Source organism: Melozone crissalis, unplaced genomic scaffold, assembly GCF_028551555.1.
Source record: "Melozone crissalis strain CALT ecotype California unplaced genomic scaffold, PUWL_Pcris_2 ptg000039l_1, whole genome shotgun sequence".
NCBI classification, from domain to species: Eukaryota; Metazoa; Chordata; class Aves; order Passeriformes; family Passerellidae; genus Melozone; species Melozone crissalis.
Window position 1 is genome coordinate 1,267,605 of NW_026535817.1, and position 113,708 is coordinate 1,381,312.

The 113,708-nt window shown below is 45.8% G+C and overlaps 2 protein-coding genes across 2 annotated transcripts; one reads left to right on the forward strand and one right to left on the reverse strand.

Annotated features, from left to right (window-relative positions):
• The first annotated feature begins 465 nt into the window (after positions 1-465).
• Positions 466-4,659, forward strand: LOC128941856 (neuropeptide FF receptor 2-like). Its single transcript, XM_054283858.1, has 5 exons — positions 466-501; positions 1,220-1,306; positions 2,826-3,172; positions 3,407-3,506; positions 3,864-4,659. Exons 3-5 carry the CDS (start codon positions 2,851-2,853, stop codon positions 4,657-4,659), a joined length of 1,218 nt encoding a protein of 405 aa, XP_054139833.1. The 5' UTR covers positions 466-501; positions 1,220-1,306; positions 2,826-2,850.
• Positions 4,660-9,375: 4,716 nt separating this feature from the next.
• On the reverse strand, positions 9,376-65,160 carry ADAMTS3 (ADAM metallopeptidase with thrombospondin type 1 motif 3). Its single transcript, XM_054283777.1, has 22 exons — positions 65,092-65,160; positions 64,299-64,326; positions 58,765-59,156; positions 45,508-45,664; positions 24,057-24,256; positions 21,910-21,993; positions 21,649-21,805; positions 20,983-21,088; positions 20,460-20,603; positions 19,834-19,966; positions 19,230-19,343; positions 18,464-18,609; positions 17,922-18,097; positions 16,961-17,094; positions 16,403-16,526; positions 14,797-14,877; positions 13,923-14,086; positions 13,646-13,811; positions 13,094-13,226; positions 12,480-12,687; positions 12,258-12,375; positions 9,376-10,755 (listed from the first exon to the last, which is right to left on the reverse strand). The coding sequence occupies exons 1-22, from the start codon at positions 65,158-65,160 to the stop codon at positions 10,202-10,204; spliced, it is 3,588 nt and encodes a 1,195-aa protein (XP_054139752.1). The 3' UTR covers positions 9,376-10,201.
• Between the last annotated feature and the right edge of the window lie 48,548 nt (positions 65,161-113,708).

Consider the following 113,708-nt stretch of genomic DNA (forward strand, 5'->3'; position numbering starts at 1 on the left):
CTCTCCCTTATTTCTCAGACACTCACAGACCAATGTCCTGCTCTTTTTGCCATCCTTCAGGGGCTGTGTTTTGCCCCTGGGAATTTCTCACTTTTCAGCAGACCAGGGATCATTTTCCAAAGTGGGAAACCTTGGGAACTGGGAGCCCTGGGAAGTCTCTGTTCTTGTGCCATTACTGAGCTCAGGACAAGGGAAGAACAAATTTTTCAGCACTTACCACATTGAATGTTCTTCATGTACAGCTACATGCTCCTGCTGTTCCTCCCATCTCTGAAGTCTCCTTATTTTTGTTTCAGCCTCAGAGGATCCTGTGAGGGTATTTCACACATAAAAATGAAGATATCAAGATGACAAACCCAGCAGGTTTTGCACAGGGGTGAGGCAGTGGTGGCTGCTCCAGGGGATTTCTTCCACGTGCCCAACATAAAAATAATGGCATCACTTCATAATGGCTTGGAACTGCTGCTCTAAGGAGGGAAAACTGAATTTCTCTGCCCAGAGGTACACAATTGTCCTGGTCAGGCTGTGAGATGTTACATTGTGTATCTGTCCATGGAGGCTGTGTCTGGGATTCCAGCAGGGAATGAGCCTCCTGTGCTTGGGAACCCACTGTGGGTTGGGGCAGTTTTCACTCAGGGAGGCTCCCTCCCACTTTATTCCTTTGCAGATTTTCTCTGGCCTATTAAATGAAGGAGGGAGGCCTTGCTCTTATCAAGTTACCACGTGGAAGCAGATTACTGTTATTCATCATCTTATACCAATTAGGTATTGCATAATTTTTTCTCTTTTCTTAGATGATTTATGTTTCTGTCCCCTGTGCCTCTCTCAATTGTTTATCACTGCTTGTTTTAGCAGGCAAGGCCCCTGTGAAAACACAAGGCACTGGCTTAATTTCTCCTTCCAGCCAATCCTTCTCCCCCTCAGCTTCAGGATAATAGAAATCCATGGAGCTTTTCCATTTCCTGTCATCTGAAGTGTTTGCACAGCCACTTCCCTATGCCTGCACAGCCAAAATTTCATTAGTGCAACTGGGAGGAGACTCAGCTCCAGTTTTGCCTCAAGGCTGTTTACAACTTCTTGTTTACCAGCTGTGGACAAAAACTATTCCAGAGATCATTGCTGAGAAGATTAGAAACTGCTGCCTCACAGCACAGTGTCAGAAACAGAGAGAGAATACAAAATATGTATCCAAAATAACCATTATTCCTCCTGCTTTTAGTGTGATAAGGGACAGCCCTGTCATGGCATGACCAAGAACTTCTGCCTCAGATCATCAGAGACCCCTGGAAAAGCCAAACTCCAGCACGTAAGGGAGGAAAGGCACCTCTAGGGACAGCATAGGGACAGCTGGGCATGGGAACTGGGAATGTGGTGGGAGCCAAAAGCAACCTTCCCCTGGCCACAGTGTCTCCCTAAAGCAGCTCCTCTGGGAACCAAAAGATTATGGCAGAAAATTAGTGGGTAATAATAATAATAATAATAATAATAATAATAGTAATAGTAATGTGGTGAAGAGCAGCAAAGGGAGCAACAGGAATGCTGCTTTTTAATGGAGAGAGCATCTCCTGGGATTTATAAAGCCCAGCTCCAGGTCTGGGATTAAAGGAGCAGTGTAAACTCATGTTGTCAAACGTCTGTGTTGGCATTCTGTCAGAGTTCCCCACCTTGAGCCCAGGCTGGGGTGCAAAAGCACCGGTGCTGCTTCCTTGAGGGATCAGGAAAAGGGGCATTAAAGCACTTCTCACAAGGCTGACTCTGAGCTCTGGCTGGGGAAAGCATTTGGCACATCAGACATCTCAATAAGATCACCTCCAATGATTTTGAAAGCATGTTGAGTAAAAACTAGTCAAGATAAATAAGCCTTTGTCTGTAAGGACAGCCCCACAGAATGTACAACTATTCCTACACTTGTTCAAACCTGCAAGCAGCTGGTTTTTGGTGAGGGACTCCAGATTTTTGTCTCCCTGCCTGGCTGTGCAGGCATTTAATAAGTCTGTAAAATACAGACCCATTAAGACACTGCCCTGCTGCTGATTTCTGAACAGGCACAAGAGAGCAGAACATGATGGGTTTTCACTGCTCTGCTTGTTCCAAACCTGTGGCACAGTAGAATAAATACTTTTTTTTTTTACTACATTTAGTTGTTGAGAGGAAAGCACTTGCAAGGGCTTTGTTGAGCTTTCATACAAGCACATCAGGATTCAGGTAACTTGTGCCTAAATTTAAATCCTATTTCTATTAAGGAATTTGGAGCATCTTGAAAGTACTTGCGCTCACACTTGAATTTCATGCCTGCTGCTACCAATTAATTTTGCCCCCTGCTTCTTTAGGCATCCTCATCTGGGAGACAAAATGTATGTGGAAAAGAGTTTGGAATGCTGCCTCCAAGTCAAGTTAGCTGCTTGGAAATGAACCCAGCTCTCTTGTAGCTCAGCATGTTTCAGACACAGTGTGGTGCTTCTTGATTGCAGCCTTGGAGTTAGGTAGCTTGTGAGCAGGGAATTAAATCCTCCAGCTGCACACAAAACCATCTCATGTCCATGAAATAGGGCTGGATTTGGATACTTGCAGGCAGAAGACTTGTGCCACTTGAGAAAGCTTTAATCCCTTTTTTTTTTGTGCTGGAGTTAGTGACTTTTTAGTGATTATTGTTCAGCCACCTCACTGCTGCCAGGGTGCATGTGAGTTTCACGCTTATTTCAGCACACAGTGCACACAAAACAGGTAACAATGTATAATAATAATGATAATAATAATGATATCATCACATTGCTTCAGATCAATTGCAAGCTGACTAAAGTGGCCTCTTTACAAATATCTTTTAGGGCACATTAGAACACAAGGAGGAGAATGGACTCAAACTCCTCATTGGAGTGGCCTCACTTGGATTTGCTGGATTACAACAGGACGTACAAGTACCTTTACCTGGAAGGAAATGTCTCCTACGTGGACTTCTACCTCCACCAGCCTTGGGTGGCTGCTGTCTTCATCACCTCCTACCTGCTCATCTTCCTCCTGTGCGTGGTGGGCAACGGGGGGGTTTGTTTCATCGTGCTGTGGAGCAGGCACATGCGCACGGTCACCAACCTGTTCATCCTGAACCTGGCCGTCAGTGACTTGCTGGTGGGGCTCTTCTGCATGCCCACCACCCTCCTGGACAACATCATTGCAGGTGGGCTGGCTGCCCGTGGGGTGGGGAGAGCCAGGGGTGTGTGTCCAGGGGGCTCTGTGGGCATTCTGAGTCAGTGGAAGGTGTCCCTGCCCATGGCACGGTGTTCCTGGCCATGGCTGGAACCACCCCATGAGTCTACAGTTCTACTCACGAAATGGAAGATGAGAGCAAATTATTTTAAGCAGAGTCCTGCAATGAGATGGCAGCAATTCCAAAATGCCTGTTTCCTTGCAGGGTGGCCCTTTGGGAGCCTGGTGTGCAAGATGAGCGGGATGGTCCAAGGCATCTCTGTTTCTGCCTCTGTCTTCACCCTGGTTGCTATTGCCGTGGACAGGTAAGATGCTGCAGAGTCTGTAACCACCAGTGTCATCTCCCCTGGCCCCCTGACCACCCTGAGCCCTGTCATTAACCCTCCCAACACCACAACAAATCCAATGCATTTTGCTCCTAAGCAAAATAAAATCTGGGCAGGTCTAAAGAGCAATCTGCTCCTCCAGCGGTGTCTCTTAAAGAGGGTGGAACTGGGCTATCCCAGCCTGCCTGCAATTGGTTTGTTTCTCAGCCATGAAGCTGGATTGCATAGGCAGCAATTGCCAGGGAGGATGAAAGACAGGCAGTTTAAAATGTGCGTGCATCCCTGCCCGGGATAGGAGGCGTTCCTCACACGGCTTCTCCGGTGCCCTTGCCGCAGGTTCCGGTGCATCGTGCACCCCTTCAAGCCGAAGCTGACCGTCCCCACCGCTGTGGCCGCCATCGCGGTGATCTGGGCGCTGGCCGTGGCCATCATGTGTCCCTCGGCGGCGCTGCTGCGGCTGCGGCAGGAGAAGCGCTTCCAGCTGCTCCTGGGCACGGGCAACGCCACCCGCCCGGTGTTCTGGTGCCGGGAGGAGTGGCCCGAGCCGGCCATGAGGAAGGCCTACACCACAGTGCTCTTTGCCAACATCTACCTGGCTCCGCTGGCGCTCATCGCGCTCATGTACGCCCGGATCGGCGTTTCCCTGTGCCACGCCGCCATGCCCGGGCCGGGGAAGCGCGGCCGGGAGCAGCGGCGCGGAGCGTGGAGGAGGAAGCGGAAAGCCATCAACATGCTGGTCCTCGTCACCCTGCTCTTCGCCCTGTCCTGGCTTCCCCTGTGGAGCCTGATGCTGCTGTCGGACTACGGCAGCCTGTCGGACGTGCAGCTGCGGCTGATCAATGTGTACATCTATCCCCTGGCTCACTGGCTGGCCTTCTCCAACAGCAGCGTCAACCCCATCATCTACGGCTTCTGCAACCGGAGCTTCCGCCGCGGCTTCCAGGCCGCGCTCCGGCTCCAGCTCTGCTCCAGGCCCGCCTCGGCCCAGCCAGCCCCGGGCCAGGCCGCCCTGCCCGCTGCCCCCTGCCCGCCGGCCCAGGATCTCCCTCCCCACACAGCCAAGGCAGGAAACTGGGTTAATAAGCAGCAGGATTTGCTCATGGAGGAGCTCGAAGAGAATGGGATGGAGTGAAAGGTGCTGCGATTCTGAGAATCTCTCTGTTCCCCATGGAACAGGGCTGCTTGAACCCTGTTTGTGGTCATGTTTCATTCCTGTGAGGAATCCCTCATCCTGTAACTCTCATGGACTGAAATACTGCAGACCCAGGCTGGCACCCAGCCACTCCTGGATTATCTCATGGTTGTGCTTCTTCCTATTGTGAACGCTGGGTCCTGCTCAAATGACAAAATTTAGCATTTTCCGTCACATTCCATTTATTCCCCTTGGTTGCTGTTATTTCTGTCACGTCCATTATTATTGCAGCTAGAGAAACAAGTGGAAATGGAAATTTGAGAAATAAAGGATAAAAAAATTTGTTCGGTGGTGTGTTTTTTGGGGAACTTGATTTGATGTTGCAGGGGGATAGAAGTCACCCAAAAAGACTGAAATTTAAATACGAACAAGAGAGAAAACACTTGAGAGCCCATTGGATGGGACAAACCCCAGCAAGGACAAGAGTGACACTGGAGGAATAGTGAGGAATGGAATTTGTGCAAGGAGCAGCACAGGATCGCAGAGCACCAAGGCTTATTCTGTAAGGCCCTACAGGAGCCAAATCCCAGGTAAAGCCATTCCCTAGGGCAGTCCTCCCTCAGATAAATAGGAGTGACTTCCACATTATGACATTCCCTGCTGCTCACTGTCTCAAAATGATCATTCTCTTCCCTACACATTACCTCAATTGTATCCTCAAACCTTTGCCTGAATGTGCCTCAGTTTACCTCCAAATGTTCATTTTGTGCACTACAGCCTACCTCAAATTTGCTCCAGAAATTTTTCCCTGTCTGTCCCCTGCTTGTTAAGTCATTTTCTCTTCACAATATTCATTTGCCCTAGGGAACAACTCAGATTTATGGAGGAGCATTTCTCCCTCATTTTAAGAGGAACATTTCTCCCACAAGCACACACTTTCTTTCACTCCATATCTAGTTGAAGAAACACCAAATCAGTGCTTGGCTCTGACATAAAAGAAAGGAAAAGGAGATTTTGCTGGGATTTGGGACACGGGGTCTGTCCCCCCTCACACGATCCCCGAGGAGGCGGGAATGGGAGAGGGCGAGGCGAGAGCGAGGCTATGGCAAGGGTGAGAATCTCTGATCTCTGAGTTTGCCTTGGCATCCCAGAGCCTCTCCCCGTACAGATTATGAGGGGAACCTTTACTGAATCGGTTGGTACTGATCTTTTTTGTGTTGAATTGATGCATTTTACTCATTTTGTGTCATTTAAGCTTTAAGTGGCATTTTTAGGTGGCACTTCCTGTGGGGCTGCTGATGTGCTGAGGGTGGCTGTTGATGCTGGGAGAGGCAGTTTCCCTGCAAAGCTTTTCTATAAAACATAAATATATGAAATAATGGAGTTTCTATGATAAGAACAGGACTTAGGCTCCCAATAGAGAACTGGGGTGTACTGGGCAGGGACTGGGAAGCATGCAATTATTTCTGTGTTAATTTCTCCAAACATTTATTTCTGTCTGTTGGCTTCAAAACTTGTTTGTAACTTCAAAAACTAGAGCTGCATCACAGATGATATCCAAGCTCTTCTTTAGGATAGGGAGCAGAACCCAGGTTCAAGTATATTGAAACAATGCCAGGAAAACATAAATCTCCCAGAAAATAGCAGAAAATAATGCATTATAAATGTCTTTATTTCAGGCAAGTGCCTGCCACCAAAGTGGGTGAATATTCAGCTGTACTTACTGAGATAACACACAGGTGATGCACTGGCACTGATTAATGTGATTTGCTGCCAGGTTGTTGGGACAGCCGGAGCCCCGGCGGTGCGGGGCCTGTGTTGCACTGCAATGGGGGCACCCGCAGAGCGGCTCCGGCCCCGTGTGGGGATCCCAGCGAGGGCGGGGGCGCCGGGCTCCGGCCCTCAGGGCTTTATTAATGCCCGGCACCCCGAGCCCCGCGGCTGCGAGGGAAGGAGGAGAGGGGAGGACGGGGAGACAGGAGAGATGGGGGTGGTGAGGACGGGGAGGGAGAGGGGTGGGAGTGAGGAGGGAAGCGGGAGAGGAAGGGAAAGGCCGAGGGGGAGAAGAGGGACGGTGGAGAGTGGAGGAATAGAAGGGAGAAGCGGAGAAGGGACAGGATGGGAAGCAGTGGGGGTGGGTCCAGTTTGGGAGGAGAGGAAAGGAGCGTTTAAGGGCGAGAGGAAAAGGGGAGAAAGAAAGGGAATACGCGGAGAAGGAGGGAGGGGTAGAGAGAGGGACAGAAGGGGATGAAGCAAAGTGAAAATTTTCCAGGATAGAAATCCATTTTAATTTAGGTGAAATGTACATTTTTGAGTTGAATCTGTGGTTAGAAATCGTAGTTATTAAGCCAGACTGCAAGGCCTAAGCTCAGTGAAGTTACTTCAGCGAAGAACAGAGATAAAGGGGGGGAGACAGAAGATGATAGAGACAGGGACTGCTGTAAGGGCAAGTCAACCTGACCTAGGAATTCTTTCTGATAAAAAGGAACTAGTGATAAAAGTCACACGAAACCCATAAAAATGAATATGTATGAACCTATTGTGAAACTGTATGCATATGTATTTGAGAGAGAGATAAAAAGAGACCTGAAGTTCTCAGAGGTACGCATGCCTTTTTTGAGGAGAGCAATCTCCGCACGCGTCCAGCGCTGTAATAAACATACCAAGCTTTACAACTTTTACAAAGTTGTGAGGTTTCTTCTTTTCTGCGCAAAACAGGGAGGCCGAAGCCTCCGCGCCTCACCTGCGGAGCCCGCACAGGGAGCTCCCGTCCGCACCGTGCTCTGAGTGAGCAATTGGCGATCGAGGCGAATTCCGGGGTCTGAATTACCTCGGCCCCGCCCCGCGCAGCCGCCCTGGGGCCCCGCACACCTGAGCTCTGCCCGCCCTGCACGCCTGAGCTCTGGCCCCGCCCCTTGTGCCGCCCGGCACCGCCCCTGGCCCCGCCCCTCACCCCTGTGCTGGCCCCGCCCCCGGCACCGCTGTCCCGCGGGGGCGCCGCGCTCGCACCGCGCTCCGTGTCCGCCAGAGGGCGCCCTGCGGGGTCCCGGCCCCACACGGCGGCTCCGCGCCCGCACCGGGGAACGGCCGCGATCCCGCACCCGGCAGTGCCCCGTGCCCGCGGCCGTCCCGGGCCCCAAACCGATCCCGGGCCCGGTGCCACCTCCATCCTCCCGACGGGGGAGAGGCGGCACCGCCCGGGACCTCGGCAGACCCCAGCAGTGCTCGGATCCGCACCCCCGGCCGCCGTCGCGGCCCCGCTGCAGCATCCCGTGCCCGCACTCTGTGGCCCCGTCCCGCTGTCCCGGCACCCTCGCTCGGCGCTGTGTGAGCCCCGGCCCCGTGTGGCGGGGACCGCTCGGAGCCCGGAGCGCTGCGGCGGGGCCGCGACTGGGGACGGGGCTGTGAGACCGAGTCCTGCCGGTGCCCGCTCGCGGGGCGGTGCTGCCTTTGCCCCGGCGGGAGGGTCGCGGCTCTCGGCCGGACTGGGGTTGAGACTGGGCAAAGCCCAGCCTGGGCTCGATGCCCGCTCCTGCTACGATGCCGGGACCACGCTGACCGTAAGCGGGCGATGGAGCCCACAGCCGGAGCCGGGATGGGCGTTCGGGTCCTGCCGGGGGGTCCTGGGCGGTGTCGCCTGTCCCCGTCGGGCGGATCGAAGCGGCACCCGGATCGGTTTCGGGCCCGGGATCGGTTTGGGGCCCGGGACGGCCGCGGGCACTGCCGGGTGCGGGATCGCGGCCGTTCCCCGGTGCGGGCGCGGAGCCGCCGTGTGGGGCCGGGACCCCGCAGGGCGCCCTCTGGCGGACACGGAGCGCGGTGCGGGCGCGGCGCCCCGCCGGGGATCCGGGGCTCTAGGGCCCTGCCGGGAGAACGGCGGCAGCGGTGTTTCGCGGGTGCCCCCGGTGTTCTGGAAGCCAGAGCGGCCGCCTGTCTGTCCCTCCTCGGGCGGCCCCACGAACGCACCTGGCCTAGGAGGTGGCACTGACCGTGCGCTCCCAGCTCTGCCTTCAGCATTTCCTGCCTTCCGTGCCTCGGGAGCTTAGGGAGATTCAAACAGCGGCTTTTTCCCTGCCACAGTAAGGTGCGGCTCATCTGACAGCTGCCAGGCGAGATCTGATCCTCTCCTTCCTCTCCCTCAATTTTCCCGTACATCACACTCTCCAATGGCAAAACTTCCGTTTTTCAAAATCCCGTTAAAATATTTAATTTTTATTTCCAGTCGGGGAAGGTCCTGCCTGGGATGGAAATGGCTAAAAGAAGAGGAAACAAAAATGCCAAAACCAGACGCTGCCACATGAGTGAAAGCAGGGAAAGCCTCGGGGTGTCCAAGGTTTGTTTTATTGTCACGTCTGAAGCCTCTGCTGATGGCCAGTGCCACGCTTATTTCCCCCGAGGCACCCCACAGGGCCGCCAGGATGTTGCCAGAATTGTATCTTTGGGGCCCCCATCCCCTCAGAGCATTAAATGGCTCCATCCTGGGCACTTCTTACAGGGGAGCAGCGATTGCACATGAAACTTTAATCACCACTGAGAAACGAGAGAGACCTGTGATAAAAAACCTTTTTTTAAAGAATAAGATCAACAATTTCTCCACAGCAGTTGAGCAGTTTCAATATGCATATGACACAGCATCTAATTCCATCTCCAGATTTGATCTTGGCAAAAGGAAGAGTCACCTGCCCTCAGCATACATATTTAGTACACAAAACAATGTCAAGAAACCCACTTTTAATAAATATCTGCAGTTCTCACTCCTATAGACAAGTACTTTACAGCGCTGTGCCGGGGAGAGCCCGGCCGGCTGGGCTGGGACAAGGTGGGGGTGGACATAAATTAATTATTGCAGTCAGATGCGGCGTGGGCAGGGAGGTCTGGAGCTGATCCACGTTGGAAATATAACTATCTCTCACACCTCGAAATCCATCTTGAAACTGCTTTCAACACCAGCCCTTGGAATGCTCATAGGGCAGAACTTGATGGCCGGCACCTGGCACTGGAACAATACAGGAAAACAGTTGTGGGACAGCACAGAACTCTCACAATAATGCTGCTTTCCTGCATTTACCCAACAGCTGCAGTGGTGCTCGTGCAACCACGTCTGTTTCCAGGGAGACACGAGTCCTGAGGGTTCGTTCGGTCTGTGGCAGGTGTCTCATGGAGTGTCCATGCCTGGTCCTGCCTGCAGTGGGGCGTCTCCTACCATGGGGGTGTTCAGAGCCCAGAACCACAGGGCTGCTGAGGTTAGGGCTAACTTCTGTGCCCAGAGCTGGATGGAGCCCTCAGCGACTCCCACTCACTGCCAGGAAGGTTCCTTTAGTGTTTCCTCTGTGTGTCCCAGCCGGCCAGGGAAGGAGGGGTGGGAGGAGGCCGGGAGCACCAGAAAGTGAACCAGCACTTCTTGTCCTTTGTATTTACAGGGGCGACCCGTGCCCTGCAGTGCCCTGCCCGGGGCACACTCCGCAGAGTCCAGAGGTCGAGGAGTCGCACACGGAGTACCAAGCAGCCCCTGTCCACGGCTGTCCTGCACAGGCCTTCCTGCTCATCGTTCCACAGGGGCGGCCCTCGGAGGCCATCGCTTACCTGTGCGCCCCTCGCCCTTCCCGGAGGTCCCGGCTGGCGCAGGAGCCCCCGCTGGCACCGGAGGCAGAGCCGCGGCCGGCGCCGGGGCACGACCGGAGCTGAGGCTGCTGCTGTTGGCAGAGGACTGGGGCAGGAGAGCCGGCGGCCGGGAAGTCTTGCCGGCCACGGCAGCTCTCCAGTGCGGAACGCCGGCACCTCGGGGCTCGGGGCTGGATGGGGGCGTGCGCCGCTCAGCCTGCTGTGCTTCCCAAGGCAGCCGGCTTGGAGAGCTGCTCCCGGGCAGGAGCTGCGCCCGGGCGGGCACCGCGGGCGTGGGCACCGTCGGGGCCCTGGGCGGGCTGCCCGGATCCAGCGCTGCGTCCCCCTCGGTGCCAGCCCCGCCAGGCGGTGGGAAGCTGCTGCTTCGCCGGCTGCACGACTCGCAGCACAGCTTGTGGTAGCCAGGGATGGAGCAGTATCGGGCCAGCACTTCCATCTGGCAGAAGATGGACTTGTCTCCCAGGCAGGGCTCATCTGTAAAACACATGTCCCGGGGATGGGAACCCACTGATGGGCACTTGGGAAACATTGACACGCGCATTTTTAGAGGAGCACAGACAGCAATTCCCAGTGCCAACCTCCCAGAGCTCCCCCGCACACTGGCTATGTCCTACCCACCCTAATGCCTTCCCTTCAAGCCTGAGAGGACATCATCCATCAGCAGCATTAAAGCCAAGGCAAGCTTCCTTCACAGAAATTAAATCCCAAGCAATAGCCCTCAGAGATGCTTTAAAATAAAAAGTTAGAGTAAGATGAAGTTTTGTTCAGATTAGGCTTGCTGTTTTTCAGGAAGCAAATGGATCTGCAGAACCGATGGAAAGCTGTAACAGTGGGTCAGACCTGAGGTGCCTTAAAGGCAGGGATTTGCATCCCTTTGCTCAGGAAAAAGAACTTCCAAAGGGTCTTCTGGAAGGTTTGAACCAAGATCAGCTTTCTGCAGGGAAAGATGTTGTCACCTGGGCACAGGGGCTGCCTCACCATGGGCTGGAAGCACATCCAGCCACCGCCTTCTCCGGCTTTAAAATATCCACTGGAGCCTGAGCTCAGAGTGGGTGAGAATCAGATCAGTTCCACGGAACTCAGTAAAATAACCCACATGGTCACCCTTGGGGCTGGGGGATGAGGGCTATAAATACCAAATCCTATGGAATATAGACATGTCCTTGTCCTGATCCTGCTGAGCTTCCTCAGAACCCTTGCTGGTTCCTGACAAACCTGGGGTAAAGGGAGCAGCTCTGCCTGGGAATACCCGTGTTCCATGAGGCACTGTGAGGCTATCCCAGCCTCAGCATGGAATTCTGGGCTAGAGGTACAATTCCTTTTGCCTCACCATAGTGACAGTGACCCTCATTTGGTCCTGTCCTCTCATGGTTCATTTTGGAGCATCCATTTGTGCTGGTTTAGATTCCATGACTCCACCCAGAGTGTGGAGATTTGGGGTTATGCTTCTCCAGTTCCAGCAGGTTGACTGCTTTTCCTACCAGCTCCTGAGCAGTGTCAGGGCCACCACGAGGGAGTTAAAACCCCAATAAACCCCAAGTCCTACAGAATGAATAATCCAGGAAGAAATCCATTGTTGTCATAAAAAGCTTCAAAACCTGTTAAAAATTCTATGAAAACAATGTAACGGATTCCCAGGAACCTCATTAATGCTCTTGGTTCCACGTTTGTGTATTTTTATTCCCTTACTTGGCAGCTTGCAGAACTTACCTGAGATTTAGAGGTCAAGCAGGGTTTGTTTTGAATTGACCTTAACCTCCGGCCCCAGCCTGTGCCAACACGATTTGGGCCCATGTGGTTAAACCTTGTGTGAGCACATGTACAGCACAGACCCCAGCGTGGGGAGCTGTGACACCCTGAGACTGCTGGGCTGAACACGGGAGAAAAGGCTGCCCCCTGTGTGTGACCCCTCTGCCAGCACGGTGCTCCCAGGGAGGAATCACACCCCCCCTGCAGCCATTGCAGCGTTCCCTTACCATCACAGGGAGCGAGTTTGCAAGCCCTCACGGATTGCGGCCGTTCCCCCTCGCAGCGGTCCCCGGCGCGGCACAGCACCTGCCGGCTCTCCGTCCCCTCCCCGCACGTCACTGAGCACTGCGGGACACAGAGGGCACAGCTCAGGGCACCCTGTGGCACAGCACTCGGCACAAGCCCCCCTGTGCCAGCCACGGCTTCTGGGGCAGGCCGCTGCTGCCCACCTGGGACCAGGGCCCGGCCTTCCATGGCGCGGGGCAGGGTGCCCGGTTGCAGGAGCGGCGGCTCTCGGGGCGAGCCCCGCTGCAGAACTTGGCGGGGACCGAGCGGTTGGTGCCGTCCGCGAGGGGCTGCAGGCAGCGCACCGTGCGCAGCTGGTAGCCAGAATTCCCACACGTCTTGGTGCAGTGCTCCCACTCGTCTGCTGCCCAGCTGGGAAGGGAAATGGAGTCAGACACCGTCAACTGTTAACCTTTTTGTCCTGCTGCGGCTGCCTCATCCCTGGAGCCAGCTCATCTAGTGGAAAAATTCCCTCCCCCATGGCAGGGGGCTGGAAAGAGATGAGCTTTAAGGTGCCTCCCAACCCCATGATTTTATATATAAAAATACACATATAAATAAATATAAATAAATTAAATACTATAACTAAAAATAAATATATATACCACAACCACCCAATCAGATTAGTGCCCATGCTTACACAGGTACAAACTCCCCTCCACAGTCCACAGTCAGGAACTGCAGGCTGGCAAGCTGTCAGCATGCCCTCAGATTCATCCCATCCGATCTGGCCGGGACTACTCCTGTCTGAAGGAGCAATCCCTGCTCTCACACTCACAGGGGCTCTGTGCACTCCTGCAGGTTGCACATCCTGCGGATGGGCTTTGGCTTTTTGCTGCCTTCGCAGAAGCTTCGATGAACCATCTTGTTGTCGCTCTTCCTGCGGCATCCGTACTTGGTGTACTGGAACCCTGGGAAACACATCAGAGGAATTGGGAGAATCAGGTCCTTGTTAGAATGTTTGGCTTAAATAGGGTTTTCTGGCCTAGTAAATGGGTTTACAGGACAGGTATTTTGGAATTTGCATTCCCTATTATTTGCTTAAGAGCCATGGACAGACCATGAGTACAGGGAATGCTCAGGAGCATCAATGCCTGAGTTTGGGCATCCAAAGTAGCTTTGGGGTCTGAATTTAAACACCAAAATAAGCCTTTTTCTTCCTAGGCCGCAACTGTGACACCTGGGAACAATCACGTACTTCAGGTATTTTAAGCCTGAGCCCTAAAATAACAAACCACTGTTAAAAAAGGGAAGCCAGGAATATAAATCATTCCTTCCTCGCCTTTTTTGGCAGTTTGTCCCTTGCTACAGGTGCTCATCACCAGCTCACCTCCACCGCAGGGCTTGGAGCACTGGGACCAGCTCTTCAAGGCCCACTCGAAGGTGTCCGTGTCCTCCCGCAGCACGTTGTTGCTGTGGATGGTCGGCACCGAATCCTCGTGGATGATGTACCTGTAGGTCAGGCTGGATCGGGTGTCGTTCTCCCGGGGAATGATCTGGGAATAAGCAAACATAAACCCAGCGCTGGTACAGATCCCTCTGCTAAGTACAGACACCGAGGCCTGGCTCTGGACGGTCCCTCAGGCTGAGCTCAGCGCGTCACCCACCAGCACCACCACAGCATCGTGCAGGGGCCCGTCCGTGTGCAGCGTCTCCGTGTTGTCCTCGATGCTGTACTCCCACTGCACGCCCAGATCGATGAAGGAGCGGGACCTGGCCTCCTCCCCTTTGCCATTCAGGATGTAGTGTCCTGTAGCCTGGTTCTTGATTGCTGGGAGGAGTGAGAGCAGAGCCTGTCGTGCCTCCCCCGCACTGGCAGCAATCAGGGTGGCACGGGGAGGGGTATTTCCATCAGATTATGAAAACAACAGATCTTCATCACATTTTACTTTGCCCTGTGCACACAGGGTAGGGTGTCCCAGATGCTAAAATCCATAAGTGATGCTAAAGTCTGTAAGTGAAGAGCTGAGGAACAGGAGCCCTGTGAAACTGCTGGGGTTTGGGCTTCCACAGCACACCTCAATAGCCAGGTACAGCGGGGACTGTGATGATGACGATGACAATGCTTCAATTAGAAGCCAATGCATTAAGAGCTGGGATCACAGAATGCTTTGGATTGGAAGGGACCTTAAAGATCATTCAGTTCCAAGACCCACTGTTCTTCCGTACAGCTTTTTGCAATGTACCATAGGAATAATTAAAAGATACTGAATTAGACTCACCCTGGAAGTTCCCACATTCATGTGAGTTATCACAATCCTTGGTTAGTACACGTGCAAACTGGGGCCAGTTTAACATTTTGGAGAATTCAAATGAGCAGATGTTTGTCTGCTGAGCTGTAGGACTGCAGGACTAGGCCCTGACCATGCAATTTGGAAAGCCCACATTTACCCAACCCCTTCACTGGATTCTCTCATCCCTCAGATTCTCTGGCCTGAGTCCCCTCTGTTTCTTCTCAAACTTGAGCAGAAAAACACTTACCAAGAAAGTGAGGAGAGGCCTCATCTTCTTGGATAAACACATGTCGAGCCCCAGGAGGGATATCAAACATCTTAAGGTACCCTTTGGCAGGTGCAGGGTCAGTGGAGGCAGCAGGGATGGAAAGAGAAAGGAACAGCCATGGTCAGGAGGGCAGGGCATGCCCAGCTCTGCTTGCAGGAGAGGGCATCCAGCAGTCACGGATAAGCAGGGTGGGACAGGCCCTCCCTGGGCTCTTCTCCTCCAGGGAGAGAAGGGACACCAGTTACAGAGGGATTTGCCACTTCCCACATGGGATCAGTTTAATATTTATGGCCATGCTGCTCCAAGCAGGATCTATCAACAATTCAGGCAGAGAGATGTTTCCTGTGGTCCTCAGCACAAGCACAAGTCTTTCTCGCTACTTTCCCAAATCAGTCCTCAGCCAGGTTGTTGGACTGGAACTTACTGACTGCCCTTTCAGATGGACATGTCTGCAGTGAAAGTAAAAAGCTGTTCCCAAATAAAAATGTTCTTAGTTTCAATGTCAATTATTTACCAGTGCAAATCACAGGTAATTAGTGTAAAATTAAGGAAGCACTGCCATTAGGAAGACTAGAATCCCTTCTAGGGATCAAGAGCTCCCGAAGTTCTCTGAGTGCATGGCATTTTCATATTCCTGTTATTTTCTTTTAACAACTGCAGATTCAATTAACCAAAATCACTGGATTCTGGGACTACTGGATGTACTGGCAGTCTGTCCTGCTCCTGAAAAAATCCAAGGGAAGGAACAGAAGAGCTGGGAATAGGGAAGATCACAGGCTTGGCTGAGCAGTACCTGTGCCCAACAGCATTTCCAATCTTTTCCTCCATTGCCTTTAGAGCACAGGGAACATCAAGATTTTGCCTGCTTTAGCATTACCTGTGTGTGTCTACAGGATGATAGGAACTGCCATTCCCAGGGATGCCTCTCTCCCTACAAGCCTTGCACTTACCCAGAATGTTTTGAGCCTCCTTTGCCCCAGAAAGGGAAACATTGTGAGCTCCTCTGGGTAAGGGAAAGACTCCTCTGGTCTTCCATTAAACAGAACACCTGGATTTAGTGTCCTGAGAGCTGAGTCTGGCCATTCCACTGACTGGGGGTCACCCAGATGCTCTTTACAAGCAAAAGATGTAAATTATATCACAGACAAATGCATTTACAGCAGATTTGGACACATCTGGGCAAGACAACCAGTCCATGGAAGTCAGATAATCCAGGCAGGAGTTTGAGTTGGGTACTTGCAGAAACTGTATTCTAAAACCTCAATTTCTTTTTGAGCACCTCTGGCTTGCATGTTTCCCTGTAGAAAGAGGTCTATTAGTCTCCTTAATGACCAGGTTACCCAGGCTAGGGAAAATCTATCAGCATTCCCTGAACACCTCCATCACTTCCATATCCATCCACAATCAGGGGCCAATGGACAGCAGCTTATCCTGAACAGGCTCAAAGATGGGCCTCATGGGATGGTGTTACACCCATTATTCCCAAGGTTTCAATGATGATGGCATTATCTCATGTGTGTGAGTGTCCCACAAACCCCAGAGGCAGCAGGAGCCCCAGCCAGCTGCAGGCAGCTGTTATTCCTACCCAGCTTTTTGGGAGTGCGGGTGTAGGTCCCCTTCACGGTCCGGCAGTGGGAGTCGTCCCCGCCGCACACCCCGCACTGGTCCTCAGCCTTGCTGGAGCCAATCTCCTTGTCACAGCCCACTTTCTGCAGAAAAAAGGGCAAGACTGGATATTAGGAGGGAATTCTGTCCTGTAACAGTGCTAAGGCCCTGGCACAGGTTGCTCAGGGAAGCTGTGGCTGCCCCAGCCCTGGAAGTGCTCAAGGCCAGGTTGGATGGGGCTTGGATCAACCAGGGCTAGTGGAAGGAAATGGCAGCGGGGTGGAACTGATGGTCTTTAGGTTCCCTTTCAGCCCAAACCAGTCTGGGATTCTATGATAAGGCACAATGAGGCAAAGACAAGCAGAGCATTTCCCTGGAACAGGTCTGTGCTGGTCTCTAATTTAATTTACATCTCAAGGAATCAGAGGAACACAATGCTGCAAATAGGGAATTCAGAGACATCTGCAAAGCCTCTCTCTGCCCATGAGCTGTCCCCATGAGCTGTCCCCAGAGTGTCCCCAGAGCAGGTGCCACTCACCACGCATTCCCCACGGACACAGATGCTGTAGGGATCCCTGTAGGAGCAGCGAGTCCCGTCATGCACCGGCTGCTTCATGTGAGCCACATCCCCCGTTTCTCGGGACTGGCAGTACAGGTGACATCTCTTGGGAGCTGTGGAGCCAGGGAAAACAAAGGGCTGCAGGGAGGACAGTGCCACCAACGGAGCGAGGAGTGAGAAGGGACAGGAAGGTTTGGGGGTGAGCATGGGGGCAGAGCAGGGGAATGGAACGGTTTGGGAAGGAACGCGTGCATTGTGGGGAATCTTTGGGGAAAATGGGCATTTTGGGGGAAAATGGGGATGGCTCGGAGAGAAACCTGGGGATTTAGGGCAAAACGGGTGGTTTTGAGATACAATGTGGCCATTTGGGGTAAGAAGTATCCTTTTTAGGGATAAACAAGCAATTTGAAGTAATAAAGGTGAATTTTAGGGTTAAACTGGGGGCCTGGGGGGAAATGGGGGATTTTAGGGCAAGACTTGTGATTTTGAGACACAATTCTGCAAATCTGGAGCAAAAATGCCAACTTCAAGGATAAAAGGGCATGTCTGGGGGGAAAATTGGGGCTTTGGCAATAAGAAGGGCAAATTTGGGTCAGAGTAGGGAAAACGCAGGTTAAAATCACGGATTTAGGGCAAGTCTGCTATTTTTTACATATAATGTGTTGATTTAGGGTCAAAACTGCCAATTTTAGGGAAAAATAAGAGAGAAATTGATTGTTTGGGGCTAAAATGCAAAAACTTGTCAGAGCAGGGAATTTGGTATTAAAGTCTGGATTTAAGGCAAAACTATTGATTTTCAGCCATAACAGACAGACGGATGGGGAGGGAACCAACTCATTTGCTTTTCTGGGAGTTGTGGGCCTGCCCCTGAGATATCCAGGCCAAGGGGAATGGCTTCAAACCCTTTCAAGAGTCACTAAAGGCCCAGAGCAGGACGCACGGTCGGGGTGCTCGTAGGGCAGCCAGTGGTGTCGGCTGCCCTGGAACTCGAAGTGGGAATTGCGCTGCTGGCACTGCTGTGCCCTGAAGTCCTCAAAGTGCTTCGGACACTCCTCAGTGCTGCATAGCTGGAACTCAAAATTCACCCCGGCACAATCGTCACCTCCATTGATGGGCCTGGGAGAAGAAAATATTCCAGAGATTTTCATCAGGGAGAAGTAGAAATTGTTCCCTCTGAGGGTGCTGAGGCCCTGGCACAGGCTGCACCATCCCTGGAAGTGACCAAGGCCAAGTTGGACAGGGCTTGGAGCAACCTGGGATAGCACAAGGTGTCCCTGCCCATGGCAGGAAGAGGAATGGAATGGGCTTTAAGGTCCCTTCCAGGCCAGCCCAGTCTGGGATTCTGTAATTCTATGGAATTCTTGGATTCTCCACAAATGATCCCATTTTGAGGGGCTTGAACAGAATGTCCACCCAAAACCCAAATGCCATTCCAAGTGGCCCTTCTGAGGATGCCCAGGTGGGTGCAGCTCCCACACCTACATTGGGTTGTTGCACTGGCGCGTGCGGAAGCGAACCCCAGTTCCACAGGTCCGTGAGCAGGAGCCAAACTTGGTCCAGGCTCCCCAGTGTCCATCCTGCTTCAGCTGGTTGGTGTTCTTCCACATGCAGTGACCCTTGTAGCACCACTGAGGGAATTGGGGCAGCAAACAGGTGAGAACAGACACAATCCCCAAATCAAATGTATAAGCACTGGACAGCAATATTTTGCTGCTGCTGCCTGGGGCACATTCAGATTGTACAAGTGGCTCTCCTGTATTTCATAATAAAGGGAATTTGCTACAAAAACCCAGGTATCTGAGTATAATTTCATAATTGAAAATGGATTGGCAGCAGGACACCCACTAATAGGGATATTAAAGGGAAAAATCAGGCACTAATCTTCAGTCTACACAAACATTTGCCACAGGGTGTCTGGACGGTGAGTTCTGAGCAGCCATCCCACAGTAACAGCATCATCTGCCTCCCTGAATTCCTAAGGGCACTTGATGGAAACTTTGCAGATGAGACCAGAAAACCTAACAAAGAGGCCACAGAACAGGTTGCACCTCAGCTGGAATCTCTATGTCCAAAATGTGCTAGAGCAAATCTTGTACAGCTCCCAGAATATCCCAGTGGGAAAGCACAGCTTTCCCCATGGTCTCGCTTCACCCCAGGAATGCCAGGCAATTCCCCGCTCCCCTCTGTGCCCTTCAGCCCAAATGGAGGAAACTGTTGGTTTTTCCCCAAGACAGAGTGCCAGACTCACTTTTCCTGGGGCACACTCGGTGCCATCGAGGGGGGGCCCTTTCTTGGTCTTGCAGAAGTAGGGGTTATCAGGGTGGCTGCACCACAGCTGCTTGCACGGATCGAAGGTTCGGAACTGAAAAACACAGAGAGACCAAATGCAGAACATGAGATGGCTTGTACTTTTTGGATAATAGTCTTGTATTTTGTTTATAATTTATTTGTATCTGTTATTTTATTTATACTTTTTGGATAAGGATCCAACCCACTCTGTAGATTCCATCTCACACACCCCAATGAGCCTGGCATCTTCAGGGCACTGATTATTCCTTGCATCCCCCAGCCCTGGGCTAGTGAAAAGAGGAAAGAAGACACCCAGAAGTGGGACAAAAGGAAGATTTTTTTTTTCCTTTTCTTTCTTGGAATTGCTCTCACCAGTGTGTGCCACACGGACCATGCTGCCACTCATTTTCCCATTACTCCGCAGGACCCAGAGGACTGAGTTTCCCCCATAAATATCCCTCTGCTCTTTACAGATCCCTAAATTCTGCATTAACTGCTCTCCAATGATTATGGCACTGCAGCTCTCCCACCAGGCCCCACCCTCTCGCCGTATCTGGACCTACAGCTGTGCACATCCTGTAGCCCACACCAAAGTCGAAGCGGCACTGCTCATCCATGGAATAGTTGATGCCTGGCAGCTCAGGAAGCTTGGGCCAGTCATGCTCAAAGGGGTCGTCGAGAAGACAGTCATAAGAGCTATGGAAAAAGACACAGAAAAAAATACGGTGAGAATATGTATACTCTCAATTCCTGCCCTATCTCTGGAACTGTCCAAGGCCAGGCTGGTGGCGCCTGCTTGGAGCAACCTGGTCTAGTGGAAGGGGTTCTTACTCATGGCAGGGGCTTTGGAATGAGATGAGCTTTAAGCTCCCTTCCAACCCAAACAGATCTGGGATTCTGTGACAATCTGAGGCCTATTCCAAATCCCACTGGAGTTAGAGGAATGAGATGAGCTTTAAGCTCCCTTCCAACCCAAACAGATCTGGGATTCTGTGACAATCTGAGGCCTATTCCAAATCCCACTGGAGTTAGAGGGGTCTTTCCACAGACTTTTCACCCTGAGTGGATGGGCTATGGACCATGTGAGGACACAACCTTCAGGGGTCAGAGCTCTTCTAACAGAGCTTTGAAGGGAAAGAGGGTCTGAAAAACGAGGGATCAGAGCCTGGCTGCACCAGGGAGGCCTTACTGGATGTATCTCCTGAGCTCCTGGCCGCTGCAGCGGGACCAGTGGTAGCGGTGGAAGGCGGCCTGCACCAAGGGGGCCATGACACTGCCCATCGCCGTCTCGTCCCCACACCTGTTCCCTTGCCCATCGTGCTCCATGCCCAGCCTGCAACAAAGAACTCCCCTCAGAGCTACTGCAAAAACAACTGTAAGGAAACAGCTCTGGAACAGGTACCAAATCTGACCCACCACCAGCACAGTCAGTTGAGGTGAAGTCAGTGAAGGACACTCCTTCTGCCACTGCTTGGACCTCCCAGGTCCCTTCCTAACCTTTCCCTCACCCCAGAGAAAACAAGTTCACCCTGCCTCCCCTTCATTCCTTCCCTCACTTGTCTCTCCCTCTCTTCAACCACTACTGCATTCCCAGGGGGTTGGAAATAAAATCAGGACAGCTTCCACAGAGCCATCAAATCCAACACCCTTGGAGCAAGCAGGAAGTGCAGCACAGCATTTTGGTGTGATCTGATGGTAAAAGTGGTACTTACACGTGCCCAGTCTCATGAGCAACAACAAAGGCTGATGAAAACCCGTCCTCGTGGTTGAGGGTGCAGCTCCGGACAGGGTGGCACATGCCCGTCACAGGAGCATACCCTACAGAAAGACATCAGGGCTGAGTCTTGTGCTCAGCACTTGGATTTTAAATGAGAACCCCCAGAAAACTTCCTCAGGAAAAGCTAACATTGCTCTAAGGCCAGGGCAGCCTGCCTGGCTCCTCATCCTGACCGGTGCCTGCTCTGACACATGCCAAACTTTGGGAGTTCCTGCCCACTTTCATTAGTTCCCTGAGGCCAAAGGATGGATGCAGGCGTCAGAGTGGCTGGGATGTCAATATATGGAAATCTGGGCTGAAAGATGCAATAAAATAAAGGGAGTGGAATGCCACGTGCGTTGATGTTCCCAGTGATCCCTGCACATATAGGAGTTTGAAGAGAGCTGAGAAGCATTTATTTACAACTCTCAAGAAAGAAAATCAATCTGTGGTTGGATATAAATGGCAAGGATTCATGGCAAGGTCTCCTTGCTTTTGAAACCACTTGCAGAATGAATAAGGCAGGGAGCTCACAATGCAATTCCCAATTTTTCCTCTTTTCTGGCAGATGCCAGCCAAGAAACACCGAGCCCACAGCTCTGCTCTGGGTCAGCTGCATTACCTTGCATACCAGCGGGCCCAAAATCTTGCCTGGTTAAGAAGATGGCATGGTCGTGGTGCTCGGCGTGGCTGGGGTCCGGCTTCTGCTGCTGATAGGCCCAGCGGCACACGTTCTCCAGGCTGCGCGAGGGGTTCCCCCTTTCGATCAGGCTGATGGACTGAGAGAGCCACACCTTACATCCCGCTGCTCCCAGGGGCAGCCTGTTCAGCAGGGTCTGCACTTTCTGCCCGGGGCAGGAGGGGGGAGAAGCGGCTCGCTCACCTTGGCGTACCCCAACATGATCATTCGGACCAGCACGACGTTGATGTGGACGCCCAGGGACTCGTCGTGGTAAATTTCATTCACCTGAGGGAAAAAAGAGGAAATATTAAAAAGGAAGAAAAACCCACTGATGATACCAAGGGAACTTCCAAGGCCACGGAGATGTTTTTTCAAGTGCCTGTACCACTACAGTCCTCAGAAGAGGATTCAAGTCTCAGATCATTTGCTCAGCGGAAAGCGTAGATTCACTTCCTGTCATCACATACCCCCTCTTCACATGGAACTTTGGGAAGCACATGTCAAGCCTCCTCTCATGTTTCATGGATCAGAGCTCAAAGAAAAGGGGATTGGGGAAAAGACTTCAAGTACAATCACAGAATCCCAGACTGGTTTGGGCTGGAAGGCATCTTAAAGCTCATCTCATTCCACCCCTCTGCCATGGCCAGGAACCCCTTCCACTAGACCAGCTTGCTCCAAGCTTTGTCCAACCTGGCCTGGAGCACTTCCAGTGCTTCTTGTTTTGAAGAGTATTTTTTTAGGAGCAACTTATACTGCTGCCCTACTTTTTCGAGATCTGTTAGAAATCTGTGGTCATTTCTGTACTAAAAAGAGGCTTTGTGGAAGTGAAGTTAGAAAAACAGAATTATGCAGATGGGCCAAAAGTTGTCCTTCTTGAGGCCCTTCCCTGTGTCTGGGAAGGTGAGAAATATCCTGGCACCAGAGTGTGAAACATCTGCAGGTCCTCAATGAAGCTCCTCATTCCCCTAAAAACAAACTAAATATTATATTATGGGCAACTGGTGAGAAATAAACACCCCTGTTCAGAGGTTCATGGGTTTGAGCAGGAGTTAGAGGGTTGTTTTATTTTTCAGTCAGGCTAAACAGAACTTCCCCTCAGGGAAAAAGGTCACTGGGAGCTGTCCAGACCGTGGGCCCTGGCACGAGGATTTCAGCCCATGGTTTAAACCTGAAATCCCTGAGGCTGAGAGCAGAGTCAGCAGGGCAGTGGGACAGAGAATGAGCACAGAGCTCAGGCTGCCTGTCCTGTGAAGCAATCATCCTAAAGGTCAGGTATTCCTCTCTTATTTTCTCCTCATCAATGAAAGAGCATTGCTCCCACAAAGAGCTGGGCCAGGATAAGTGTTCACAACTTCCCTTGTGCCAGTAGACAACAGGGGAGCTTTCTAGACACTGGAATGGATTCCCTTGAGATGAAAAGGACCCTGGAGTTGACCTTAAATTTCAAGTCTCCAAGATTTCCCCATAGCCCCCATTTTATCCCATTCTCTGGATGGCTCTGGGCAGGAGGGTGGCAGCCCCAGCAGATGGAGCCACAGGCATGTGAAAAACCTGGAAGTGGTCTGGGCCATGGATCAGCCCTGCTGCTCACTGAAAAGGTTTCAAAACCATAAGGACAATATTCCACAGTAATATGTAATGGAGATTTAATGTTGATGTTCCACGGTGTATGTGGGAAAAAAGGAGATGATTCTCTGAGTGATGTTCTGGAAAACATCACATTGGTTGGGTTAAATTTCATACAGGAATCATTTTTTTCCTCCTAGATTCTAAGTTCTCAAATTTAGAAGCTCTGAAAACCCAAGGAATCATTTTTAAATTATTCCAGGAATAAAAGAGTGTAAAATAGATAACAATCATTCCTACAGCCATAAAATCATTATTAATGGGAATCACTGTGGGAATAATTAGTCCCTCATCCTCATCCTTAAGAGATTGTTTTCATTTCCTGTACAACCTTATGCTGCCACAGTATCTAAGACAGATCTACTGCTATTACCAGAAGGTCTACTCTGTCAGAGAGCCATTGAGGGTTTAGAACTCCTTTTCCTCTAGATATTTATGCTTTAATCCCTTTTTCTCCAGAACTGTGTTGTGAGAGAAGCTCAGAATTACTAGAAATGGATTAAGTTTACTTTTTTCCCCTTACTATTTTTCAACTATTTCCTCATTATTGGAATATCCTCGGAATGTGCCCTAGGAAGGAAACTACTGCGAAAAAGATGAATTAAAGGAACATCTTAAAACCAGAAAACCTTCTCCAGCAGCAGTCAGAACGATCCCATTGCTGTTTTTCCCAAACCTGGCACTCCGACAAGGGCTCCCACCAGCTCCCAAAGGATACTCACGATGTTCATGAGGGTCAGGAGGTAGTTTTGGACGTGCTCCTTGCCGTGGAATCGGACCACAGAGTCATCCACCCCCAGCAGCACCTCGATGTTGTGGTCGCTGTCCCCGGCGTGGCGGCGGCGCCGCAGGCTCTCGTTCAGCTGCTGCTCCACGCGGCCGTGCAGGGAGCTCAGCGCCCCGAGACCAGCCAGGAGGGACTCTGCAAGGACAGACTGCCATCAGTGCAGCCATAACTCCTGCCCCATCCCTGCAAGTGCTCAAGGAAGGGCTGCATGGGGCTTGGAGGAACCTGCTCTAGTGGAAGGTGTCCCTGCCCCTGGCAGGGGGTTGGAAATGGGTGATCTTTAAGGTCTCTTCCAACCCAACCCATTCTGTGATTTCACTATATGACCAATGGAATTCCAGCTCCATTTTGGAAAGCATCCTCCCACAAACCATCCTTGCCTGCAGAGTCACCACTTCTCTGGACAAGATACAGTCAGGAACCCTGAAAATTTATTCTTGTGGTGTAGGGCTGGGAGAAATCACCACAAAACCAAGTGAAAAATTCATTCAACCACATGGGTCAGTAAATGTCCATGGTTCTTATTCCACACACAAAATCCAAAGCTGTTACTTCCACTTAGGACAGTAAAACAAAACATTGCTAGGGATTTTTGACAGGTAAAACATCACAGCTGCAGGATACTTGGCTCCTCCCAAGTCCATACCAGTACTCCAGCAATCTCTGAGCAATGAACATCAGTGAGGAACATCTCGTGGTGCACACAGTGAGCTGCATGCTACGGTTCCTGTGTCCCTGTGACAGTCAGGAGCACCCCTGTTCCCCCACTCTTCCCAAAAACATACAGGGAGCTCCCTGCCCCACAAACCCAGCTAGAGCAAGCAGCATGCAGGGGATGGAGAGGAGAGAACACTCCTGCTTTGCACTCATGATGTACCAGGGCACTTTCCCCTCCAACAGCAAACTTCCAGCCCTTCTCCTCTGGCTGGAATTCATGAATGCCACGGCTGCAAGTCCACAAACCAGCCCTTCCTGTGTCTTCAGGCACTTTCAAGTATGCCAACCCCAGGGCAGCACAACAGTGGGAAAATCATACACCCACTCCAATTCCAAAAACCGCTCCAGCTGGCACAGCTGCCAAGCACAGCATCCAAGGGAAACCCAGCTGGAACACTTTCACATTGTGGTGCCCACGGTGCCAACTTCCCATAGCTTGCAGTGCCCAGCCCACAAAACACCGTGTCACGTGACGGGTTTATCTGTTCTGCAGTCTGTTTTCCATAATGCAGCACTTCAGAGCAAGCAGCCAGGCTCAATCCCAGCTTACAGGTACTGCCCACTTAACAGAACATGTGGGATCCAAGTCCATAGGGCCCAACTGCTCCCCCAGCACTGCCAAGGCCACCACTAAACCATGTCCCCAAGTGCCACATCTACACAGCTTTTCATTCCCTCTAGGGATGGAAAACTCATTGCTGCCCTGGGCAGCCTGTGTCAGGGCCAGACAACCCTTTCTGCAAGAAATTTTCCCTCATGTCCAACCTAAAGCTTTCCTGGCACATCTTGAAGCATCTCCTCTTGTCTGATCACTTGTTACTTGGGGGAAAGATAACACATGGGGCAACAGTGAAGAAACACACAGAACCAGTCTGGCTGTTTGGGGATTTCAGCTAGACAGACTAATCCATCCTAATCTCATTCTGGAATTAGCTGGTTTGTTACCTCTTCCTTTTTTAATTTGCTAGTCACCTGCACCACTTACATCCCAACCTTACCTGTAAGAGCAGAGCAGGCCATGCTCCTGTGCCATGAGAAATGGCTATTCTGGGTTACAGCAGGTGTTTGTCCTGGAGTGTGACTCTAAAATAATGGAACTACAGCTCTTTCCCTGCTATTGAATAAAGCTGTGATCTGCCCAAATCCCATTTCATCAACACTGTTATCAACCAACCCTGCTAAACCCTCCTAAACCAACCCTTCTGTGCACTTAAAGAGAACCCTCAGCATCACTCACATGGGAGATTCTTATCATCTTATTTTATATTGTAAAATACATGGGCTGAACTCTGTGCTAGTGATAGAACCATTCCTTAAATATGCACGTATATACACTTTACATCCATCCATCCATCCATCCATCCATCCATCCATCCATCCATCCATCCATCCATCTATCCATCCATCATGTTCCTCCCATATGTTCACTAGCTCCATTGCCTAATTTAGCCTTTTTCTGAATAAAGCAAGGAAAAGTATCTAGGGAAGATCCACACTTTCACTAATTCAAAATGAAACTAATGAGAAATCAGTGTGGAACCCACTGAGATCAATCTAAGTCCCTTTCCAAAGAGTGTTTTAATGTACAAAATGTCCCCAAGGACAGACATGTTCTGCAGCTACTAAAAAATTCTGTTCTGCTATTCCCAAAGTAAGGAAACTAGGCCAGTCCATGCCGTCACCGCCTCCTGAGCCTTATTTTGAAGTGTGCCTTTTGAAAAAGCAGCGAAGAGAAAAAGAATCATTTTGTTCAAACACACATTCCAGGCAGTTCCAACATAACTCCCAGTGATTTCCACACAAAGTGTGCACATGCAACATTGCTGTGGTGCTGCTGGTACTGCCTGACTGGGAGGGGTCAGCAAGAGAAACCACCCAGGTCAGCAGGGTGAAGACACGATGACAGGATGTTCTCATTAGGGATGGGCTGCAACTCGTGTGCTCTGATTTATTAGGTCCTTAAAAACAAAACCCTGGCAAGTTACACATTCCCCCTTATCTTTTCTTGAAGAATTGCCTGAAATTGCCTTTTCCTCCAGAAGTGTCAAATGACCTTCTACCACCACCACAACAGTTTTGTGGCATGAAAAGAATGTGTCCTGTCCTAAAGTCCCTGTCCCTAACCTCCTTCCCATGTGGAGCACTGACACTGGGACCTGCAGTCCTGACTCCACGATTTGGATCCTTAATGCTGTCACTGTCTCTGTAGGAGAGTTTGTTGTTTGCTTAACTGCTGCCGAAACTTCTGCTTGTTTGTTTTTGGGGGCTGAGGGACGAGTTTGTCTCTGCAGCAACCCCAACTGAGCCAACTGGCCATAAAAATACACAGCTTTACTTGATGTTTCCCTGTATGTCCAAGGCTATATCCATGAAGTGCTTCCAGAAGCCCCTGCAGAGTATCTCTCTGGGATATTTCACAATAAATAAATATTATCTATGAACTTTTGATAACACAAAGCCAGCCAGCTCTGCCGCTGCAGAAACACAGGGCAGTTACACAAAAGAGAACATTGGATTCAACATTTCCCTCAGGGCAGGTGGGAGAAACCACTTGAGCATTTGCAAAAAAACAAACCAGAAAAGCTCAGAACAGCCTGCAAGTCAGTCAGGTTACAAAAAACCCTTCTGACCATCGAGTCCCACTGTTCACCCACCACCCTGATGTGGTCCATCACATGAGGATGGAAGTGCTGCTGCACCTGTGAGCCTTGGCATGTGGCAGAGAAGGCTTGGTGCTGGTGTCACCTCTCATAAAGGTGTCTTGGTGTCAGAGGAGGTGTTAGCAGAAGACAAAGACACTGAAGAATTTACTAATGGAAATAAAAATGCCAGCAACCAGGTTCAGCCACAGGTCCACTTTCACAACAGTTTCATCACACTAAGGAATGAAGGAAAGGGAGGGAAGAAGTTCTTGTGACTGCACACACAGACCTCCTGAGATGACTAAGCTTGGAGAATTACCTCTGTTTATGTTCCCCTCCAGTGGGACCTCTGCAGTGACAGTGACTGGCAGAATGACAAACAAACAGGGATTAAAGGAAGGTCTGAATCCCCAGGCTGCAGGATTAGTCACGAAAGGCATGAACTCCATGGGCCACAAACATACACCCCATCTCACTCTGTTCTGACAGTTAAAAGAGCAAAGGAAACATCCTGGAGTCTCGACTGCCTCCATGACATATGTGCTTCTCTGGTACCTGAGCAGCTCCAGCTGCAGGGTGATTCTGGGGAGGATGGAAGATTTCCTGCACTCTATTCCTTGTGCTGACATCACAGGAAGGCTCTTCCCTTCCACACACCATCAGCAAAAACAGCTCCTAGCCCTCATTTGCACCAGGGCTCGATGCCAGCCCCACACTGAGGGAGCCACGTAGAAATGCATAATCCTCTGTGTATTTGAACTACACTTAGAGCCAACTCAGGATAAATTTTTCCAATAGAAAAGGCTGGAATTTTACCCTGTAATTTTCTTGTCATCACTTCCCTCCCTGGCATGAAGCTTTCTAGGACTGCAAGGTTATCCTTACCTGGCAGCAAACACACACAGAACAAAGCCAGAACTGAAGGAAACTATAATTAACCAGGCCTGAATTTAGGTCAACTATTAACTGTTCTTTTTCCATCCCATGACCAGAAACAAACAGCAAAGAGGAATGCCAGCCTGTTCCAGAGCTCTCAGTGCTGGAGGACACGCCTGACACACTCCCTAGACAGCCTGCAACAGCTCTGCACTCACCTGATTTGTGGTGAAAGTGATTTGGATCCATGGAAATTTAGTAGGGGTGGAACTGTTGCTGTGAGGCTCCAACATACAATCAAAAGAAGAGGAGTAAAGCTCAGGATCAAACTGAACTTGTCTGGAATAAAGATATTGCCCTCTAATAATCCAAAGCTGAGGGAGGGCACAGGACAAGCAGAGAAGCCACAGAGGCTGCTCCCTGCACAGCCCCTTGCCTGGCCACCACTAATAGCAGATCACAGCTCCAGGCTGGCTTAACTCGGCCTCGGGACTTGCCCGGCCTTGCCCTGCCTCATCTGCTCTGCACCTTATTTTTAGCTGGGCTTTAGCCCTAACAGCCAACTCAGCCAATAGGTAGTTATCCTGGAACTACTAACCATGTCTCCTGGAATTCCTGCTTTCCCAGGAGCAAGACATTCCCCCATTCCTCATTTCTTTAATTAATTGTATCTCTCTACATATATATAGCAAGAATTGCATCATAATTTTATTTTGGAAGTACAGGTGATTTTGTGGTTAGTTTTGTTTGTGGAATTTTTTTAAGAACAAGTTAAAAATATGTATTTACTACATGCCATTATTTAAAAAAACTTAATTATGGGTAGAGCTGGAGTCTGGCTTTGACCCTGAATTTTGAAGTATGAAAATGTATTAAAAACAGTCTCTTGACAATCCCAGGTCTTTTACCAAGACATTATTACATGGTGTCACTCTTCCTTCACTTTAGCAACTTACACATGTAGCTCAGAGACTTTAATAGCAGTAAACTGAAGTTTTCTCTTTAATCCCAGGAGAACATTCTGTTGGGTAAAGGCCAGGATTTTTTTGGACATTTAAGGAAGACTTGAGCATTTGGGTCTGGCATTTTAGGAGACCTGAGCGACACCTTCTGCTGGTGCTTACACAGAAACAGATGACATGGAGAGGCCTGCAGGTCACATATTGGACACAATAAACCAAGCAAAGCTATCCCTTTTTCACTTTACACCACATCAAGTTCTTTGATTCAATATCAATGGTGCCCTTCAAACTCAGCTGCAATAAAAGGTGAAAAATAAAAAGAAAAAGAAGTCCCAGTTTGCAATATCATCATCTGTATCAATGTCCGAAAGTATGGAAAAAGCATCTGTAGAGGCTCTGAAATTTGGTTTGCAGATGAGAAAAAGTAAGTCAGCAACAATGAGCAGCCTGGCCCACTGCTGAGGAGCACACCTGGGGTACCTGGGCTGCTGGAACCAAACCCAGTTTGGGTATGGGAGGGCTTGATTTTACAGCTCAGAGTGGCCAGGCTTTACTCCCAAAGTTTCCAGCTATGAAGAGCATTGAATCCATGACTTTCCAGTCAGACACTCACCCAGGAACACGAGAGAGCTCTGCATTAGCAACCTTAAAAGCACTCATGCCTTCATATACCATTACATCAACCCAAAAATCACTTTTACTTCACAAAGGAGTACTCTTAAAGCATCCTTGGATTCCTAACTGGAATGATGCACTGTAAAAGGACAGAGCAATCCAGAAAGGGGGATATCCACTACATTCTGAAAGCACAGGTTGCATTCATAATTTATCTGCTAATTCAGAACTTATTCAGAACAAATGCTGGATGGCCTGAGCTTTCTGCATTTTTGGGCAGCTTCCCTGAGATCCCAACAGGCTTCACAGGCATTCCAGGGTCTAAACTCTTTAAGCAGGTATTTTCAGCACCAGAGCACTACTGTGAGCTTCCAATGCTGGAGGAAGTTGCTTTGGCAGAGATGCAGTCCCCCCAGTGCTCATGAACGAAGTCATTATCTCTCACTCCTTACTCCTTGGCATCTGACCCAGCTTCTGCCAGCTGGCTGAAAGCACAGCAGGAACCAAGCTTCCTATTTCACAGACCCATGGAATGGTTTGGCTTGGAAGGGAGCTTGAAGCCCATCTCCTTCTGCTTCCTGGCCACAGGCAGGAACATCTACTAGAAAAGGCTGTCCAAGGCCCATCCATCCTGGCTTGGACACTTCCAGGGATGGGGCAGCCACAGCTTCCAGGGAAAAGACACTAAGTGAATATTCAGTGGCAAAGACTGGGGCAAATGGGAGCAGTTTCCACAGTGAGGGCACTAACTACTCCTTGGGTTGCTCATTTCTTTGGGATAAAGGCAGAGCTGTGTTTACATGCAGCTGGTTGTTTTTAAAAGCTGTGTAAGGAATGTGTTCCTAAACATGTGGGACCTTTTGCTGCCACAGGAACCGTGCAAGAGGACACAGCCTGGCTGGTGATCCTCTGCAGGCCCAGCCACAGCCCTTGGCAAGGGCTCAGCAAGCAGCCCACTGCCCACTGCCAACAGCAATTACCCTCTGATCACCCCTTGATCTGCCCTAAGCCTCAGGGAGTCAGCAAAGCCTGAACACTGTCCAGACACAGCAGCGGGACACCGGGACACAGCCCGGCTCCCTGAGCAGGGGATTATTCTGAGCAGGGAGCTGGCCTTGCTCACACAGCACACACACACACCATCCTCCCGAGCCCCTGGGAATGAGGGATGAAGCTTGACAGCTGCTGAGGAAGGACTTGGGCAATGCACAATGTGATACTTCACCTAAATACCCTAAATGTGGCGCTGCTGCAGCCCCACAAAGGATGCAAAATCCCTATATCGGAGGCCTGCTGCTCTGATCCACACCAAGGGGAAAGCTCTCCCACCAGCAACTATGCAAGGGGAAATCTCAGCAAGGAATCTCTGCCCTTTTCCAGGACAGGTTTGCTCTCTCCTGCCTGTGGAGAAGCCAAAGAGCCTGTCTGATGGGCAGAACTGCTGTCCAGCTGGAGAGCAGAGCCACGAGCAGCTGAGTCCGCTAAGCTTTTCCATTGCAGTGATGACCAGCAGTGAAAACACATTGTAAAAATCCAAGGGGAGAACGCCAGTGGGGACAAGGTGGGGCACAGCAACACCTTTTTTGCTACTACAAAAATTCTGAAGGACACTGTGGTGGCAACAGTGGAAAAAGCAAAGAGGCACTTTAAATGTTTCCTTCTGTAAATGAAAGAGACACAAACACGCTTCCCAGTGACTTGCTCCAAGTTCTCATGAACCTCTGAGAGTCAGACGAGACCACTACCACAACAAATTAGGGACAAGTTAACACTGGGATCTGGGTGCTGCCTGCTGCCTTGGCAGCTCTCCCCCGGCCTGTCTGTGTGATGGAGCTTTGGAATCTGGATAATCCATCTAGAGGTCACTGGCTGGAGTGAACATGTGACCTGTTACAATAAAACAGCATCATGGAATTGTTAAGGTTGGAAAGGACCTTTAAGAGTCTCAAGTCCAACCACCCGACACCTGAAGTCTAAAAAGCCAAATGAGAAATGGAGGAGGGAAGAGATGAAGCTCTGTCCAAGTACCAAAGCCAGGAGTATTGAACATAAAGAAATCAAAGGAGATTTCTGAATTTCCTGGGCCTTAAGCCACTTCTTTCCCCCTCTCACAGAAGGTTCACAGAAGACATAGGACAGGAAGAATAGCTGGGCCCAGTTCCATTCTAAACATGGGTTTAGAATGGGTATAGAAGGCAAAATTATTGTTCAGCACCCTCGGTGTGATTCCCTCGCACGGCCACTGGCACAGGAGGGAACCAAGGATGTGAACACCACAGGCAAGACTCAGCTATCCCATGGCTTCTGCTGAGACCAGTGTTTCAAGGAGACAGGAGAATGGAATTCACAGTAATCACTCACATAAAAGGAATAACTGAGTGTGTAACACTGGAAAAAAATGTGGGAAAATATTTATGCAGCCCTTATTACAGAGACAAAGGGCACTTTAAACGCCCTGGCAGTGACAGTGAGTCACAAAGTGTGCGGGCCTGTGACAATGGGGCACTTCCTCCCAGGGCCTTCCTGCCCCCCTACTCCCTTCATGGAGCTGAAACCATAATTGTCCTTAATTGCTCACTTGGCACTAAGTAGATTCTGACCTTCTGAGAGGACAAAGTCCAGCAGCTGGGTTTGGGAGCCCAGTGCACCTGCAGTGACACTGGCCATGTCCAAGGCAGGGCTCCTCCACAGCTGCAGCCGACTGCCAGGCAGCAGCAGAGCCATGTCTGCACACATCAGGGGTCCCCTTCCCACCCCAAACACCCCAGGATTCTATCATCCTATGATACACATACACTGCATTTGGATATACTCATTGGATTACAAGATTTAGCTAGTAAGGTACGTAAACCTGAAGTTTTGCAGAGTTTAATTTGCCCATTAACCCTATCTCCAGCTGAAATCCTTAATTTTTTAATTAACTTGCACACAAGAACTGACTGAATTAATGATTAAGGAGTAATTTTTTTTGGAGGAATAAAAACATACATGGAGTGATCATAAACATATTTCAGCTAGCTGTGCTGAGTCAATTCTCATTCTTTGTTGAAAAATAATATTCAGTGACACACAGGCAGATTATGTGAAATCACAGAAAGGCAGTCAAAGCCTCTGCTGTCTCCCAGGCAAGCATTTTCTAGAAGGGAGGATTTTAAAACTGGAAGGGCTGACAGGGAGAGAATAGCCCTGAAATAAAGGCCAGCTCTCAATTCTCACAATTCCTTATGGAACAGAACCTCATCTACCCACAGCTCTGTCTATAATTACATGGAGTAAGTGTGATACACTTACAAAAACCACACAGCCTGACATTAGACATACTGACATCTCACTATTTTTAGGGAAAAAACCCAGCAAAGAGGCAGCTTGGGAGGGTTGATTTTCACACCACAGAACTGGTCTGCAAACAAGAGGGTCCCATCTCCACTTTCCTGAGGTCATTCTTTGGGGGAAAGAGTTTGCTGCAAGGCCCAAATGCCGGCCCTCAGAAACCAACACAGATTTTTTTCATTATGGATCCACCCCCCTTTATACTTTCCTTTTTTCATATAGACTCTTACACAATGAAGCACTTTTTTTTCCTTTCCACCTCACCAAATTCCTCCGAGCGTGCCAGCCTCGCCTGCACCTCGCACAGATGTGTTATGAATCTAACTTGCACTGTTTCCACACAGGATATTTTGATCATTCCCCTCTCCTTTTCCCCATCCCCATCCCGTCCAAAATAGCACAGAGTCAGAATAATAAATTCTCCTGTTCTGACCTGAAAGACCATTCTTTCAAGGACTACTTCTCTTGAAAAAGCTGTGACTAAGGAGAAGGAGTTTTTCAGCAAGGTTCATCCCTGCAGTCTTCCATGGGAGGTGAGGTTTGCTGGAAACATCTTCCACAGGGAATTAGTACTTCTTTCTATCCAGAGCCCACCTTCTCCCTCCTGACACTCAAGAACACTCAGGCAAAACATAAATTTCCAACTCCCACATACAAATTAATTCAAATAAATTGGAAGGTTACTGCTGGAACCTCATCACAATGTGTGTGTATCCAAATGCTATTTATTTGTGGAATGACACTGGACCAAGGGTTTCATGTTCCTTCAGCAGCACTCTCTCAATGAAGCTGCTCCTCAAATCCAAGGAATTTTCCTGTCAGAGGAGAGCTGCCAACTTTCCCTCTCTGGCGAGCAGGGCTCCATTCTTGCACCTCTCTCCATTTCCTGCACAGTGTTGCTTTAATGAGCCCCCAGTCTGGTAGAAAGCTAACAGAGACAGTGAGGAAAAGCACAATAATAAAAAGGAGAAGAACCTGAGAGGGGAGAAGATTTAGGAAGAATTTTCCATTGAATATACAGTGGGTCTGACTAGAAATATGACAAACAGGAGACAGTTCTCCTCTGCAAAAGGAGGGAAAACAGCCCAAGTGTTCAGTTTAGACAAATAAAAGGATCTCTTCAGCTAAGTAATAAATTTAATGTCTTAGAACTACAAAGAAGAAATGCTTAGTCAAATATTGTGTTGCAGAAAATGCAGTGAGAAAGAGTCCTATTTTCAATCCTGTCATGCAAAAATGCAGAGCCCTTATCTTGGATTCAACCCCTAACGAACACAAAGGTGAGCTTAGCCTGGCTCTGGATCCCAGGCTGACCATGTGGCTGCAGGGGCTGAACTCCCAAAGGAGGAAGGCAGTGGGAATGATGTGAGAGTGGCAGCCCAAGGTGAGAGAAAGGTTGTTCAAAACCGGGAGACAACAGAATGAACCAATGTAGCAGAAGAGTAGAAGTGGCACAACAGCAAATAATACCAATTTTAAAAAGTGTATCCAAGCGTTAGTCACGGATAATAAGCCTCTCTTTCTCGCCACATGGAATTTCAGCCATTTCTTAAAATTCCACTGGCATAAATATAAAGGAAAAGCTCCAACTATAAACTGTCACTGAATGCTGTTGAACTCGGGCTCCTGCTTTTTTTTCCATGAATGCACTGTAAGTCAGCATTCCAAGAGCAACAAATGTCTCCAAGCCCAAGCTATTTCCCAACAGTCCATGGACCATGAGAGTGTCCAAGATAACAGTGAAAATATGTACACGGCCATTCTACCCAGATACCACATCCACAGAGGAAGGGGGTGTCCCAAAATCCCAGGCTGATCTGCACTAAGTCTTGGGTTGGGACAAGCAGCTTTAAAAACCCAGCTGAGCACAAAGATCACCACATTGCTGCCCTGAAAATCCTGAAAAAATAAATAACACCCAAGCCATTAGCGAGGGACTCGGGAAGTTTGATTTGGATAGAAGCTCTGCCACTGTGGAACAGCCACTTCCAAACTGTGGGCATCAACTTACCCACTTCTAGTAGGGGTAATAGCCTGCCGTGTCTTTGAGTATCCCACTCCAGTTGTAAATATCATTGTCACTCCAAATAAGCCTCCACAGAAGATGCTGAAAGCAGCTTGTTATGTCCCAAGTACCTAAAAGGTTTCACAGATGCTCTTGGTTGTCCAGTTCTGCTCTTCCACAGAAAAGCACCTGAGGGAACTCACTGTCCAGCAGCACAGCTTTCCAATTTCTCCCTGGCTTTCCAGCTTCTGCCTCAGCTTCCCTGGCATTGCAGACACAATTCTATCTTTTACCTGTGCCAGTGCCTCATCACTCTCATTGGAAACCTGCAGAGGGACTGCAAAGTGTGGAGCCAGGTGGAGATACTGGCAGCTGGAATACCTGCACACTGTGCCATCACCTGTGAGGTTCAGAAAAGGGATGGTGAATTCCATGCAGGGAATTCTCTCCCTTTAAAGAAATTTAAACTCTAATTTCTTAAGGCTTTAAGAAGGGAGACAGGGCAGCTTCAGGCAGAGGACTCTGGATTTCCACAGAGCCTTACATCTGATGAACAGCTGTGAGTCAACCTGCGTGGCAAAGGCCCAAGCATACAAGTGCTCAGCCTTAAATCCCTCAGGCACAGACAGGGAATGACCTGCAGGAGACATTGCGGCCTTTTCCCGTTGCCCCCTCCCTCAAATGCCACAGGGTTCTCCTTTACACAGGAACAAACATCCCAAATAAGGGATATCAGAGGGCCTGGTCAAGAAACAGGCATTTGGGATTTAGTGCCTGTTGAATTTCTCTCACTATCAGAAATTCTAAGTGAGCCTGGAGATGGAAAGGGAGCACATCTGTTCACTGCAGTGCTGGTGAGATGTTCCTAGTAGTGAGGCAGATGTTTCCAAATGGAAGTGGATGGGATGCCCAGATGGCTTTCATTGTCCCATTTTTCCAAGTAGCCTGACAAACTTCAGATGTAAAAAAATAAATATGAATGATGATTCTGTCTCGCCAGCAAAAAAAAAAAAAAAAAAAAAAATAGAGCATGTTTGACAAAGAGCAAAGGAAGCAGATCTGAGCAGGTCAGAACTTCATCAGCCCTCTTCCAATTAAACCAAGTGTCTAATCAACCCCCACAACATGGCACAGTGCTGCCTGAGCCCTCAAAGAACAGACACTTTTAATTGATTTATCTTCCCTTGTGTTCTCTTTTAAAGAGCACTGTTAACTAAAGGAAGACTGATTTTTACTTCTAGTAGTAAATCTCAGCATCAGAAACTTGGAAGCTTTGAAGTGCTCGAAGTAATGAAACTATATTGTTACTTATTCTTGGCAGGGAAAACTCTGATTTAGAAAAGAGGCTTGAAATAAATCAAGAATCAACCCTGTAAAAGCAAATAGAAAAATACCATTAAACTACTAAAGCAGAGGCTCAAATGCATCTGTTTGCAAATTCACTTGTGATCAGGAATAAAAAGAACATGGAGCTGGCTATGGAAGAACCTGAGCAGAACCCAGGGATAAGGTAGTGCATTTTCAAGGACTCTTTAGGACAAACTACTTCAAACAGATAAAAAAATTAATTACATAGTTTCTGGATACTCACTGCCTATTCGGTAGAACTGAGCATTCAAAAAGTAAATAAATAAGGTAGCAAATGATTTTATTAACTGAATTTTTACTGTCATCATAGATCTATGGCATACAGGGCTTTTGCTGAAAATCAGCAACATCCATGATGCTACTAGTGACATCATCTGTGATGACATTAATTAGTGTTTTTCCATAAGCCACAGAGTATAATGAGTTACCCTTTCACTCTGAGGTACTTCTCAGGAGTTTTCAAAAGAGGTTTTTCCACAGATCAAATGAAAGCAAAGGATATACTTGGAATTGCTCTCAGTCTAGAAGCAGCAGCTGCATTTTTCCCGTTCAACAAATGATTTTTAAGTAGAGTTTGAGATATCTGCTCCACGTCATGAGGAAACATGGAAGAGCAGAACTCAGTTTGACCATGGGTTGGCCTGAGCTTCCTTTCTGCCCTAAGCAAGGGGGGGAAAAAAGCCCACAAAGAATCTTCACCATCAAATCACAGGCAGTCAAAGGCAAATGAAAATCTACATCCAGAAACAAAAGAAGAAAAGGACACTAATTTGTAGCTGGCTCCTCATTAGCTCCCTAACTTGGTCAGCAAGACAAAGACCTAAGTGAAAAGTACGTCACTGTTTGGCAGAGCAGCCTGCAGCCATCCCCAGTGATTGTGCTCAAGCTACATTTAGAGCTCCTAAGGAACATCCTCAGCAGCTTCTTCTCTTCCCCCAGGGTCCTCTTCTCCTGGCTTACATCTTCCACTAGCCCAGGTTGCTCCAAGCCCCATCCAGCCTGGCCTTGGACACCTCCAGGGATGGGGCAGCCTCAGCCTCTCTGGACAACCTGAGCCAGGGCCTCACCACCCTCACAGGGGAAATTTCCTCCCAGTGTCCCATCTCACCCTGCCCTCTGGCAGTGGGAAGCTGAACCATGCTGCACACTGCAGAAATCCCCAGACACTCAAACTTTCACACTCTGCTTGCATGGACCTTCTCAAGCCTCAGGATACCACTCACAGCACTTGGACACAGTGCAGAAGAGCCTGGACAGGAGGGAACAGGGCATACACTGAACTGGTAAATGATTACAGCAGCACCTCTGCTGTAATAAATTAAGGAAAAGGAGGAAACACATCCAAACCCTTCAGGTCCAGAGGTTATTTTGATGCTCAAGGGCAACCACAGACCCATCACTTATTCCCCCACTGATCTGACTTGTGTAAATAATTAACAGAGCTACTACTACCTCTTACTTTAATACCTCTAACAGATTTATTGTCAAGGAGAGAAAAGCACAACTACTATTCCTCCTGGAAATGGTGACTTTATGTTCTCTGGAGCTATTAGTGAGGAGAAGTGGAAAGGAAGAGCAGAGCTCTCCATTAAGAAAGCACAAAGCTCCTTGCATCACCTGTTACTGTTTCCAGCAGAGACTAAAAAAGCTCAGTTAACACTGTGTTTAACCCCGTTGCAGTTGAAAATTTGTTTTAGGCATTATTAGGATTTTGCACAAGAGGATCTGTGCATTTGGAAGTTTTTATTCTAATCTGCACTGACCAGGTGGTGTGGATTTATTAATTGATGTCTCTAGGATTACAGAACATCGTTATTTCAAAAATGGCTACAGGATAGTCATTTCACACAAAAATAGAGTGCTTGCTAATCAAGTGTGCACTTCCACACACACTCACAGCCCACCACTCCTGTCCTCCATGCAGGATGCCAGTGTCTGAACCCAGCCTTCTCCAGGTATCTAGGTGCACTGCTGGGCATCCTGTGCAGAACTAGGGGAGAAGAAAGAAAATCCCACCCTTTCTAGCCACCTGACAGACCTAGTCTTTTGCCAGGAACAAGGGGAAGGACAAATCTCTTCCCTGCAGGCATGTCACTGGCTGCTGGGAGGCAGCAGCCTGCTTGTTACCTGGGTGGAGAGGTAAAATGCCAAAGGAGACACAAGGCCATGCCTCCTGGGGCTAGGTCCTCAGATTTTTCCAGGGAATGCTTAGGAAAGACCCTGCCAATAATGCTACAAAGGAAGACACAGCAATGAAATGCTTCCCTGGGCTACTCCTGGAGTACAAGCCACTTAAGCTCTTCATCCCTGCCTGGGTTCTCCTCCCAAACCACATGGTATGTGGTGGAATCCAACACAGAGTTCCACAGGTCAGCCTCTCTCCAGCAACATGCACGAGAAGTCAGCTTCAATGAGACATCAGTTCCCTCCTTTCCAACTCCAACTGCAGACTTGTGTGACTTTTAATAACCTCCAGAACCCTAATTATTTGGCTGATCCTGTCCCATGTTATTGGAATACTCTAAAGAATGATTAGGCAAGGTATTCTGGAAAAAAAAACCAAAACAACACTGTTTTCTTAGCAAACAACAGCTGGGTCATGCTGTTACTCTGCAGTGTTTTACTCTTGCATTTTGGAAAGATTTCTGCACTTGTGTAACCCAGATATGGATCTGAGGAAACTCAGTCCCCTGGGAGCAGTGTGAAATACGAGGCTGCTGTTCTCATGTCAGTCATTCCACCCGTGTTTCTGTCAGCTCCAGCTGCCCAGCTCTGTGTCATTCCACACACCACAAACCAGGTCAGTTCATTCAGCATCTGCACCATGCTTGGAAGGAGTAAAGGGAAGGGTGCTAGCAAGCTCTGGGACATCTTGGTGCAATACATGGGGCACAGCAAGAATTAATCCACAATTAAGTAACCCCAAATGGACCCCATCAAAGCAGGAGCATGGCATCCAAACTGCTCCTTCAAAACACACCAGATGCATTTTCCTTCTCTGTCATAAACCATAGATTTCATCTCATCCAGGTATTTTCAAAGATAGAAATGAATTAAATTGCCCTCAGCTTGGATTCTTAAGCTGTTTCTAGGATCTTCCTATAAATTTACTGAGCATCAAACCCATTAAAAATCAGGTGTCTCACAGTGGGGAAAAATGTGAAAACTGCAGAAAATTCAGGAGGAGAAAGTCCAGCAAGAGTCCTACAGCACAGAAATCAGTCTTTTATGTTATGACACAAACTGCCATGTTTTAGCTCATTTTCCCATCAAAAGCCTGCTGTAGAACACAGACTAATCAAACAAGGCTCTCTGCTCCCAGTGACAGAGTCTCTCAGTGCTCTCATTTCGGTCCTAAATTTGTAGAATGTGCATGTGAAACACATGAACAAGCCTCAGCCCCCACAAACCGTGGGAGGATTCATTTCCTCCGGTTTCTGACCTCTAATTCACATAAACTCCCCCTGCTAAGGCAGCTCCTCTGACTCCCATTCCCATATTCTCAGAGGGTGCCATCCTGGTACATATATCCTGGTCCATAAAAAGCACTTTGAACCATCTCACATGCACCCTTCTGATCAAACCCAGCAGTGGAGATGAGCCACTCCACATCCAAGCCAGGGACCTCAGTCCTACATGGGCCACCCAAGGGTGATCCTCACCTTGGCATGTCTCTCCCAGGTTACCTTGAGAATGTCATCTATAAACTAAAGAGGCTCTTTCGCACAGGACCAGCTGCTTACACGTTATTTAAAACCCTCTCCTCTCTGTCAGCACCACTGTTTATTGAAAGTCTTCTTCCTCCTATGCAATTTGGGGGCACAAAGTTTTTGTTGGAAAAGGGTACAAGCCTTGGAATGGCTGCAAGCTGAATGTACTGACCTGTCTCCATTTTTTCAATTTTCCCTTCATACAGATTTTTCTGTGTGTTTTACTGCTCTGGCGCTGGGTGCCTGCAGTTGGAATGAAGCCTTTATTCTTGGTTTTATTTAAAAATCATTTTCCTTTGTTATTGCCAAGAACAGAAGACGACTTAAGCAGATGGATGTTCCTGCTCTCATCATCAGGCACAACCTCCCCGACACAGACAGAGCACACCAGTCACTTCACAGCACCTTTGAATCCACTCCTGCTCAAGCTTTTCTTTCTTTTTAAAAAAAAAAAGGAAGCTTTTCCTCACTATAAAGTCTGTGTTTCCCCTTGCTTCCTATCTACCCATCACCAACACTCCTTTTCTTTCACACCATAATGTGCTCTTCCTATTCCATTTGATTACCACTTCCTTAAGCAAAACTATATTCAGTGAAGAACTTCCAAGAATCCACTTCAGTTTCAATGTAAGAGAAGAAGACTGAATTAAAAGCAAAACTCCAGAAGTGCTGGACAAAGAAGAGGATGTCCTTAGACAATGCAGGTTATTGCCATCAATACAAGTTATTGGTGGCCCTTTCTTGGGGGACTACCAGATAGCAGGAGAGAGACTTTTGACCTCATATTAGGGAGAAATTGTTCCCTCTGAGGGTTGTGAGGCCCTGGCAGAGGCTGCCCAAAGAAGCTGTCCCATTTCTGCAAGTGTCCAAGGCCAGGTTGGATGGGCCTTGAAGCAGGCTGGGATAGTGGAAGGTGTCCCTGCCCATGGCAGGGGGTGGAGCAAGATGGTCCTTAAGGTCCCTTCCAACCCAGACCACGCTGGGATGCTGTATTTATACAAGAATGTCCATACTGAACAGAGGATGTTACACAACATGCTGTAATGAGTCTACACAGAAATCATTTCCATCTTCCCCATTGTTCTGATGCACAAACTTGTGTGGTGGGCTGTGCAGCATCAAAAATATCCTCCACCAGAACACAGGTCATGAGAAATTCTGCTGAGAAAGAGCTCAGGCACCCTCCAGCACAACAGTGTCCCTGAGAACCACTACAGTGCCTGGGGAAGTGCACAGGGAGGTCTCCCAAGCAGGCAATAGCCTTCCCACCCTTCTACCTTCTATTCCAGGGTTTCATTCCCAGGCAACCAGGAGCAATTCCCAAATCATTTCTTCCTCCTACATGTTTCCCACCTGGGACAAAGACACTCGACGCCAGCGCCATGGCAACCCCATCAGACACACAGGCACTTTGGTTCTTTGGGGAAAATGAAAATTCTGAAAGGAAGCTGGGAGATAAAGGCTCCTACTCCTTGTTTCCCACTGTTAGGAAGTAATTACAAAAATACTTTCATCTCAAGTGCTTGCTGGGTGAATAGGTTGTCATTTAAGAAATACTATGGTGTGAAGAGGAGGATGAAAGAGGAAAGCTCCGAGTACATTACCACACTGTGGAACCGTTCAGCTCAGGGCTGGGTGTCATCATTCTACCACACAGAAGTGCACAGAAAAAATGATAAGGGAACAAACAGGAGAAAAGATAAATTCAATACTCAGTTATCAGCTCTAGCAGCATGTGATCCAAACCCTGCCTCATCATCCCACTGCTGTCAGTTTGAGTGTTCCCACTGACTCCATTGGACTTGGATCAGGCTTTTATGTTTCTGAAACACAGCTTGGGTTTTATTTTATCACACCACTGAGCCAAATTCAGTAGAACTCCTGGGTGCAAATTTGATTGTAAATTCTACAAGTTCTTTGCCTGTTTCTGCTGCATCTTGAGTGCTTTCAAGTAATAAGGTTAATGATCACACATTTCAGTGATCCTTCTCAGCTTATTAACAGCAGCTTATTTTCATCCTACCCAGAGTAATATCATTGTTATACTTCCAAAACCTCCCAACCACAGGCTTGTCCTGAGAGCATTTCCTTCCATTCCTGAGTAAAAACCTGCTTTGGTGAGAAAATGGTAAGGATTTATTTAAATCATTGTTTAACATGACAGCCTCATACACAGCTCTGTTTCTTTCAGCTCTGTCTGCACAGCTCATTCGCTCTCTGTCCCTCAGACCCTTCACCCCCAACATGGAGACTTGGCCTTTGCTCCTTTTTGCCCTTAAGGACAAAGGAAAATTATTTTTAAATAAAACCAAGTCTTACTTTGATTTAAGAAACATTACAGGGGAGTAACACAAAATGAACACTGACTACCTGCAGTACTCAACCCAACGAGAAGCACAGATGTTCAGTGTCTTTAGGATCAAGACTTAAGTGACTGGGGAAGTGGAGCTTACAAATGTCATCCCAGGACAACCTGACATGGAAAAGCTGGCAGGAGCCTGTCATGTGTATTTACACCCAGGGAGACCTCTAGACACTGTCCTGCTGTGGGATATGATTCCCAGACCAGGTGCTCATCCCAGATGCTTAAAAACAAACATCCAGCGTCACATCCCACTGCATTTAAGTATTTTTTCAATAGCTGGGATTTCCCATGGGAGGCCTTGCCTTCCTCCCCACAGAAGAGGAAAAGCTTCCTTTGTCCAGGGGAACTAACCTGAGCCCAGCACTTCCAACCAGCAAATACCTTGTCCAATGGACACCACAGAGTCTAAGGAGGATTTGGGGTTAATGAAATTATTTTAGTATTTGGTGGTCAAGATCTACTGCTTCCCTGCACTGCCTCACCTAGCAGAAGGAAGATCAGATTCCAAGGAATACAGTCAAACAAGACCCTCTGAATCAGCAGACAGATTACCCATGACATAGAAATAGTCAATCCTGCCAACAGTCTGTCAAAATATGGAAAATTATCCACATTTCCCTGATACCACTGAGTGAGAGCAGAGGCATTTCCTAAGCATAGAAGATATAAAACTATCTACAATTGCCTGGTATCAAAACAAACCCTAAATATTCAGGTCCATTTATATGCAAGCAATCCTACTCACATCAAAATGACTGAAAAGACAGAGCTATAAAAAGGCAATAACTAATGAAGGAATCCTTCAAGGGGCCTAAACTGGTTGTGCACACACACAAACAAAAATTCCCCAAAGGAATGGGGCAGGATTTCCAATCTGATTTCTTGAATGTATCATGTAAGGCTTCTAAACAAATCAGTCTCCACGCAAAGCAAATTATGAAAACAATCCATGCAAATTGCCACTGTCATTCCCTCAAGAGGCTGTCCAGAGCCATGGATACCATCAACAGAAATCAGCACAGGGTGCTGCTCCAGGGTGGGAAGGCTGAACCCACACTATCCAGCAGCTTGAGGCATCCCAACATCTTCCCCAGAACGCCCCACATTTCTGGTTCCCACTTAAGACAGCTCAGGGGAGCTTCATCAAAGGGACAGCCCTAAAAGAAAGAGGGAAAGAGAAGTGGGTAGGTGTGCTGACTTCCATGAGAGCACCAGGTAGGAACCCATCCATGCTCCTCAGCCCTGTGATCACTGCTCAAGCCTTGCCCGCAGGATGGCAGCTTTTTGACTTCCAACTCCTACACTCATTCTATCCAACTGTTTGAGCAATGTCCAACCAACCCCCAAATGCTGTAAATCCTGCAGGAATGCCAGATGGCCTGTCAGACTGCAGGCTCCTTCCACATAGCTAGAGCTGGAAGCTTCCCTCCCAGAAAAGTGACTTGTAGGGAAAACATGATACAGCATGTCCCATGTCACTGCTGTGAGAAAGGCTGTCACATTTCTTCCAGTTCTGTGATGACTTCATTGATAGCAACAATTTTTAGTACTTTTGTATTTTAATGGCTGTTTTGTTGAGTCATGTGTCATGTGTCACTGAAAATGTGGCCTCCTGTGTGTGCTGGCTGAGCTCCCAAAGCGTGAGCAGGGCGTACTCTGCATGGCTGCCTCCAGCCCAAGCACAGTGGTGGAGGAGTGAGGACAGAGAAGAAAGAGGAACATTTTCATGTGCAGCTCATACCAACCAGACAACTCAAGCACTGCAAACATTTCCTCAGGTTCCACAGGCTTGGGCATCTTGCTTTAACCTTCAGGAATCTTCAGGTTGGAAAAGCCCTCCAAGACCGAGTTCAGCTGTTCCCCTAGCACTGCCAAGGCTACTACTAACCCATGTCCCCAAGTGCCACATCTACGTGACTTTTCAATCCTTCCAGGGATGGTGACTCCTCCACAGCCCTCAGCAGCCTGTGTCAAGGCTTGACAAGCCTTTCTATGAAGAAATATTTCCTAATATCCAATCTAAACCTGCCCTGGTGCAATGTGTGGCCACATCCTCTTGACCTGCCACTTTTTACCTGGGAGAAGAGATTGAGTCCCACCTGGCTACAACCTCCATTTAGAGAGTTTTGACCTCCTTTCTGAGAAGGTCTCCCTGAACCTCCTCTTCTCCAGGCTAAACCTCCCCACAGATTAATGAGCTAAACTGGAATGGCCTTGCTGGGGTACCGAAAGCCAAGCACCTCTAGTTCTGTGCATTGTAAATACTTCTTTTATTTCCCAAACCCTTTGCAGTTTCAACAACATGTGAACACAACATAAACACAGTGAGAATGTGAGAAGCTGAATGATACTCAAATAAAGCCAGAGCACTGATGGGTGCAGAGCTGGTCTTTCACCCTGAGCCCAGAGCCTCAAAACCCTCAACCTTCAATATGCAATGCCTTGGCTTATGAGGATTTGTGTAACATTAAAAAGACACACAAGCAAATGGATTAAACTACACAATGACAATTATTCTCAGACACAGTAACTATTCTCAGATGGACCAACCACATCATCTTCAAGGCAGAGGGGAATTCTTGGATGTGACAAAATATATCCGATCAACACAACTGCCTTCAGAGCACTTTCACAGCAACCAGCAGGAGGAAAACAATACAATTGGCACAATTTTGTATTACTCAGAAAGAAACAGGACTCAAACTTTAAACAGGAGTTGTACAGCCTCCTCCAAAAGCTTCCATAGGCTGGAGTCACCTGGAATAGCCCTTCAAGCAGCCCCATGGGGTACTGTACCTCCTGTGTGCACATCGGGGAGCGCGTCGGGAGGATGCTGCGCTACCGCCGAGCGCCTGTACACCATGTGGATTCTTCCCTTCTCCTCCTCCATCTGCTTTCCTCTCTCCAAAGGCTCAATGAAGTACTCATCCTCATCAGTTCTGATCATTCCAGCCTGGTAAGGAAGAGAGAAAACATGTCTATATGCCATTTCAGAGCCTGAAGACCCAGGCTCCAAAAAACAAGCACCAAGAGGTAAAAAGCATAAAATGCTTGCAATACCACTGTAACCCATACACTTCTTTCCCTTCCAAAAAAAAAATTATTCACCAACAAAAAGAACTTGAAGTTATCCAAATGAATGGAGACGAAGGGGCAGAAGCAGGCTGTGCATTTCCAAGTGAATCATCCCTGTAAACTGCAGTGCCAGCCCAGTGCTTCCTTCCCCCCAGCCAGAGAGATGGCCAGGGAGGTGCTCAGAGCACGTATTTTTCAAGGCTCCCTTGGAGAAAAGGCTGTGGTGGATTTTCAAGAAAAAAGTATGTAGTGGAAATTTTTTTTTTTTCCCACAAAAGCACATTGATGGAGCAATCCAGGAAAGCAGTCTCCAATCTTGGAATGCTATTAATTTTACTACTTTTTTCTTCCAAATTAATGACATTCAAAATTTCCATCCACTGAAGGAGGCAGGTTGGAATCTGCGCTACTGCGGAGCTCTCCAGAGCTGTCTTCAAGATCCTGTGAAAGAGGGAAGACAACAAGACCACCAAAATCCAAAAGCAACCTTTGGGGCATAGTGGCTGGAATAAACCTGTCTGTTCCCAGCATCACCTCAGCCCTGAGGCTCAGGGAATTAGATTGACCCCTTGGCTTTCCTACAAACTCGCTTCTCCCAGGGGAGAATCAAGAAGAAACCTGCCCTAGGTCCCATCTGCACCCCATCTGCATCTACTTGGCTCCCCAGTAGTTGCAGCTGTCTAAATGACTTCTGAGCATTAATTCCTTTCATCCCTGCAGTTCTTCCTATCTCCCTCAATCCAGAACAAATGGTGCAGAGTGAACAGAGGGAATTCTGTGGAGTGAGAGAGATGCAAGAGCAAGTGCTGCTGGAGTTCATAATAAAAGGTACATGGGAGCAAGGTACAAACCCAGTCTGGCCCAGGCAGCCCACCTAGGCCTAGGAGGGCTTCCCAGAGACACCAAACCTTCTATCCTTTACTGGACAGTCCATGGAAGAAGCAAAATCTGGAAAAGGCTTTTTTTTTTTTCCTTCCAAAATGTAAAAGATGCAGACAAGCATAAGGGAATAAGAAACAATATAAAGCCTTGAGAAAATAACCTACAAGGGCAGGTTAAACTAAGGAATCACTTCCTGAGCCAAAATCAACAGTATTTAAGGGGGAACATGATTCCCTATAAATATGCATGGGGTGTTTGTGGGGAAAGAGGAAAGAGCCCTTCATTCAGAGAGCACAACGGGGAGCTGTGAAGTGTCCATTAATGGCCACATTTACCTTCAGTATTAAACATTATGGGTGGGATTTCCAAAAGTATTTTAGGAAGTCAAATGCCCCCTTTCCTAGCGGTTTGCAGTGTGGGTGAGGCAGTGAATTGCCAGGCGAGCTTTGGAAAGGCCACCCTCAAAATGTCAGGAAGTTTCCTCAGCAGTCACACTGATCCATTATCAAGGGCTTCTAAAACTGATCACCAGAGAGCAGGAAAGGCTTTGGGTTGATAAACCCATCCTGCCATCCCATGGCCAACACCACGATGGATGCTCTCACCTTCTGCTCCCAGTCTCCATGCCAAACTCTGCCGGTATCTGCATTGGGAACACTTTGTAAAACACAAAATCTCTCAGAAAGAAGAAAATGTTATAAATTATGTTTTAAAACTGTCCTTAATGCCTTTGTACAGCAAAGAAAGAGTTTTTCAAACACTGATGTGACACCCTGGGGAACTGAGGCGTTAATTAGCAGCTATTTCTCCTAAACCAGCTCTGATCAGTGGGAGAACAGATCTGTAAAGCTGCTTTAACCAAACCAGCAACACAATACAGGAATTCAAGATGCACAGAGCTTCCCTGCATCTCTCCACATGAGAACCTTCATTTGTATTACAGACATTCTCTCCCTGTCCCAGGATCTGCACATCCCTCTGTCATACACAGCAATCTGAAAACACCATGTGCTGGGTCCTCACTGGGAAGAGCTGAAATGAAACTTAATGTCATGTTAAGTTTCAATTTTTTAGGCTTATATCTCCAAGGGGAGATATAAGCTTAAAAAAACTGAAACTTAACATTATGTTCAAAGCTCTACATTCATCTCCAAACACAGCAGGCTGTCAATAAGTGGAAGAAGATTAATAAGCAGGTTGGAGCATGCTCAGCAGCAGGAGGCTACATGAAATGGTCATCCTTAGTAAGAAACAAGCAAGAAAAATATCAGGAATGAACACAGGGATCTAAAGATGCCAAAATCCCCTTCCCCTCCAGAAGGTGGTTCCAACTTTGACCCCCTCAGTCACGCACAGGTGCAAATATGGACTGTGCTGTTGGACTCTGCCTCAAAGGGAAGCATGAGAAGATCACAGCTCTCAGCAGAGTGAAGCAGGCTTGTGTCAAAGAGCCAGGCAGTTACTGTCCAATCCAAGGACACTAAAAAATTCAGTGGGAAAAGGGAGAACTACCTGTGTCCTGTTTTATAGGAGAGACTGTGCCCATGAGGATGAACCTGCTTGCTTCAAAGAACAAGATCAAGTCCAACACCTGCACCAACCCAGGGAAACAGACAGGATCTGTACATCAAGAATTTCAAAGCCTTGAGATTTCTCCAAATGTTTTATCTTCCCCCTTCCATTCTTCAAAACAAGGGCAGCAGAAGCCTTTATTTGTCCAAGAGAGGCTGAGTATCCTTCACTCTCATGAGGATCAACAGAGGTTTGGTCTATCCAATAAAGAGGGAGTCTGTCATGGTCTGGTTTCAGCTTCCACCTTCATATCCTCCAAGCATCCAAAATGGACTCCTCTTCTTTCCCACACAGAATCATGGAATTATGGACTGGTTTGGGTTAGCAGGGACCTTAAAGACCAACTTGTTCTACCCCCTGCCATGGGCAGGGACACTTTCCACTAGACTGAGTGGCTCCAAGCCCCGTCCAACCTGACCTCAAACACTTCCAGGGATCAAGGGGCAGCCACAGCTTCTGTGGGCAGCCTGTGCCGGGGCCTCACACCCTCACAGGGAAAATTTTCTTCCTAATACCCAATCCAAACCTTTCATTCTTCAGCTTAAGGCCACTGAAATTCAATTTCCATTCTATGGAAACTAAATGAATCAATCACTCTATATACCTTAAAAATTAAGTGCAGAAATACGTATCTGGAATATATATGGAAAGTGAGAACTATCCCAAGTATCAGAATCAGGATACCTGGATAAATTCTCACTTTGGGCCACACATGAATCAATCAGCTTCCAGTAAAATCTCTTACAAGGCTCTCCACCTGTGGGAAGTTCAGTTCAGGAGGTTCCTTGTGCCATCCCACACTGTTTCAGCCAGTATCATCCTTGATTTCTCCATCCACCAATGCTTGGACTGCAGCAAAGGACTCAGCAGTCAAACCAACCCAGAAAACACTTTCTTCTCACCATTCTATTGATGGAACTGGAAAACATTGCCAGGGTTCTCCCCCCACTCCTCATCCCTCCTTTTTTTCCTGCTGGACAATCACAGGTGCTCGACAGCTCTATCCTGCCCCTACCTGAATAGAAGCCCTATTGAAAGGCACCAAGAGCTCTGTGTTCCCGCAGTTTAATATCCCAGCCCCGGCCCAGCAGACACTGCCTCCTGCCAAGACAAACACCTGGGACCTGCAAGGGGAGGGGGCAGCTTCTGGAGACAGCCCTCCAGTCTCAACTTCTTCAGGAGTGGATAGAGACATGCTTTTATAAAAGAGGTGCTGCCTGGTCTGAAAACAGCGATTCAGCCCCAAAACACTGCTACCTTTCACCTCTCTGTTGGCTTAAGGTGGGTTCAGTTGGGTGACTGTGCAAAACCTGCGTCACACCTACCTGCTGCTCCACTTTCCACCCAAAGGCAAAAAGCTTTTGGAGTTGAACCCAACACTGCTTGATTTATTGGAAGAAAAATAAAAGCAAAGAAGTATGCTTTGCCTGCAGCACATTTCCCCCCGCCAGCCTCCCCCAGAACTGAGCCACAGTGGGTGGACACTGATTCTAAGTTTTTGTAGCTCCAGGGTTACCCCTTCAGTTCCTTGGGTGGATATTATTTCCCATGCTGCACACGTTCCACATTTTGGCAAGAATCAACTGATTCTCTAGGTTTCTTTCCAAAAATCCTCTAGAAATTTCTCAACTTGTTGAGTTTGCCCATGATGCCACTCTTCAGTTTATGCCAGCGCTTCACCATCCTCACAGGAAGGATTCCTTCCCAATACCCCATCCAACCCGGCCTCTGTCAGCGGAAGGACATCCCCTGTGTCCTGTCACTCCAGGCCCTTGTCCCAAGTCCCACCGTGCTCACCCAGTCCAGCAGGTCCGTGTGGCAGGGAAGGAAAAAAACATGCAAATGGACATAACTTCCCTCCTTCCACATCTTCTGCATGCTAAAGTATTCATGGTCTCGACATACTCGGCATATGAAAAAACACCACACATTGGAGGAATGCTGGAAAAAAATAATATTGCAGCACTGTGCACATCTTGGAGAAACAAATGTTGCTGATCCAGCTGCTGGATGCCTACAGAGGAGGTTTGCAGATGGAATTCCTCTTCCTCCTCCTCCATGGATGGGCCTCCAGTCTCCATGGAGGTGTCTGGCTTTGGGAAAACACCATGGTTTTGGGGTAAACCATCCCTTTTTACTAACCCTCCAGCTCCAGTACCCTTGGAGTGCTTCCCAGAGGAGCAAGCAGAAATTCCACAGCCCACTTTCTATCTCTGGAAGATCGGTGTGATGTAAAATCCATGTTCTAGACCATATTTCATCCTGGCCATGCATCTCAGAATTAAAGCAAGAGCTCCTGTATCATTTTAGGCTCCATCCTTGAAGAGTGTTGAATACAGGCAGCACAGGGACTTGACAACTAAATTATTAACCCAGCACCAGTTGGGTGACCAATCATTAATACCAGATTTTTAAATTAAAAAAAAAATCTTTTGCCAAGAGAAGTCTTATTTGTTCAGAGGATTCAGAAACAGATGAAAGGGTAGGAATGTTTAATATCCTCTTCCAGACCATGGGCAATACTAAGAAGGCTCTTAGACAAGCTCCTACTAAAATACTGGAAATCATCTGCCCACAGGAATTGAAGTCTCTCAACATACTAATTGATACCACTTTAAGGAGCAAAAGGCATGTGGAAGAGCCATCAAATTAACCAAATTCCTGTTGAATTTACACAGAAGAAAAGAAAATGTCAGCATTTACTGGGTCACTGCACTGGACTGGAATTCAGTTTTTTAGTCTCCTCTATAAACATCCATAAGAAAATTCCTTTATGCAGAAATTTCTCATGCTTGGTTTTGATCCAAATTCTGGGTTTTCTTTTTCCCCCTTTCAGAAAATCGAAGAAAACTCAATGGAAACCCTTAGGAGTTATACGAAAGCACAGAGCAAAAAACAAACTTTGATTTTACGTGGAAAAATATGCCTCTCCTTTTTCTTCTTGGAAAACCTACTGGGATTCATTTTAACAGCAAACTGCCGCATAGAGCTGGCAGGCCAAAGGCTTTGTCCTTAAAGAGGGAACTGTGGGTTTAAAATATCAGCTATTCAAGAGGGAAAAGTATGCATGGAACATGCTCAGAGCAGTCAGGTACATCCCCGGTCTCAGCAAATCTCTGTAGAAATATTTACCGAGCACAAGTTTTGTCTTTGTGTCAGCTACAGCAGATCTTTGCTGGGAGCTATTTCATGGAGAAATGGTACAGGAGACAGCAGACGTTGCCAGTTCTGCAGTAAACCTGGTGTTTTCCCAAATCCAGAAGTCATGGGATGCCACCAGTCATAGATTCCTCTAAAATGTGGAAAGGAAAACAAAAAGTGAGGACATCGTCTTCAGAGAAGGGGAAATGAGAGCTTCAAGTGCTGAATACTCCAAAAGTATAAAGCAAATAAATAATGCCAAAATGTGAAGATCCCATGATGTGGATGTCAGCAACACCATTTCTACTGTGGCACACAAAATAAATACTGATTTATCTGCTGCCTGTACACAACAGTCAAGAGTGATGCTGCAGCATCACCACCCTTCCAAGGCAACAGAAAACTCAGCCCAAACTATGCAGGAGAGGAATCATCTCCTCAGAGAGAAGTCAGAGGAGCACAGAAAACTGATGCAGCTTCCTCTGAACAGAAATACTCTGGGGATCAAAAGCTAGGAAGCACCAAAGCTAGGAATACTCCCATCAAACTAGCTTTAGATTGGTTCTACATCCTTGCACAAAGGAAAAAAAACCTAAACTATGGTAAAATCTCTCAAAGGAAAAGGAGAAGTAGTTTTACACCTTTGGTTATGCAAAAACCAAGAAAGTCAATGACAAAGGGATTTTTATGAGGTAGGGAAGTTGATTTAGTGTTGCGTGGTTGTAATTTACTGACGTTCTCAGCCAAGCAGCAGAAGCACTCAATGAAAACTAAGTATCTATTAAAATAGAAGTGAAAGCAAAGATTGGTTTAAAGGGAACAATAGTGCTGCACTTTATCCATCATTTCAAGAAGCTCCTGCTGAAACACAGGGGCCAGAGATGGAACCAAGTGACTTTTCTTTCCATGACTCTTTCAAAGCTTGGATGGGAGCAAAATGTTCAGAGTTTCAGCATGACTCTGAGAGAAAACTAAGAACAGGAAAGAGCAGAGCAACTCTTTTTCCTCAATGACCTGGCACAGTATTTTCTCTCCAGTCCTGCCTACTGCCCCTTTGCAAACATCAGACCATGTGCCCTGCAGGTTAAATTGAAGATCCAAGTACATCCAACACTGGATAAACATGGACCACCAAAAAGCCATTGCTGAAAATGGCTCCTGTACCTCCACCCTACCAAATGCAGTCACAAATTCAGCACCACCATCACCAGATTCACTCCACCATCAGTGAGAACTTGGAGAGAGGCTACAAGGATTGAATGCTGATAACTCTGGCTATTTCAGTATCTGTTTACTTTCTTTTCCTGGGACACACACTTTGCCACAGGTGACATGTGGAGGCAGGACATGAGGAATGAGAGCCCAATTCATGCACTGTGGGTGTGTTATTGAGGGTCCACACAGGTTATACAATCTGGGATTTGTTACTGAAACCATGAAAAAGGGCTGTACTTAGTCATTTTAATAAGCTTCTGCTATTTTATATACTGTCAGCTGTGAGCCTCCAGGAATGAAAACATTTAAGAAGAGTCTGCTGTTTTGGAATCAAAGAGGGAAAAATCCAGAAAGGCAATTGTTTGCCCAAGTGCCCTAAAAGCAGTGTTTTGTGAACATGCATCACCAGGACTACAAGGTGTGATTAAATAACAGCTACAAAAGACATATCCAGAGCAGTACCCAACCACCAGCCCTTTGTTCCAGACCATTTTTAACCACACTGATCCGTAACAGCAGTTTCAGCCCCTAAATATATTGCTTAAAAGGAGGGATTACATGTAAACCTGTGCTTTGCTGTACAGAACGATTTTTCAACATCAGAAATAAACTATAAATAAAAGTCTGAAGTTGGAGCAACCAAAGTAGAGATTTTTATGGAAAGTCTCCAGGCAGACTCTCTCCAGCTGCCTGTTCCTAAACCCCTTCCTAGAGGACGCTCTCCTCACCTGGCCTCACCCACACTAGACTGTCAAGTTTCTCAATTTACCTTCAAATATTGTCTCCAATCTAAAGACGGGAAAAAAGAGACTAATAACAACCCAAGTCTCCTGAGCACCATATTTTCTACTCATGGCTATGTGCCACATGCACATTTTGCCCAGCCTGGGGTGGTTGTTAAATTCACAGTTCAGGTGTTCTGGGCTATTCCTGCTGGTTGTTCCAGAGGCCCCACAGGGAGGTCCTTGTTTTCTAGAAGGCACTTTAGGTGACATCACAGGTCACTCAGATGCCAGCCTGGACTCACTGCATCTCTCCTCAGCTTGGAGGGTGAGGAATTCTGCAGAATGGTCAGAACACATGGATTGATTTCCCTTTCATCTTTACTTTCAATTATCTGATAACCCACTGTCACCTGCTCCCCAACAGAGGATAGAGACAAACAGCACAAGTTTAATTTGTTACCACAAAGGGCCTACAAACACTTCCTATGAGCCAAAAAGAGCTAAACTACGTCCACCTTTTTGGACACATATAGCTCAAAGTTGCATTTATAATGCCCAAAGCCTCATTTCCCATGTCCAGAGCTCCATTTCTATCATCCAATCAATCCTCAGGGTCCAAGACACATTTTGAGTGTCTAATCCCTCATACATAGGGTCTAAATCACACTTAGACCTAAGAAACTCATTTTTGGGTCATGAACCTCATTTCTGGAGTTCAAAACCTTGTCTCTAGGATTAAAAACATCATTTTTGGGGTACAAACCCTCACAAGTTCCAAACATCCCTTCTGAGGTATAAAGGCTCATCTTAAGGGGCCAAAGCATAATATTTAAGCCACAAAGTCTGTCTTGGAAGGTAAGCAGGAGCGAGAGGAGGAGACACAAGGGCTTGGAAATGAGGCAAAGCTGTCATTAGACCAGATCTGGCTGTGTTAGAAAAATTAATAAAAACAAACAAGAACATGGAGCTGAACAAGAACAAACAAATAAATGGAGCTGGAGCAACCGTCTGCGTAAACTTTGACTATGAAGTAAGGGCGAAGTACTCATTTGCTTTGAGTGATAAATTTCAGGGAGAAGAAAACCAGACCTATGAAAGATTTTCTAGTTTAACATCTTGCACTATACTGACACACTTCCATGCCCATCGCCTCCCTTCTCAATCAATGCTCCTCCCCTCTGGGTTTTACTCCAGCAGCCCCCACTCCCAAGTGAGGGAATGCATTTTCCCAAGTTTCTGGAGTCCCTGAGCTTTGAGAAATCCTCTTTCCTATGGATTCCTAGGGCTGTGGGAAGTGCTGCATGGCAGAGAGGTGACAGGGATGGAGTCCAGCTGCAGCCCATCAGGCCCAGTTTATCATGCAGCCAAGCACAGTGAGCACCAGTGCTGAGAGCAGGCACAGCAGGTCACAGGAGTTCATGGCAGGAGGGAATTACTGTGGGAAGAGCACAGTAGGGCAGGGGAGCAGGAATATGGGAGTGTTAAATCAGCCTAAGGCCCCACTGCCATCTGCCAGAGCGGCACGCGGCCAGAGCAGCTTCATCTCCAGGGTCTGTCCTGCCTTCCTTCTCCTTGGGGTCTGTCCTGCCCTCGTTCTCCAGGGTCTGTTCTGCCTTCCTTCTCCAGGGTCTGTCCTGCCTTCCCTCTCCTTGGGGTCTGTCCTGCCTTCCTTCTCCTTAGGGTCTGTCCTGCCTTCCTTCTCCTTGGGGTTTGTTTTGCTGTCCTTGTGCTTTGCCCTCCCACAAAGTCCTCGATGACCAGATGTCCCCTTGAGCACAGCTCTCAGCCTGGACTGGCAGAAACCTCCAGGCCTGAGGGGACAGTCTCAGTTCCAGTCCCAATCCCAAACTCAGCAGGAGTTTCTGATGTTTCTGAGTTTCCACAACCAGATGCTCTGCAGCAATTCAAGTGTTTGTCTCCCAAATGCTATTCCAAAACACTGGGCTCAAACACCATCGGCTCCTAGAAAGATGTTTCCCCATTTAGGAGCTCTGTCTTTCCAGCTTGGGGGAAGTCACGCTGAAATAGTACCTTAGAACCAACACAAGAACAAGAAATAAGTCTTAATAGCTCAGTCCTGATGAAGCAATGGTAATAAAAAAGGATTTGAAACAAATCAAAATGTCCTGAAACTCCTTGGATCCCATAAGCCCCAACTCCTACAGATTTTTAAATCTTTTCCTGAACCAAGTTTAGAGCCTGTGCAATTATCTCCAGTCTGAGATACTCCAGCCTGTATTTCCAAAAGTTTTGCCAAAGGAAAGTAGCTGTGAACATGCACAGACGTGTTTCTTCACGTCTCCATATCCTTGGAAAAAGGCATGGCAATAAGCAAGTGAGGAATAATCTGTCACAAATGACAGATCTAAGCACGTTTGGGTATTTTTTTTAATTCTTAATGGTTGGTCTGTCTTCCAGGATTTCCCTGCTTTGGCAGCTGAACACTACAAGGCAGGCAGATTCCTGAGCATCTTCCACTTGCAAACAGCTGTGCTTCCAACAACCACATGCTGCCCTGGGCTTGAAGGCCATGGAATTTCAACAAACCAAAATATTCCAAATCACTTCCAACAAACAAAAAAGAAGTCCCATTTTACTTGGAATCTGAAGTCAAAGATTAAAGGCTTATTGTCCTGGGCCTGGCCCTTTCCTTTGAAACAAGCAAGGTTTCTGGGAGAAACAGAAAACCAGCCCTGCCCCTTGGGATGGCACGGATGTGAGCACAAACCAGATCCCAGCTCCAACACAGAGACACACATCTACAGGAACACAGTCCAGACTGGAAGTACAAGCTAAAAGCATCACACACCAATACCTGCTCAGAGTTTGTCACAAAGACAGGAAGCTAACTGAGAAACTGAGGTGATTTTCTATACATTAACAGGTAGAAAGTGTTTTAAGACACTCTTTCGAAATGTTAGGCTTGCTGCCTTCTCTCTGTTTACAACCTAAACCATTTGTAGTGTTTTCTTGAGGCTGGCACCTTGCACCCCTGAAGGACTCTGACAATAAATACTGCTTGTTTGACCAAACAACAGTAGAAATACGCACCAGCATTCTGACACAGCGAAGGAGACAAGAGGCATCTCCTCTGTGACTAATGAAGGGTTCTTCTGCCATGACAAGTGCAGGCACATGCACGTGGGATTTTTAAATAAACAGGGTCATTTCCAAGGGAGATTAAGCAGATGTGAAAATAGGAATTTGCAGAACTGATGGCAGACAGACAACTTCCATTGCAAAAGCAGATATGCAAACTATTTCAAAACAAAAGCATTCAAGTATTTGGGGGTTTAAATGTAAGTTTAGATTCAGGAAGAGACTGCTGACAAAATCTCACTTTGTTAGTGCAAATGCTGATTATTCCACATATTTACTATCAAACAATCAAAATTTAGCACCAAATGCTCTTTTTCTCTTACGATATCCAACTTCTTCTACAAGTTATACACTGTGCAAACTGCTACCCTGGTGCTTCCCTCCACTTTCTCTCCACAACTTCAGAACCTAGCTGGCTGCTCTGGAGAGTGTCTAAATTCCTTTGAAGTCAAAAACAAATCCCTCCAGCACACACATGCCCCTAGAATTTCTCACTCTTGTTCCAGTTTCTGTTAAGCCATATTATCTCACCCCTCACATCTTTAGGATACACTGAGGATTCTGGCTGGGTTGAGAGACATAGTACAGCAACAGAGAAACCAGAGACAGTAATTGCAAGTTCCTTTTGCTACCCTGGGAGATGCTGGGAGGAAAAAAGGATAAAATAACTCATCAGGATTATTTATTTCTTTCACACTCACATGATTAGAGTTCCAAGAGATGTTAAAACAGTGAAGGTCGGAATAAACAGCGAGATAAGAGTGACCCAGGAGCATTTACCCACACTCATCAAAGTAAAAGGCCATGCTCTCCTGCTCCAGTCACCAAAACCATGGGAAGCAGATGGGATGTTATGGGAAAAGAGGGACACATTCCAGTAGATCAGGTTGCTCCAGGCCCCATCTAACCTGGCCTTGAACATTTCCAGGGATGGGGCAACCACAGCTTCTCCAGGCAACCTGTGCCAGCACCTCACCAACTTCAGCAAAGAATTTCATCCCAATATGCCATCCAGCCCTGTCCTCTGTCCCTGTGAAGCCACTCCCCCTCCAGGAGTCCCCCTCTGGCTTCCATTACCTGAAAACACACCACAAGCAGCTTGCCAGCCCCACGGCAATCTGTGCCAGAGCTACACTCCCTAATCTCATTCCATTTAATCCAATTGCTTGTCTTCACAACACAACAGCTTCACTCAGGCTTACTGCCAACACCCAGCTGCCAGGGGCTCATCCATCAGAGCCACTCCACTGGAAGCTCCATCTAGCCAGCCAGGGGTCTGCTTGGCCTTTGTAAACACTGCCAACAGATCCTCCTCAAAACTCCCCAAAAAACCCCCAAAACACACCAAACTAACATTGGTTATCACCTCTGATGCAAACACTACCAGTATTTCCTTTCCTTAAGCAAGGGAATTCAAAGAGTTTTGGTCTGAATGGGGGTTCTGAGCCACCTCTGCAGTTACTCCTCAGCGACTGCTGCCACTGCTGAGGTGGGAGCTTTCCTAGCCAGGACTTATCTCCAAATGGAATCAAATCATGACCACGTGGCAGCTATAGAAAGTGGGAAAGACACTTCCAAGAAAGGATGCTTGTTGCAGACTTCTTCACATGGTTTCTGTCCCAAACAGCAGGAGGGTAACCACAACATCCATCTCCCTGGATGTGGCAGGCATGTTCCACCAGTGACAGAGCACAAGGTCGGTATTGTTGGCCTTCATTGCTGCCTGAGCAAACCAAGGAATGCTGTGGGGGCTCCAAACATGCCCAGCCTTTCATTCTGGGATTTGGGCATCTGCTCAGCCACAGGGAAACCTGCATGTTCACTGACAGATCGAAAACAAACCTATGACCCCTTGCTCAACTCTCATATGACACCTGATGAAACAAAACTGCAGCTAAGAGAACAAAAAGCATGCTCACTTTATAAAGGAACCCTTTAAAACTTAATGCTGCTATTCTTGGAGAACAGGGCAGCCCATCATTTCTGTACCTGAGAAGCAAAGAGGGATGATTTGGACATCAAATTCTAAACTCAGTTAAAAAAAGGTCACCTTTTAAGTCTGAAAATGTATTCATTATTCATTTTCCTGTTTGTAACACCTCATGCAAATAAAAAAAGGAAACCAAACAACATGTAGGTTTGAGTTCCCTCTCACATACCTGAGACGTTAAGAACTTTGCTTATCAACCTCAGAGAAATTATCCCAAAGCAAAGCAATAGGGCATTAATATTTTCTAAGAAATAAAGTTCCGTAAATGACGTCATCAGGAACGTGTGGTTACAAGCAACAAAAGCTGTGCCCAGAGTGTGACAGGAGACACAAATGCCAAGAAACCAGCCTTACCAGCCCATCACAGTTGCTGATGGCCACGGCAGCTCCGGGGATGTCCGTGATGTCCCCCACGTAGGCGCAGTCGGTCCACAGGGGCTCTCTCTTCCACAAGCGCTCCGCAGCGCTCCCGGTGCGAGTGGCGTTGCCAGCATCGCTCCCAGAGTCCTGGTACCACTCCACCACGGCCTGGGGAGCCAGCAGGCGGCTGTTGGGCCTCAGGCGGAGGTGGAAGTCCCTGCCGAAGGCGCTGATGTTGAAGTAGAGCTGGCGGGGGCCGTGCGGTGCCTCGCGCGCCCAGCGCCGCTGGCGGCCGGCCGACAGCACGTTGGACACGTAGCTGCCATCGGCCGCCGTGCTGATGGGAACCACCAAGCCGTAGGGACTGCCCCTGCTCCAACGCAGCTCTGCCAAGAAACACACCAGACACCACAGCAAAGTAAGGTCAGGGGCCTGGAATGAGCCCAAAGACTGAAGGACCCCCCTGCCTCACACCTCCCCTTCCAAAAATCCCATTTTAGGATTCCTGTTTCAGCTACGCACGTGTCACTGCTCCTCTTTTATCATGGAATCCCAAAATGGTCTAGGTTGGAAGGGACCTTCCAGAGCATCCAGTTCCAAACCCCCTGCCAGGGGGAGCGACATCACCCTCCACTATCCCAGGTTGCTCCAGGCCCCGTTCAACCTGGCCTTGGACACTTCCAGGGATGGGGCAGCTGCAGCTTCTCTGGACAATCTATGCCAGGACCTCACCACCATCACAGGGAAGAATTTCTTCCTATCAATTGCTATTATAAAACTGATTTTCCTAAAAAATAAAGAGAAAAGCCTGAAATATTCACTGACATTTATCAGGGGAGTTTCCTGTTTCAGGCTTGCCCAACAGGAAAGGCAAGCCCCAGGAGAGGCACAGACCCTTCTGAATTCTCCTGTAAGGAATGCCACATAGCTCTGTTGTACACCTGACACAGAACTTGCTTCTGTGTCACGACTTCCATCAAGCTTTTGAAAATGAAGAGCCAAGCTTGGTTATAAGCACAATTTGCATATCCATTTCTCAGGAAATAGAAACAGGGAAAAAATCCAGCAGATCACATGCTGCTGATAAATTAATCCATGTCAGCACTGGTAAAGGCAGTAACTTTTCCTTCTACAAATCCCCCTACCTAGCAACTTGCTGCTGCCTTTCCTCTGAGCAACAGAGATCAAAAACAATGAGAGAATCTAACTATTAAAAAACCTGACACAGATCTGCACAATTTTGAGCCTAAATCTTGCACTTTAGTGCAGCTGAGAGAAGCCCTAAACCCAGCAAAGCCACATTGTTTGTAATCCTGCAGAAGCTCAATGGCACAACCCTCAGCTAAGGCAACAAGTCTTCAAGTAATTTCACACCACTGGAAAACAAATCCATTCAAATGAGTTATCTTTTCAGTGAGACTTCTGTAATCTGGCAGCAATCAGGATATTCAGTGTCTGGTTTTCAGCCTGTAAGGGAAGAGCCAGGTCAAGCTGTGAGCCACACTTCTGCTCTGAATGGGTCAAAGTCTAAGCCTCTCTATTTGACCAGGTGAGAGTTAAAAAGACATCTTCCACAACAATAGTTATTCCCTACTCCCTTCTTCCTGGGAGAGCTGGTGAAAGCAGTAGCAGATTTATATTACTGACAATTTCATTTGAAAAGCTTCAAGATCTAAAAGCTCTGATATCAGTGCCCAAGCGCCACTGAGAATTCCTCAAATAAATATACTTAATTAAGTGAGTTAAATTTCACCTGCTCCCAGTGTGCATCACACTTGATATGAGAACCAAATAGAGGAAAAGCTCAGCAGCCAGTTCCTCTCTCCTGGTAGCAAGGGCTGCGGGTTTTAAGAGACTCACACATTCAACAAGTACCTTCAGTAAGAAAATGTTCCTAATGGCTTCAGGGAACTGTTTTTAATATTCTTCCAGCCAGTTACTGAGGAATCTGACAGAAACACAATCTATGGTACTAGTAGGATGCACACATGTAAATTCTCGCACTATAAATATCTTACTATACAAATTCTGTATCCTAGGAATGTGAAAAGTCATTTCCAAGCCCGTTGGTACCCCACATCCTACAGTCAGCAGCCACAGGGTGAGTTTCAGCAGCAGCAAACTCCACCTATTTTGCCATACACCCACAAGACCAGGTTCTAAAACTGGCATCCTAATTGGGTCATTATCCTTAGGATAATTCCCATTTTAAACACTGGGAATTCTGCGCAGGATTGTTAATCTGTCTCCTTAGAGAAGGGACCAAATTAAAACTCTAAAGTCATTTTTATTAATTAGACACCAGGCCATGCCCAGGAGACAGAGCTGCTGGGTTGTACATCCTAACTGGATAAAAGTAAAAACACAGATCCTCACATTCCTGGTGCTTCAACACCGGGATTTCATTCCCAGGCTGACATTCCATCTTCTACCTCGCTGAGATTCCTCGTGGCTTGTTTTCCTTTTTCTTTAAGCAGGACTTTCAGTGCCAGAGACCACAGTCTGGTGATGGAGTTCTGAGCTCACCGCACGGCTGAGAAACTGCTCCGCACATCTTGCAGCAGAATTCCCACATTTCCACAGGCTGGGGGGAAAAACCTGGCTATTTGGCTAATAAGAGCAGCCAGCTAGCCCCAAGAAGGCAAGAACAAAGGGTAGAAAATAACAACTGTCAAGGTTTTGAGTCAGCGAAAGCCTTTTCCAGAGTCTGTAAATGCTGAGCTAGAAGAGGAAATGCCTTTTGTTCAAAGGCAATTAAAATTAAATGGGACAAGACTGAATCCCAGCGACATCTGAACTCCTCTGCTGACTTACATTACCCTTTTTCCACAAACTGCATGCTCTGAGGAAATGCTACCCCAGCTGTAGGTGTTCCCTTTCCTAAGCTAAAATTTCAGGGCCGATCTGCTCTGCTAATTCAAAGCTGACAGTGCTGATCAGAGCAAGAGGAAAAGCACTTAACTGTAAATTTTCTTCATCCTTTTTCTAATCTGGCCTTAAAATGCCGCTCCAGTTGCACAATGTTTAGGTTGAAAGGAAGCACTTAAGAAGGAAGAACGCATTCTTTCATTTTGTGCCAAAACATAATTAGCTAGAGAATGCCTCTGAAGAGAGCTATCCCGGCTTTCCTTCCCCTCAAAACCTGGTAAAACTGCAGAATTAACACCATTGCCTCACAAGAGCTGTCCATGCACTGTACAACAGCTGTGCTCAACAGAGGCTTGAAAATCGTAGACTTTTTACCACAGCTGTTCTAGTCACTCAGCAAGGTGATGCTCTTTATTAAAAAGAGAGGATGCTGTGGAGACAACTGGAACAAGCCCAGCAGGGGTTTTGTCATGACCCTTTTCTGCTTCATTGTTGGGTGGTGGCTTCCAGAAACAAAAGAGCAGTTTTGGTCCATCTCAGCAACCTGGGTCACTCCAGAACTACCCTTTGCTCTCTGTTTGACTGCCTTCAGGTGGCAGGAATGCCCAAAAAGAAAGAGAAGATAAGAAAGGGGGACAGATTCCTTGAGAATTTCCACTCAGCTCTGTACCTGGAAAGGGATGAAGCTGTGTGGGATCTGGAGATGGTAAGCTGGATGAATGACAGCAAGCAGAGAGGCTGATGTGGGACACCTCTGTGGTGTCCTCATTCCTCTACTTCACTGTCACCTGTCCCAGGGATGCAGACAGCTCAAGAGATGGTTGGTGTGGTGTTTTTTGCAGCCTCTGCACAGCTCCAGGTGTTTTGCAGGTGCTTCCTGCAGGCGGTGGGGCCCAGCACAGTTGTGCCACAGGTGTCTCTCAGAAATGGCACTGAGCAGGGACAGAGCTCTGCTGTGTGGGAGGCCAAGGTGCAGCACAGCATCAGCACCTTCAGGCTGAGTGACACACAAGGACTCCCTCCTGACAGCTCCCAGGCACTGCAGCACTCTGTGCATCAATGCAGGCAATTAAGTGTGCTAACTTGCTATCCCTGTGATGATGTCTAACAAAAATAAACCTCTAGGCACCTTAATTTCCCTAGGTGACTTTTCAGGCTACAAGAAAAGATCAGCTGCTGTCAGGAGCTAGCCCTGGGCCAACTCAAAATACACACCACCAATGCAAAGCAATACTTCGTGGGACTCAGAAGTAGGACAGTGCATTTGCAGGTTTTACCTCCAAGTCATTACAGCTCTCAGCTGAGTAAGCCATGGTTTGAAGTTGTGGCTGCCACATCCCTGGAATGGGGCTGGGTTGGAGGGGGCTTGGAGTGACCTGGGATAGTGAAAGGTGTCATTGCCCATGGCCAGGGGTTTGGAATGAGATGATTATACAAGTCCCTTCCAACCCAAATCATTTTGGGATTCTATGGTTCTGTACTTTTTGAATCAGAATCTACAGGATCAAATTCAGCCCCAAATATTCCTGACTACAGCAGTGCCAGGGCCGTGGAAGAAAGGAAGACGTTAAAGGACAAAAAGTTATTTTCCAGATTCAGGAATTTTGCCTGATGTACTGTGTAATTTAAAAGACACATTCCTATATAGCTTATGGTTTCTGAAATTCAAATACAATCCATTTCTCATGGAAAGGACTCAAAATAAAAGACAGGATCAGCATACCACTGGAAAAACTGTCTGTTTGCCAGGTAGCTTTAAATGTACCTCACTGTCTCTGTTCCCATTATTCACTGATCACGGCAGAAACCAACCCAAGCCCAGAAGCTCACAGTGCCAGAACTGAAGTTGAGACAAGACCTCCAAAATTCACAGAAATGCCTGAAATTCTCTTCTGAACAAAAGCTGCACCAAAACCTCAGGGCTAGAAGTCCAACAACAGCTGGAGCAGAACTGCCTGGGGTCCATTCCCACTGCAGAAGAGCTCCAGAGAGCACTCGTGTGCAGGGACACACACTCAGTACTGGGATGGTCAAAGACTCATTTCACACTGGCTAAGGGAAGGAGTACATAGAATGGCATTCCCTGCCACTAATGCCCTGGGAATGCCAGCTTCCACATCCTTCCAGTACCTCTTCCATCCTGTGGAGCACCCAACTGCCAGTTACTCTAAATGAAACACAGATCTCCTGAAATTTACACTGTGGGTGCATCCTCCCAATTAAAGGAAGCTTCCTCTCTTTGGGAAGAGTCCTAGAGGCTGAAGTCTCAATAAGAAGCATGCCATGGGCACACAGAGGCACATTTCCCTTCAGCTCCCTCATGTGCCACTGACCCTGAACTCGCTGCACAGCACCTTCTTACCCAGGTCTATCAGTTTACAAGGCAACAGTGAGCAGCCACAGATTTTATAACTTTGACTGGTTCGTATTTCAGAAAGGAAGCACAGACACATAAAGATGCAAAACCACAGCATGAGAGGGCATGCAAATTCAAGCCGTGCCACGTCACTACAACTACAAACCCTTCTGGGTGGCAGTGCTGGGGGGTGCACATGGAATGCTTGCCTGCATACAGATCACTTCTCCAGAAATAACTACCCTTTGAGCTAACTTCTTTTATTTCTGTCTTGATAGCAGGAATAATAGCTAAAAAGTCTTACCTCTTTGGATCTGCTGTTCTTTACCAGCCTGCAGAAGAGAGAAGAAACACATGCACAAAGTTGTTAGTGTAATTACTGTGCAATGGGGAATGGCAGAAGGCTGAAAAATCACTTGGTCTGTTCTGCACTATTTTGTACGTTTCTTCATTTGGTTTCCAGGGATGGCAGTTCTTCCTTAACTGAATAAACAGCTGTTCTCCCAATACACTAACAGAGACCACAGCAAGTTTAACAGAAATAGAGCTGCTAAGCAATCTTGATTCTGAATGACCCGTTCTATACATTGTGACACTGTGCCAAAAAGTAAGTTTGGTGGCCAAAGAGGGGATTTAACAGCAGGAAAGCGATGAGCTCCAAGAAGCACGGGTGCTCGGGCAGAGAGGAAGCAGTGAGATGACAGCTCTTTGTATCTAGGCTAGAGAATAGGAAAGCCAACTGGACCACAGAGACCGCAGGGACGGTGGCAGTTATCCGAGTACGGTCAGCTCACTGCCGGCTTGGTACTTGCTCTTTCAGGCATAGGGGACCTAGGGGCAGAGGATCCAGAAGGAAGGGACCCAGAGGCCGCCGCTGCGGGATCCAGCCCGGGCCGGGGATGCCGTGTCCGGTTCCAGGCTGCTTGGATGCAGCGGTCGGCAGCACGGCAGAGAGAGGAGAGCCGCCCGTCCATCCCAGCCTCTCCTCGCCCCGGGCCGGTACCGCCCGCGGACCCCGGGGCAGGGGGGACGAAGGAGGACCCCGTGGGACAGCGCGGAGGGCAGGGGTCCCCCCGCTCCCCCTCTCCCTCACTCACCTGCCGGCCGGGCGCAGCGCGGGCCCCCAGGAGCGCGGCTGCCACAAGCCACAGGGGCAGGAGCACCATCCCGAGGCGGCCGCCCGCGCCCCGGCCCCGGCCGCGCTCCGCCCGCTCCCTCCTCCTGCCGCTGCCTTCCCTGCCTCCGGCGGCGGCTCCCGGGGCCGGGGCCGGCTGGGCGGGCGGAGAGGCGGCGGGTCCCCCGCGCCGCCTGTTGCTGTGCGCCCGCCGCGACCCGCGGCGCTGATAAACCCGCGGCGGCTCCGCCTCCGGCCGAGCGGCGCTCGACGTCAGGCACGGCCCGGCCCGCCGGGGAACCCGCCCGGCTCCGCGCACCGACACACCGCGGCACGGATCCTATCGCTGTGCTCCCGCTGCGTCCTCGGCGCTCCCCGCCCTTGCTCCATGCGCCTGAAATCCACCGAGAAACAACTTTCCTGTCCGTCCGTCCATCCATTCATCCATCCATCCGTCCGTCCGTCCGTCCATCACGGCCTGCATCACACCCTAGCAGGGACTCCCAGAACATCTCCCCAGCCCGGGACCACATCCTCAAGTTCCCATACTAACCCAAGGCAGACTGCAACAGTTACAGTCTTTAAATCCCAGAATGGTTTAGGTTGGAAAAGACCTCAAAGCTCATCTCATTCCAACCCCCTGCCATGGGGGCCATTGAAATGGGCTGCTTCAAGTACCCTCCAACCTGGCCTTGAGCACTTCCAGGGATGGGGCAGACACAGCTTCCCTGGGCAGCCTGTGCCAGGGCCCCAGCATTCTCATGGTAAAAAGCTTCTTCCCTATATTTAACCTAAACTGACACTCATTCAGTTTAAAACCATCACCCCATGTCCCGTCCCAACAGTTCCCAAGGGTCCCACTAGACTGGAGTCTGACCACAAAGCCATTTCTCTCCCCACCAGCTGGGAACTCAGCACACAGCACAAAAGGAAATGGCGCCTGGCCTGGGCAGAACCCAAAATCCACTTGCACAGCACCTTCCACAGACAGAAATCTGCACTAGCACACTCTGTACACCTTCACTTCCCCAGAAGATGCCACGCAGTTGAAGCTGCGCATAACCAGTTGGTAACAGACGCCAAGGGGGAAGAAACTTTCCAGGAGGCAGAGATCAACCACTCCAATATCCTTGAACACCAGCAGTGTTCAACTGAGCCTGAATTTTTTCAGGGTCAAAATTAGCCAGCATTACAAACATCTGCATCCTAAAATCCAATTAAAACCCATTGTATTGTACCTTGTGCATTACCAATCCTGTGAAACAACACAACCCACCACAATCAGTTTCTACTGGCCCCACATAGCACAAACACATGATCTGCTGCTGCTAAATGTTCTCAGAATACATGTGACAGCTTCACTAGAATTTTTGAGTTGACCTCCCTGCCAGAAATCATCTTATCAACATGAAAAAGAAAATACTGGTCCTACTAAATCAAATTGCGTCACAGCGACACAATTAAAGAAGAGAAGAGCTTCGGCCTTGATTTTCAGGAGATACCTTGAATATTCCAATCACAGCAGCCCTGTTGTTTCAGAGGACACAGGTCTTGAACTGCATGATTTTCCCTCACAAAGCAAAAAAATAAAAGGAATTTTCCTGAGAGAGTGGGAATGCATCTGTTATTACAAGTGTACAGTGATTTCTGCACCTAAAACATGAAGCAGCCTGTCACATTCAGGACCAGCAGCTGCACAGAGCCATTTCTGGTTCTGGGAAAGCCCAGGATTGGAAAGGCTCAGGAATGGTAAAGTGCCAGCTCCATAATTCTAAATAAAAGAGTATTTCACTTACCATGCAGCTATTCTCCATTTTAGTTCCCTCGTGGATGTTCACCAGGCTATGTCCAACCTAACTGCACATGGTTCAGACACTGAACACAGGCTACTTGTCTGTAATGTGACACACCTGTGTGCTGCAAACCACCTGTTTGCTGTGGGGTGAACGATGAACGTGCACAGTCCCTGTGTTTGTTCAGGGTAATTCCAGGGGCACTTCAGGGAATCACAGAATCAGACTGGTTTGGGTTGGAGCAGACCTTAAACCTCTTCTACTTCCAACCCCCTGTCATGGGCATGGACACCTTCCACAGGCACAGGGATACAAAGTCCTGGCCTCTAGTAAAGCTGTTTCTATGCTCTTAAAAACATTATTGCAAGTGTTAAGTCTGTGACCTCCTAAATTATTAAACTGTGCCAAACTGGCTTAAAAAGTTCCTAAATGTCAGAGAAACCAGGATACACAACAGACAGAGTTGGGGGCCAGGGCAGATACTCTGTTTTGTCATCTACCAAAGGCTTGACAGAATTGTAAGAAAGCAGAAATAAAGTGTTAAAATTAGATGCCCCATTATTTCCAATAAGAAACCACAGCAAGTGCCACTCCTGTAACACACGTAAATCAAGGCAGGATTTGAGAGTTCAATTTAAGACATTTCTCATCTCCAGCAGCCCAGTTTGGCACACTATTACCAGAGAAATCATAGATTTCTTGTGTGTATTTCTAGTCTGTTACACATACATATGCATATATGTATTTACATATGTGTATACATATATAGAGCTGTTAAAAATCTGTCAGGCATTTGCAATTCTAAAATCCCTCAGACGGGCTTTCTGCATCTGTGCAACCTTGGCTGATGCACGAGACTGACAGCCACAAATATTTCATGAACCCAGACTGGGGCCTGAAGCAAAGAGGCACTGAGCTCTGTCTGGGAGGCTTTGCACAGGGCCAGGGGGAGGATTTGGCAGGGAAGATACTCAGGGGAGTAAACATGGCAGTACCTGATCTGGAACATAGTTTCTGTGAGGTCCCACATCCTCTCACAGCAGAGGTGTCTGCAACAAAACAATTTCACAGTCAAGCTTAATTGGAGCAAGAATTCAAAGGATTTGAATTTAAAGGATATTGCTTCTGTGGAACCATGGGAAGTTACTGATCAGGAGTTCTTGCAATGCTATTTAATCCAAGCTTCAAATATTCATTTTTTGGGACAAGCCCCTTGTAAACTCAACTATAACATCTAGCAGGAATATTTATGGTTTAACTGAACTACAACACCTAGGAATAATAGCTATCATCCATACAAATCCCAGTCTTCACTGGTCCTGTCCACACACATGTTTTAATGCCCAGTTTTGCAGTGACATTTCCTGATACTTAGGAATCGTTACACTTTATTTTCTGAGTTTCTGATCTACATATGCATTTGATGACCTTTCTTAATCAGAGCCAATTTGGAAAGCATCAGTTCTGTTCTTTCTGCTGAAATATGGCTTTGGTGTCAAAACCTGACTCCTTTGAATGACTGAGATCTCGTGTCTCAGGCTCTCCTCCATGGAGCCTGCCTGGATGGAAATACAACACAAGGATGGAGTCCCCTGTGAGGGAGGTGACTGGAGACCCAGATCCTGCTCTGTGACACACCAGAGCACGTGACCATGACCTTCTCAGGTTTCCAGCCTTACTAACAGGGAGAATTTACAAGATCCAAATTTTATGTTCTAAAGTATTGCTGCTTCAATGCAGAAACCCACCGCCTGCAGCTGCCCCAGCCACAGCTCCAGCCGTGCATCCCAAAGTCCCAAAGCCTTTTTGGCTGCCATACCACCACTCAAATTTGAGCCTTGTTTGCCACCCGGTGACTTGCCATTTGATTTCCAAACCTGCACTGAAAGCTTTTCTTGGCATGACCTGTGTAAGGAGAAGATCCCAGTACCAAGGTGTCAGACAAAGATTGCCAGACCGTACATGAAACCCAAGCACTCCATAAAAGACAATGCCTCTCGTTTCTCCTTCATGGTGCATTAAAACTGGGAATATTAAACTGCACAACCATATTTAATTGTTTTAAAGCTACTATTAATCTAGCAGGTTGTTAAATGAAGAAATAAATCACACTTATTATTTTTAACAAAGCAGAGCAAGATTTATGGCCAAGATTTAACCATAAGACACAGGAAACTGGAGAGCAAAATGTGAGATGTGAAAATTATAGTTGAAAAACACATTGTGAAAAATCAAAATTAAAAGAAGCAGTGTTTGTGAATTTTGTATAATTAGCACATGCCATAAAATTCTTCCTGCTCTGAGGTGATGAGGTTTAAAACAATGTGTGCCAAATAAAATGCAATTAAACCCACTCTGAATCTTCAATAAAATGATAACCTTGTTTCATGTCTAGGTTAACAGTTGGATTTGATGATTCAAAGGTCTTTTCAAACCTAAACAATTCTGGGATTCTATGTTCATTTCCAGCTGGCTTCACCAGCTCAACACTATTCCTTTGTAACTTAAAAAGTGCTTTGGTTTTAGCCACATTCTTAGAGAAGTTTTTGGGGAGGGGGATGACTGAAGAGAAAGAAAGGGAATATATTTTCAGTGGTTGCTTTTCTGTCATTGATTCACACAAAACACATTTCCATACGGAGGGAGGGAGGGAAGGAGGTTGCACACTTCAGCACTCCCTTACCTCTCAAATGCAATGAAAATCATTGCTTGGCATGATTCCCTAAAGCTAGAAAAGGCAAGAGCTGCACCACAGAAATGAAAAATGAAAAGTAAAAATCATAATATCCTGTTGAAAATCAGTTCCCCAAGCAAGCCAATGGGAATGGCTGATTCAGCTCTAACTCACAGCTCCTTACTCCAAGGAGCTCCCATGTTACCTGATTACCCCACAAAACACTCCAAATCCATCCTGTCAGTAGCTTTTGTCACTTCTATTTCCTTGAATTTCTTCCAGCAGGTCATTCCACGACACAAGAACAAGCACAGCAGTGGATGGCTGCCAGCAGTGCCTTTGGCCAGCATTTCAATAAGCGCTGCAGCTGGATCCCAAGGGATAACACTGCTCCTGGAAGCTGCTAGCTGCTCCCAGGGCACGCTGGGCAGGACCAGGGGAAGGGGCAGACTGCATCCAGCCTAACCATAACCCTGCACATCACATTTTATTGTATCAGTGTCTATGAAGAGAAGAGACAAACACTTGATGCCACTGTTTCCACTAAATGCATCTTGGCTTTACAGCTGCACCCCTGCAAAGGATGCCAGGACAGAGACCCCTGGCTCTCTTAGCCCTCCTTAAAATCCTGGCCAGGAGCTGTGTACACAGATCCTTCCAATTCACAGACTTCCTGAGAAAGTGTACAGGCAGTCAAGAATTACACTTTGCCTTCAATTTGCTGGGACACTTCCAAATCACTTCCATTTCCAGAAAGAATTAAAACAGGTGCTTTGTCTCTGCAAAGCAGCTTAAGCTCAAGTCCTGATACCACTTGCTGCTCTCCTATGGGGTCATGGTCATTAAATATTTAAGCCAAAACAGCAGTAAGTTGAGAGGAGAGAGTGGCAAGTTTAGCAGACAAACCGCTGCCTCCCCAGAGCCCCCTTCTCCACTCCCTCCCAGGGGGGCTCCAGCTGCTTTAAGGGCTCAGCAGAACCACGAGGCACAATCCCAAATACTGTTTAAAAACCAGGAGCTTAAATGAAAATGAGAACTGAGCTTCTGACCTTACCTAGGGTCATCTCACCACGTCACGGCCGGGGTTATTTCCAGGGCAGCATGTGAGAGCTTTCACTGCAGCAGCTTCAATAGGACTTTGCCTGTGGATTAATGGATGACTTTGGCTTCTCTTTCTTACCAGCCTTTACAATTCAGGAGAACACACAGAGGATTTCTTCTGCAGCAGCTGAGTAAAAAGACAAAAGTGAGCTAACCTCCTGACCTGCAAAATAACCTCATGGAGAAATCCATTCAACAGAGCAGCTTGCTGTTCCTGGGAAAAGGAAAAGCAGAGGAAACAATACCTTGGATGCTGCTTAAGAGGGGAAACGACCACAGCAATATTTTGCTCAACTTCTAGTCAATTTTTAAGAAAAGCAGAAGCAGCAGGGACTTCCAGTGCTATGCACCAAAGAAGGAGGAAAAGGGAGACCTTGTGCAGACGGAACATGCAAGTGTTTGGCTTCAAGTGTATAAATGTCCATAGAAATCCCAGTGGAGTTAAAGGAGGCTGCTCTGAGAGCTCCAGTTCCAGGGTGTGACACTGCCCTGGCATTATCCAGGGCTGAGCTATGGCACAGGGGCTGCAGCTCCAGAAACCCCTGGGACAGCACAGCATGGCCAAACCTCCTGATCTGCATTTAAAAAAGGGCTACAACACTACATATGGTATTGTTTTAGGATTTCATTTACACTCCAGCCTGTTTGCAACAAATTGCAGGATAATACCTGAAATTCACCTCAAGTCTGTGGTGTAGTTACACATAGGTAAGCATGCACACAAAACCACGTGGGGAAATATGTATAAATATATTTTTCTTTGTTGTTTCCTGCTTCTTTTCTGTTGGCTAGTCAAGGTCATCAGTGTTTATGACCTCAAACGCAGCAGACAAGCATACATACATACCATGTGGTTATAAAGAAGCATGATTAAAATCAATTTTAAAAGCTAAGCACTGAATTTCAAAGGCGAAGACAGCTTCTATTGAAATTCCTCACTTTAATGGGGGTGTTCTATGTCCTAGCTCCTCCCTCTTTTGGGGGTTTTACACTGCACTTCTCCTTTTATATGATAACTATATGGAGAAATACTTTAAAAATACAGTTATTTATCAATTTATGTGGCTTGCATACCTTTATCCAGACTGGAATATTCAGGATCAATGGTCCCTGGCTCCAGGAGGCACCATACAGCTGCCCCAGCAACACAACATTTCACTTTGAAAACAATTAAAAACTGCAAAGCATCTGATGACTAAGAAACACTCATATTTCCAATATAGTTTCTGATAGGACACACTGTCAAGACCGTCATAATTAAGGCATTTCAATCTCTCCTCTTTCCACTTTATTTCCCAAATGAAATCATGGCACTTTTTGCAAAGTCTAACCAGTAGTACCATTTTTCCCTTGATGCCAAAGCCTCATACCTCAGGGTTATGACTTCCTAGGCTTGATCTGCATTTCTTCCCAGCAGCTTCATTTAAGCTCAGTTTTAATTTAGAGAGCAGCCACAACAGCTAGAAGCAAGAGACTTGCAGTTTTAAATTGTCTGGTCTCAGCAGTCTCTTCTCTTCTCACATTCTTATTTCTTCACCCTGCAGGGAAAAGCAGGAGAGAAGAATGGGAAGAAAGGCAAGTGCCCAGGTAGTAATGGAGCCTGATCCTTGCAGGTTCCTATCACTTGCTTGTGAGCCCATCCTGGGACTTTTCCTCGTAAAAAGGCTTTTCCTTGTGCTTCAACTTGTGTGCAAAGTCACACATTTGTAGAGGCTCTGATACCTGTGTGAATTTAATTGGTTGGGCAGAGTTCAGCCAATGAACTCAGCAGTTACGGAGGAACAACCACGAGCCCAGGGGCCCAAGCAGTCTGCTGCTTTCAGCGACTTGAAGTAATCATCACCTAAGTGTAATTAAAGCATAGCCCTTACCTGCATTTCTTAATTGTTCCAGCTTTAATTTGGAATCTTTACTCTCCCATGGTCTTTCTGCACCTTCCTCTCAGCCTCCCACTCGGTGCAGCTGGTTTTGACTTCAGGACAAGGCACAGGACAAGGTACAAAACTCAAGTGTAGTATCCAGCCTCAAATGGGAAGTGCATCATCTGAGGCAATTCGAGCCAAATTTAAAATACCAGTAACTGCTATTACCTGTTTGCTTCACTCCCTGCCAGCATCCTTCACTTGATTATCCCATGTCAGAGCCTGAGGAAGGGTCCCATGTCCTCCAGTGAAATATCTAAATAATTAGAATTTGTAACCTTGGATTCTTATTAGCAAAGAACTGCATTTTAGAGAAAAAATATCTAATTTCAAATGAAGAAAGGACTCAGCCTAACACTATTCAGTGTAAAGTAAAATAGCTCTCATTTAATGATTCTCCTAGAGTGGCATGTAGCATGGAACTTTTTCTAGTCTCCTTATTTACTACTTGCTGCCTTGCTGCTTTGTGGAAGAGACACTTGATACCAGAATCTTTTCACAGGCTTCATTCTACACACAACTGAAACTTGAATTCAGCACAGGAGAAAGAGGGAATTCAAACCTGGGCAAAGACAGTGGCAGCTTACAGCTTGTGGGTTCCACATCCAAACCAGGAACACTCTGTAATTCAGCTCTGGGACAGGGCTGATCCCTCTCCCTTCCTGCTTACACTTGGGTCTTGTTTCTCCAGTGTAACAGTGGCAGAGTGGACTTTGCTGAAGGGAATTGTCCAGCCTCAGCTGCTGGAGCAGGCGCAGGTGAGCCAACCAGGGCAGTGCAAAAAAACCCAGAGGTGATGGAAAAAAGGAGCAAGAAGATAAGGAGTATCAGGTAAGGGGAGGAGAGAGCAGAACACAGGTAAGTGTGCCACTTCACCTGGCAGGAGGTGAGGCTAGGTGCTCACTCAGCCAGGAAAAGGAAGAGAAGTTCTTTTTGCCACTTCTGAGTGCTAGGCACTGCTTCCTGGTGTGTCCCTTCACTCCACAGCAGAGCAGAGATCTTACCTGGAAACACCACAGGAGCGGGTGATGTAAAACCTCCTTGTGGGTACCAAATAGCAAATCAAGTGCCTTTCAGTCATCCTCAGACCCACAGCAAACTAGGAAGTTCCCCATGAAGGATGAAGCCATCCTTCAGTCCCACAGGACATGGTGGTTGTGATTGCCCTACAAGAAGTACAGAAGCAGACTTTCCATTTTCCTTAATAAAAACAAATTGCTTCCCAAACTTTAATTTGGAAATTAAAATTCCTCACATTTGCTCACACATTGCAACTTGATTATTTAAATCTTCATCTTCAAACCTTCCAGGGAAAGCTGAAAAAACAATCACAGAGAATACTAAAACTCAACTGAAATCTCAGCACCTTTTGGTCATTCTCAGGAATTTTTAGCTTGCTTTGGGCTGGCAACAGGCAAATGTTCTGGTCACACCACTTTTATCTTCTGCAGTAGATGAACTCCTTGTCCTTTGCAGGTTTTACTGAATCTAACACCTTACAGACAAATACAATAAAAAGCGCAGAATTGTATTTATTTTTCTTTACAGCTCCATAAAGGTCTGTACTACACATGATTTAAGCAGCAAAACCACTCATCAGCTCAGGTCATTGACAAGGTTTTTAAGTGCTGGGCCAAGTTTATAGGAAAGCTTTGCTATGCTGCAGTCTGGCTGTAGCTCCTGAGTTCAGGAATGGCATGTGGGGATGATTTCAATTTACCTTTCTCCACTGCCTGTGCCAGCTGTGAGCTGTCCCCTCTGATAAGGGGCAGAGTGGAAAGAAATCAGTAACTCCTTAAAATCACCCCAATGGGAGCTGCCAGAGGTCAGGAATCCCAGCCCTGCTGCTGCTGAAGGCCTTCATTTACTGTCCAGTGTCGTATGTGTGAAGTGATTGAGTGGTTGCTCTGTTCTGCCTGCTGGGTCACCTTTCTATATTTATCACATCACTGTATAAAATACCACAGTGTACCTCAAGGATGGGAGGCTCCACATAAAATTAAACCCTACCTTAAATCTTCCTGAAAAAGCAGCCCACTCCCCAGTTCTGAAAAGAGAACTGCTTTTCCTCTCTCTGCTCAAAAATTCCAGTAGGAAAAGACATCTCAAAGGCTCAAAGAGAGCTCTGAGGACACGAAAGAAAGGTAAACCAGCATTGAAAATATCCTGAAATATTCAGTGCTGATAATCACATTTGTACAATAAAATATTTGTCCTTTTTTTTGTCCAAAATATCCTCTAAAATAGCTGGAGGATAAGAGGTGCCTTTATACTGAGTCACTGGAAGGAAAAGTGAGTCCCCTTGGCGGGTGCAGCCCAAGGACCATTGCAGGCAATGGAGGCTGTGAACTGCCTGGGCTTTGACTTGCTCCTCTGATGGTCCTAAGTGCTGACAGCACAGGATGCTTTATTCCCATTTTTATTTATGCTATAATATCACTTCCAGCCTTTCTTCTCTGCATTTCTTTCATCCCAGCTTCCACTGATGTGCCCCATCTGTGCTGGTCTGTGCTGGGACTGCCCATCCTGCCTGAGTCAACAGCACAACACTGCTCTTCCCCAGGCTCCTTTTCCAAACACAAACATATTGACATTCATCCCCCCACTCTGTCTATTCCAAAGCACTCACATTTTTATACAGTATAAACTGCCATAGTCCCTTAGAAGCCATGGGGTCACTACCAGGCACCAAGGAGTTGGAACACCCAAGAGATAAGAGATTTTTTAGCCTAAAATACAGACTAAAATAAAGGATATGGCTGCAGCAAGAAGAAACAGAAGGACGAGGCACTGAGTGAAAAGTAGGAAAGAAGAGTCTTCAGACAGTTAAAAAACACAGAGCCCAAGCTAATGCCTCTGGAAAATGTTCTACTGGTCTGTGAAAATCCTTATCAAAGGACCCTTGGTCTTCTTGGTCTGACTGATAAGCTAAGCAACCTTTCACTTCTTGTTTAAAAGAATCTCAATTTAAAGTAAGCTCCTTTCCTGCCAAGGAACCTACTTTTAGGTTCCTTGGCAGGAAAGGCTGCCCACTTTTACACAATACCACTGAAACTTTGTTATTTTGCATGGGGGAAGCCATTTTTCCCTTTAAGACATTCCAATTAACCTCTTTCTGTACTGCTGCCAACATTAAGTCTAAAGCTAGGGGGGAAAGGTCACTCTCTCACTTCCCAGATTTATCTAAGAATCAAGGGAGTCAAGATCTGTCACTACAGGCTGAGTATCCTGAGGCTCTTCCTCTTTACAACTGCTACCAGTTATTAGAAAACAACATATAGGCTACTAAGATATCCTGAAAATGGAATAAATTGACATAAATGATGGAAAATCACAAATAATTGGGGTTTTTTTTTTGCTAATTTACTATAGAGAGAAGACTTATAAAATTACTTTTTGTGTGTGTGTACATGTGTGCTTCCTTAATGTGTTTTTGCTGTCCAACTCTAATAAAATTTGGTGATTAGGTAGAGATCTCCAAGATGCAGTTTCCTTGTAAAGAATTTGTTCCTGCAAATCATGCAGTCTAAGCAGTAGGTTAAGGAGAAGACTATCCAAGTGGCCTAAAACAGAAGTTGCAACACCAGCCTCAGAGGGAAAAAAAAAGGCTTCAAAATACATCAAGGAAATACCCAAATTACTTCTTCCCTTCTATAATTTAAGTCCTTACATTTTATTGAAGCAATGTCATCACATGGACAGGAATGGTTCCTAAGTGAAAAATACAGAGATTTGGTTTTGACTGCACAGGTACATGCTGAATAATGATTCTGAATTAAGTGCCAAAAGTGCTCAGTGTCATGTAGCTAGACCAGATTATCCCTAAAATACTTGTCAGAACATCTCCTTAAGTCCTGTGCTACAGTAGAACACTTAAGCACGTGAAGAACCTGAAATATCTATAATTCCATATAAGTGCTTGTATTTTTTTAGCTTCTTGGATGCTTCATAGGGAGATCCGAGTGCAAATCATTTGAATTCAAAGTGTAAATAAGCAGAAAATGGGAAAAATTAATGATTTAATTGTTAACCATTTTTAAAGACACTGCCTTAAAGATACAAAGGGTTTGATATCAAACAAAACAAATAGAATTCATGGTTTGTGCCCAGCATCTGACACATGACAGATCTGAAAGCAGAGAGCTAGACCTGCAAACAACACTGATAAACCCAGGATTCACAAGGTTATACAGGTGCTTCAGGACTGAACTACCTGCACTGAAAAGAAAAATGCCCATTAAAGTCTTACTGATTTTATACCCTGTCCTAGGGATTTCCTAATTAATCTGGGGCTCCACACTGATCAGCTCCTTTTTTATAAGGTGTTGGATATTTCTTCAGCTCCTTTTTTGAGTTTTAATGTTGGTGGAATTATTTCATAGAATTGAATCTAAGTTTAGGGTTACAATCAAGCAAGAAGGAGCAGAAAGAAAAATGAAATCTCAGCCTGCATGTCCAGAAGCGACACATTTTAATATTCTACTGCCTAAAGTTCTGAGAAAGGGTACAGCTACCTTCCCAGAAAATTAGTTATCATCATGTAAAAGCAAAGCTGGCTTACTCTTTCTGCACCAGTACAACATACTCTGCCCTTTCAAATAGGATACTCAGGGTTGGGTGAAGTCTGAGCCTTGAAAAAGGTTTTACCACAAGAAATTAGGTGCTAAGACTGTGACTTGAAAATGCTGAGTTGAAAACACTGGTTTTTGTGCAGTGGCTAATGTCTGTGACTGAAGGAGTCATGGTAGGCCTGATTTTGGAAGATGAAACTTTACAGTTTCCCATTTAAATGGACACAGAAAGATACTGGGCTGGTACTGTCTTTAAAATAAATACACAGAAATCAGAATCTGACTTTATTATCCAATAGTCTTCACTTCTCACCAAACTAAAGTTGATTTGAAGTACATGATTTCAAATGGGGAGGTGATGCAGCTGTTTGTGCCCTTTGGAGCCATACAGACACTCAATTATCAGGGCACATACAGCCATAGCCAGGCTGGAACAGTGCCAATACGGCAGTGGTGGTGGCTGGAATTAGTTTGGAATTAGATAGGGATAGTTGTCTAAAGCTGGAAGAAGCAAACAGAAGAAAAAGCAGTATCTTGTCAAAGTGTTAAGCATCTTGGACCTCATGTTATTTATTTCAGTGAAGGAGGCAAAACCCTTGCAGTCAGAGGCCTGGCTCCCTCCTCAGTGCTGCAGTCCCAAATCAGGAACTCCCTCTCCCCCTCCTCCTCTCTCCCCTTCTTCCTGCTTGGCAGAGCAGCCCAAGGGCTCCAAGGATGACCTGCTGACCTGCTTCCCACAGCACAGACTGGGAAACCACAAAGTGTCTGGATGCATGAGTGAGACACTGAGATTCTTACCTGCTGCCTTATTCCTGTCTCTGGCAGCCACCATAGAACCACTGCTTTGGAATTCACCAGCCCAGAAGTGTTCCTGCCGTGGTGGGAACCAATGCTTGGCAGCATTTCTGTGCCTCTTGACTCACATGATGCTTTTGGCTCATTTTCCATCATTTCCTTCAGCTACAGAGGAAAGAAGCAAATTGTTAAAGAGCAAAAACAGCTGTAAAAAATGCCACTCAGTGATGTAAGCCATGAAATCTGTGTTCTAGGAAGAGGAAACATGCATGTTTCCAGACACATAAAAGCTGTAGCACACGCAGCACGAGAGAGGAAAATAACTCATGTTCATCAGAAATCTACTTTGACAGCTCAAAGATACTTGGACTGACATTTAATCATAAGTGAAGAAGGTGATAGGTGATTCTTCATCCTGCAAGCTGATGACTCTCTGCAAGGTTCTATATGAAAAGACAAGAGACAACCCTGCAAATTTTTCAGGGGAAAGATTCAAAAAGAAAGAAAATGCAATTGGAAGTGCACAGGATTTAAGTTTCTTCCAGTGCTGGGCCAGTTGCATAACAGCCCAAGTCTCACTCCACATCTGTTTGGTTTTCCAGTTCCTGTTCCTTTTTTTTCTTTTTTTTAAAGAGAACAGTCATTGGAAGTTCACATGCACAGGCAGCCGAATAAAAGCCAATGACATCCAGGTCAAGTTAACACTTCCAGAAACACACAGGCAGCTCATTGCCCTGCAGCTTCTTCCAGTGCCTTGGCAGGGTGGGTCTGTCACCAGCACAAGCAGCACTGGGTGACATCTCACATTTATGTAGCACCACACCATCCAAAGGTAAGTGACTTCCAAAGGGATCTAATCAACTCCAGAGTGTGGGGACTTCTGATGCATCCTTGTTCTTTCTGACATCAGAGCTCTGACTGCCAGCAGGGATGAGGGGAACAATGACATAGGGGACATCACTGCACAGGAAAACAGTTTCTTGCCAACTGAAAGGACTGAAGGAAAATCTTTTAAATCTTGCACATACTTCAGAAGAATAATTTGTTTTAGGAAGTGGCCTTCAAATAAAACATGGACTTACACAAACTGAACTCATCCAGCATTCCAGGCGGCTGCCTTGGGGCATCTTTGAGGTGCTGGAAATGACCTGGACTTCTATTTGCCAAAGCCCTTTGTAATCCCTTCCCAGTTTTATCTGTTATCATCCCACCCTGCTCTCCTGGCCATCCTGTTGTCACCTGGCCACCTGTTTTCACAGTGAATAGGATGAAGCCCCTATGCAGGGTGACCAAAGAGCTCCACACACAGAAAACACTGCTCCTAAGCCCTCCAGAGTGCTCTGCCTGCTCACCCTAACAAATCCAGATGTGGCTCTCAGAGATGAGCCTCGCTGTGCACAGCAGCTCTCTGGTACTGTTTTAGCTGTGGTTTACTGTGTGGAACTGGGAAGAGATCACTCTGAGGAATGCAATTTAAATGAAGACTCTGCATTTTAAGTGGATGTTTCTGTTTGGAAAGCAAAGCTTCAGGAAACAAGGCGAGGCACAGAACAGAGAAGAACTTCTTGGAGGACTGCATCGATTAGACTGCAGAAAGGAGCAGCACATCTGAGAATAGCCAAAACAGAGTCAATGGGAAACCTCTGAGCTGTTTGACATTGTGGTCCTGGAGCCAAGGGATAAACCCAAGGGCTGGGAATGCATCATCCAAACTCTGAGCCCAGCTAGATATAATGATTTGAACAATGCAAATTGGAAGATTTCATCTCAGATAGTTTTGCGTAGATGGGGATTCATGGTTCATTACATATTCAAAATGAGAGGGCTCTGCCTTCTCAAAGGCACAATAATCATCAGCTTCAGGCAGCTTTTGCATTGAGAAATGCTATTTAACTCACTTGACAGCTGCTGCAGTCATTCACAAAAAGACATTATTACATTTATCTGCACCTTTGCTCCTCCCTGTACATCACTTTGTTCAATCCCTTCCAGAGACACCCATTTTTAGGACAGCATTTCCAGCATGACACAGAATTGAAGAAACTTCTCTATTAACTCCTTATGGTTTAAGAAATAAATAACTTCTGTATAAAACAGCCTTGACAGAAAATGCAACAAACTTATTTTTCTAGAAATGTCAGACCCAGAGGAAAAAAAAATTACTACCATTATTATAGCTATTGAGCATGAACAATATTGTTTACTAGTAAAAACTGCACAGCAAAAGGAACATAACTGCATAAAAGATCTTCTACCTGATCCCAGGTTCAGACACAACATCTGGCTAATGCACAGAAAGCTTTATGGAGCTACCAGTGCGGTTTTCTTCAGGAAGGACTGAGTACCCAGATAGCCTCAGCTGGCATGGGTGGAATTCAAGAGGAAACCTGGATTCACTTATGCCTTAGGAAGAGTTGGCTGTTCCCTGAAGACTCCAGCAACTAAGAGGTGAAAATGACTCCTGAGATGAGCACTTTGCAAGTGGCCACCAAGGAGAAAAAACAGAGCAGCAGCAAGAAAGAGTGCTATTCTGCACAGAATGAGCAAATCAAGAAGTAAAACACACTTTCCTAATTTTGGAAATAAGAAATGAGGTTTCAATTTAAATCCAGAATTGAAAATTTGCTCTATCCAGCAATCCTACATGGAAAGCCATTTGAACTTGCAAGCAGGTGCCTGGTTTCAAAAGCATTGTTACCTTTGCAGCTTTCCATGCAGCTCTTTATGGCTCTCAGGATCACAGTCACTCACCAGCTGGATGCCATCAGCACGTGCACTACATAAACCAGCACAAAGCAGAGGGGCAAAAATCCACTTCATTTTGTGAGGAAGGAGGTGCCAGAAGACTTGCACATACGGCCAGGGTTCCAGTGCGTGGGGAATCAGCTCCAGGGCACCCCTCCAGCCCAGATGAGCCCTGCCAGTAGCACATCACCACTCCAAACTGCTTATCAGTGTCAGAAAATGGAAAAAGACCTGGAGACAAAGTTTATGTACCACACTGTAACTACACCTTCTCATTTTGAGGGGAACCAACAGCAAGGAGCACCTGAGAACAGCAGCATGCAGCAAGATGAAGAAAGGGACTGGTTTGATTTACAGCTGTATAACTTATGGCCACATCTGGCAACACAAGGCCAGGGAATTTCATGGCGAAGGAAATGCCACTTGATGCTTTCACAATTAAAGCAGACAATGCAGAGATAGTTCACACAAGTGACTATTTCTTCTTGGGAACATTCACCTAAAACCTTGGGCCAGGAACAGCAGGGAGAACACATTCAAAATTACAGTTCTGATTGCTTTGGACATTCATTTCCTTGCTCTCCATCCTCCTGAATGGCTCACTCAGAGACTAAGGTATGAACAATAATTCCCACTGCTCACCTGTAGGAAATTATTACAGGAAGAAAGCAAGTCTTTTCTGTCAGAAATGATAATGAGAATTTTTATCTATCTAAAAATATCTTACACATGCTAAGCAAGGCCAAAACAGTTTCTGCTGTTAGTTAAACATTTTGCTTAAATTATATTCTGAATATACAACTGGCAGAGACAGCACTTGGCTGCTCTCTGTCCTGGTTACAAGGCAAGGGAAGCCAGACAGACACGGGTCCTTAAATTCTGGCAGGTTTTGGGAGAATTCCAGATCCACTGAAGCAGTTTGAGCTGCTAGGACAGAATTCATGCTTCTCATTAGGATAATTCACTCTAATAGGCCTCCAAAGGCTTTCCATTTTTGGCAACGTTCTTTTAATGAGAGTCAAGTTGGAGCTGCATATTTTACATTGTAAAATATTTTAAATAAATACCCCATAAAGAAATCATGGTGATCTTCAGAAAAAATGAGTTAAAACAACCAGCTGAAAAAGCTGTACTAATACAATAAAAAAAAAAGGAAGAACTTCAGATGAAGGAGAAATGTTGTCCTAAGGAAGGTTCCTTTTGCATCCTGGCAAAGTATCATCCATGTCAGCTGGATGTTCCTCCTGGGATGAGACAGAGCTGTGGTGAAATGATACAACTGTGGATTTCACTCTGGATGTATCAAGGATGATTACTCACTCTGAGATCTACACAGACAATCCGTGCCACTGCTCTCACACGGAAGATCTCATCAGCCTGAGGGAAGCAAGGGAAAGCTGCAAGTTTCAAAGCTGAAACTACACCACTAAAAATCATTCCAGTATTAACACCTGAATTTTCCTACTTCCCTAGGAAGGGAGTGTAAAAGCAGAGTGGGAAACAGGGAAAGGGAAACAGAAATAGCAAAGCAGAGACTGAAATATGAAAAAGGCCAAGATACTCACTTAGATGTTAAGACGCTGAATACAAAATGAAAATAAAAAGTCCATTGAAAAATAAAATAAGGAGAGAGGCAGCTGGTATTTCACAAAGTTCTCCCTCTGAAATTACATAAAAGGGAATATATTCAAATGTCTGAACAGCCCCTAGAGCTGGGATTTCCTTAACTCTGACTTCATTTCCCCTAAGCAAAGGTATTGTCTCAGCAACTCCACACCAAAATAAAACAGAGATGGCAGAAAAAATTTAAGTGCTCCTGTACCATGATGAAGACTGAAATATGAGATACTTCTCTCAGAGTCTACTTGGGGCAATATCAGACTACTGCAGTGTTGGACTATAAATGCCCATAGTGGACTTTCCTCACTCTCATTAAAATGGAAAAGGTTTGCTTGCTCTTAGAGATACATTAAGTTGTGTTTAGCTGCCATTTGCCCAGTGTAAATGGAATATTTAATGCAAAATTCATATCTCACACAGATAGCTCAACCTGATGGTTTCAGTGCCACAAACTCCAGTAAATTCTGGATTCTCCTGGATGTTTTTCAAATCCCCTGACCTTCCCCTCACACACTGAGCTCAGTTTTACCACCCCTGCATTGGCAAAGGAGGGCTCCAAAGGCAGAGAGCAGCATCAACACACGCTGATCTAGAGACTGAGGTGGGGCAGGGCTGCTGAGGCAGCTCCTCTGCTCCTGCCTCCTCCCTGACACCAGACACAGCCATTGATTTGCTCTCCTTTCTGGTGCCGGCTGTGACTGTTTCTCTTAGCTTAAAAGAGAAGTTGTCCTGCCCCATCCTTGTCCTGGTCCCCCAGCATCAGGTGAGAACAAAGGGAAGAAGCAGTGACACTCCCAAAAATTTGTTCTCCTCCCAAAGAAGGCACAAACAGAAAATGGATGTTTTCTGTTGGGGAAGGACACAAGACAATCCAGAGTGGTCTGTCTTTGGAAGGACTGAGGATGGAAAGGGATGAAGACTGAAGTGCTGTTAGTGTCCCACATGACATAAACAATCTGCAATGTAACATGGAAAGGGGTTTCTGCCCCAAGGTAACTCATCTCTGTGCCTCTCCCACAAATATCACATGTCCCACCCCTAACTCCCATCCCACTAATAACACAGTGTCATTATATTCTAAAGTTTGCAGCCTTGATTAACACCGACTCTGGCTCCCAGAACTGATTTTCCCAGTCCTGTGCTCCTGTTGGCTGCCAGAGAAATGCAGCAGTACATCCTCCAGCCAAGGAATGCACCCACCCTTCACCCCCACACCACACAAGTAACCCAGGCATTCCCTGCAGAGGAGTCTGAGCTGTCCCCCACATCACAGTGCTGCAGACATGGCCAGTAACCACCCAAAAATCCCATGAGAAACCCTAAGCTCAGCATTTCCTTTCATTACACCATGCTGAAGTCAGCTCCTCAACATCCCACAGATGGTGAGTCAGCATCTGTTCAAAGCCCCTTGTATGTTCTCAGGTATGTTTTTATTCTCATCACCTGTGAAAGGATGAAAGAACCAGAAAGGAAGCATTTGATCACTTTATACCTTATCACTTGCAGGCCATTTCTTTATCCTTCCTGACTAGGCAGGTAAACTCAACGTAATCCCCTCCTTCACTCCTCTCCCTTGGGGTTTGAATCCTGCAGCCCAGGAACACAGAACAGCAGTAGCCTCTTCAGGTCTCACTGGTTTTTTGATTTTCTAACTCATTTTGTCACTCTTGGGCCCCTTGGTGATGCCTTAGGGCTGAATTTGGTCTTCAGCTGCAGCAATCACCAGAGCCTGGCTAGGCTGGGTACCAAAACTCAGCCAGGGACAGAGACAGGGAAATATTATTTCTCTATTAATATGTTAATGACTCTGTCCTGACTGCTGTGAGCACCAAATGATTTCCCTCCCAGTCTGAGAGATGGAAGAGAACTGACACATTATTTTTCTGCACAATAATGCTGTCATCAGCCTTAAATTTAGGCTGCTTCTGAAAGGAGTTATTACTCTGCAAAAATGAAGCACAGTGCTGCTGCTGCTTCTCTCCGTTAATTACCATCAACTGGTTTCTGGAAAAATACTATGCCACAAATACAGTTAAAATGGTGGTTTTCTGGGCTTCCCTTCAGAATCCATCCATTTAACCAAGGCACAGGCACGAAGGAAGAAGGGTCTGTGGGGAGCTGATCACCTGAGACAGTGCCAAAATCTCCATCAGTTGCAGCAGTTTAAAGGAAGGCTTTATGATACTCTGAGATGTAGTGCTCCTGACTGGAATTACTTTTCACAAGAGGCTCAAGGCTGCCTGGTACTCTTCTTTCATACCACTGCTGGCTTTTAGCAGGTTTAATCCTGCTTCTATGAAGGGCAAAACTCTGAATGATTTCTAACACTAAAGACAGAGATAAATTAGGAAATTACAATAAACAAAGAGTGTGCTGAGCATTTAAAGAAAAAAACAAAGATTACTCACTCTGACTTACTCTGAGGTAAGACATCAAACTTGCTATAGGTTTGTAAGGTTGCTCACCACCAGCATCACCTGAGCCAAGAAACAGCCTTTATCCTTTAGGCACTTAGTTAAAGTAATTATACTGATTGATTTTTAAACCATTTTTCTAATCAGTGGATTAATTCTGATACAATGTATTTCAGCTTTTATTATGATGCTGCAAAATGCCCTCATTTGCGATTTGGAAAGAATTTAGAATGGGTAATGAGTTAAAGTACAGTAAAAAGAAAAGAAATGTATAATAAGAAAGAGCAAAGCAGGCCACAGGGACAAATAGAGCAGTTTTCCTGCTGACTTTTGTAGGGAAATACTATTAAAATTGATAACTGATCACACACTGTGTGTGTATGCTGCCTTTTAACAAATTTGAGCACATTTTAACAGAAATGCTATGATCTGCAGTGACCTGCTGGGATACAAATCAAACCTATGGCTGCTGGCTGTGGGCCAGGTAAATTCAAACCATGTGACAAGGCCCCTTCTACATTTTATTACTTTTTTATTTTTTAAATCCCAGGTTTCTTTAGGAGAAAAATCCTTTGCACATCTCCCAGGAACAGCTTGCCTTAGGGTAAGAAATGTGCTGTGACACTAAGCTGGTGTAAATCAAGGAAAATTATTGATTAATGGAGCGATGCTATTTAATATTATTTATCTTATTGCTTCTATGATTTGAGAAGAAATTATTTGGGTTCTTGCTTTAGGTCTGTTACAGGCTCATTTTTACAAGAATATAAGAACCCACTATTTCCAGTTCTGGCATTATGTGTTTTAACATGGCATTTCTCCAGCATTTTCCACTGAGGCTGTTACAAGGCCATGACTGAACTAACACCAGAGCAGAGAGCCCAAGAATTACTGCTGAAATACACTGTGACTTCAGCACAGGCTAGGATTCTGCATGGGTGCTTGGAGTAAATCCCTCTTGGCAGCTCCTGTAGTACTTGGGGCTGTTTCCAACATCTCCATTCCTGGCCTGATGTAATTAGAGGGCACACAACTGGCTTAAGCTCCTACAAGTGAGTGAAAATGCTTTATTTAAAGATCAGCCTCAGACGCCTAAAAAAAAAAAAAATCAATTGCCAAAACCTTTTACCTTGACTTTCACCTGGACTGGCAGATGAGTCTCAAACTGGAATTACCATTCCTAGTTGGACCTCACCTCTTTTTTGTGTGTTCTTACATCCAGCAGTTTGCCTCAGCTATAGGAGGAACATCAAGGAGTCCAATCCCTGTGATCCTGTTAGGGTCAGTCAGCTGTCACTTCCTCAGAAGCCTTTCCAAGGAATGAGAGGGCACAGAAGGCAGGCCCTCCAGGAGAATTCTCTGCAAAGAGAAATCTGCTTCAGCTGCTCCCAAGACGCTGCAGAAATCTCAGGAGAGCTGGAATAAACTTGGAGGTTCCCAAGATTTCTAGGGGCTGCTCCTGCAACAGGAGGAATACAGTATGTCAGGAGTTTTATCCCACAAAATGGGAGCCAGAACTGCCTGACTCATCACAAAACAGGCTTTACCATTGAAAAACCATGAGTAAGTGGGGAGAGTTTTTCTGGAAGTCTGCATTTCTTCCCATCCAGCCAGACAGCTGAGCTAGGACTTTCAGAATAATACTGAAATTAACTTCACCACACAAAGAGAAGATAATAATTATCTGATTATTACAGTACTGCATGCTAGGGTAATTATTAGATCTTTTAAATCCAAGCCCTCAAACCTTGACTAGCTTCAGGTGGATTTTTGAGAAGCAGCAACGTTTTATCTCATCCCAGTCAGACCCTTATTGTGATCCCAATCCCAGTCTCTACCTTATGCTTATAAACACTGTTTCTTAAGGCAGAAGATAAGTCACCTTCCTCTGCAAAGTTTGTGTTTTTCACTTTCTCACCCATTCTGCAGCTTTCTTGCAGCTACTTCTGGATCTGGCTTTGATTTTAAAAGAATTTGAAAATGTACATTAATTAAATTGCATTATTAAAAAATGCTGCTTCACAGCTTGTATGAGATCTCCTTGTTCCTGAATTAGCATTAGGAGAACACAAAAAAAAAAAAAAAAACCTCATAAGAAAACCTTAATTTTAACAGCAACTGGTTTTTGACACCTCTTCTCAAAAAAGCCTTTGATTTGCCACCATTAAAATATCTGCCCTTAAGGTTTCTTCCTGTAACTGACAAAGCTGGAGATGGGGTGAGAAGATGCTTCAAAAGTCCTTCTAAAAATTAAAGAAAACCTTCAACAATTCCTAATATCCATCTTAGTACACCACATATTCTCTTCCTCTTGTACTGTCAAGTAATATATGTTGAAAACTCAGAATGAAGTAAAGGTATTCAAGGTCTAGCTAGGTAAAATGTTTTTGAAGAAATGAACAAAACCCAAAGTTTTCTAAGAAAAGAACAAAAAACAAAGTGTCCGAACAAGAAAGAGATTTCCAAGGCATCCAGAGTCAGTCACTGATCCTGCTGACTCCAAGCACAGAAATATGAGGCTGAGGGGGAATGCTTTGGAAATCCCACCACAGCATGCAAATTTTGTGGGAGAAACATATAACGGATGTCTGTCAAAAGCAGAATGAAAGAATGCATTCTGCATTTCAAGGCTTGAAGGAAAAAGCTTTTATGGGCTGAAAAGAACAGAAAGTAAATTTGGCCAACCAAATTGGAGAGAGGAGTGGATTTTTGTTTGTTTGTAACTGGCAAGGTTTTTCAAGGAAGGAATCTGGAGAATATTAACAGTTATGCCTAAATCTACGCTGGAAGCATTTTTGTCATTTTAGAGCCAAAAACAGCCTCTTGCCAAAACCTGTAAACTGCCTTTTAAAAAGGAAAAGAACAAAAAAAAAAAAGCACCTTTGAAAAGGAATTTGCAATTCTCATGGCAGGCAATCATCAGCTCCAATTAGTCCCTGGCAGGGGAATGTGAGCAAGAGCGATAGACTCGGTGCATCCAAAAATGTTTAGTCTAGACTAAACCACGCTGGAATTCTCTGCAGAGCAGACCTCAGCCCCCTGGATCCCTGACAGCCATCTCTGCTGGCCACAAACAACAACACAGCGTGGATCCTGTTCCAGGCTTCCCTCCCACCTCTCCTTATCCACTCCCAGAGCTATTCCCCTCCCACATCCACAGGCACTCAGGTAAAAAGCTGTCGATGGCTGAAAGTATTTGAAGCCTGGTTAATGAACACAGGTAACGGTCCCCCTATACCCCTAATCATCAGTACAGTGAGTATGTGAGCCAAACCCAAAATAATAAACCCAGAAAAACATGTTCATCTGCCTGACAGCAGCCAGAAGCCACTGCTGCCAAAGAGAAAAGAGTCTGGAGCTGCTCTTTCTAAAATGTTGTCAGCACAATTAATTCTGAAATATGCTCTGAAAACATGGAACATTGCCCATCTGCCACGGCTCCTCATGTGTATTTAATGATTAGTGAGAGGCAGGAGTACAAACTCAGTGTTTCATCTCCAAACCCAGCTTCTCTGTGCAGAGGATTCAGCCAGGAGTTCAGAATTTCATCCTTCCCCAAACTCAATCCTAAGTGGCATCTTCAGCAGAACAGAAACTAAACAGTCACCAACTAACTCCTTTGTCACCAGCCCCATCACAACCACCATCACAATGAAGTAAGGCTGCATTATTATTTGTCTTTCTTTGCACTGGAAATTGGTCACTGGCATTAGAGAGATAATCTGGTACTTCCATTCCTTCAGCAAAGCAAAGAAAGTGATGCTATGCCAAGTGTGAATGCCTGGCAGCCTTTTTTTACATGTATTGCTTGAATGGCAATTCAGAGCCAGCTCCAAGTTTTGCAGCACTTTTCTCATGACTCTAAGTCCAATTTAATGATCACCTAACACTGGAGAAGTTCAGTTAACTCAGGTCCATACCTGAAATCCAAGAATACACATTCAGATCAATCTATAGATTGAGCCACAGGAACTGAGGGGTCTGAGACTTTGCCTGCCCATCCAGAGACAAGCTGTTACATCCAGCTCTCATTTCCAATTCTCCAGGACTTAAAATATTATTTTTCCTTTCACTTCCAACAGCAGCTTGGTCTGCTAAATGAGGCCAGGCTGCTGTTTTACACACTAGCAGGCCCATGCACTTAACCAAATGGCCAGAACCTTTTTGCAAAAGACATAAGGAAGAAATAACATACAAGGACACACAGGTTTACAAAAACTGCCTCTCAAACCTGTGGCAACTTTGGTAAGAGCAGTATTAGATCAGTTCAGAACTTTGGGAATTTTATCCTTCATGAGGTAAAATAATTTTCACTGGATGTACATATATCATTGTATTTGCTGTGCTCACACCAAACCATGACCTTAACCCGTGGTAACTTTGCTAAATTATACCCTAAAGAGCTTAGATAATTACATGCCTAAAACAAAAGTAATATAGAAATAAAACAAGCCCTGAATGCCATGTCAGCATTTTGACAGATGAAGTTCTTTCAGTTACGAGCACTTCTCTGCTCCCATTCAAAGGTGTCACCAGGTGGACACAAGAATCCCAGTTAATCAAGGAGCCCCATCTAATTACAGTATCACAGCAGCCACCCATCCCCATCTCTAAAGAAGCCAGAACAGATGGAGTCCCCTGGGATTTAAGAGTCCATGAAGGAAAAAAAAAAACTTACATCTTGAAGCAATCAGGCAAGGGATTGTAAATTCTGATTTCAAGATAACCATTGGCAAATTAAGTCTATTAGTTAAACAAACCTTCCTGAGGAAACAATACCTCATTTTTTTAGGCTTTCTGTGCTTATCCACTTGTCTTGGCCCAGGACAGCTTCCACAGGCAGCTGGTCTCATGTTTTGGGATAGACTCTGCCTTCTTTTTCATACTGGTGCTGTGCCCCAGCCTCTGCTCACACCTACCCCCACACATGTGACCCTCAGAGAACATCTTGTTCTAGAAATAATGCAGGTTCAGAGAGACCTTTGGAGCCTGCCACATAAACACTGAATTTTTCACTATTCAGCATTGTTCCTGTATCAGCTTAAAAGGAGGGATAAAGGAGATGTCATAGGAATCAAAGCCCTCCAAGCTTTGTCCAACAACAGAACAGACTCTGAGGATGTACACAAAGTTCAAATGAATTAAGAACTGGAGTTTGTATTCTCCTGAATAGCCAAACCAAAATGACAAAAAGCCCCTTTGAAGACTGAAGAAATGCAGGAAACCAGGAAGGCTACTCCTCTTATGCTTCCAAGGTTGTCAAAACCAGGAGTTGTTAGAAATCTTGCTCACCAGCAATTTCCAGCATGATTTCTCACTGAATACATTTAATCCAGAGTCAACTCCTAAATTATAGCTTGTTTAAATATCTGTAACAAATACAAAATAGCTTAAAATCTGCCACAAGCCTTAGAATTACCTTTTCCATGGAGCAGTTAGAATGCCCAGCCCAACATGAATATACTTTCCTGTGGAGTGTCTGTAAATTGGACAGAAGATAAGCTAAAACTGGCCACACATAATTCAAACAGGTTCTGGGATTTGCTGTATCTCTGCAGCACAACCCAGAGCACTGCAAAGGGGACGGGCCTTAGCAGTTTCTCTTTGAATCCCTGTAAATAACAGTTATCTTTCTATGTGGAACACAGTGCTTTAAAAATGGAAGAGGAGGAAAAACCTGTTTTGGTTTTTCCTACAGTCCTGGCACAGGTGGGGTCCTGCTCAACATCAGACCTCCCACATTCCCATCCTATCTATACTCAGACATCAACAGGAACAATTCACTGTCATATTCCAGTAATATTTCCAAAAGTCCAAAAGACAGTGAGTCTGACTCACTCCCCTCTTCAGCCAGTATAGAAACATTCTTGCTGTAAGGTTTGGTTAAAGGCCAGTGTTTATAGACTTTAAAACAACAACAACAACAAAGCCATTATCTGACTCCAGCCACAGGAGCATCCTAAATGCTAAACACAGTGAAAAGGGCCATCCTGTTTTAATTTATTAAGAGCAACAACATCTGCTCTTGATGAAGTGACATTTTGGTGCCAGCAATGCAGAGCATGAGTGAAATGCAATGGCAATGCCACAAGTTTCATGTTGATTATGGAGAAGCTCCCCAAGTCCCAAAATCCCAGCAAACCCATGCTTTATGCTCTTTTATTTCTGACTTGGAGCATCAGGGTATAGTGGAAGGAACGGTGCTTTGCAAGCTGTATGGAGGAAAAATCGCTCCTGACCATGCCCCATTTCCTTTCAACAGGCTCTGGATAGATTTTCTTCCCAAAATGAAGATTGCATCCAACAGGGAAAATCACACATATGCCACACCTATGGAAGCCAGGGACATGGTTCATCCAAAAACCAGCACCACTCTCCAGACTGGGAATAAACATCCCCAGATGCAGAGGCCTTAATAATATTTTTAATATAAAAGTATGTCTTTGTTTCCTCTGTGCTACTTAATTCTGTTCTGTGTTTATAGGGTTCCTCAGCAGGGCAGAGGTCAAAGAAAATGAGAATTCATTCAGGGAATCATTTCATTCTCACAGAGTGTTTTACTGAATGGGATGGAAAAAGATGGAAATGGATATTCCCAGAGGACAGCGATGTAATATTCTTGCACGCACTGATGAGTATCTCAAGAACACAATCCTTTAGCAGGAAATACTAATTTTTCTGTGGCTAAACTGAAGTGGTTACTCTTTTGAGGACTATGAGATGAAAAATTCAGATTCAGATTTCTTTCATGCTCATTTTTTTCTTCTTTTAAAGTAAAAAATGCAAAATAAACACTTCATATCTGTTGGGTGCAATAACCTCGGTATTTGCAGGATTTCCCATGTTCAGCAGCACATTTCTGAATCTATCACTTCTTCAATTGCCATGCCCTGCCTTTGGGGTAGCTCAAGGTGCTCACATACCTTCACTGCAGCTTTGAGGACTATATGGCCCCTCACTGAAGAGGACAAGAATTAAAAGCATTTTCTTTCCTAAGAAAAATGTTTTTCACACAGGGGGAACTTAGGGTGTGGACTCCCTGTAAAAAGCAGACTTAATTTACAACACACCAGTTCAGATGAAATAATCAGAGTTCTCTATATTCCTTTGTGGCAAGGAGTGAGAAAAATGGTTAATCAAATTTAGAGTCAAGAATTGAACTCTCAAAGTTCTGAAATATTTTTCCAAAACTTGGCATAAAAATTAGACACTACTAAATCAGTAATTTCTTAGATTTATGTGGGCATAATAAACTGCAATTTCTCCTTGTTCCTGTGACTATGAACTTCAGAAAGAATCAAGCAAGCAAGGTGCTTAGAGCAGGACCTGCCCTGCCAGGTGAGGTTTTGCAGGGATTCTACACAAACCCTTAGTGCCAAAGCTCCTTGGTTTGTCTGGATGCAGCTCTTCAAGGGACATTTCAGAAAATGTCTTCTGATCTCAGAGCAAGAGAAGAATCAGATGTAAATTGTTTTGATTTGCTGTTATGGCTGCTGGCATACAAAAAAAAAAAAACAAATGTTAGCATACCTGCAGAACCACTCACCTCCCTAAAACTGGGACATTAAAAGTCATGGTGTTCATTCAGAGGATATTCTGAATGTTCCCCTCAAAACCCAAAAAAATGGGTAAATATAATCATAACATGCTTCACTGTACAGATGGACTAAGGCAGATTGGAGAAGTTCACAAATTCTACCAATTTTCCTCAGGTTTGCTAGCCATGCCTCCACCATGCTACCCCTTCCCAGAAACTCCAGCATGTTGTCATGGGAGGAGAGGAAGGAAAAACCTGGATGAATTAAAACTCCAACCAACCAAACCAAAAAACCCACTCAACACACTAGAAGAAGAGCCCTCCTTCTGCTCTCCTGATAATTCCACAAGGAAGCAGCCAACATATCATATCCTATTCATGGATATGATATCATACATATCAACACATCATATCCTATTCCTGGAGGACTTTCCTCTCTCCAACTGTGAGATCCATGACCACTCTCACCTCTGTCAATGAAACAGCAGATCAAAAATGATTATCACAATGCTGCCTTTCAAAATCTTCTCCTAAAAATAAGAGGAAAATGGACACTCTTTGGGAATGTCAGTCACTTCTGCGATAAAGGAATTCCTCCTTGATAATGTACACTCAGACCCTGATGCAATTGAAGTGATTCCAGGTCCACAGCTCCTCAGTGCCCCTGGAAAATGGACAGGTCTATACTTCCTGTGAGAATTCTTTCCCTTATAGTTTCATAGGAGGAGACTCAAATCCAGGAAAAATGGACCAGTTTTATATTTCTGAATATAGTTCCAGAAATTCTGAGATCTCTAAAATTAATAATATTTTGTGGTTTCTTAAAAAAATCTTAATTTATAATAGTTAATGTACAGACACTACTAATAACAAAAAACTCCTTCATCCAAAAAATAGGAAAAAAAAAAAGATGTTCCTAACTGAAAAAAACCAAAATATTTAAAACCAGATGAAGTGCTTTTAAACAACTTTGAGATCCATGTTTTTTGTCTCTACAAGCCTCTAACATGGGAGGTTTGCCTGTGGTGTGAGTCCCTGCAAGTCAGATTTAGCTAGCTGCAAGAAATCCATGGAGTTTAGCTGCTCATCTTAGATTGTCCAGACTCTAATGGCCTGGAAACACACAGAGCAGTTTTGCAAGATCAGATTTTTCAAAGGAAAATTCCAGTACTGATTGTGTTTCAAGCTGGCTGGAAATCTCTCCAGCACAGATTATTTCATACTGGTTTAATAGTTTGAGTTTCAGCTGAAATCTGAAATTTCAAAAGGGTATTGCAGAACTGAAAATTCTGCTTGAAAATCAGAAAGCCCTCAGATTTGGGTGTGATCTGAGCGGTGACAAGAAACACACAAAACTCATCTACTTCCCAGTATTTTTGCCTGTCATTTCACTTCCAAGCTCTGCTTCAGGATGGAGGAATTTATCTTAACACTGTGATGCCATTTTGCACCATAAATATTGAAAATACTTATGACCTTGACCTCAAGAGCTGTCAGCAGAGTGACAATCTTCTAAAGGTAGATCTGAGAAAAACTGGCAGTCCTCAATGCAAAATCTCTGCAAGTATCCTTAACAGTATTTTTTTCCCCCATATAACAGGATTCTACTGGATTGGAAGAAATTCTTTGGAAATTATACACTTATCCACAAACAGAATTCTAGACCATGAGAGTTTTTCCATCATTCATGAAAAAGAGGTCAAAATGAAAAGAAAGTATTTTTGACTTAGACATCTCAAAAATCCAGCAGCAACCCAAGGTGTCCAGCAACAAAGAATCCAAGCATTCTCTTTGCTTCAAAAATATGAATTCCTAGGCTTTACTGAGCAGGCAAAGCTTCATTTCAACAGCTAAAATTTTACAGTACCTCCGGAAAAAGAGTTTCAGTTGCACAGGGTTACAGCCAGCTCCTTTCATCTCTGACCCAGAAGGCACAACTCCATAATGGGGCAGCTGCCAGAAAAAAACTGCAGAGGCAAGAAATCAATCCATTGGGATTCCAGGAAAACACATTTTATTCAGTAAATAGCACTGTCTGCAAGCCTCCTTTCAAATGATGAAGCTCTGCTCTGAGGATATGTACAAGTCACATGTGCACCTATACCAGAAGTGTTGGAGGAATTTGCCAAGCTGTGTCAGAAAATTTGGCTGAGATAATTATTGAGCAAAGCCACCTTTAAAGCATCCCTGCAGCACAGAACCCATCCATTGTGTTCCTTATGCATAATCCCTCCACCTGCTTCTCATCTCTCAGGGACTCTGGAGTGTGTGACAACACAGAGAGTGAGCAGGAGGGAAGGCAGGGCTTGTGCTCAGGCATCCTGCAATGCCAATAAAATCCAAGCCCTGCAGACATGCTCCTTGGGACAGTTTCAGGACCACTATCCATCTGTAAAGCACGAGAAGATGGCTGTGCAACAACCACAAAAGCCGTTTGAAAAATCCACTCCTGCATATGTGAACACTAAAGTGACAAAAAGCAAACAACAAGATGCTACTTAAAGTTAATAGTTTAGAATATCTAAACTTAGTATATTAGAACATCAAGCAATTTTTCCAGACTTTTTCTACTGACATTTAAAACTACTTATCAGCCAATTTTTCTAAGTTTTGCTGGAGACAGAGGTTGAGGCTGCTTGGGAATGAAGGGGAAGAAGAACAACAACAAGGCTTGTGCTCTTACAAAGGAAGAGTTAGTGAGATTTTAAGTCATCCCTAAGTATTTCACGAGGTTGTATTTTATGGTGTTTGAAACAATACTAGCCCATTAGCATCTCTGGTTTGGCAATACAGACTGGAGCTGGGCATCAGACAAAGGGCTAAGGACTGAAAGGGCACAGTTTTCCACAGGAAATTAGGTACTGCTGCTCAGGCAGTGAAAGAAGCCTGGCCCACACCTTCCGTGGTGCCTGGCAGCTGCTGGAAAGCACCCAAATATCACCTCTCACTGATGCAAATGGACAGAGAACACAGCAGCAACATAAACAAACCATCCTTGAAAAGCTGCCCAATATGCAGTAAAAAAAACCAACCTTTTTTTTTAATGCACAAGCTGATACCAATCCACAAGAGTTTCCCTTTCAGCAGCTGCCAGGATAAATTTCTCCTTTGGGCAGATGGTCCAAAACCTGAGCCCACTGTCCATGAGAAATTGCAGCTTGACTTGAGCACACACTGAAAAAACCCCGGAGAATTCTGCCCAGGGAAATTAATCATTCTCAGCACCTCTGCAGAGGCACTCTGTCCCTCCAGCCCTGACCTACATACTGCACACACAGTGCTTCAAAACAACCTGACATTTCAACCAAAACTCCCCAGCTTCCTGCTCCCTCCCCGCACTCCCAGCCCATTGACTGTCTGCCCTTCAGATAAGGATATTTAATATTAATTAATTTAAATAATTAATATTTAATGGTGCCCCAGGACACTCGTGGTCTCCTCTGGATTTTTTGCACCCTGGGGTTGTCCTGAAGACTGGAGATGTCACCCGGTGTGGAGTTTGTTACACGCCAATGGTGTTACAAAGCATGTAAGAAAGGTGGTGGGCAGTGGACAGGGAAGGTTTAAAACTAATCACAGAGTCCTGGAATGGTTTGGGTTGGAAGGGACCTAAAAGCTCATCCATGCCATGGGCAGGGCCACCTTCCACTAGAGTAGGTTGTACCAAGGCCATCCAAAGCAAGTGTCACACCCACCTGTGTTTTTGAAGTTTCCTTCAGAAGAGGGGCTGCCCAGACAAGAACTTCACCAGGTAGCACAGAACCCCTATAAATTGAAACAAATTTTTCAAACAAATTTTAAGGTAAAGCAAAGCTGATTAGAGAAACCTTTCCTGATAAGCAAATCAAAGATAATGGGCACGGGGCAAGGGGAATTAAGTTAAAGAAACAAGTTTCTTTACTTCGAATAATGGCAAGTGTCAGAATGTTGTGATTTAAATTTCGTTTTTAGTTTTTCACACCAACACAGAAAAGCTACTCATTGAAAACCCCGTGCCTTGAGCACTTGTGAGCAGTAACAGGAAGACACAACATCTCTCTGAGCAACTACCAAGTAACAGCACTTGCAGACCTCGTTCTGCCCACAGAGGGATATGGGAGATACATTGGGACACCTACAGAGGCTCGTTTTGGGAAGGGAGGGGGACTGGGGTGTGTCTCTTATGAATGATGAGACACTAAAACTTCACACATTTACATTTCCAACTGTGCCCACTGCAATATGAAACAAGTACCATCCCAGTGTTAGTGGGGAGAAAGGTGCACTCCTGAGAAATCACTTTTCCCTCCCTTCAAGCAAAATCCTGATGCACCAGGACAGAGGAGAGAATCCACTATGGAGTGTCTGTCCAATGCTCTGCTCACTCACCATCTCCCTCTTGGTTATCATTTCATCCTTACACTGCTGTTTTGGGATTTATTACAGAATAATTCCTACTGCTTTACCTTTAACTTGCAGAGAGAGCTGCTAAGGGGCAAACCTTACTGTACCTACAGAGGTACAGCGTCTCCTCTTGTGTCCCACACCCCTCTCCCACAAAAAGAAGGCATTACTTGAAGCACTAGCACTCAGAGCAAGAGCCATGTTTTCCAGAACCGTTTCATTCCCTTTGTTTCACCACTATTAAAAAATGTGTGGCACACTCCATCTGCAGCCCTTGTGTTTATCACCTTCCCCCAAATTCTGTGCTGTGAGGAACATCAGTGTGAGAGCCCAGAGTTTTCCTGATGAGGGGAGAACACATGAGCACCCAGCCCTGCTGCCCACCCCTCCCTGAGTGCCCAGGGAATGTTCCAGAGGGAAGCACTGCTGCTCCATGGCAGTGGCATCTGCTGTGAAATTGCTGCATTCACACCAACAGTGACCTTGCACATAAAGCCTGGGCAGTGTACAACATCCTGTGCGCAACATTTTCTATTAAATACCTTAGGATGAAAGTGCAACAAAATGAAAGCTCCATAAAGAGTTTTGATTTTAATAGCTTCAGTTACTAAGTTCAGTTTTCTGGAGATGTGGCAGGCTTTCCCGGAGTGTACTGGGATATCTGAAACCTCTTTTGTTCTCTTTTTCTATTTTTTTGAGCTTAGCTATTTGCAACCATCAATGAATAGTGGCAAAACATGACACTTAGAATTAACCCCGAAATATTGGAACTATCTGTTGACTGAAAAAAACCAATGCAGAATGTTTCAGTCCTCAAGCAGAGAATCTTTAATCCTCTTTTAATAACTAGGTTTCACTGTGTCAACACATGATATTGTATCATATCAATCCCTTGATGGCTGCTCCAAGAGCATAAGAGTTTTTTACTTCAGTGTTTCCCAAGAATTTGATATGTGCTCATTTTACTGGAATTTACATTAGTATCTTTCATTAATTACAAGTTATCTGCTCATTGCAAGGAGTACAAACGGTTTGGAGGCCACAGACCCAGAGCATTGTGATTTAAATAAAAGTTGCACAGTGCCCCTGCTTTTTTTCCAGCCATCAAATGTCTGGATCGACTGCACATTCCAACACTCTGGAAAGGAGATCCTGCCTCATGTAATAGCTAAAGGAATGTTCCAGTGTCATTGCTGGGGAGAGTGCAGAGGCATTCAGAAAACAACCTGAAGACCTAATCTGTCTATTTTTCATGAAGTCACCTAAAACCTTGTCTCTCCTAGGTGTGTTTTCATGTCCAGGCAGCACAACTCTGCTCTGCCTAAGATGGAACCCCAAGTATTCCAACCCACACCATGCTGCCCAGGCAGTCAAATAGCATGCAACAGGTCCAAAGCCAGTTTCAATCCACTTGATTTTAAGTGTGCCCATCACCAAAACATGCAAATAAAATGGGATATAAACTCTGCCCTCACTCACGTGATATTTGACATTCCTGCTTTTTCTAGCAGATCTATTTTTAAACAACTTTTTATTGAAAGAGGCTTCTTATCAATAGCAAAATGTAGCAATGGTGCAAAAAATCTGAAAATGTGTTCCTTAAACTGACAAATACCAATATTTTTGTCAAATTCTGGTCTACTTTGTCTAATTCTGTTATAGTCTGTTGCCCTGAAGTGGCAAAATCAATGGAAATTGCCTGTTAAGTGCAGAAGTTCCAACAGATCAGCTCATTTAAGGCTGGGTTGGACTCGATCTTTAAGGTCTCTTCCAACCTAGTGATTCTGTGATTTTATCCTTATGCACAACAGGACCTTTTCAACAGACCTATCTAGTCTAGGAGGAATGAAAGCAAGATGTTGTTCATGGGATTTAAAAAGGCTCTATAGAAATTGTAAAACCTTGACAAATCAAACCACTAATTCGACTGTGCAGGTTTGAACGCCATCCCACAAAACCTTTTCCTAAGGATCTAGTTTCCTACTAGATTTGCTCCAGCAATGACACAGAAAAGATTGTCCATTTCTCTTTATGCTAAAAGCCTTCTCAAACGAGAATCCTTGAGGAAATATTATGTAAATGAGGGAAAGCCATTTTTAGGGAGGATGAGACTGTAAGCTTCACCAAGTTCACCATACAGGATGTGTGACAGCAGTGTTTCACCTTTGAAAATATCCTACAGCCATGAGGAGGTGTTGGGTCTGGGAACACACTCCTGAGGGGTAGACAAAGCTTTGTCCATATCTGATGTGCCATCCCAGCTCCTGCTTCTCCAGGATCAACAGGAAGAATATCTGAGAAAAGCAGGAGTGCAGACAGCTTGCATGTTTGCAATAATTTTGATAACAAACCTGCAATCTAAATAAAATCGCTCTCAAGATTTGGGGTATCAGGAGAAGAGATGCTGGTCTCACCTTTGCTGGGACCTTTTCCTGTGTAAAGGACATGAAGAGTCTCCAAATATTGCTCTGGGGCTTGATGACAAATTATGAATTGGTTTGGTGCTCAATTTCTAATGCAGCAGAGAAAAGGTATTTGTATTAGTTACACCTAAACTCCATTTCCCTCCTGCAATGTGTGATTGTCAGGCATTGTTAAAGGCCCTCACCAGCTCACAGCTCTGTCCCAGCTCCATCACTGATCCCACACAGAAGGCACTGGTGTGTTTGACAGACCACGGGCACAGCAGTGGAGCAGGAATTCGCTCTGCCCCCCATCTCCTGGCACTCCCACAGCCAGATGCAGCTCCACACAGTTTGGCACTGTGGGCTACTGGGCACTGTGCACAGCTCATGGTGCCACCTGGGCTGGCCTAGTTTGCACTGAGCTAGGAAAATATAATGATCACATTTTCCAGCTTTACTCGAGCTGATCCCCGGAGTAGCAAAGTTTCCACATATAAAGCAAGCAGTACTACTTCAAATCCTGCCAGTCCTTGCAAATGGTACAGCTGAGAGCAGCAGTGCTCAAGTGATGAACATCATTCTGAGAAGAAAGGAATATTTGCTACAAACCTTTTCACGTTTTACCTCAGGCTGGTGTCAGTCTCAGGATAAACAGATGCATCCATCACCCTAAATATAAAAGTAATTTGCATGAAAGAAGTGTATTTTTGATAGTTGAAAGCTGACAAAGAATTTACTATTTATAAAATAAAAATATAATTTTTCTTGTATACCCGAGAGAAATGAATAGGAAGAAATAAAGACCAGACTAGCAGCACCTACTATTAACAGGATGTTTTATTTCTTTACTCTCTAAAGGTCACACACCCAACAAACCTTGAACTTCCAGTTGACTGGACTTTGTGGAGGTTCATGAAACTCAGGGACTTTGATTTTAAGCAGTGCTTAAACCAGATGTACACCCTATGAAAGAGTGGGGGAGATGGCTGAGCTGGGGTGAGATAACACTGGTTCTCATCACATTTAATTGCTAAAAACCATCTTGCACTTATCTTACAGGGAGGGGAAGGAGAGGTCACCCCTGGCTTTTCCATAAGATTCCTACTTCCTCTTCCAAAGCACTGCACTGTCTTGTCTCCTGCTGGGTTCCATCATCCCATGAGGCCTCCATGCTGCACACACAGTCAGGAAGAGATCCACTGGGAGATTTTGGGGTGATCCCTGCTACACAAATGCACACTACTATGGCCAGTGTTTAATTTCAAACATGTTTTTCTAAGCAATAACTGAGGCACTGGGGAATGCTGGAATTAAGTCAGAACATGAGATTCATGGAAAGTTTGCCAACCCTAGTAGCAAGCCGAGCGAGAACCAGGTCTGGCATCTGAAAGGATTGTTTTTCACTCTGATAATAGCAGTGAAAATGAGAATTGGTCCATCAAGTCCAAACCTGGCAATGGTTCTCGTGGCCCTGGTGGAACACAGACTTCTCATGGTCTATGAATGCAACGCATGCTGAAAAAGGCAAACAACTGACATTTGATCCCATCTCTGGGTCTGACACAGAAAATTAAAAGCCTCCCACGTGGGTCTTGCTTGAAAAGATGGACAGGAAGGCAGGGAAGAACTATGTACAAACAGTGGTGGGCCCCACTTTGAGTTGGAGACATCTCCATACCTCTCCTCCGTGGTACAAATCCACGTCAGATTTCCAGTTCCTGTTGAACACTGGCTGCTCCAGGAATAGAGAAGAACACAGTATGGGCCTGGGCCCTGCTGGAATCCTGCTACCTATGGGTTGGATCACGCTTCCTGTGGTTGACTTTGCAACATAGGAAAGCAAGGCATAGAAAATAAAAACCAGGTATGAGAAACGGTAAGTGTTTTCTGTCAGAAAGCGAGCCAATGCCTGTCACCAGAGTTTGTCAACATTACCAGGAATTAAAATCAGGCCTGTTTGCAACTCTTTACAAGCAAGAAACAAACACCCAACTCAGAATCAGATCTATAAGGTTCACAGACAGAGGTACAGTGGGATTACTGCACAGTTACAGGGAATTTCATGAGGACATCCCAAGAAGCTCTTGTCCACAGGAGAGACATGGTAACTGTCAATATGGACATTCCCATTTCATTCCACCAATTAAAAACCCCTGAATACTAACCCCTAAGGACATGTGGCTGGTTCACAGACACCGCAGCCACAGCAGCTCAGTTGCAGTGAATTTCCAGGATGGAGGCAGCCAGATTTCTCTCCTCCATCTTTGATCCCCTTTGGGCAGCTGGAAGCTGCCTGTGAAGGGCCATGACATGAGCGATATGGTTGTCACTGGCAGCACTCTTTTGATCTTGGTGATGTAAGGCAAGACTGAAGTGGGTGCTGCCAATGCTACAAAGCCACATTTTGAACTTGTTTTTCTCTTACAAAGTCAAGGCAGTGCTAGATTCCAGCGGCATGGGGCCTTGTCCAACCCTACATTCCCTGGGAGATAATGAGGGCATTGACTGGGCTTGGAACTGCCCAGATGCTTCAGCCAAGAGCAAAGGGGGACAGAATCAAGTTCTGTTTGTCCATTTACATGCCATCACAGAAAAACTCCCTATAGAGACACACTGCCTAATAATCTAGAACAGACAACTGTGATCCAAATGTCATTTCAGCAGTCGAACAGGGAGATACAGCACAAATGATTTACAAAATGAGCTTAATGAAGAAACACAGTGGGTCACAGCTGCTGTTCAGACTAGGTTGGAAGCAATCCAAAAACCAGAAGGAAGTGAGAGCATTAGTAAATTAGAAGGAGAGATCAAGAGCTTGCTCCTGTAAAGAAATCCAAGCTTTGAAATCCAAAATATCTAATCCCAACTACCAATATTTCTTCCAGACCAGTGGGAGGCATCTACAAAGAACACCTGGACTCTTTGTAGACCAGCAAAAGCCCACCACAACTTTTGGGTGTCCTTGAAAAGGGCCAGCAAACAACAAAACCATGACCTCATGGCTTCTCAAACTATCCCCAAAATCAGAGACTTTTTAGAATGAAGAGGAATATTAGTGCCTGAAATTGGTACAGATGGAGCACTGCCTGTCCTGTGAGGGAGGATTGGGGTCAATCTTGTTAAACATAATAGGACTTTATTCCGTATGGATGAAAAGATTCAGCTTCTACTGTTATGAGAGTGGCTAAGTGCAGTTGTGGTTTAACCAAATTCACAGGAGGTTGAATGAGGCTACTGAGACAAACTAGGCAGCAAACTTCCACAGGCTGCTGGAATATTTAAGATTCCACCTTGCCTGGTGGATGCCTGCAAAACATAAATGTAATTTCCATTATGAAAAGGATTAAATTTGAAACTGCTGCTGGCTTATATAAGAATTATCAGGGCTATCAGTCCATATCATCAAGGCATAAGCTGATCACCAGCTGGGATCAGGAAGAAATCCTCTCTACTCCAAGCCCAACACAGCTATAGTGTTGGATAATTAACAGGATATTGGGGAGAGGCAGATTAACACCTTGCTTTAAAGTACTCAGAAGTCGGATATTAGGCCAGATGGACGTTATCTGCTCATAATACAACTAATACAACTTTTCTACTCTTACAAAAACACACCACTGCTCAACAGAAATTCCCAATTACTCCTGGGTTTGGTGCCATATGAATCACTAACCACTTGAACCACTGACATTTCAGTGGTTTTACTACAATCTGTGGCTCCTGGGATGTCCCAAAGTCAGGATCTCTCTTGCCACCCTCACTAATCACAACTGCAAACCAGGGAAGGACTGTCTCTGATTGCTACGGCAAAGCCATAAACAGATTCCTGAGTCCCAGGATGCACAGCCTTGGCCTGAGGCATTCCAAAATCCATCTGCATTATTGTACATTACAGCTGCTGCTCCCCTGCTCCAAAGAGCCAGCCTGAGCTGTCTAACAGAGAAAAGTTGCCTTTTTTTGAGATGCTTGTGTCAAAGAACTTTGAGAGAATAAGACACAGTGAGTATTCAGCCCGCATTAAATCATTTTGGCAACAAAACTGATGAAGAAAAACACAATAAAAATGCTGCAAAGAACTTTTCCAAATGTTTCTTTGAAAGAATTTGTACACAGCCAAGAGCTGCTGGTTCCACATCAAACTCCTAGGCCAATCTGTTATTTCTTTCTTTTCATTTTCCAAAGATTTTATTGGTACCTCTAAATTTTCAAGCTTTTTATAAGGCAAAGAGCATGTCTCGCCAATGACTCTTCCTCTACAACTCTGCAAGTTTTGTTTCCAGTGTTTTACCATTATCTTGAAGTACTTAAGGTTGCAACATCTTCAGATTTTGCACCATTTAACTGTGGCAAGTCTCTGCTAAATGTCTGATATGGCAGTGAAAGAGTTATCAGCTTAATTATTTACACAAAGACTGTAAGGGAAGAGTCACCAACTAGAAATTAAAATCACCTACCTCAGAATCCCAGGACTGCTCACTTCCACTTGATACCACAGAAAGCAACCGCAGTTCCTGTTTCTTAAAAGAGAAATGTGTTAAAGACTTCAATTTCACCTTTTCAAGATGGAAGAGGCTCCAGTAAGGTTGATTCATTCCAGACCATCTCACTGATATTATTGCTAATTGTGACCTATGTCCTTCACATTCATTTTAGGCAATTGAAAGAGCAATTTTATGTTTTAAAAGATAAAACTGAAGCCAAAAACTTTCAGCTGCTTAAATCTTTTTTGGCTGTTCAGTTCCAATGAGAATTTCCTATACCTGGGGTTTGAGTGGTAATAAAACTATCAGGAGTTCATCAGAAATCTGATTCAATTTTGTCCCAATAACACTTGCCTTTAATTCTGTATGAAACAGGACAAGTGTTTTCAAGCTACATTTGCTTCTAGGAAAACTATTTTTTTTTTCCTTAGCACAAAATAAATATCTGCTTTTGCTATTTTATCTGAAAAAATGTTTTCAGAAAAATGCTTGGGAAATATTCAGGAAACGTCATGTAATGCAAGACTTTTCCAAGGTATCCTGGAAGTTTCAGAAAGCTCCAAGCTGCTCTGGGTCACCCAGCCTCCAGCAGGCTGTGAAATGTACACAGGGAAAGGCATCATGCATGCAGTGCTGGGAAAGGTTAGCCTTTAACCACAGGGCAGGATGGACTGGACAAGCAAAATTCATTTCAGAAGCTAAAGAGATGAAGTCACGTCACACTTGAGCTGCACTCAACTTCCTCAGCACTTCTGGGAGCTGTCCTGACCAGTCCCTAAGCTGTGTGTGCTTTCCCTGAAGCAGTTCAGAAGTTCTTCACAGGACCAAAGACATGCTCATACATTCCCTTGAGACCGGGCTCAAAGAAGTGGAATTCCCCTCCCTCCCCATAAATCCCTGATGTACAACAAATGTCATCTTGCAGGGTTGGGAAAAAATCTTTTTTTACCAAAAAAATCCTATTGTTTGCTTGATTCTTGTGGTTTCCTGGTGCTGGGTGGAGTATGGGGACAGCACTAATTCCACAGGCTACAAATCAGCCAGTTGCCTGGCTTGGAGGCTGGTCTTGCAAGGGCACCAAGGAGCCTCTAACCACATTCTAAAGCAGAAACTCTTTTACACAAAAAACACTTCAAACATCAAGAATGCTTTCATTAACACCCTGTGTGCCAGACTGAATTCAGGCTCTCTCAAAGATTAGGAATGCCAGCACAATTCCATAACAAATGCTGGAAATTAGCCAAGAAAACTCCATGCTGCAAGTTGATACAGGAAATCTGTAAATTCAACACATGTAAACACAAACTTTAAGTCATGCAACAATATAAGCTGCAGAGACTTTCTCTGGAAGTGTCCAAGGCCTGCTTGGACAGGGCTTGGAGCAACCTGGTCTAGTGGAAGGTGTCCCTTCCCATGGCAGGGGGGTGGATTGGGATGATCCTTCAAGACCCCTTCCAACCCAAACCATTTTGTGATTCCATGACAGAAGTTACTGCTTCCATTTCCTTGCAACTTGCTAAAAACCAGAAGAAGGTGGGAGACATTTTATAATTGGGTCAGCACAATAAATACTGATTAAATTAATAATGGTCCCATTAGGCAAAAATGACACTAACACAGAATTTGAGTCCACTACTCCCCAGACCGCGGTTATTACTCTAAAGACTTGTTAGCTATGGAAGCACGATGCCAGTCATATTTTTCAGAAACAGAACAACAGTTCTTCCATCCTTTATTGGAGGAGACAAAAAAATAACAATCCTAAAGAGGTGTGGCTATTAAAAATCATCTGCTATCTTTGGCTAGAGCAAGAGGAGGCAGCTCCAGCAATCAAGTCAGGTCCCCAGAGTGGAAAGAAGAATTCTGTCTCTTATCCACTTTCCAAGTTATTCCAAATCCTGAGTTCTGGCAGATCCAGTAAAGAACTGCACTTGATGACACCTGTAGTTTTGAAGCCAAGTCTCCTCTCTCTGCTACATCATAACTCTCTATAGCAGGGAGAAACTCCTGACTCTTCACTGACATCTGCCAATTCCTTGTCACCCACGGGCACACACATTGGTACTAAATCTTCTCTAAGGTCCCTTCCAACATAAACCAGCCTAGGATCTTAAGAATCAGATTATTTTCTATACAAATTTACTGCTATTAAAATAAAATTTAAAAAACAGGAAAAAAACCCAACAAAATCTCTCACTGAAATCCTCATTTGACTATGGGCTTACACCAGCTCTTGGCCTACAAAACAAACATCGCTGAACTACTTCTAATTTTAAGTTTTGAACTGTATTCTGAACCATTTTAAAACATGTAAATGATTAAGCTTGTGTCCTGGTTTGAGAGAAAGTAAGTTTTTTGGGATGCTGTGGTCAAATCAATAGGTGCTCAGATTTGAATAATGGCACCTGGTGTGGCCCCTGAGGACATGGATACACCTCTGAGAACACAGTGGGTTAAAAGAAGAGAACTCCCAGGAAAACTTTCTCTTGTGTTCCGGCGGTGAAAGAGTTAAGACCTCCCCTGCGTGCTGGGTGAGGTAGGGCCTTGGACAGAGAAGGGAGGTGAAGGCTGCAGGATGGAAGGGTGGAGGAACACTGTAGAGTCATGGGGCAGCCCCCCCAGGGGGCAGAGAAAGAGAGAAAGAAAGACAGTGCCTGTGCCACCTTGAAATTTCAGAGCATGGCCAGCCAAGAAGGAGAAGGGGGAAGGTGCGGTGAGAAGGTGCCTGGCAGAGCTGTGGGAGTTCTGGATAGGCACAGCCTGAGATTTTTAACCCTTTTCTTGGATGATGGAAACCTTACAAATGCTGATCCTCCTGGATTTGAATGAGAAGAGAGATAGAGATAAGAGGAAATGGGCCACCAGAGAATTGGAGAAGAATCTCGAGTAGGCGGAGGTGATGGAGTGGCCTTTGGCTGGACTTTTCTTGTATAGCCATGGATAGAACCATTTTTCCTGAGACACAGAGACTGCATTTAAGGGGAGGCAATGGCTTGGAGCCAAGGGAGTGATGCAGCAGCAGTGATGTTATGTGAAGGAGTGCGTGAACAGAGACAACAGGTGAGGAGGGTGGTGGTGCCCTCTGTCTTCGGGGAAGAAGAAGATCTCTGCTCTCAAGACCCCTCAGCCCCAGGGGGTGAACTTGGGAGGGACAGGTGTCCCAAAAGTGAGAGACTGTGCCTTTTTTCGGAATGGGACAAAGCATCCTTAAAGGGGAACCGTAGAAGCAGCTCTGGTCCACGCACAGTGGTGAGAGCTCTGAACATGGAAGGAAGAGGTCACGATGGAAAAGATCTCCAGGCGGTGCCACATGCAACAGGAAACACAAGAGGTCTCAACTGTGTTTCCAGGGGAAGCCTATGGCACAAGGGGGACTCCTCACTCCTTGATGAACTGAGAATTGATTATCTAAAGGGTGGTGATGGACTTAGAGTTGATGCTCTGAGGAGTGGATGTATTGGACATTTGGTGGGGGGGAGGAGGAATGTTTTTGGAAGGTTTTAATTCTTTCTGTGTGTTTCTTTTTACATATAGTTGTAGGTTAATAAAGTTTTTTCTTTATTCCTAAGTTGGAGTCTGCTTTGATCTATTCCTGGTCACAGCTCACAGCAGACACCAGGGAGCATATATTTTCATAAGGGCACTGGCATTGTGCCAGCACCAAACCATGACAGCTTGACATCATAATGTATATAAAGAAATACAGAGCACCTTGTACCTGTTTTCTCACCTTTCAATGTATATCAAACTGTTCTCCATTTGTAACTTTTATTATCTCTTCTCCTTTTTCTTAAAATCTGCACATCTACCTCTCGGGCAGGTTCTTTGTCCTGCTGAAGTCAGAAATATACTGACTAGAAGGTCCTTTCAGAGTTTCTCATTCCCCATTAGCTGCCATAGCCTTTCCCCCAAGATACTCATTTATTTACAGAGATATGTGAATCACAGCACTTCACAGTGCTTTAAATAATTGTTACTGCAGAGACATCAGCCAGACAAAGACGCAGAACCTTGGCTGGGATAGTTCTGCCTCGTCAGGACAAGATTTAGTTGCTGTGTTCTTTCTGGGCAGTGGTAAAAGCTCAGGGCGGGGGAAGGATGTAAATATCTTGTCTGGCTGGCCCAAGTACTGATGTAGAATACATTTGCTAAATGTTCTAGCAGAGGTTAGAAAATTGCTTGGAATGGCTTAGAAACCATTCTGAATTAGAGAAACATTGTTATTATATTGCAAGAGTTCTACTGTCATTTCATTGCAAAGGTTCCACATTGCTAGAGTTTGGTATCTCCTTGATGTTTCTCGCAGTCAGCTCCTCCAAGCACTGACTCCTCCTTCTTCTCGCAGCAGCCAGCTGACTCCAGTTCCCCTCAACCAACCAAGCCACTCTTTTATAGCACTCTTCTTGTTATTGGCTACAGCTGTGGCATGTTAAAGTCAGGCCTGCTCCTAATCTTTAATAATTGGCTCAGCTGCAACTCCTCAAGGGGTAAGATTACTTTCTATACTACCATTATTTACTTATATTCTATCCCCCTACAAGTCCTCTTTTTCTTTTAATCACAGAGTTGCAGCATTTCTAGAAGGACATGTTCAAATAAATTAACATTATGACACATTCATATATTTCATTCAGAACTAATAGTTATACAAATGTTCAGACAACACATTATAGCATGAATATGTGTATTTCTAAGTGTTAGTTCAGTTTTGTAGCTTTTCTTCAGTTTACAAAGTACTTATCTTCAAAATCTTTTATGCTTAACAAACATTAATAGCTGCAATTGATATATTTCACCAATCAATACACACATTGTACTAAATAACAGAACTACTCCTTTTCCAGTTCTTACAGTTGCTTTAGTAAATTCTCTCCTTCTTCTTTCAGTTTTATTACTTTTCCTCTTTCAGTTCTCTACCCACATCACCACAGGATCACGTTGGTCGATACTTAAGCCCCTTTACCAAATCACTGTGGGGTCATATAGTTTAGTATGCTAGTCCTTTTTCCCGAATCCACAGGGTCACATAGTTTAATGTTGGAGTCCTTCTTCCCAAAGTCACATTGGGGTCATCATTAGTTTTCATTACATTGCAAGAGTTCTATTGTCACTATATTGCAAAGGTTCCATATTGCTAGTTTTGTACCTTCTTGATGTTTCTCATAGGCAACTCCTCTAAGCGCTGACTCTTCCTTCTTCTCACAGCAGCCAGCTGACTCCAGGTCCCCTCAACCAACCAAGCCACTCTTTTATAGCACTCTTCTTTTATCGGCCACAGCTGTGGCCTGTTAAATTCAGGCCTGTTCCCAATCTCTAACAATTGGCTCAGCTGCAACTCATTAGTAAGATTACTTTCTATACTACCTTTATTTACTTATATTCTATCCCCCTACAAAGAAACAGCTTCATGATTATCAGAAAAGTGTTTACATCCTTAATACATGAAAATACAAGGAACATGACTTGTTCAGAAATAAAGCCTGCAATTTCCAATTCATTTATTGACCTGTCCTGTAAGAGACTATTTTTTATTGCAGCATTCACAGCCAGGTGACACATAAAACAAAAGCATGTGTCAGCACTTCCCCTCCAGATGTTTTCTGTCCCTGCTTACCTCTTGCCTAGTTCCCTGCCTATCTCCTCGCTCCCTCCCACCTCAGAAAGCCTCTCCATGGCTTTCTCCCCCTGCTGCTGCACCTTCTGCCCACCCCTTTGCCACCTGAACAAACACAGTTTATTTCCATCCTGCAAACTGTCAGAATATCTCCCGATTTCTCTACTTGTCTAGAGTGACTCAGGCAGGAAGCTGATCTTGGATGCCCCAAATACATCCAAAGGAAGGCTATAAAATCATGGTGCTGCTTCCACAGATACAGAGCAGCCAGTACTGAGGCCTCCTGGAGTGAGCCTGTTCTCACCTCAGCACGAGGGCTTAAGAAACCTGGGTTAGAGCTGGGATAACTGGGTAGGGTCCTGAAAATTCCACTTGAAGCATCTGGTGGTGGATCTTATCTTTCATAAATATTATACACACCTGATCCTGCAGGAGACTCATGTCATCAAAAAAACTAGTACATGCCTCGCAATTGTCAAATTTCTGTGATTATCCAGGGACTGGCAGCAATTCAGCAGTTGGATTTTCTTCACAACTTGGCAGCACAGACTACTCAAACATTATGTTTTAGGATCTTATGCCGCCCCCCCCCCACCCCCCCCCAGACAGATTCACCACCAGGACCATTACTTTGACCAACCAACTTTTGAAATACAACAATGATGTGTCATTGCTGGATCCACAGGTAGGGATATCCTTCTACTCTTATCCTTTCTTTCTCTTCATTACATATTTCATTTGATTATGTTCTTATGCTTTTATATTGCTACATTTCTACAGAAAATAAACAAAATGGCTACACATCTTCCCACTCCAACCAAACTGTTCTAAAATAAACCCCAAATATTTATATTTATATTATTTATATTTATAATTACATTTAACACCAGTCATTTTGCTCAAATGCACCTCCAGGGATCTATTAACAACTTGGATTACTCCCACCTTCAGGGGCAGGTCATAACATTAAAAGTGGCTTCACAGACAAGATTACTCCAAGATGTGCTGAGGAGGTTTTTTTGTGGGGATAACAGTGTTGGACAAAGAACTGATTTATGGTCAAAACTGGAATCTTGAGCAGAAGCTGAGCAGAATATCTGTATGAATGGGACTTAAATTTTTGATTACAGGAATAGGACCTGTCTGCTGTAGGACAATCCTTTCCTTTTTTTCCTCTTTCTTCATCTCCTCGGTTAGGACTAGCATCACAGACAAAAAGGCCCCATCACCGAGATCCTGGTCACTGCTGAGAGCCGTGGGCAACCAGAGGAATGGCTGACGGGCTCAAAAAAGCCAGGTGGGAAGCAGGGCAGGGGGGCACAGGCCGAGCTCTCTGTACGTAAGGCAGGCCCAGCTCCACCCCGCACCTCTGAGCCACTGTCAGCCTCTTGTCCACCAAAATGGTTGAGGCTGACTGCATGGCCTACTCCAAAAAGGCAGATTCATTTGTGACCTGTCTCTAAATGGCAGTGACTGACCCGCAGCCTGTCGAGAGACACAAAATGGTACCAACCCACAGCCTGCCGAGAGCCACAAAATGGCGGCTGCTGACCCACAGACCGCTGAGAGCCACAAAATGGCGGCTGCTGACCCACAGAATGCTGAGAGCCACAAAATGGCGGCTGCTGACCCACAGAATGCTGAGAGCCACAAAATGGCGGCTGCTGACCCACAGAATGCTGAGAGCCACAAAATGGCGGCTGCTGACCCACAGACTGCCGAGAGCCACAAAATGGCGGCTGCTGACTCACAGACTGCTGAGAGCCACAAAATGGCAGCAAATGACCCAACGCCTGTTGAAAGCCACAAAATGGCGGTGACAGACCCACATGCTGCCAAGAACCACAAAATGGTATTGACTGACCCACAGGCTGCTGAGAAGTCCAAAATGGCAGGAACTGACCTGTGTCCTTATACAAAATGGCAGTGACTGATGCACAGCCTACTGAGAGCCACAAAATGGTGGCTGCTGGCCCACAGAGACTGCTTAGAGACCCAAAATGGCTGTGACTGACTGCATGGGCCCCACAGTGAACATTAAAGTGCACCTGTGCATGGGGGAGGCCCCAGGAGACCAGAGCAGATAATAGAAGTGACACATGGGTTAAGACACTCCACTGCCATGGATTTAGAAGCAGCTGAGACCACACGGAATCCTGGGGTGATCAATATATATATATTTTCTCTTTTCTCTTTTTCTTTCTTTCCCTCTTTAATCTCCTACCTTCTTCTTCTCAAAATATAATAAAATATAATGTAAGCCAGACAAAAAAAAGCAGTCATTACCTTAGCAAGTGCCTTGTTGTGTCTGGATAAGTTAAAGTTGGCTGAGTTTAAGTTTGCTAAGTTAAAACTTGTGAAGTATCTTACCTTTGTCTGGATGTTGTTTTAAAATTCGCCTAGTACCTTCTTTTACCTTTGCAAGCTTGAAAATAAATCTGTTACTGCACCTCTTGAGAACTTGCTTTTTTTCTCTGTGTACTGCCCAGAGCAAATCAAACTACTTTCTCCTAAACACACTGAGCAGGTTAGGGTATAATAATCTTAAATTCCAAATTAGTTCGTTAAAAAAAACACAACCAAACAAACCCAGACCCTAATGAAAGGAGATCTCATTTTTTAAATGGCTCCTGATAAAGAACTGCCTTTTATCCCACTCTAGTGCTACCAGGTGCATTTTACTCCTGGCTCACTTGTAGCATGAAGCACTTACAAGATGGGTCAGTGGTGTCCCTGTTAGTGCTCGGGGAATAGGGGGACTCAGACCTTGAAGAGCTTTTCCAATCTCAAAACTCTATGAATCCACAACAGAAAAAAAGCATATTTCCCATGTACCCCTTGAGAACCCACCTGAAGGCTCCTTTGGGCAGGGCTGCCCTCTCCTGAGCACTGACTTTGGACTCCAGCTGGAGCTCTCCTCTACTTCAAAACTTCCCTAAACAGTACTGCAGGAAGAAAGAAAAGGCAAATCACCTGCAGCTGGCCCAGAGAATTCTATGAAACAGTAAAAGGCACTTCAGACTACCAGCTTTGGGAGAAAATAAATAGTGTTTCTGAGAAAAAGCAGTTAGAAAACACTGATAGAAAAAAAAAAAAGTGTTTTGAGGTGCCACAAAATATTTGGAAAGCTGCTTGTTTCAGTGTGAAAACTCCTGGAAGTGACATAGAGTTCAACAGATGTGCACATGTGGCAATGTGTGAGCTCTACCTGCTGACACACCTGTGCCAGCATAGCCCACTTCCAGTGGATAAAAACAGTGCAGTAAGTGAAGCAGCAGCACCTTAACATCATCAGCCAGGAGCATCAGCAACTTTCATCCACTCTAAAAAGATGTAGGTTGGTTGTGTTTTTTTAAGGACCCAAATTGTCTCACCAGAGAGAAAACCAGACACCGTGATTGCTTCAGCAATAATTTCTCTACCTCATTAATAATCTTAGGAGGCCAACTAATCACCACCCAAGGAAGAAGCTTTAAGCACAATGGGTACTTTCCTCCCTCCTATCACTTACCACAGCACTTTGCCGTCTAGGTTTACCTCAATTTCAGCAAAGCAGTGTCTGAAATTTGGAGATCAACCACATAAAAGTCTAAGCTAGAAATCAAGTTTTTTATTATAGCTTTATATTAGGGCCTAAAGTCAAAAAGGACCATGAGAACTGCAGTTTTTCCAATACTCCAGCAGTATGGAAAACTTTTTAAAAATTCAGGAATGCTTACTGAAAATCTCGATTTGTTTTTTCTAGGCAGTAAAATATTTGGATCAAATGTTGCTTACAAGACAAACATACTGAAAACAAATCTGAGAAACCACTTGAAAGTCATTACAAAAAAGCACTTAGAAAAGGCTTGAGAGCAATTATCAAAATTACCAAAATTTTAGAATAAAAAAAAGGATAAATGTATGAAATATTTTGTAGCTGCCATTTACCTTTCTTTATAATAGCAGTTTTCCCTTGCAGTTCTGATTTGAGAGATGAGTTTCCACACCTATACAGTTAAAAATCACATTTTTTTCCTGTTACAGACAGAAAATCACCTACTAGATCAGCAGCAAAACTGCAGATTTTCTTAAGGCTCACACATGTAAAAGACAGAGACACAAGTGTGTGTGTGTACACATGTATGTGTTTAGGCACTAGAACATACTTACTATGCCAGTGTTTCCAACCTTCATTTAAAGCCCAGCCGTGTCCCTCTCAGCAGTGAGAAGCTTTAGCCACCCTCCCAGGATGTGCTATTAAAAATGGTGACATCTCTTTGCACAAAACAATGTTGGAATGCTCGCCCAGCTGAGGGATCAATTTTCCTGAGCACTCAGACGTAGCTAACAAAGAGATGAATTCACCACAGGTATAACTGCAAGGACTGCGGCATGACAAAAAAGGCTGAGCACGTTTCAAGGTCAAAATAGTTTTTTTCAGGACTTTACAAAACTTTTTGTCATCACCTGGGGTTTCTCTCACATGAAATTATCACATCCACTGTCTTTTTTTTTTCCCCCAAAAAACCTGCAAAGTATAGCAGCTTTAGCAGGTAACTTTCC

Coding starts and splice junctions, on each gene's coding strand:
- ADAMTS3 (XM_054283777.1), bottom strand. CDS start 65,160: ATGGTGCTCCTGCCCCTGTGGCTTGTGGCAGCCGCGCTCCTGGGGGCC. Junction 59,157..64,298: donor AGAACAGCAGATCCAAAGAG/GTAAGACTTTTT, acceptor GTTTCTTGGCAG/AGCTGCGTTGGAGCAGGGGC. Junction 21,806..21,909: donor TCATGTTGGGGTACGCCAAG/GTGAGCGAGCCG, acceptor TGGCTCTCTCAG/TCCATCAGCCTGATCGAAAG.
- LOC128941856 (XM_054283858.1), top strand. CDS start 2,851: ATGGACTCAAACTCCTCATTGGAGTGGCCTCACTTGGATTTGCTGGAT. Junction 3,173..3,406: donor CCTGGACAACATCATTGCAG/GTGGGCTGGCTG, acceptor GTTTCCTTGCAG/GGTGGCCCTTTGGGAGCCTG. Junction 3,507..3,863: donor GTTGCTATTGCCGTGGACAG/GTAAGATGCTGC, acceptor CCCTTGCCGCAG/GTTCCGGTGCATCGTGCACC.